The sequence below is a fragment of the Cryptomeria japonica genome, chromosome 4, assembly GCF_030272615.1.
Source record: "Cryptomeria japonica chromosome 4, Sugi_1.0, whole genome shotgun sequence".
Lineage (NCBI taxonomy): Eukaryota > Viridiplantae > Streptophyta > Pinopsida > Cupressales > Cupressaceae > Cryptomeria > Cryptomeria japonica.
Genome location: NC_081408.1, coordinates 498,142,464 through 498,286,642, shown reverse-complemented (window position 1 = coordinate 498,286,642; position 144,179 = coordinate 498,142,464).

Genomic DNA, 144,179 nt, shown 5'->3' with positions numbered 1-144,179 from the left:
AGATAAAGCAGCAGACAAGTTTCCTATTACAGATGGTGAGAGAAGAAAGATGATCAAAATTGACAACTCCTACCACTCCCCAAAGAGAATTTGCAAGCCATGGAGGTTTGTCTTATTTGCTTCTATTGAATATATTACCTTAGATGGTAGGTTTACCAGGGCATATGGGCATCACTTCATCCTTCTTAACCATTTCCATCATGGAGAAAGGGTTAGCCTTCCCTATTACCTTGCCTGTTCAATGGATCATACTATAAAGGAGATCTAGAAGGACCCTAAAGGTGATCATGCCCTCCACCAGGGGCTTATGGTCCTGGTTTATAAAATGCTAAAGGGGAAGTGCATTGAAAAGCCTATTAAAGGCAAAAATGCTAGAGATGAGACTACGAAAAGTAAGGATAGTGGTTTCAACTTTGATTTAGAGACTGAGGGAGAGTCGAAAGAAACTAGCAAAAAAGGGAGGATTAGGGCTAAGAAGAGGAGGATTATTGTGGAATCTGAAATGTCAGATTTTGAAACTGAATCCCTTGAGGAAAAACCTGTTAAAAAGAGGAAAGGGAAAGCCTCTAGAAAGAAGGCTCAGAAAAAGAACACTAAAAAGGGTAGCAATTCTGTCTCAAATATGTTCTGGTTGAATCTGAGGAGGATGATGATAATAAGAGGATCGATAGTCAGGACAAAGAAGGGGAGGGTAACCCGGTTAAGGATAATTTGGAGACCGTGGACACCATGAATACAACTAGTCTGCATAACGAGGAAAAAGGGAGTCAAAGTGATAGTGGTGACAAAGATACTATTAAGGCTTTTTGTGAGACCATTGCTACTATGGTGAAGGATATTAATAGTTTGAAAACTGATACACAGGCCATGGCAAGAATTACAGTTGGTGACAAGCCCTTGGTGGAGCATGTTAAAGAGTTAGTGGTCATTCTACATTATGCACAAGCTATTGAATGTATGGTTGGAAAAATCTTAGCAATGAAAAAAAATGTCAATGAGATGGGAGATAGAAAGGAAATGGAAAACAAACTGAAAGATTTTGCCAGCAGAATTGACAAGCTAGAGCACAATGTCAAGCAACTTGCTGATCAAAATTTCCAAATCCTCAAATCTTTGGTGGACAACATGAACATCTTTATCATCAGGTTTGAGAATAATGCAGAGAAGGATGGTGATAAAGAGTAGGTGAACAAGAAGGGTCATGAAAGGAGGACCAGAGCCAACACAAAGAATAAGGTCAACATCGATGGTCATGAGCTGGAGGATATGAAGACCTCAGCGAACAACATGAAACAAATGGTTGTTCATGCTGGGGAGATTTTGAATAGTATTTAGTTCCAGTTGTTGTCCTTGGTTTTGTCTCTTTTCTATCATTTTCTTTCCTTTTGTTGTTTGTTTTGAGTTTTTAATGTAATGATGTATTAATTTGTGCCCTTTCGGTGGGTTCATTTTGACTTTTTGAAGTGATCAGGCACTTTTTTTAGCATTTTTGTTTTCTTGGCTTATAAAAGGTTCAAGTACCTTTCAAATACCTACTTTTACTTAATCAAAATAATACATATGAACCATTACACCGTAAACCAAAAGATGAACTCCATTGTATTCCTATGTCTAGTGTATAACCATGGATACACTACATGATACTAATACATAACCCATATGATTCTAAGATTTCTCAACCTTCAAATGATTCCTACACTATTACACAACGAATACATCTCATATGACATGAAGTTTTAGTACATAAATCTACTCCATAGAATCCATAGCCATCATGAAGAAACATCCAAGTCCACACACAAGAAGCACAACAACAATAAGGGAGAAAAACCCCAATGACAAAAATATCCAACCACATGACAAATGTGGAACCTACAAGGAACCACCCCGCTATTGGAATCCAAGAATACTGAGAGAGAGGGGGGGGGGTGAGGGGTGAAATAGTGTTCTACTGGTATAATTAATTTTAACCTTATTAAACCATGCATACACCAACCGGTATACCGGTACACATAAAATTGAAAGAAGTAAAGCAACCAATAAGCCAATCACATAAATGAATACCATAACACATAGAATTATACGTGGAAAACCTCAAAGAGGAAAAACCACGGTGGGATTTGTGACCCACAATATCAATCCACTAGCCATATAAGAGATTTTACAAAATATAGGGGCCTGCACTCGCAGGAAGGCTTACAGCTTAGAGCACATTGCTCAATCACAAAAGGAGCCTCATAGACTATACATAAATCTAGACTACAATCCAGAGAAATGAATCAATTGCTAAGATAGCATCTTCTATGCTTGAATACAGTTTCGAATATAAGCTTTGTTTGTTCTAGTCTGAAACCCTAAAACCTTTACCTAAATAACCCTTCATAAATATCCTCACATACATAATCTCTCTGATATATTTTGCATATTCTATCCATCCATATTCACATTCATATCATCATCCACGTATATAAAAATGATCTAATCTAACTGACCTGTATACCCTATACAATTTATCATACCTTATGTCAGCTTACAAAGATAATTACAATGTGAATATACATGTCGGCTAGATAACATAAATACATGAATGTCAAAAATAATTGCCGATGCCAGATCTAAAATATGTCAACCTCCAATACCAATAACCTTATTCTAAACCATGTCTGGCTACATTGCCGATAACCAAAGAAATCCTTCCATCCTATTGGTGCCAATGAAGTGTCTGTGAAGTGTCTGTCAGTACACAACTGAACCAAAACATGAAGCCTAAATAAGATACCATATTGCCATCAATGACAACATAGTGAAACCAACCAATTGAGTGTCAATTTCAAACAACCTCCCCCTTTGGCATTGATGGCAACACTCATGTGAAAAATGATCATGGTTGCATCCTGAACCTGCTCCCCTTGAACTGAATATCCAAAATACTTCATACTTCCATATCTCCATATCTCCCCCTAATGTATACAACTCCCTTTTTCTTTTTCACATCCATATCACTCCCCCTTTGACATTAATTCCATCGAAAATTCTAAAAAGAATACAAAAAATCCAAAACCGGTATGAAGAATGAAAATACTATAAAATGAATATCCCCAAAATACCTTATCAGAGCTTAATATATTTGAAAATATCTTGATATGCCTTCTCCAATAGCTCAAGATAAGTGTCCCAAACAAATTTGAAAGTGCTGAAGATAGATACAAGTCCATTTAACATATGAGCAAATGACTCTTTCTCATTTAACTTAGTCGGTGTGGGCTTACCAACCATATCTATACACTCCTTCTTATGTACACTGAGTGAATCCAACTGGGGACTCACCAAACCTCTAAGACTTCTATCTCTTCTTATGATTTTGTCTTTTTATTTCTCAAGAACATAAATTTGGGCTTGCAAAACCAAAATCTGACCATCAATGGATGTAGTCAATGAAGTCAATCCATCAAAAGAATTGGCTAAACTTGCATTTTTCTCCCGAGATTCCTTAATCTTCTTATCCAAATTAAATGTAATAACATATGTGTTACAACATACTGTAAATATTTGTACACCGCTTTAAAGAGTTGTCTATCAATCTCAACTTTTCATTAATCTTCTTCCTCTTAGACTCAATCACTTGATCAAATGTAGCTCTTTTTACATATGTGAACCTCTCCAGTGCTTGTTGGTTTGATATCTGCTGCAAGGATTGAAAATCCTTTGAAATGTGCTATGTAATTGTCTTAAGTTTGTCAGATGGCCTTGCTTCTCTGTTAAACTTGCACCCTGGGACTAGTCTATGCAAAACAATGATAGACTGATCAATAATCCCTTTATCCATAGATCCCTCCTTTTCATCATTTTTTGTGCAGCCATCATCATGAGTTCAGTAGAGCTCATCTCAATTAAGCTTTTGTTTTCAACCTACGAGGTGTCAATTGACAACAATGCTGGACTCACTACCGGTACTCTGTTGGATTCCCCTTTCTTCTCCTTTAATGTTTTGACCTGTATAGCTTCCTCACTTGCACTGGTGGCTTCACCACTTGGTGTAGTCTCAGAAACTATCAGTTCCTCCCTAGGAACTGTAACCTCAACTTGTACATCTATATATGGAGGATTGTTGTCCTCAACATTAGTATCCTATACATTATCAACCTTTTCACGCTTTGTATTTTCCGGTATCTCAACATTTGTCTATACATCTGTATCTACCGGGGGCTTAATTTCTACTATCTTAATGTTTTTTCAAAATTGAGGGTGAAGTACCCATAATACCCTTTCCTTTTCCTTCAACCGGGATGTCAATAGTATGTGTTTTTTATTCTGGTGAAGTATAAAAACCACAGTTCTCTTCAAAGAACTTAACCCATGCCTTGTGGGTCTCCTTGATTATCTCATTTACCCTTCCTAACATAAGACTAATTATTCTATGCTTGCTATTAAATATTTTCCTGTCTACAACCTCAAGTGCCCTATCCATCTCCTCTGGAGTAATAGAAAAACAAATAGATAATAACTCTTGTATCTTTATATGCTTGTCCTCTTGCATTGTTGATAGTCTTCTAGCATCTAACATATCATATAATTCTACCAGTATTTGGTTTTCAATTTCTATCAAGGCTTTCTTATAAATATCCAAATATAACAACATTGCTACCTCTCTTTGTTCATCATCCTCTAAATGTTCATAATAAAACTGTACATTCTTTAACATACCATCCTTAGTAATCTCATTAACTAACTCTGCACAAGTAATTGGTGGAATGATAGTTACATTACTAGATTCAATTGCCAGGTCAAAGTCATCCTTCTTCTTCCTCCTTCCAGTACCGGATGGGGTTGAAGGTGTTACTTTTGGCGCTTTCTTATGTGTCGGTAACTTGAATGTAACTTTCCTAAATGGTTGCTTCTTCGCCTCTACCTTGGTTTCTTCTATTTCTTCCTTATAACCCTTTTGAAAGCCAAGGGTGTGTCATCCTTAGATGTAGACTCTACTACAATAGGCTCAATGAATACTTCTGGTTCTTTTCTCTTCCTGCCTTTCTCTGAGTACAACATCAATCAATGCTTTGATGTCCTATGAAAATGTTTCAACAAATTTACTTGCCTTTCCTTCTCACTTCTCTCTCTTCTTCTGGTTGAACTCAGTTTCAACCTCTTGTGTCGTCTGCTTAGTAGTACCACATGGTTTCTTAGCTTCATCAATAGGTGCATCAATCAACATCTTTTCATAAGCATCTAAAATCTGTGTATCAACTTCACAGCCCATCTCCTCAATCTAGATCTTCTGGGGTTTGACCACTTCTGTGAGTGTTTCATCTTTCTTCACCATGAAGCATATGTCATTTAAGTATTTCTCAACAATGTGCTTAGGAATCCTTTCTCTAGATTTCATAGCCTTTTGGAATGCCTTAAAATAACCCCATACTTTGTCATCTCTTTAACTACCTAATGTAGCGATTGATTTTTTCAGTTGCCTCCCTACTGAGATCCCTTGTCTCTTCCCAAAATTGGGAGTCTCATTCATGAAAAATAGCATTAAACAAACAATTAGGTTACCATATCGGAAAGTCCCTTTCTTTTCTCCTTTAACCTTTCCTAGGTTTATCAACAGTTCATCCAACATCCAACCACATAGATCCAATTTCTCATTTTCTCTCATCATTTTGTAAGATACGAAAATGTAGGAGCTAGAAACATAATTCTATTGGTTTGATTGTGTTACCTTATACTCGATAATCATGCTTCCAATTCTGATGTATGTGTTGGTGATAGTACTGATTCTCATAGATCTCCTATCCGAAGTTGCGTCTATAATCTTGTTGACATGATCATTAGAAACCTCTTATCTAGACACTGCCCAACCTGAGGTAAACCGATGATTGCCCTGATGGCCTCCTTTGTAATCTTATATGGTCTATATAACCAGATAAATTCTCCATTCACTCTGCTCAAAATATACCTAACGATTTCATCTTTGAATTCTAGAATGTCCAAAATGTCGGTAAACCCTAAATCCTCAATATGCTTGTATTCAGGTTTAACCTTTCCAGAATCTCCCATTAGCTCATTCATGTGCATGCTCTTGATATCAATTGTTCCCAAATCCTCAATGTGACAGTGGATGTAGGCTCTTACATCTTCAACATATATGACTCTTTCTGGGACACGGGAAAAGCGCCAACTGAATCATCCAGGGTAGCCACATGCGGATATTGCTTGAAAGTCGGCCTAAGATGGTCCTTGACCTCAACAATAGTTATATTTGCAACAAAGATAGGTACAGATGATGATTTCACTTCCATGATTAAAGAAAAATACCTATGAGTTACTTTTGGTGAAAAACCCTTAAGACCTCTTCCAATAGTCAGTGAAATCACTCAAGAAGATATCTGATCGCACCGAATCACCCTTAATTGCTCTGAATCACTCTGAATGCAAGGTGATACAAAAATGAAGTAGATTCAACCTTTTATCCTCCAAGAAAAACCCTAATCTTTCATTGACATCAATGACTTTCGATGAAAGATACTAGATATCGATAAAACATCTCCATGCCGGATAAGCATCTCCAATGTCTAGAACATCTTCCAGAACCTCTTCCTGAGGAATATGTAACATCTTCATGAATTTTGCCTACCCCTAAGGCATCTGCCTTAGTTACCGGATGAGCTTCTTGCCAGTGCAAGAGCAACCTCTTCTACCGGATAAGTAACTGATGTATTCCCATCTGCAGATTGTTCTTCAGTCTTCCTGACCCATCTCTGGGTATGATCTTTTCGGATTTCATTAACCTTTTCTTTCCCTTTCTCATTTGATGATCCATTACCAACCGGTGGATTGCTACTTCTACAGAATTTAGCAATACATCTAACCTCATTACATGCATAGCATGTAACATTGTTCTTTTGAATTGCTTTGCTAAAACCAGTATAATTGCTTGACCTGCACTGATTAGCCATATGTCCAAATTTTCCACATGCATAACATTTTACATTCTATCTGAAATATTTTGTCTTATGACCATACTTATTGCATTTAGAACATTGACTGGGAGCAGAATCAGGGTTCTGATTTGCTCTATTTTTATATTGCCTAGACATGTGACCAAATTTATTGCAAACAAAGCATCTACCATTAAATTTATAAGCATTGAACTATCTTACCAGTGCCTTATGGTTTTGATCTTCATTAGCAATTTCGGAACTCTGTCCTTGTTCAAATCGAAGTCCACTGGAATCTCCATTCTTCCTTTGTCTCTTCAATAATGTATCTAGTTGTGTTGAACTAATCTTGAATTTTTCTTTATACTCACTTGCAACAATTAGATCGTCTCTTAGAATTGTCATTTGTCTCTCAAGCTCTTATTCATTACTCTAGGATTGTACTAAATTAGTTCTCAACATATCATTCTCATGAACCAACCTACCACATTCATCAAATTTGTTCCTCTAAGATACAACAAGATTTTCTTCCTTTTTCTTCCAGTCCTCAGTCTCTTTAGACATTCTCATGGTTATAGCTTGCATTTCATTTCTCATAAACATGTTCTCCTGACTCAGCTTCTGACACTATTCCTTAAGTGCATCTTTCTCTTCATCATCCTAATTTTGCAAAAGCTCCTTCCTCCTAGCTTGAATAGATGACAACCTCTCCTGTAGGACAAGAATGAATTCCTGAGCAGAATTCAGTTTATTTTGTAACTTCAAGTTCTTTATCCTTTCAGAATCATAATCTTCAAGTGCCATCTCAAGTTGCTTTTCCAAACCCATATCCATGGATTCTGGATTCTGGATCTTCCTCAAGCTGTTAAACTTCCTCTGAGGCACAAGACTCTGATACCAATTGTTGGAATCCAAGAACACTAAGAGGGGGGGGGGGGGGGGCGAATCAATGTTCTATCGGTATAATTAATTTAACTTTATTAAAGAATGCATACACCAACTGGTATACCGATACATATAGAATTGAAAGAAGTAAAGCATCCAATAAGCCAATCACATAAATGAATACCATAACACATAATTATACATGGAAAACCTCAAAGAGGAAAAACCACAGTGGCATTTGTGACCCACAATATCAATCCACTAGCCATATGAAGAGATATTACAAAATATAGGGGCCTGCACTTGTAGGAAGGCTTACAGCCTACAGCACACTTCTCAATCACAAAAGGAGCCTCACTAACTACATATAAATCTAGACTACATTCCAGAGAAATGAATGAACTACTAAGATAGCATCTTCTATGCTTGAATATAGTTTTGGTTAAGCTTTGTTTGTTCTGGTCTAAAACCCTAAACCCTTTACCGGAATAACCCATACATAAATATCCTCACATACATAATCTCTTTGATATATTTCGCATCTTCTATCTATCCATATTCGCATTCATATCATCATCCACATATATCAAAATGATCTAATCTAACTGACCTATATACCCTATACAATTTATCATGCCTTATGTCGGCTTACAAAGATAATTAAAATGTTAATATACATGTCATTTTACAAAGATAATTACAATGTCAATATATATGTTGGCTATATAATATAAATACATGAATGTCAAAAATAATTTTTGATGTCGGATCCAAAAGATGTCTACCTCCAATACTGATAACCTTATTCTAAACCATGTTGGCCTGCATTGCCGATAACCAAAAAAATCCTTCCATCCTGCTGGTGTCAGTGTCGGTACCAGTGAAGTGTTTATGAAGTTCCTATTAGTACACAAATGAACCAAAACATGAAGCTAAAACAAGATACCATGTTGCCATAAATGACAACATAGTGAAACCAACCAATTGAGTGTCAATTGCCAACACCCCTGAGCTAGGAGATGTCACTAGGTCCCAACACACACACTACACCTAGGTTGATGCTTAAGACCAAAGGGACTAACACCAAGAAATACTTCCATACACATGTACCAAACACCAATGTAATCAACAACCAAGGTAACTCCTAGAGGCTGACTAAACATCAAAACATAAATGTGAATGTACAACATAAGGGAATCACATGTACAAGGGAGTGTCATCACATGCCATAATAAACACCAAGTTCTCTCCTAAGGAACGTGGATCCATCACAACCTTTGAGAGACCAAGGGAGATTCACTTACCATCTCCATAGTCTTCTCATGCTCAGCCTAAAACATCCTCCCTAGGACTGAGTCAAGAGGCACTATCATTTATTATATTTTTAATTATCTATCCATTCTCATTCATTAATTAATTATCACTTAATTAGAGCAAGGTAAACTCCCTTATGCCAAGGGGTCTGGACTTCATGCATCCTTACAAGGAACCTCATGATAGTCCATCTCTTGTGACCTCGGGTGTCGCAAAGGAGCCTACTCCCTTACATGGACCCACAACTACATTACAAGAGGCTCTAATTCAATTAAGAAAATATGAAGTAAGACATCATAGAGTACTCAAACCATGCATAAACACATGCTCAAGAAGATTAAACATCAACATGTAAGAATGGACGAGCCTCTTGACTAAAAGAGTACAAAGACCAAATTAATACACTGTTGCAACCAAATTAAAAACAATCTAGGAATGTCTTCACACTTGCTTTCATAAAATCAGCAGCACAAACAAATCATCTTCTCAAGCCAAAACATCATGAGACAATTCAAAATAACAATATAATTTCACATTCAGACAATTGCATCAAACTAAACAGAAATCAATTTGCAATACAACATATGCAAGGTGGCTTTTGGTACCAAATTATAGCATAACACATAGAGTAGAAATAACGTTCACAAATGAAGACAAAAGAATAAGATAGGGGAAACATTTATTTTACGCTTGCCCCGCACTATAACTCGCGGGTTGCACCCCAATTCACAGCAAAATAAATATTCCAAACCTTAAATTTGTATACAAACATTACATGGACACATACACTCAGCAATAAAATGGTCAAATAAACATCATATTATAGCATTCTAATTATTGGTATACATATATATACATAAAACATCCCAACACACTAATTTTGACTGATGAGTATATTGAACCCATCAAACGGGGTGTTTAACCCCATTAAATATGACAATTTTTGAACAACAACAATACTAGATAACTCCCAAAACCAAAATTATGGTGGTGCTTCTATTTTATGCACCCACCATATTATTGTCAGTGCTGCTGCACCCACCATGTCATGGGTGGTGCTAGGCACCATCACATCATGGTGTGTTGTTGCACCCCAAGCTATGCATGGTGCTACACACCACCACAACGTTGGTGGTGTAGAGCACCCGTTATGTCGTGGGTGGTGCTAGCACCAACATGACATGGGTGTTGTTGTTGCACCCCTATGCCATGGGGAGGGTGCTATGCACCACCATGACATGGGTGGTGCAACAACATCCACCATGTTGTGGGTGGTGCTGGCACCAAACCCACGATATGGGTTATTTAAACAGCAACAAAAATAAATGAATAAGGGGGCGACAAGGAAACCATGGGGCAGCAACCCCAATTTAGAATATGGATAATGTAAAATACATTAAATCTCCCAGAATAACAGAGGTTTTACAAATACAATAACACGGGATCTAAAATAATAAAAAATCATTAGAATTGTTGAATACAAGCAATATAAATAAACCCCAAACCATATAATTATTTTGATTCCAATCATGAATAGAGAAAATGTAATGAAATGCAAATTTCATACACATAATTCTATCTAAATATCATTAAAATAACAATGCCCCTAATTAATTTCAGTTTACATTACAAAACATATACCCTATAGTCACAAAGAAAACACACACAAGGGTTCCAAAACTAAAGAAAGAGACATGAAAGAAGAATGAATAACAGAAAGCAACCTCTTCCCTAAGTGATGGAAGGAAAATCTCTGATGGAGAGCTTGCTCACTCCTTCTAGCAGCAGCTTCAACCAATTCCAAAACCATGCTTGCAGACAAAACCCCTAAATAGCCAAAGTGGCAGCCAGACCAAAAATGAGTACCGAAGAAAAATTTGCAGAAGAAGGAGCCAAAAATATTTTTCATGACGAGATTTAAAACCAAAAGGAAATTACATTGAAACCCTAGCCATCCAAACAACCAATGAAAATATTTCATTTTAAAATATTTCCCTTCCAACTATGGGGATAAAATAAACTTATTTTTCCCATTTATTTTATTGGATTTCAAAAAATCAACTTGAAATGAAAATCACAACTATATTAAAACATTAAAATATAATAGATAGGGTAATTATTTATTATTTACCATTATCATCATTATTATTTCTGATTACTCAAAATATCGCTATTGATAAAAATCATTTAAATAATCAAACCCATGATAATTAAATAAAGAATAAATTTCAACATTAGATGAATGAAATAATTAAAATAAACAAATAAATAATTAAAAAAAGGTAAAATCACCGATAACTAAATAAAATCAATAAGGTGAAATAATTAGATAATTCAATAAATCAAATCACTAAGGACACTAATTATTAAATAAAATCTCAATTAAATGTTAATTTAAATTCAATCGCCAAAATAATTAAATAAACAAAATCGTTAAATTGTAATAAATTAAAATAACACTACCACTAGAAAAAAAATCATAAATTATTATCAAATAATCGAAATAAATAATTTATCGTCAATTATTAAGTAAAATAAATTCATCACTAAATAAATAAATAGTGAATAAATAGATTAAAATAATTAATCTATTACTATAGTCAATAAATCACAATTGAAATAAATTAAATAATCAACTCACCATGCTACATACTCACAAATCACAACGACCGACTCGACATGACAAAATTTGCCAAGACTAATAATGAGTACTCAACAACAACCTAGACCTAGAGTGTGGGTAGGGAACTAGTGACACCTCCGAACCACATATTTGCCATAGGGAAGATACACACTCGCACCTGTAAAGCCAGGGGAGCTTGCACCCGGTTGCTTAGGAGGAATGAATGTCTTAGTACCTGCAATGCTGCAACCACAATGAATATACATGTGCATATACATATATATATACATACTAGACATGTAGGTGGAGGGATATCGCAATGACACATCCTGCTCACAATGAGTGATGTGACATTGATCCCCCCACGAAGACAGTCAAACTGTATCCATACAATGAACATATAACTCGTGAAACATAACATCATAGATGAATCAAACTAGGGTTAGTATGCCCATTCCAAATGAAGCATGATCCATAAAATTTATCAAAGCACATGATAACCAAAATGCCATTACTAGTCATCTAGGAATCATAACTAGTCATGAGAAAAGCCAATAACATCAATAGTATAAGGTCATGCAATGCCTATAATCAATATCATCAACTGGGAATGTAAATAGTCATAATCAATATCCATGCATCACATAAATCAAATCATATCCATCATACAAAATAAAGGTCCGATCAAGTAAATCCAAAATGAAACAAGAGTCTAATCAAGAGTGGGCTCTACATCCTCCCCCCCTTGCCTAGGCTTACTCCTGGAAGCCTGTGAACAAGTAGGGGTACAACTATCTCATCCACACTGCATCCTCCTAGGTAGCTGATGTGATTATTTGGGTCCCACTGGACCCTTACCCACTATATTCTTCAGCCTTTGAGGGACATCTCTTTGCGTTGAAGAATGTGGATGGGCTCCAAAGAAAGCTGTATGTCCTCGACCTGTAAGGAATTCCAATCGAGAACATGTGATATGTCAAGATGGTATAGTCTCAAAATAGATACATGAAATACATCATGGATGCGGGACAATCTAGGATGCGGGATAATCTAGGAAGCAATACAAGGTGATAAGCTACAGGATCAATCCTCTCCAAGATCTCAAATGGTCCTACAAACTGAGGTGCCAACTTAGAGCCTTTTCCATAATGGATCAGACTCTTTCATGGGTGAACTCGTAAGAATAACCTATCACCAACTGAAAACTATCTATCTATCCTATGAGGATCTGCATATTTCTTATGTCTGTCTTGTGCAGTTATCAAATGCTCTTTAATATGGGTAGCCTGCTCTTGCATATCCTGTAGCATCTTTGAAAACCAATATGTACCCTATTCTCTAACCTATCCCAACTCAAAGGAGTACGGCATGGTCTCCCATATAAAGCATGGTAGGGAGACATACCAATGGAGCTATGGTATCCATTATTATAAGCAAACTCCACTAAGTATAGGTAATCCTCCCATCTGGACTATTGATCCATAACATACATCCTCAACATATCCTCCAAAACTTGATTCACTTGCTCTGTCTGACCATCTATCTCTAGGTGATATGTTGTACTATAGTTCACCTGGCTCCCTAAATCATGCTGAAGTGCTATCCAAAATGCAGAAGTGAACACATGATCTCTATTTGATATGATCTTATGTGGAATACCATGCAACCTAACGATGTCTCTGACAAAGATTTGTGCCACTATGACTGCCGTATATGAGGATCTAACTGGTGAAAAGTATGCAACCTTGGTCAATCGATCAACAATGACCATAATGGCATCATGTTGACGAGAAGATATAAGAAAACCAACTACAAAATCCATAGAAATGATGTCTCATTTCCACTCCAGGATTGCATGTGATTGCAAAAATCCTATCCGATGTCAGTGCTCTACCTTAACCCATTAACACTCAAGACAACATGACACAAAATCTGCTATGTATCTCCTCATTCCTTCCCAAAAGTAAAGATTTCTCAAATCTACATGCATCTTCTTGACACCAGGATATGCTGAGTAAGGTGCATGATGGGTCTCTATCATGATCAATTTCTGAAGTCCATCAGATGGTGGAACATAAATGCATTCCATATTCCTAAGAATGCCATCTATGTCCACTGAATAACCTATATATTTTCTCTCCAAGGCTCTACCTGATGCTATCTCTAAGCTAACCTCCTGGTACCATGTATTTGCTGGTAGTGCACTAAGAATGCGACTCCTCAAATCCACCTCCAAAGTCACTGTTGATATCTCATGTCTCCTACGGCTCAGTGCATCTGCTACCACATTTTCCTTACCCTAGATGAACTTCACCTCAAAGCTATACTCACACAAGAACTCCATCCAATGCCTCTGCCTAGCATTTAGACTCGGCTGTGTAAATATATATTATAAGTTGTGGTGATCTGTGTGCATCTTGAACCGATGCCCTAAGAGAAAATGCCTCCAATGAACCAATGCATGTACTACTGTCACTAACTCAAGATCATGAGTCAGGTAGTTCAACTCATGATCCTTGAGTTTCTGTGACTCATAGGCTATCACCCTATAATTGTGCATCAATACAACTACTAGACCCTCCAATGAAGCATCAGTACACATCACAATCACGTAATGGATCTAGAACTACAAGAATCGGTGCATCGGTCAACTTCTCCTTAAGTGTCCTGAAGGTTGCTTCACATCTCTCTAACCAAATAAATTTCTTCCCTTTCTTCTAAAGAGAAGTAATGGAGTGAGAAATCCGAGAGAAATCTTGCACATATTTGTGGTAATAACTAGCTAAACCCATGAAACTGTGCACCTCACCCACATTAGTGGGTGTCGGCCAATCCACTATTGCCTGATTAATCTTTGAGGGATCAACTGCGATACCCTCTCCAGAAATAATATGGCCCAAGTATCTGACCTCTGACTAGAAAAACTCACACTTTGCCAGATTGGTGTATAACTGATTCTCCCCAAGACACTGCAAGAACTGTCTAACATGATCCTCATGCTCCTCCATTAACCTAGAATAAATCAACATATCATTCAAGAAAACTAGCATAAATCTGTCCAAGTATGTCCTAAACACACCATTCATCAGGCTCATGAAGACAGATGGTGCATTCGTAAGACCAAATAAAACAACTGTAAACTCATAATGCCCGCACCTAGTGTGAAAAGATGTATGGTGTATATGTGCCTCATGGATCCTCAATTGATGATATCTGGACTTAAAGTCAATTTTAGAAAAGACCTTTGCATCCTTAATCTGGTCAAATAAGTTATCTATCCAAGGCAAGGGATACCTGTTCTTCACCGTCACCTTATTTAGTTGTCTATAATCAATGCACAATTGGAGAGAACCATCCTTCTTCTTCACAAATAACACCAATGCACCCCATGGGGATACACTAGGATGGATGAATCCCCTCTCTAACAAATCCTCAAGTTGTACTCTCAACTCCTGAGTGGTCATCCTATACGGAGCCCTAGAGATAGGCTCAGCTCCTGGCACAAGATCAATCCTGAAATCTATATCTTGCTGTGGGGGCATACCTAGAACCTCACTGGGTAACACATCTGCAAAATCTTGAAGGATAGGATGCTACTGCAATAACTCCTCTATACTAATCTCCTCATCCACATCTCTCAACCTGACTACAAAAAGCTGACAACCCTTACAAGCACATCTCTTCATCTTCATGGGGGAAATCATGCGAAGAGAGATAGGCCTTTGAATGCCTACAATCTCCACACTCTTCCTGCTTTCATGTACACACTGCACCCTCTTGCCCCTACAATCTATCTATGGTTGGTGTAACCCAAGCCAATCCATGCCAAGAACCACATCATAGGAACCCAAGGGCATAATACATAGATCCACTGAGGTATGAAAATATCCCAATACTAGAGGACACCTAAGCACAAGGGAATCCACTATGGCTCTACCTCCCGTGGCTAGCTCTACTTGCCACCTATCATCCTGCTTTACCATAGAAACCCCACATCTCTACTAAATAAAAAGAAATAAATGAATCTAATGCTCCTAAATCAAATAACATAGAACAAAGGGTACCACCTATCACACATGATGTCTCCACAATTGTGGCTTGGTGCTTGGCCTAATGGTTATCTACCACCACAAATACTCGGTGAGACCTGCCTAAATCTCCAATAGTGGACTCTGCTAGTGTTTCCCTATGTTGTCCTGATGTATATGATATACACTGAGGACAATGAACTACTATGTGTCCCTGTTTTCCACATGTGAAACATCCTCTCCTATCATGTACCCTATTACTAGATGTAGAACTCGGCTGCTGAACACTACCTCTACTAGAGGCTCACTGTGAACTCTGAGTTGGGTGAGAAGGAGCGGGTCTTCTATTACGTTGTTGATGACTATGACTCCTATCAATCAGAAATCTAGCACCTCTCACAAAATTCTGACCTTGTGATTGTCTCCTCTTAAACCATTGGCTATTGTAGAAAGAGTTAGGATGGCTCCTAGCCACACCTACAGACTACTGCTGAGAACCTCTAATAGTTGTACTTGTAACTAGATCACTAGCTACCTATCCTCCTATAGCACCTCTTGTACTCGAAGAGTGATTCTCCTCAACAATCCTCATCTTCTCTATGACAACCTCTAAAGTCTTAGTTCATGCATGCGAACCTCTTTGCCAATGTAATCTCTAAGTCCTTGCACAAAGTGTTGAATAAGCATCACCTCATCCTCTACTATCCCTTCATATTGTCTGAGCTCAAAGAGCCTCTGCTCATACTCATCTATTGACATCGTGTTCTGCCTAAGGGTATGGAACTCATCAATCTTACGCTGCCTCTAGTGCTCTGAAAGGAATCTAGCTTGGAATCTCTCTAAGAACAACTCCCATGTTACTATAGTAATCTCCAACTATAGCTTCCTCTCCTCTATACACCACCATGTGGAAGCAAAGTCACGTAGGTGCATAATGGCACACCTAGCCTTGGTGTTACTGCTATACGAGTGCATAGAAAAATATCGACTCAAGTCTAGTAACCAAGTCTTTGCCTCCATACCGGTACCTGGACCATCAAAGATGGGGGGATGATCTCTCGATAAGTTCATCATATGGCTAGCTCCCAGCTCCTCCTGATCATCAACAACTCTCCTCCTAGGATAACGTGAGCGCTCTCTCCCCTAATGCTCAGACTGGTGTATCTCCTCTTGTCTATCCTCACCCCATCTATCCTCATCATGTCTATCCTCCTCCTTCCTTGGCCCTTAATGGCCAAGAAGCTCCTCTAACACTTCCAATAACTATGGTATCGCCTCACCACCAGGCTACTCTTGGTGTGGCTCACTATGATGTGACTCCTCTAAAACTTCGAGGCAAGGATTCCTACAAGTCCCCATGTGACCGCCAAGACCAGGTCCACATCTCGGTCCACATCCTTTGGGCCTAGCAGGCATCCTAATTGGACAAGATACAAGGGAACACTATAAGCCACTAAACTAGGAAACTGCAACAAATAAATAGCAGGGATAAGGCCACTGGGCTATCCCATGCTAAACATCTAACTAGCATAATGGGCTCACACATAACCAGAGTACCTAGTGTAGAACCCATAAATCATGAGTTATGCTCTGGTAACAAACTATGTAGTGCCCACCAACAAACCCACGAGAACTTACACTAACAACCTAGAAATGGAGTAACTTTTTTTTGTTTTGTTTACTAATTAAGTTTCCATTTAACATTATCTAGGCAACGTGATTACTAATTAATACACTTAATTCATCTTACTGTTGAATCTTAGACATTAGTTGTCTAATTATGTTCTTGACATAAGCGGAAACATGATTACATAGTATCATATAGCTCCTTAGGGCATATTGGCGTTACTACTTAAATTACCTACTAACTTTATGATTCTTAATCCATGCATTAAATTTACAAATTACATGACAAGGCACGTATGCACTTAATGATCTAGCTATACTAATTTCTCCACACAAGGGTACACTATCTAGGCTTCCCTCTAATCTCTAATGCATTCTACTGTCCATAATGCTTAGCAACTACACATCTACATGTAAGATAAACCTCTCTATACACTAGCTCCTCCTAGGAGCCCAAACCATTCAATCCTAGAAAGTTACATGCCTTATCCTAAGTAATGCCTTGGCACCTCATACTCTTTCTAGTGCATGACATTAAATGAAAATATATTATCATATGCACCTTACTTATGATTACACATCCTATGCCTACATGATTATAATGCATCCATTGGATGATCTATCACACCATGTAATGCATAGTTCACTAACTCACATCCTACTACATGTATGATACTAAATGTTTATGTCTTAACATTCTATGAAGGGACTCTTAATACCATTATCTTAATGTCCTTATTGCTGCCCACAAGTGACATGCTACACTCAAATGATTTACAACCTAGTAATATCATAATGTCAATTGAACTATTTCTGCCCACATGCATAATGCATTGCTTATTAACCTTTCTATCTAGAGCTGTCATAAAATGCATGCATACTAGCTTATCTATACATCATTATGAACATTGGAATTGTCTACATATTGATTATTTTACTAGCTGCTATCATACTCACGAGTTTCTAATCATTTATATTCCTTAATGTAATTAATCTTCTAAGTCTTGCTATAGTTTCCAGCCACTTGGCTAATTTAGTTTCTAGAATGCTTAACTAATGTCTTTATGGTGTATGCCATATTCTCTACCTCTATCAATAATGGTTTAACAAGGTCTTGTTTAATAGTCATTACACAAGTTTTAGAGTCTCATAAAAATGATCTAAAATCTAACTATTTTGCTTCCACATATACATGAAAATACATAATTCCCACAAAAAGGTTCCTTTCATAGTTTTGAGTATAACAAGATTAAAGTAAACATATACATCTTTTCTCCATTACAACATGAATCTAACTACATGTATACATCCATTACATGCCATGATAGTGCCACATAAATGTTTAACTTTCTGCCCAAGGCTATTTTCATTATAGACACATAAGATATAACTTGCTAAGTACATTACATCATAAGCATGGCAATTATAGCACAAGTGTTTAAGTATTTACACAAGTTTATAATGTTATCCTAAAGTTGAAACAACTAAGAGTCTATACTCTTTTCACATGATAAAAATATTGTCCAAAAAGATGCATAACCATTCCTAAATCAATAATACATATGAACCATTACATCACAAACCAAAATATGAACTCCAATGTATGCCTAAGTCTAGTGTATAACCATGAATACATTACGTGCTACTAATACATAACCCAAATGATTCTAAGATTGCTCAACCTTCAAATGATTCCTACACTATTACACAAGGAATATATCTCATATGACGTGAAGTTTTAGTACATAAATCTACTACATAGAATCCATAGCCATCACAAAGAAAGATCCAAGTAAATGCACAAGAAGCACAACAACAAGAAGGAAAACAAGCCCCAATGGCAAAAAGGTCCAACCTCCTGACCAATGTGGAACCTACAAGGAACCACCCCTCGAGCTAGGAGATGTCACTAGTCCCCAACACACACACACTACACCTAGGTTGATGCTTAATACTAAAGGGACTAACACCAAGAAAGAATTCCATGCACATGGACCAAACACTAAAATAATCAACAATCAAGGTAACTCCTAGAGGCTGACTAAACATGAAAACATAAATGGGAATGTACAACATAGGAGAATCACATGTACAAGGGAGTGCCATCGCATACCATAAAAAACACAAGGATCTCACCTAAGGCATGCAGAGCTATCTAAACCTTTGGGAGACCAAGGGAGATTGACTTGCAATCTCCATGGTCTTCTGATGCTCAGCCTAAAACATCCTCCCTAGGACTGAGTCAAGAGGCAATATCATTTATTATATTTTTAATTAACTATCTACCCATTCCCATTCATTAATTAATTATCACTTGATTAGAGAAAGGTAAAATCTCTTACGCCCAAGAGGTCTGGACTTCATGCATCCTTACAAGGAACCTCATGATAGTCCATCTCTCGTGACCTCGGGTGTCACAAAGGAGCCCACTCCCTTACATGGACCCACAACTACATTACAAGAGGCTCTAAGTCAATTACTAAAATATGAAGTAAGACGTCATTCAAAACTCAAACCATGCATAAACACATGCTCAAGAAGATTAATCATCAACATGCAAGAATGGAGGAGCCTCTTGACCAAAAGAGTACATAAACCAAATTAATACACTGCTGCAACCAAATTAAAAACAATCCAGTAATGTCTTCACACTTTCTATCATAAAATCAGCAGCACGAACAAATCGTCTTCTCAAGGAAAAACATCACAAGACAATTCAAAATAATAATATAATCTCACATTCAGACAATGGAATCAAACTAATAAGAAATAAATCTGCAATACAACATATGTAAGGTGGCCTCTGGTACCAAATTACAACATAACACATAGCATAGAAATAACATTCACAAATGAAGATGGGATAATAAATGGGGGCAACATTTACTTTATGCTTGGCCTGCACTATAACTCGCGAGCTGCACCCCAATTCACAACGAAACATATATTCCAAACTCTAAATTTATAAACAACCATTACATGGACTCATATGCTTAGCAATAAAATGTTCAAATAAATATCATATTACAACATTTGAATTATTGAGTATACATATATATACACAAAACTGCCCAACACACTAATTATAATTGACGAGTATATCAAACCCATCGAAAGGGGTGTATATGGCAATTCATGAACAACAACAATACTAGATAACTCCCAACACTAAAATTGTGGTGTGGCTGCTATGTTATGCACCCACCATATTATTGGTGGTGCTACTACATCCACCATGTCATGGGTGGTGCTAGGAACCACCATATCATGGTGTGTTGTTTCACCCCAAGTCATGCATGGTGTTACACACCACCATGATGTTGGTGGTGTAGAGTACCCACCATGTCGTGGGTTTGCTTAGCACCACCACAACATTGGTGGTGTTGTGCACCAGCCATGTCGTGGGTGGTGCTAGAACCACCACGACATGGGTGGTGTTGTTGCACCCCCAATGCTATGGGGAGGGTGCTATGCAACAACATCCACCATGTTGTGGGTGGTGTTGGCACCAAATCCACGATATGGGTTATTCAAACAACAAAAATAAATAAACAAATAAGGGGGCTATAGGGAAACATGGGGCAACAACCCCAATCCAAAATATGGATAATGTAAAATACATTAAATCTCCCAAAATAACAGAGGTTTTACAAATACAATAACAGGGGATCTAAAATAACAAAAAAATATTAGAATTGTTGAATACAAGCAATAGAAAGAAATTCCAAACCATATAATTCTTTTCATTCCAATCATGAACAAAGAAAATATAACAAAATGCAGATTTCATACACAAAATTCTTTCTAAATACCATTAAAATAACAACACCCCCAATTAATTTCAGTTTACATTACAAAACACATACCCTACAGTCATAAAGAATACACACACAGGGGTTCCAAAACTGAAGAAAGAGACATGAAAGAAGAATGAATAACAGAAAGTAACCTCTTCCCTGAGTGATGGAAGAGAAATCTCTAATGGAGAGCTTGCTCACTCCTTCCAACAACAGCTTCAACCAATTCCGAAACTACGCTTGCAGACAAACCCCCAAATAGCCAAAGTGCCAACCAGACCAAAAATGAGTGCCGGAGAAAAATTTGCAGAAAAAGGAGCAAAAAATACTTTTCATGACAAGATTTAAAACCAAAAGGAAAATACATTGAAACCCTAGCCATCCAAACAACCAATGAAAATATTTCATTTTAAAATATTTCCCTTCCAACTATGGGGATAAAATAAACTTATTTTTCCCATTTATTTTATGGGATTTCAAAAAATCAACTTGAAATAAAAATCACAACATTATTAAAACCTTAAAATATAATAGATAGGGTAATTATTTATTATTTACCATTATCGTCATTATTAGTTTTAATTACTCAAAATATCGCTATTGATAAAAATCATTTAAATTATCAAACCCATGATAATTAAATAAAGAATAAATTTCAACATTAGATGAATAAAATAATTAAAATAAACAAATAAATAATTAAATAAAGGTTAAAATCGCCAATAACTAAATTAAATCAATAAGGCAAAATAATTAGATAATTCAATAAATCAAATCACCGAGGATGCTAATTATTAAATAAAATCTCAATTAAATGTTAATTTAAATTCAATCGCGAAAATAATTAAATAAACAAAAATCATTAAATCGTAATAAATTAAAATAACCCTACCACTAGAAAAAAAATTCATAAATTATTATCAAATAATTACTCAATCGAAATAAATCATTTATCGCCAATTATTAAGTAAAATCAATCCATCACTCAATCAATAAATCATGAATAAATAGATTAAAATAATTAATCTACTACCATAGTCAATAAATCACAATTTAAATAAACTAAATAATCAACTCACCATGCCACATACTCACAAATTATGACGATCAACTCGACATGGCAAAATTCGCCAAGACTGACGATGAGTAGTCAACGACAACCTAGACCTAGAGTGTGGGTAGGGAACCGATGACAACTCTGAACCACATATTTGCCATCGGGAAGAGACACACTCACACCTATAAAGCCAAGGGAGCTTGCACCTAGTTGCCTGGGAGGAATGAATGTCTTAGTACCTGCAACCCTGCAACCTCAACGAAGATACATGTGCATACACACACACACATATATACATACAAGACATCCAGGTGGAGGGATATTGCAATGGCACATCCCGCTCGCAATGAATGATGTGGCATTGATCCCCCATGAAGACAATCAAATAGTATCCATATAGTGAACATATAACTGATGAAACATCATATCATAGATGAATCAAATATGTCGATTCCAAATGAAGCATGATCCATAAAATCTATCAAAGTACATGATAACCAAAATGCCATTACTAATCATCTAGGAATCATAACTAGTCATGAGCACAGGAAATAACATCAATAGTATAAGGTCATGTAATGTCTATCATTAAAATCATCAACTAAGAATGTAAATAGTCATAATCAATATCCATGCATCACATAAATCAAATCATATCCATTGCACAAAATAAAGGTCTGATCAAGTCAATCCAAAATGAAACAAGAGTCTTCTCAAGAGTGGGCACTACATCATAATTATGCTATTATCATTTTCATCAACACATCAGTATTTTATAACATCTTCCTCAACAAACCAAGACAACACAATAACATCAATGACCAACAATGACTACCCATCATCAAGGATGACATATATTATCAAACATCAACTTGACATCAATGATGACACATATTTCCAAGAATGAACATATTGTATTATTTCTGTAATAAGATTAGCATAGATTTTTCTTATTTTCCTTGCATTTGGTTTTATATTATAGTATTGGCTGAAAGAAGATAACACTTTTTTGTGTCAAGAACTTTAATGGTTAAAATTTTGTCGTGGAAGATCAAAATGGATGATTTACTTGTAGATTATGATTAGAGGATTCTTTTGGCTAGTTAAAGACCTACTATAATGAATAATTAATATATATGGATAAATTGTTGGCATTATGTGAACCAATATGAGGACATAATGACATTGTATGTTGTCATTGATGTCAATATGTTGAAGAGGTGAGAACCGACATATGAGAGAACCAGTATAACACTATGAATTGGCATTTGTGCCAAAGTGAAGTGGTGTGCTTGTTCAAGGTGAACCAACATATGGTTATGGGAACCGGCACATGGAAGCATTGTATGACTACTAGTTGTTAGTCTCAACTTTAGGGTTTCCGATTGAAGTGCTTCAAGCCTGTGTGGCTCAGCCAGTGACTTTGTGTGATGAGTTAGCATGATAACAAAGAATAGATCATGTTGCCATGTAAGCCTTGTGTGCGTGAAGGATCTTGCATGAAGAAGATTGTTCCTATCTACCTCGAGAATGTGTGAAGTTTGTAAACAGTGATAACATGTGATGGGCTATCAGCCGCCATGAAATCGATGGAAAACGAACGATGGAGATTAATGCAATGTGCTGAACGGTCAGGATTGAATCGTTTGAATTCCTTAACCTAATAGGTTTAGGGTTTAGGGTTTATGCTACTGACCTAACTGTTTTCCTATAAGGTCGATGTTGTGACTCTTTCTAGGGTTGTTGGCAAAAGTTGTGTGTGAGTATCCAAGAGAAGGGATATGTGATTCTTGCCAGAACAAAAGGAGAGAAGTGATACCTGCAGAGTGTAAGTGCAGAAGGTGAAGAGGAGCTTAAGTGGATCTACATTGGCATTGAGTGTTGTTACTAGATCATTGTAATACCTGTTGATCTCTAACCACCTCAACAGTTGGAAAATCCTTAACAAGGTAGCCTTAACCGGCTTGCTGTAAATCCTTTAACAGGGTAATTCAAAGCTATTGAGTTCAAAATCCTTTAACTATTGAGTTCTTGAAATCCTCTAACAAGGTAACCTTTAACAGGGTTTAACCCTTAACTGGGTGATCTCTAACAGGATCGGTTCTTAGTAGAACCTATTGTAATGTCTCTAACCGGACAAGGCTCCTAACAGAGTGAACTTCTAAAAGAGTTCAAAAATACCTTGTGGGTATTCATCCCCACCGTGGTTTTTCCCAGTTGGGTTTCCACGTGAAAAATATGTGTGTCATGCGTGATGCTTTTATCTTGTGATGCTTTTCTATTGTTTGTCAAGCATATGATGGTTCTGTGTTTTAAGCCTGTCAATAAAACATGTTGAACTAGCTGTTATTATGATTTGATGATAGATTACCTATTTATGCATAAGGGAGAAATGGTAGGGTAGTCTTGAGTTGAGTGAAAAGCTAAGTGAGTAACCAGTTAATGCTTGTCTCAGTTAGTCTTAGCTTTACCAGTTGCACTCTGTTTCAAACCGGTGTCACTATTTGCCAGTTAGTTGAAGTGTCTACTATTAGACCGGTTTAGGACTGTATTTTTGTCTGTACTGATTCACCCCCCCCTCTTAGTACCAGGTTAGTATTATCAATTCATCATTGAGTTATCATAAACTTTATCAAAACTTGAGTTACATCATCCTCTTATGCATTTCATGTTATAATTATTATGTATGTGTCCTAAATGGGTTTAATGTTGCCATGACCCAATTAAAAATAATTCATATGAAAATGATGAGGAGGACCAATGTTTACCTTTTTATACCCATTATAAAATGAATGGAGCAACCTTGTGATGTCATGTAATAGGATATTCTATAAGATGAAGCTTGAGTATATGGTTATAGATTTGTTGATAGAAATAAGGTGATTTTTTTTTTTCTAATAAGAATTCTATCATTTTCAAAGGACATTTTAAGGAAAAGGATCACAAAAATAAGAAATTAAGACATAAATCCTTTAGAAAATATAACGTGAAGTGTTTAAAATATAGGGAGACTAGTCACATTAGAAAATATTTTAAGAATAAGAAGGTTAAGAAAGAAAAATAAAGAGAATCCTTCAACATAATCAAATTCTTATTGTGAAGAAGGTAAAAAGTTATCCTTGAAATGATCATGTACATATCTATGCATTTTATTGGTCCAAATCTACCCAATAAAAATATTTACGAGTTGCATTTATGTCAACCATGTATTACAATTGTGTGACTAGAAACATGGATTGATCACTCTTGATCATGTTGAAAAATATAATGGAGTAGTGGAGCATATAAAGGACAATCATCTTCATGACAAAGGAGAATACTATGAATGTCAATGACATTAATTTGTAGAGTGGGTGTGCACTGAATTTATCACTCACTTTATGAGGAATGAGTACTTGAAGGTAGATAATTATGCTAGTTTGGAGTTGGCAATGGGATATGTGGATGTTGGCCAGTGAACCTCTAAAGAGTTGTATTCATGATAATTATTATATGACTACATGTGTTATTGTCTTGGATCATGTTTAGACCCTATTAATTAAAAGCACAAAAAATATTGAGATAATGTTCCTATAACTCAGTAAGTTCTTGTAGGAAAGACAATTCTCTTGCATGTATCTTATTTCTTTCCTCTTGGATTTTTTGCAATATAGAAACTTTCTCATTTGCTTATTTTACATTTAATTCTTCTTAGTTTGTTTGAGTATTTTTTAACTCATTTATGATAGACTTTACCAAATCCTCTCTAATCACAAGATACATGATTTTGGCAATGGGAGAGAAAGGGATATATTTATGTCATGTTTGTGGTGTTTGGGTGCTTGTTGCAGGTTTAAACTATTTAACTTATTCAATTTTGTTGACTATCTTGTGATGTGAAGACATTTAGATCTTGATGTCTTTCAAAGTGAATATAATTTAAATGCAATAAAATGAATAATTATCATATCTTTTTGTATTTTTAAAATTGAAGTGTTGTCTTATTTTGTGATCAATAGCCATCATTCTTGTTTCCTTGTGTTGATATCGAGGAACCTTAAACTTATCTCCTCCTATTGTTATTAATGACACTTCAAGATTATTATTGAGTTAAATCTAAATCTAATCTAATTTAACCTATCTAATTATAATAGAAAATGAATTCTAGATATTCTAATCTATAATATGGCAATTTCATCTCACCAACTTGAGTAAGATTGAATCTAATTAATATATCTCAAGTCTATTCTAACAATTTTCAAAATAAAACTAATATGTGAATTGAAATAGTAAACAAATTGGTACCCCACACCTAAAATCATAGGAGATAGATGCTTTACAAATTTTTGGCATACTTGTCCTTAAGGGCTTAGATTTAATGCTCTCCTCTTATCTCAAACATAGGGTACTTTGATTTATAGAAGAAGGGTAAATAATAGGGAAATAAGATTAAGGAATAAGTGGAAAATTATTGTGACAAAATAATCTTTCAATATTAATGAAGAAAGATCCATTGTGACTTGTTGGGAGCATGGATGATCTATGAAAAGGGAGATTGTCTTGGGTGCCTAAGAATGGAATCAATATCCTACTCAATTACTCAAAGAAAAAAGGGAAACAAAATCAAACTCACATAAAAGGCTTACAAAGATAATATATCAAAACAAATAGAATGGAAAGATCAATTAAAAATGTGGTTGCCAAAGGGAACTAGAAATAAAAAAATATGATTTTGGGAGAACTCAAGAGAAAGAGTTGGTAGTAGAATCAAGACTTGACTAGACTCTCAATTAGAAGCAAATTTGGTGGAATGAAAAATTGAGAGTTCTCACATGCTAATATGAAATGCTATGGTTGGTCAATTTACTAAAGAGGTTGCCCATTTTTATAGGTTGGGTCATTTGTACTATCAAGAAAAGTTACCCAAGTGAAACCTATGATTCTTGGGAAACCATAAGAAATCACAGGTAGTTGAAATCATTAATCAAAGAGTCAAAATATAAATTTTGGCTATCTCAAAGAAAAATATTGCAAAGGTCAAGAAAAACATAGGAATAGATCCTAAGATCTTAGTAGATACTTCTGTCATAGTGAAAATATCTAATAGATTTTGTTATTCATGCCACATGGATAATGAAATAATAATATTGGGATGTACAAATAAATATTTGGTTGATTATAGAATATCTTTTAAAATTAATCCTCTCAAGTAGTAATTCTATAAGTATGATGGTTTTGTTAGAGGTTGTATCTTCTTAAGGGATAACTCTTTCCATAAGATCATGGGTCAAGGTAAGATCAAGATGATGTCTAAATATGGAATAGTGAAGCCAACCTCTAGAGTCTTGCATGTTCTAAGAATAAAAAGAAATATAATTTGAGATTTAATATTTCTTAGATGAGTCACAAAGTATGTACCATAAAAAAGAGCTTTCATTGTACATAGAGCTGAGAATACCTATCCTTCTTCATTGATTTCAAAATTTATTTCTCAACATTTATTTATAAATTAAATGCGATAATAAATTTTTAAAATAAATTAACTTAGATGTCTCATAAAAATGATTTGTTCTCTTCTTCACTCTCATTGTAGTACCCCTCCCTTGATCAAACTTTTTTGATACTCATTTTGACTATGGTTGACTTTTTAGTGGTTTTGTGGATACACTATGTGGTGATGTTTTTATTTAGATATTATGCTATGATGGACTATGCTTTGATGTGTGATTTAGTGAATTTTGACTGTGCATTAGTTCCTTATGGATGATTAGATGTTAACTTTATTTATGTGTTATTGACCATGGACTAACACATTTACCTTATGTATGAGTTGCATTAGGTATCCATCTTCATGTATGTCTGGAGTCTGTATGGGGTGCGAGGAGATGATTTTCCATCACTCACTTTGGTGAGACATGGAACGCCATGATTCTCCTTCACCGATGTGTCTACCATGTTTGAATATACATATATATGTGTGTCAACTTGAATTTCATCCTCAGAATGCTACCTCCAACAAGTTAGTTTCACAAAATACCAATGGAAATGCTATAGGAAATCCAAACTCAACCAATGAAACTACATGAAATACATATGAATAAAAATACTAATATTACCTTCATGGTTTATGTCTCATTGTGTCCTAACTCCATTGTTCCTAGTTGCAGATGGTGTGCTCTCGGACAATGCACTGATAGCTTCCTAGATGGCATATGAAGAATGGACTGATAACTGGTAGTTAACTGATACTATGATATGCAATACTACATGATTATGCTAAAATGATTATTACTATTTGCTTCAAGATTAAAACTCATGGATACAAATGATTATCTTGCAAATTCACTTGAAAGCTAACTTGAAGATTCTTGAAGATTAAATCTCTCTCAATTGAAGCTCTTGATTTTATAGACTTTGAGAGGATGAGATGATGTGGCTTAGATCAACGGTCATGATCAGATCTGTAGATTTGGATGGCTATGAGAAAAGGTGAAGGTTGAGAGAAAGGGGGAAGGAGAAGACAAGTGTCAATCATCTCACCTTGACTAGGTTGCTGACTGAGGGAATCTAGGGATGGTTGGAGAAGATTTAGGCATGATAGGACAAGTGGACTCAAGTCCTTCCTAAGATGTAGGGGGTGTTGGAGAGAATATAGGAGATGGTTATGAAATGTGTGTTTGTACACAACATTCATTAAGTTTGGAGGTTGAAGATAAATGGTGAATTAATATTTAAGAAATATTAATTTCCTTAGCCACATGTTGGATGAGTTGGCAAAGGGAAGATGAAGTGGAGATGGAGGGTGAGTTGGAAAATAGATTAAATAATTTAAGAAATCATTTAATATCTAAGACTATAGGATAGGAGAATAACTATTAAATATTAGATATTTAATTAATTAGAAGAATATGATAGATGAACTAATTAATAAAAAGACACGAAAAATGAATTAAATAAATTAATCTTTTCAAATTAACTATTTAATAGAAGAATAATTATTAAATAAATATAAAATATTTATTTAATCACTCATAGCCATTTTTATGTGTATACATTTTGCCCCTCTTTGAAATGATGTCAAGACAACATTGTTTCAAATATTAAATCAAGTCTCGATAGTGTGCCTGGCGAAGATTAAAAAAATCCCGATTGTGTGCCCCCTCAGGAGATTGATTGTGAAATTGTTGAAAACTTTGGTTTGAATGATTGATCTCATGATAATTGATAAAAAATATGTAATTAAATTAATTTGTAAAAAAAACAAATTGAATTGCCCCATTGAGTAGCATTAATTGCTCTTCAAATAGTAAATATAAAATTAACCAAGGCTAACTTCATTGTTATCCTTGTCAGCTTTGTGAAGAAAATATTCTTGGTGAGGTGGCGAAATGGTGATTCTTGTGGAGAACCATCATTTTGAGCCTGTTCGACGATATCAGTGACCTCCCAAGTATGGGTATCCAATGTGTATCTTATCCCAAGCTTTGTTTTCAATTTGTCGTGCAACTTTTCATGTTTTAGGCACGTTTTTGTGAATTTTGAATATTTTTGCGATTTTCGACATTTAGTTAGCGCATTTGCATTTTTATTTAGCGCATATGCAATTTGGGTTAGCGCATATGCATAGATTAGCGGTTATGCTCTTTTTGATAGCACATATGCCAAGGATGTTAGCACATATGAATAAATTAGCGCTTCTGCATGTTTTGCGCATTCGTGTGTAGGGTTAGCACGTTTGTTGAAAAAGTTAGTGCATATGCTTGGTTTTAGCACTTTTGCTCAATAGGATAGTGCATATGCTTTAGTTTAGTGCTTTTTCTCAATAGGATAGCGCATATGCTCAAAATTTGATGTTTTTGATAAATGCAAAAGCTAAAATCACTTTGATGATTAGATTTAATGTTTTTTAATGCGCTTGTATGATTAATAAGGACTTGATTGATTGATTGATGTTGTTGGATAGATTGATTTGATTTGTTTTGATAGATTTCTTGATTGATTGATTTGATTGATTGCTTGATTGATTGATTTGATTGACTTGATTAGCTCTAAGAAACTGATTTAGTTTCTGATGCAAGAGCTTAGCATAGTTTTGATTGAACTCAGTGATTGATACAAAACCATGATTGATAGGTTTTAAAAATGATTTGATAGCTTACGTTGTTTCGATTTGATTTGATAGATAGATAGTGTAGGTTGCTTCAATTTGATTTGATAGATAGATAGTTGATGATTGCTTCAGTTTGATTTGATAGATAGATAGTTGATGATTGCTTCAGTTTGATTTGATAGATTGATAGCGTAAGTTGGTTTGAGTTTGATTTGATAGATAGATAGTTGATGTAGTTGATGATTGATTGAATTCTCTTGATAAATAGGAGAAACTTGATGTTCTCCAGTGTCGAGAGAAATTACTGGCAGTACGTCATTTAGTGCCAGAGTTGACATAGGATGAGATTAGACATATAGATGCCTATGGTTTATGCTATTTGTTGTATATGCCTGAGATTACGTATAATAGAGGATTGTTGATGGTATTAGCCGAGAGATGGCATAGTGAGCATAACACTTTCCACTTGCCCACTGGTGAGATTAGTGTGACGCTCGAGGATGTGTATAGGATTCTGCACATCCTAGTGACTGGCGAGTTAGTGTAGTATGATTTTTAGGATCATGTTGGGACAGAGGCTTGCAGAGTCGTGTTTGCTGATGATAGCATCGCTAGAGGAGAGATCCGATGGGAGGATATGGTGATGTATTACGAGACTCTCCCTGTGATTCTTGTTGGTTTGATTGGAGGATTTATTTGTCCTAATAGGTGATCATGAGGTTTTGTTGTTGGATGGGGTGAGATTCTGCTAAGTATGATGCAACATTGTACTCAATATGCTTGGAGTGTTTGTATGTTGGCACATTTATATCATGATCTTCATTAGGTGGTGTACGATGAGAGTGCTAATTTGTCTATAGGATGTACTTTATTGCAGATCTGGTGCTGGGAGCACATTTCTATTACTCGGCCTATCCATCACAGAGTTCATGGAGAAAGGCAACCATATGTGTATTTTTATGCAGGTATCCTTACTTAGCATAAGTTGGGTAAGATGGAGTATTGGTGTTGGGTGCTTGATTCATTGGATAGCATTACTTGGAGACCATATGTTGATTGTGAGCCATGGATGGATGATGCATGAACATTACCATTTATTATGCAGAGTAGATATCTCATTGGTCAGACTCCTTACATTGTTGAGCAATATTTGATTAGTCACATTCTTAGATAGTTTGGTATCATCCAGCCTATGCCTACTGGTGTGACAATATATGCTCAGTGGTATAGAGATAGACGAGATTGGGGACCTTCCTTGTCATTTGAGATTTCTCTCATAGAGTTTTTTGCTACTCTGAGAGTGGCTTATGATATGAGATTACACATTCTTGATCCTGGGGTTACTGCAGATTATGCTCAGTATATACTAGCTCAACCATTTCCTCGTATTATTGATCTAGCAAATCTTTCTCCTAGCTCAGGAGATGAGGATGATGATTTAGATGATCCAAGTGTTAGGAGACGTAGAAGGAGATGAGAGCTTAGAGCTACTCAAGAGGCTGGGGGAGGTGGAGATGAGGGTGGGGATGGAGGTGGTGGTGGTAGAAGACCTGGATGGAGGGGAGGTCGATTGAGAGTCTGTGGAGGACCATTTGGACCAGTTGGTAGGATTGGGAGACCACGTCCTATGGGTGGGAGGGATGTTGGATGGATTGGGAGGGAGCATGGCAGGGCAGGTATGAGATCCCCGAGAGGGTTTCCATTGACAAGAGGAGGCAGGGTGACTGGAATGGATGGGGTTGTGGGAGAGGCATTGATTTTGGCCAGATTTAGCCAGATCCTAGGGTTATTGCAACTCATGGTGGAGATGATGAGGATCCAGAGGATCATGTTCCCCTTATTAGATGATGGATTGTGATAGATACTCAAACGTTGATTCCAGTGGTTAGACAAAGTGGTGGTGAGGAGGGGATTGGGGTTCATGCACCACAATAGGATGTACCAGTGCATGATATGCTAGAGAAGGATGCACCAGAGCATGATATGCCAGAGCAAGAGACCATTGATATTCTTAGAGCACAGATTGATCATCTTTGAGCATAGGTGTAGACTCTTATTGCTGAGAGGGATAGAGCTGTTAGGAGACAACAGGATACTTAGGGCCTTCTTGATCATATTCAGTAGGCTGGATTAGGTACTCTCTCAGCTGACACTGTTAGAGAATTAGTTCGGGTTGGGAAAGAGACTTTCCACTGGCAATGATGATATGAGGGAGTTGTAGAGAGCCAAAGAGAAGGTAGTTATCATACCACCGTGTTGATGGATACTAGCAGTGGTGGGGTCATGAGACCTCCTCAGAGGAGTGGTGATCATGGGAGATAGATATCTGGAGGATCTTCTCACCCACAGCCATAGAGACGAATAGAGTCAGGTGGTAGTGGTACAAGATAGCCATGACTTGATTTGGAGGCACTTGTATTGTTTATTTGATATCATTGTATACTTGGACTTTTTATTGTTTTATGATGATCTATATGATGATGATCTATTATTATGCATGTTACTCTATTTGATGATGATGCTTTATATGATGATTATATGGATGCATGATTAGATGGATGATGATATTTATGCATGTTACTCTTTTTGATGATGATGATGCTTTATATGATGATGCAATGATAAATGCTTTTGTTGATTTTTGATTTTGATGATCTTGGATGCAAATGAAAATGATCACTAACTTAAATGATATGTAAATGATACAAATGAATGATTGCTTTAATGCTTATGATGATGTAAATGCAAATGATTTATATGAGATATTTTTGATTTTATATGAAATGTTTATGAATCTAAGTGCAAAGATGCAACTAAATGATCGTTAATGGAATGATAATGCAAATAATAATAATGAATGCACCTACAATGATTAAATGCAAATTATTTTTGTTTATCCAAGTATACTCAATCTTTATTTATGACCGTTGATCTGTTAATGAAATGATATGCTTATAATGTAACTTACAGTGAATTCTTATAATGTAGATGAGTAATGAGCTAATCTAAAATTTTCTAACTAAAAATGATACTGCCATTCTTCATATGTTATCTTGTAACAGTGCTTGATTTCATCATTGAGCTTTTAAAATGTTGTAAGAAAATACAAGCAACTTGACATAATGATTCAAGATGACCTGAGTATTCCTTACATGGATTTTGATATAGCAAGTTAATACAAGCAACTTGATATAATGGATCAAGTTGACCTGAGTATTGCTTGTAGAACAAATAAGGATTGTCTCCTTTCATGCATGACTTGGAACGTCCTCCTTGATCTTTTGCCGATCATATCCTGAGACAAGTACATACCATAGTAAGAGATAAACCACATACAACAATCAAAGAAAAATAATCATGCCCCATCATAGCTTCTCTAGTCATGGACATCCTTGATTCGCATAGAGTACATGATTAGCAATAAAATCAAGATATAAACAATGAATCCTGCATGTCATTCACATATTCTTATGGTCATTAACTGATATAATCATCTTGATAAATGATCTTTAATAATCCCGTATTACTTGCTGGTTGATTCTTCATTTTATGAGTTTCATGATTAATGCCTTGATTCTCATTGCTTTGTTGCTCGTTATCTATTTCAAAATCCTAGGTGTTTTTGGTTTTTCTAAGTTTTTCAAATGTTTTGGATTTTTCAAAGATTTCGAAAGATCACCTTAGCAAAAGGAATTATAATTTTGCCCCCAGCGGAAACAAAAATTTATTATGGATGTATGAATTGATCAAGATCCAAACCATGGAGGGATACAAATGCAGATATGACTGATTCTGATAAAATCCAAGACAGTGACTATGACAAGTATGCCAAAGATTGATAACTATTGGTAACTTGCATATTTCTTGCTAAATTGTTTAGAGCAAATGGATGCAAAAGATGGAATGGATAAGGTAAGATAGATAGAAGCGATAGATGCGATAGGATGGAGTAGATAGGTGCACAAAGTGATCTTATAGATCAAGGAACTTACTTCTTAGATAGCGCATGTTTACCAAGTTTTCACTATCTAAATTTATTGCATTTTTTTCCATATTTTGATTTTTTTTAAAGACTTCATATGCTTTTTGTTGATTTTTCAGGACTTTATATGCTTTTTGTTGATTTTTTCAGGACTTTATATCTCAAGCATAGAATTTATTGAGATGGATAGAATTCATAGGTTCATCAAACCATTCACCTTCAGAGGTAGATAACTTGTATGCTCCTGATCCATATGTTGCTACTATGACAAAAGGTCCTAGCCAATTTCGTTCAAATTTTCCCTTCTTTTCTCAATCTTACTGATTTTTTGGATTCTCCCTTAGAACTATATCTCCAATCTAAAAAATACATGGCTTGACTCTATGGCTATAGCTTCTTGCCATTCTTTGTTGATATACTTTCAAATGATCTGTTACATTTTGGCAATGTTCCTGAATCAGTTCTAGTTCCTGGAGTCAAGAGACTCATTGTTCTTCGTCTACTATAAAACCTTGCAAGGATACTCGTAGAGAAGGTATCTCTACTTATATATTTAATATAGCTTCTCATCCATAGACCAAACAATATGGAGTTGCCCCTGTTGGAGTGCGGATGCTAGTTCGGTATTCCCAAAGAGCAAGATTTAGTTGAATGTGCCAGTCTTTTCCAGCTTCATTGACTATTTTCTTCAAGATTTTCAAGATAGTTTTGTTTGATGCCTCAGCTTGACCATTTCCCTGTGGATAATATGGAGTAGAAAATCTATGTTGGATATGAAATTGTTCACATAGCTCCTTCACATCTTGATTTTTGAATGGTCTTCCATTATTAGTGATAATGGTCATAGGAACTCCATAGCGACAAATTATATAATTCAAATTAAATGATGATATTTGTTTTCTTATCACTATTGTTAAAGGCACTTCTTCAATCCATTTTGTAAAATATTCAGTAGCAATAAAAATAAACATATGTCCATTAGAAGATGAGGGATTTATCTTTCCTACAAAATCAAGGCCCCATTGTGAAAATGGCCATGATCTTGTCATAGGATATAACTCTTGTGCTGGCACATGAATGAGATTCCCATGGATCTAACATTGTTTGTATTTTCTAGAAGATGTGAATGAATCTCTCTCCATAGTAGGCCAAAAGTAACCCATACAAAGAAGTTTCTTAGCCAATGTTAAACCACTTGAGTGTGTGCCACAAATACCTACATGAACTTCATCAAGAACTTTTTCAAATTCTTATTGTCCAAGACATCTTAACAAAGTACCATCTAGACCACGCCTATATAGGATATTAGAAATTATAGTATAGCGAGAGGATTGGCGGATAAAATTCCTTCTTTGATTACGAGATGAGTCAAGAGGAAGGATATGTTCTTTTAAATACTGATAAGTTTGATCGTATGAGGATTGATTGGTTCTTGATATATGGAAAATTCGGTAGGTATGCTGGGATTGAATGGTAGGGGTTAAGATATCTTCCACGAAAAATTTGTAATGTTGTTGATTCTCCTTATTTTGCAAGAGAGATTCTATTTTAGCCATTGCATCTGCTGCTTTATTATCATTTCTTGGAATCTGGGTGAATGATATTTCTTTAAAGTGTTCTTTAAACTCCTCCACCAGTTGTTTGTATGGCATAAGCTTATCATCCTTTGTTTGATATTCATCATTTACTTGGTTGATGATAAGTTGTGAATCACCATAGACATGCAGTTCTTTGGCATTCCATTCAATAGCCATTTTAAGCCCAATAGCCAATGCTTCATACTCTGCAGTATTATTAGTGCATGGAAACTGTAGTCTATATGATTTGAGAATTGTGTGTCCTTGAGGTGTGATAAAAAAGATGCCTGGGCCTGATCCATATTGTGTATAAGAACCATCAAAGTACAATTCCCAAAAGTTGGTACTTATTGTCAAGATATCTGCATCAGGAAATTCGATGTGCAAAGGCATGTTATTTTGTAAAGGTGCATCAGCCAATTGATTAGCAATAACTTGTCCCTTGATAGCTTTCTGATCAACATACTCTATATCAAATTCACTCAGTATCATAACCCATTTGGCTAGTCTCCCTATCAATGTTGACTTGCTCAACAAATATTTGAGAGGATCTATCTTTGCTATTAGTTTTATAGAATGAATCAACATATAATTTCATGGCTTCTGAGTTGCAAATATAACTGCTAGACATGTCTTTTCTATTGAGGAATAATTTAATTCATAGCTAACAAGCATTCTATAGATATAATAAACTGCTCTTTCTTTTCCTTAATCATCATGTTGGGCTAGGATAATGATACATTTATTGCTGAGATATAGAGCAACAATGGTTTCCCTTTGATTGGTGATATTAGTATGGAGGACTCATAAGATATTCTTTTATTTGCAAAAAAGCTTCTTCACATTTTGGATCCCATTTGAATGGAACATTTTTATGTAGAAGATGGGTAAATGGAAGACACCTATCTACTAACTAGGAAACAAATCTCCTGATTGATTACAATCTTCCTTGTAAAGATCGCAGTTGACTTATGTTTGTGGGTGACCCCATCTCCATGATAGCTTTGACTTTTTCAGGATATACTTCAATTCCATGAGTTGATATAATGTAGCCAAGGAGTTTTCTAGAGGTTACCCCAAATGCACATTTCTTTGGATTTAATCTCAATTGATATCTTTCCAACCTGTCAACAATCTTGCTTAAAATGTTCAAATGTTCTTGTCTTGTATGAGATTTTACAAGTATGTCATCGACATAATCTTCCATAAATGTATGCATCATATCATGGAAAACTATTGTCATAGCCCTTTGATAAGTCGCTCTTGCATTCTTAAGCCCAAATGGCATAACATTCCAGCAATATGATCCCCATGCACAGGTGAAAGTTGTCTTTTCTTTATCTTTAGGTGAAATTCTTATTTGATTATATCCTGAGAAGCTATCCATTAATGAAAACATCTCATGCCCTACTGATAAGTCCACTATGATATCAATGTTTGGTAGTGGGAAATCATCTTTTGGACATGCTTTATTCATATCTCTGAAATCTGTACAGACCCTTATGCTTTTATCTGGTTTTGATACTGGTACAATGCTTGAAACCCACTCTAGATAAGCAACATGTCTTATAAAACCTACTTCTAATAGTTTCTTCAGCTCAGTTTTTACAAGAAGAGCAATGTGTGGATGCATTTTTCTGAGCTTTTGCTTAACTGGTTTTGCTTTTAAATCTACATTAAGATGATGCATGATAAGATTTGGATTAAGTCCTGGCATATCTGCATAGGACCAAGAAAAATTTATTTGTCTTTGCTGAAAGAATTCCTGTATTCATTCCTCTTTGTTTTTGATAATGAGGCAGCATAATTAAGTATTTTAGGATCCTTTGATGTACCAATGTTTACTGGTTCTGTTGGTTCTATCAGGATAGTAGATCTCTCTGAAAAATATGCAGGAAGAATGTCAAACTTTCCATCTTCTGGCACCTCAAAGAGGTTTTCACCATTAGATACGTCCTTTGTTTTCTCTTTTGATTGATTTAGTGTTGTCATGAAATGATTTTCAACAATAGGTCTTTTTCCTTGCTTTATTTCACTTTTACAACTGGAAAGTTTGGCATTCTCCTAACTACGAGAAACATTACTTGATTCTGCAATGGAATATATCTTAGGTGGGATGGGTTCAACAACATTAAGGTACATGACTAAGTCATGATCATTGGAAAAGACATTCAGTTCGAGGTTGTCTAAATTATCCCAATCAATTAGTTCAGGATGAAGAAGGGGTAAATCATAACCATTGTCTTCATTAGGTGTTTCAACGTTCATGACATAATGATCATAACTTGGCATAGAATAGGTACTATCATAGATTAAATGTTTTTGAGAATTGTCTTTCTCAAGCATCTCCAAATTAGTTCTAACAAATTCAATATTAGCATTTTGTAGTTCACACTCAAGTGGTTCTTTAACTGACATTTGTCCCTTAAATGAATGGATTATATCAACACACACATCTTTAATACTGCAAATTCCTTCTTGATTGACCTCATTTGCATTTTGGAGTTGGCATACTTGTGTACATGATAAAGAGGATTCTTTTGCTAGATTTTGTCTTCTTTCAAACTCAACTTCTTCTGGACTAATAGTCAATCCAACTTGACTATCTCTTAATTCTTCTATGGTTCTGCCATATCTGGATATGTCTTGTTCCTCTTTTGATGAAACTCTTGTATTTTCATATTCTTGATTTGTACTTGTTTGTACTTCTTGTGTCATTACTTCTTTGTCTTTGCCATTCCCTTTCTTTTTTGCATATGCCTCTTTTCTTTGAATTCTGAGTTTTTCTTGTCTTGTTTCTAACTCCATCTTTTGTTTTGCAATAGACAAGTCTTCTTTTGTGATAGCTTCTTAGTCTTCATTCTGTTCTTTACTTGATGTAGTAGATAAGACATCTGGACCCCATTCATACTCATTTGAATCTGTCTCTGAATCATGATCTAGGACTACTCCACTATACCATACAGGAATGTTGTATGGCACAAAAAGTTCTATGATTTCTACCATCTCTACTTTTGTTGCTTCTGGAATATCTTGTTTAGATTTTGCATTTTTTGTATTTCCAGAACTTGCTGACAAGATTTTTCTTTACCCTTGATGGTAATCTCCTTGTCTTTCTTTTCATGTTCTTCTTGCTCCTTTTGTTTATTTGTTACTATTTCTACTGCTTGATGTAGCTTTTCTTGCCAATTTTCTTCTTTAGAAACTGATTTCTTTTTTCACTTTTGTTGTGGATGATTATGTTGCTTTTGATTAGATTTTAGTTATCTAAGCCTGGATTTATCTTCTTTGAAGGCGAGTGTGGATAAATAGGTTTTGAAATACCTTGATGTCGCTTACCAATTGGTCCTTTTCCTTCTTATCCCATTTTTTGCATGATTTCATAACCTTTGCCATATTGTTTTATGGGAATATTGACTTTTGTTGCTATTGCTATAGTTTTATCTTCATCCTTGTACAACCAACCAAGAATGTCTTTGTCTTCATTTTCCTCTTCAAGAGTTCCAACACTAACAAATGTCCCTTTAAACATATGTTTTGATTTTTCTGATGTCTTTGATTGAATATCTGTAGGCTTTCCATATGACCTGGGGGAAAGTGGAAAATTATGCAAAGAATATTTTCCCATTCCTTCATCATTTAATTTGAGCTTTTCCTCAAAAGTTTCCCATAACTTTGCTTGAATTTCTTTGGTAGGATATATTGATTCTCTGTTATGTGGAACTCTTGTATCTTGTGTTGGCTTCAAATTATTGCAATATTGACTAGAATCTACAATTATAGTGATCTCTTGTCCTTCATGAGGAAATTTCACACATTGATGATATGTAGAAGGAACTACTTGCATCTTGTGAATCCATGGTCATCCTAGAAGAATGTTGTAAGAGAGGTTCAAATCTAAAACCTGACACAATGTATCCCTTTCCACAGGTCCTATTTTTATTGGTAGCATAACAGTTCCTTTAGAAGAACGTTCTACTTCATCATAAGCCTTGATAGTTATTTTCTTTTTTGGGTCCACTGCATTTTTTGAATATCCCAAAGCTTTTATCAAACTTAATGCACAAATGTTTAAGCCAACTCCTCCATCTATGAGTACACGTTTGACACAAGTTTTATTAATGGAGACTTCAACATGTAAGGGAGCATTGTGAGGATGTTGTAAGGATGCATCATCATTTTCAGAAAATGATAAGCAATGAGGAGCTATAAGGTGTCCTACCATGTTTTGGAAATGATCTATATCCAAATCTTTTGAAACTATTGTTTCCACTAAAGCTTTCTCCAAAATTTCCTTATGCATAGGTGAAACCTTGAGAAGTTCCAAAATTGATATTTGAGCAGGTATTCTTTGTAATTGCTCTACTAAATTGTATTGTTGTGAAGTGGATGCTAAATCTTCTGCTATACCTGGAAAGGTAACCTTTGCTTTTCTTCTAGTAATAACATTGATTGGCTCTGAAGATGGATTATCTTTAACAATGATCACATTTACCACATCATCATATGTATAAGTGTAATTCACTTTGGCTTTCCCCTTGTCATCTTTTAATTGTGATGGTTCACCTTTGTCATAATTTGGAAGTGGAGTTTTGAAAGCTAGGTGTGAGTCATTTGTCTTATGGCTATCCATTGTGATGGTTCCATTATCGATTAGATCTTGGATAAGGTGTTTCAATATTTGACAATCATTTGTTAGGTGTCCTTTATTCCAATTGTAATTGCAAAAATGATTGTCATTCCACCAATTTGGCTTGACTGGTGGTTCATAACTTCTTGCTTCTGGTAAAACAATCAATCTATTGGCAAGCAGAGTTTTTAGAGCTGATTCCAAAGGTTCTCCAATGTTTATAAATTTCCTCCGAGGATTGGAGAAAAAGGACTTGGCTTTATTGTTTTCTGGATTATTATTGCTTGGGATTTGACTTGATAGATTAAAAATTAGTTGTTGTTGTTTTGTAGTACTATTATCATCATTTCCTTCATTGCTGACATTCCTATTCTTTGACCAGAACTTGGGTTTGTCATTGTTGTTGTTGTTGTTGTATGAATTATTATAAAGTTTTATCTCTCCTTTCTTTACCATTGCGTTCTCTATTTTCAGACCATTCTCAATCATTTTGGCAAAAGAGGGAGGACATTGCATTCTTATTCGATAACTCATTTCACTGATTAGATTATCAATGAATATGTCCATTTTTTCTTGATCAGGTACATCTCGGGGATACCTATTAAACATGCATTTCCATTGTTTTAAGAAGATCATAAAATATTCACCATTCTTTTATTTAACATTACGGAGATCCATCATCGTTATCTCATTCCTTATATTGTAGGAGTATTGTGAAATAAATCTATTCACAAGTTCTTCAATAGATTTGATTCTGGATGGTAATCTTGAAAACCACTCCATTGATTGTCCATTTAAACTTCTAGGAAAAAGACACATAAGGTAAGTTTCATCATGAGAAAATTCCATGCTCATAGTAAAAAACTCCCTAATGTGATCTCGAGGATCGGATTTTCCATCGTATTTGTCATATTTAGGAATCTCACAATGTTGCAAAAATGGTATCATATTCAAATTCTTGTTGAAAGGATATGGGCATATATCTTCTAATGAATACTTCTTGGAGCTTGTTCCATTTTGCATGTCTTGTATCTGTTGTTGTAAAGTTTGCATTTGTTGAGTAAGGTTTGATAATGGATTATCCACATAGTTTCTTCTTGTTTCTTCATGAGTTCTTTTATCACTACGTTCTGTTCTTGTGTCATCGCTTTCTTTCCTTGTTTCTTCATGACTTTCTTTGTTCATATCTTCATTATTTGGATCATCTGTGTTTTGGGTATTACTTGCCTCTACATCTTGTTTCAAGATTTCTTTGTTAAAGTCTTGTGGTAGTTTAGTTCCAAATTTTGCCAACATCAAGAGATATTTCTCTTTTTGTTTTGCCAACAATTTTTCCATTAGCCTATCAAATTTGAAATCTTTCTCGAGGTCTCTAATGGTGCTATTGACTACTTCTTCGTCAATAGTGGTAAACCCAAAAGTTTGGAATACAGGATTATCTTCTACCTCCATTTGTTGTTGTTTTTTAAGTTGTTCATATTGGGCTCTAGTCCAAACTGGCATGTGATTATTTCAAAGTTGTTGAAATTTCCAATGGACAAAGTCAATAGGTGATTATTGGTTTAGGAAGATATGCTTTGTTGATTTTACCGCTATTGTTTGTTCGTTGTGATAAAGAGTCTCTTTGTTGAAAAGAACGTCTTTACAAAATTTCATCGTCCAACTCTGTACTGCAGCCACATAAGTAGTGACGAAAATGGTGTAGGAATGTCCTATGTTTTAATAAGATCTTGTGATCGATATACAAGAATCTTATTCTTTTCTGAGTAGCTTTATAACTAGGTTTTCTTTTCTTAAGGTGATACTTAAAAGTCATATAAGCATTTGACAATTTACAAGTTTGTTTGATTCCAATGTTGGTGCAATTCTGATTTTGATATAACCAAGGTTCAAAATAGGAAAGATATATCCAAGATTATGAACCTAGTATGGATTGATCAAGATTCGTGATGGAGGATTTGATTATCCTAATGAGAGACTTGACAATGATGTTGATTTTTTTGCACTTAAGATGTTTGAATCAATAGTTTGTTGAATGTTGATGTTTATAGAACTTCTTGGGAATAACCTGTGGGATTAGTGACCTAGTTGTTGAGCTAGTTTGAAAATACATGATGGTTTAGAGGCAAACCTACTTCAAGAATTATTTTGATATTGACATTTTGACACTCTGGTTTTGATTTGGTGTTTCAAGTGTTGGAAAGCTTTTGTATTACCCTTTTGATCAAACTTTTTCAACAATTTGTTGTATTTTTTCTCACGCATAGATGATAATTTTCTTCAATTTTTTTTTTTGACCATTTGGAACATGTAACAAACATAGAAGACACAATGTCTAATAAACAAAATGCACAAGCAAGTACAAATCTTATGGCAGGCTGAGACAATAGTTGTTGAATCGCACATGGGGTTTCCCCTGAGGCTACGCTATTCAAAGTGGATATTTAGATGCTTGACCCCAATAGATCCACCCTTGGCACTCACTTCTTCAGGACAACCAAGCACCAGCTTCCATGAAAACTCCCCATGGCAAACTTTATATCTCTACTAGGAACCGTATGTGTGTGAGCCGCTTCAGAGGTCTGACCTCCTGCACCAACAACTAGAAGGATTTGGCAACTAGTACAAGTGGTTTTTAGTAAAGGCTTCCGGTCATGTGGCCATACATGCGGCACTTTCAGCTCTCTAAATATAGAAGGTTTCCAACCTATAGAGGTTACGCTCCATAGGGTTTATGGGGAAACATAGTGTCGGTATGAACTTATTAGCACATGTTGTTTGGGACTTTCATCACAAACATGATTTATTTATAGTGGATTGGAAGGACTCGGTATTAGCTCATTTCCACTTTAGGTCATTCCCCTCTCACTGGCCCCCTCAAGGCAACTTAGGAAGGCGGGCCCTCTAAAGGATTTAATTGCTTGAAAGTAAAGAAAGCATAAAAGAGTGGGTTTGACTTTTTGGTCACCCAATTAAGGGGAGAGCATATACCTACCACTTTTAAGACACAGAATATAAGTTTGTTTTTTTAACCTTTTCAAAGCAATTTTTGGCTAATTCCTATTTGGAGATGTTTCTCCAACAAGCATGGTGTTTATTTTAGCCTTTTTAGAAGTCTATGCGCAACTATTTTAGAGAAGTTACTAAAAATGCTAGTTGCATGTTGTTAATTTATCCTCTTAGTTAGACTAAATGAACAAGACATGATATATTACTTCCCAAAATAAGGCCTTTAATTAACTAGATGAAGAAATACATAAAATTTTCCTTAAACACCATCCTACACATGCATGTTAGTAGTTTGAAAAATCTAAGTTCTTGGACATTCGGGCCTGCAAGAAAATTTTGTTAGTTGGAAACAAAAGTGTTATTCTAACACATGCGCTATCTTTCTCCTCAAAAGCGCTAACCTAGACTACAAAAGCTTGATTTCTTTAATAAATGCATTAATCTAGAGGACAAAAGCGCTAACCTAGAAGACAAAAGCGCTAACTGATGATGCTAATGCACAGATTTTTAGACAAAAGCGCTAACTTTCATGGCATATGCGCTAACCTGTGATGCAAATGTGCTAACCTATGAGCAAAAGCACTGACAGAATTCACATATGCATGAATTTGCATTACAAATGCGTTAATTTTACTTTTTGCAATATTTTTAAAGGTATATGCAAGGTCCATGAGCCCCACGGTGGGTGCCAGAATGTGTCAACTTGAATTTCATCTTCAGAATGCTACCTGCAACAAGTTAGTTTCACAAAATACCAATGGAAATGCTACAGGAAATCCAAACTCAACCAATGAAACTACATGAAATACATATGAATAAAATACTAATATTACCTTCATGGTTTATGTCTCATTGTGTCCTAACTCCACTATTCTTGGTTGCAGATGGTGTGCTCTCAGACAATGCACTGATAGCTTCCAAGATGACATATGAAGAATGGACTAATAACTAGTAGTTAACTGATACTATGATATGCAAGACTACATAATTATGCTAAAATGATTATGCTAAATGATTATTGCTATTTGCTTCAAGATTAAAACTCACGGATACAAATGATTAGCTTGCAAATTCACTTGAAAGCTAACTTGAAGATTGTTGAAGATTAAATCTCTCTCAACTGAAGCTCTTGATTTTATAGACTTTGAGAGGATGAGATGATGTGGCTTAGATCAACGATCATGATCAGATCTGCAGATTTGGATGGCTGTGAGCAAAGGTGAAGGTTGAGAGAAAGGGGGAAGGAGAAGACAAGTGTCACTCATCTCACCTTAACTGGGTTGCTAATTGAGGGAATCTAGGGATGGTTGGAGAAGATTTAGGCATGATAGGACAAGTGGACTCAAGTCCTTCCTAAGATGTAGGGGGGTGTTGGAGAGAATATAGGAGATGGTTATGAAATATGTGTACATACACAATATTCATTAAATTTGGAGGTTGAAGATAAATGATGAATTAATATTTAAGAAATATTAATTTCCTTAGCCGCATGTTGGATGAGTTGGCAAAGAGAAGATGAAGTGGAGATGGAGGGTGAGTTGGAAAATAGATTAAATAATTTAAGAAATCATTTAATATTTAAGACTATAGGATAGGAGAATAACCATTAAATATTAAATATTTAATTGTTTGAAGGAGATAACTAAATATTAGATATTTAATTAGCTTGGTTAGAGGAACAATTAAATATTAGATATTTAATTAATTAGAAGAATAGGATAGATGAAATAATTAATAAAAGATTAATAAATAGAAAGACACGAAAATGAATTAAATAAATTAATCTTTTCAAATTAACTATTTAATAGAAGAATAATTATTAAATAAATATAAAATATTTATTTAATCGCTCATAGCCAAATTTATGTGTATACAATATGTATGTGTGTGTGTGTGTGGTTCGGTGATGCAGGTACAAGGTACTGACTCCACCTGGCTCCACAGGTCTGAGTGCACCTAACTAACTCGATGGAAGTAAAGGAGATAGTCTTAAGGCCCTAAATATCATCCCTAGCCTTGCTCGATAGTGAGCATTATTAGTCTTCTGTCAATCTTTCCTATGTTTGTATGCGGTTCAAGTCTTTATTTTGTTTAGATGAGTTTGTGTTATGCATTTTGTGACCTTATTAAATCCTTCTAGTGTTATTTTATGTGAATTTAATTATTAATACCTTAGGGTAATTAATAATTAATGTGTATTGTCATGCATAAATTAAATTAGGGATAAATTAATATGGGAACCTTTTATGTTAAAAAAAATAAATCAATCATACTAGGTTGATTAATTAAATTAATTGTTTAATATATATCATCTAGTGGATTTAATATTGTGTCATGTGTTTTTGTAAAAAAATTATTTTAACTTTTAAAAATTAAATATCTAGATGGCTTGTTTGTGTGTGAGGAAATATAATTTTAAATTAAAAATATAAGCGTTATTAAATTGGAGGAAAGAAATTCAAATTTTAATTGTAGGAAAAGTGGTATTTTCATAAGGACAAGATTTTTGCCCTAAAAGATATTTTAGGTAAAAAAATTCTTTATATTGGGGGATTTTTCTAGAATATGGAGTTCTTACATTTTGGGAAAATTTCCTCTACTGTTGAATGGTGGTTTTGCCTGGAGGTGTTGATGAAATTTTGAAGGAGTTTATTTTGGTGGAAAGATTTGGAAGGATTGATGTGGTTTTCTATCTATGTATCCATTGGATTCATCTTCAATTTTTCTTCCAGAAAAGCATATAAGGTTGAATTTTAAAACTCTTGTTTTGTTCATTTTTTATCTTCTGAGAATGTGTGACTGTGAAAACATCTCTTATTGATTTCTTCTTTCACTTTCCTTATCTGATTGAAAGAAATGGTTGTTTTGAGAAATTCTTTTTGTTAGCTGGGTATTCAAGGATATCAAGTTAATTTAATGAACATATGATCAATTCATTCTTTTGCTATTTGTGGGATTGGGATAGAGGTTTCCAGATTTTCCAGTTTTGAGACCAAAGAAATTGTTTGTTTTGTTGTTTATATATAGCCATGTTTTGTTCAATTCTATTTGATTTTCTATTTAAAAAAAATGCACAAGAGGGAATTATATTTTGTTATCTATTAAATTAAAGGGAGGTGTTTTTTTTTTTTGTATGTTTCTTTATTTTTTTGGGCATTTTTATTTGTCTGTGGGAACCCACGGCTATGGGCTTTCCCACAACTTGGGTACCCATGGTTGTGAGGGTAGAAAACCATAGTCACAAATCTCCACAAACCCACGCCTTCATACCCCCTCTTGCGGGCCCAACATTATATATGTATATTTGTATATTTATATGTTTGGTATATGAATATTGTATTTTTCAAGTTGTGAAATTATCAGATTTAAATATATGTGTGATTTATTTATATATTATTTTTTTTAGAATTTTTAAATTGATATTATTAAATATGGATTGGAGGATATTATTGCTTTTGGGAAATTATTGTAAGAAATTGATTTAAATTGAAATTTATAACTATAGTAAAACTTGGTCAATATGAACTAGATAGAAAAACTAAATCTATATTCAAATGTAAATAATGGTTTTGTTTCTTATATGTTTGGCTTTACACGTTATTGATTAATTAGAAATTATATTGCAAATGAAACTTGTTTTTAGTCTTTTGGTTCGGGAACTTAATGGCTTAATTTTATTTAAAGGGGAAATTTTCATGTGTGTGTGGGTATTTTTTCAGTTGTGTTTGAACTCCCTGTGTATGGTTGGCTTTTATGTTTTTGCCTTGGAGTACTTTGGGGATTGTGTAGTGTCATAAGGAAGAGTGGCTTCCGAGTGGGGGCTGGGGCCAAAGTGGCTACTAGGATAATCCCCTGGGAAGCTGGATAATTAAGTAATGACCTAATAATATATTAGAGGGTTTGGGTAGCTTAAATACTAATTAAGATTAATTGTACCCCGCTCATGGTTGAGTGCTCGTACAGACTCTAGATGTAGTAAGAAGGCCTGGAATGGCAAAACCAACCACCTTGTCCTCACGAAAGGTTTGTTGGGTCTGCATGAGACTTGGATGGGGCCGCGGGTTCGAGAGAGGCTACTAGGATAACCCAGGATGGGGGTCGGGGCCTATGGAGGCCTGTCAGGATAACCATTCCAAGCTATGTGATGACACTCTTCCCTTATGTTCACTGATGTGTAGTCTTGTTGATGCCACCTAGAGTATTATTGTGAAGTCATATTTGTGTGTGTATGTTTTATGTTTAGACCATGTGATCATTCTTTGTGGTTTGCTAGAGGGTGTTATTACTATCTCCTAGCATGGTGGGGCAGTTCCTTTATGGGCCACATGGTTGGGTGGTAGTGCCACTTTTCATTGGGTGTTTGTTTCTTTCTTGCGAGGGTTGGCTTCGCATGTGTTCCAGTTGTTCTCGTGGATTTGATCATCTCATGTACCAGTTGTATCCTCTTTGTTCTTCTTGGAGCTTTTTTGTATTTCTTGGACCTTTTGTGGTCGGATGTATCATTTGTTTATGTATGCCTTCATGGCAAGATGTAATTTTGATGTAATCATTATGTACTCTTGTGAGACTTGGTGTTATAAATGCAATGTAATTATGATGTAACCTAGGTGATAGATCATTTATTTGTGTGAATGGAATTATGGATTAAATGCAATGTAATGAACTTTGATGAATGTAGCTTTTGAAATGTAATGTAAATAAATACAGTTGTATGTATTCAACCATGCTTATTGTAATCTTCTAATGAAATTTTATTGCTATGTTCTTGTTGTAACCATTCTACCTTGAGTTAGATCAATCAACCTTTTTCTTAATTAGTTTCATTAAGTAATCTTCATTGGAAATCCTTTAGGAGTTTAAGTTAAGTCTTCCGCTAGTGCAAATTAAATGCGATGTTTATCTTAATGCATCTTTTAGTTTAGTATTATTATAAAATAAAAGTTTTGCAGTCTTTTCGAGTGTTTTTAGTTTAATCCTTTAGGGTTTCTTGGTAGGGTATTACACTCATACTTGATTTAAAGGGTAAGTAAACCATAAAAGATATATGTCACGCATGTTTAAATATGGGAAAGTGAAGTCAAACTATAGGAGTCTTTCATATTCTTAAGATAACTAGAAACATAATTAGAGTCTTGCACATTTTTAGGAAAACAAGCAATATAATTTGAGAAAAGATTTCTTAGACAAGTCACAAATTATATATTGTTGGCAATTAACACTCATCCGGTTTATTTGTGTCGTCATTGATGGCAACACACACCATTTTGGGTTGGTCACTTAACTGGTACTCATCGGTATTCATTGTTTGGCAATCGACATTCAAGTCATCCGACACACAAGGAACTGGCACCGATAGACAAATGAAACCGGCAAACTAGGAATTGGTATATGAGGCTGACATGGGAGATTGATCCGACAGGTCTACACGAAAATGATCAAAGGCATCGATCTTCAAGATTAATGAATATTTTTGCTTAGGCTGATATGTAAATAAATTGTAATATCATTGTAAGCCGACATAAGGCATTTATGTTTGTATTTGGGAAGGGTATTTAAGTCAGTCTAGTTGGGTTATTTTGGTAATGAAAAAGAAAGGAATAGAATATAGTGATGTGATGTTGTGTGAGCGATCTTGATCGATAGAATGTGAATGTAATATTTTGTAGCCAGTCTTAGTTATTGGTTTAGAGGTTTGGGAAGTGAAGCAAGATACCGGTAAGGAAGGACATAGTGTAAATTGGTACAGACTGTGCTTTAATAGGAACTCATCTAGAATAGAAAATGCAATCTCAGAGCTCAAAATTTTGTTTGTAACTCCATATGTGGTGTTTGTAGTCAGTGGGGCTCCTTTTGTGATGAGAAGTGTGCTCTAGGTTGTTGGCCTTCCTGCATGTGCAGACCCTTATGTAATATTTATTCATTTCTCCAGTGGATAGATATTGTGGGTCACCAATCCCACCGTGGTTTTTCCTCTTTGAGGTTTTCCACGTATAAATCTCTGTGTTATGGTGTATGCTCTTGTAGTTGCTTCATTTCTATTTTCTGTTGTATTCTTTTATGGTTATCGGTTGCTTAATTGCATTGTTAATAAGGTTAAAATTGAAGATACTGGTAGAACACTGATTTAGCCCCCCTCCCCCCTCTCAGTGTTCTTGGATTCCAACATATATCATAGTAAAATAGTCCTTATTGTAAATAGAGCTAAGAATGTATTTCTTCCTCCATTTATTTCAACATTTATTTCTTCACTCTATATATAGATTACTTGTGACCTTAATTCTTCTAATTAAATCATTAAGTTAAATATTTCATAAAAAGGATTTATTCTCTTCTTCACTCTCATACCAACTTAATGGGTAAGTGAACCATAAAAAATAAATACCACATAGGTTTACAATACTTTTTTGTTTTTATGTTTCCACTCCAGTTTAAAATCATTTTCTTCAATGATGAAATAATTAATAGAAATTTTTTACCTCATCCCTATTGAAAAGTGGTAAAGAAATGTTCTATTTTTATTAGCTAAAATTGATATTTAGCCAATAAATTAAATATTATTTTGAAATAGTGTGATGGTTATATTATGGTATTGTGATTCTTGCCACCAAGATTCAAACTCCTATTGGAATTTTATTGCTAAGTATTCATGTTGGAGATGAGGTCCCTTGTACATGGCCTCACCAATTCATAGATAAAAAAATAAATAAAAAATTGGAAAAGTGTCACCATTTAAATAGTTGAAAAAATTTATGGGCCATGAAAAGTTGAATAAAATATCCCCATAAGATCATGGGCTAAGGTAATATTAAGATGATGTTTAAAGATAAGAAGGTGAAGTCAATCTCTAGAGTCTTGCATGCTCTGAGGATAACTAGAAATATAATTAGAGTCCTACATATTTTGAGAAAAATAAGCAATATAATTTGAGAAAAGATTTCTTAGATGAGCCACAATGTATATACCACAACAAAAGAGCCCTTTTGCACATAGAGATAATAGTGCCTTTCCTTCTTCATTTATTTCAACATTTATTTCTTGGCTCTTTATTTAAATTAGTTGTGATATCATTTTGTCTAATTAAATCATTAACTTTAAAGATATTTCGTAAAAATCACCTATCCTCTTCTTCACTCTCATACCATTTCAATTCTTAAAGTGAACAATCAAAGGTATATGATACATAGGCGTACACCAATTTTGTTGTTGTTAAGTTTTCACTTTAATTAAACATCACATTCTTTAATGATGAAACAATCAATATCAAATTTTCATCTAATTTCTATTGAAAAGTTGTGAATAATTATTCTATGTTTATTAGCTAAAATTTATATTTAACCATCAAATGAGACATTCTCTTAAAATAATGTGAGGGTTAAATCATAGTATTGTGATTATTCGTGTTGGGATGAGTTCCCCATATATGACCTAACTGATTTATAACTCTGGACAAAAGAGTTTATCAGGGTCAAAATTAGCCAAAGTCAAAATTGTTTGTCAAGATTGGACCTTGCAAAATGGTCCATAAATTTGGCCAAAATGCTTATGAGATAGAGTTTCCCCCCGGGGTGGCCATCTCACCTATATTTAATGTAGCTGACCTCTATCCTTTTAAAAGATCGGTGGTTACAGGAGAAGAAGAAGGTACAATAGGGATTGAAGATGAAGAATGGATCAAAGATCTACCACCAAGTCAACCCATGAAACTTGAAGGCATATTGGACACAAGGGAGACCAAGAGGACAAGTCATAAAGTCTACAATGAATACTTGGTTAAATGAAATGGTCTAGAAAATGAATATGATGCATGGATGTCAGAGGATGACATGTAGTAGCATGGTACCTTAGTCCAAGAGTTGATCTCAGTAGGGGCATGGCATCTTTTCCTCTTCGCGTGAACAGTGCAGGAGCACCAAGGTCAAAATTGGCCAAAGTATGCATATAGAGGTCTAGAGTCATGTTTAGTGTTCATTTGATGTAATAAGGTCTTATTGAGACCATTTTTCCATGTATTAGTTCTTGTAGGGTTATTTAGTGAAAATTTGTGAAAAAATGTTAGAATGTTGAAAAAGTTGCTTAGCAACTTTTCAATTTTGGAAGTTGAAGGGTCACTTTGTTTGTAAATCAATTATGATCATTGGAATTTAGGCCAAACATGTTTAAATAGACTTAAATTGGTCAAGGAATTTTTGTTGATGATGATTTGATACATTTTGAAGGACAAAACAATAAAATACTATTTTTTCAATAATTTTCCTTGTTTTGCTGCACTTTCTGATGTTGTACGGGTCTGTACAGGTGTTATAAGCTTGTGAAACCAAGAATATGTGAAAGGCCTCCAAGGATACTTTGATTTTACACCAATTTTGTTTGATTTCATCAAGGGAGAAGAAAGAAATCCTTGTTTCCTTGAAGACCGCCTGAAAAACCCTAGCAAACAAGGGTTTGTGTACAAAAATTGTAAATAAATGTCCATTCCATTGTACAAATTGACTAAACCCAATGGAATGGAAGATTTTGATGTTTTTTTAATATTTTTTTTAGAGATTGTAGTAGAGGATGGAGTTGGAGAGGATTTTGTTCAAACCGTAGTCTAACATCCCTATGTGTTAGACTAGATAAGTAGGTGTGTAGTGTTAACAACAAAGAAAAGGAAAGAACCAAGTCAAGATATGGTGTAATATGAACCTATAGGATGTGTCAAGACCCTGCAAATTGATAAGAAAAAATTTGGAACCCAATTTGTTGGTATTTTTTTATTACAAAAAAATAGGTTTTGAAGGGACCCAAAACCCTTTACATCAAGATTACATAAGATAGATCATTTAAAGCCCATATAGAACAAAACCAATAGACAATACCCCACAGGGCTGAGAAACAACAGATATAAACAAAAAATCACACCCATCTTATGAAGACAACAAAAAGTCAACAAACTGCCAACACCAACATAACAACAGAAACAAAAAATCAACCCAAATTTTTAAGTTTCTCAGCAACATCAGCACTCAGTTGATGCATCTTCTTGGCAGAATTCCTCAATTCTGAAATGTCCTGGGGCACTTCAGTGACTCTCTTCTTCAGGCTAGCCCAAGTATGCTTACTTGGAGGACCCAATTCTTCCGCACCAGCAACCATATCCTTGTCCACATCCACCATAGTCCTTTCCATATGAGATTTCTCTAACTTGCTAATCATGGTAGACATAGTTTCAGCAGAAACCTTAACAATGTTCTGACTGCTCTCCATTATGCCCAAGAGGGTAGACTTGCATTTGGAAATTCTAGCCTCCATATCCATAATTTTTTATCAGAAATCTTCTTCACTTTCTAGGTGGCTTCCATTTTTTTAGCCATACAATCTGTGATGACTTGCTTTTCACTTTCTATCCATAGAGCACCCATCGAAGCCCCCTCAACCACCTCTTTATCAGTACTAATAGGATGATCACTAAAAGAAACATGTGACATATCTCTAGCACTCACATTAGCCTACTTAACTTCCATCTTGGAAGATAAGGACCGTTGCTTGAGATTAATGATCTTAATCTCATAAAACACCCACCTAAAAAGACAGAAAACCTCCAGAGAGATGTTCTTGGCAATGCTAAGCACATCAAATGGGATCTCCTATTCGGGATGAAAATCTTGTGAAGTAAAATCCATCAATTTCTGGGAATTATGTTAAGAGCCATGGGAGGAAGAGGATGCCTCAACATTATGAGTGTGGTCTAGGGAGTCCTGATCATCAAAGTTGTCTGAAACCTTCAAAGTGGCCTTTCAAGCTTTACCCTTAGGTTTTTTGCTCGAACCCTCTGCACCAAAATCAGAGGACCCCTTACTGACACCCAAAGCAACCACCTTACACCCAATTTTAGCCTTTTTTTTTGTGCAAGGCAGGAAATCTCTATCATTGATGTCAGTCTCCCAACCCTCCGATTCTGAGTCCTCATTATCATCAATCTCTTCTGCAATAAAGGGAGAGGGCTTGCTAGGGTTTTTCAGAAGCCCTAGCCTTCAAATGCTCATAGATAAGAAAGATTAAACCTTGGTGCAAAACCAGATTAACATGGGGATTCTCCTTAAAATCAATGATAATAGCACTCAACGAAGAGAACAGATAAAATGGAAAATACATTTTCTCATTGTGATGAAAATTATTAAGGAACACAAAATGATACCCGTAGATTCTGGTGAACCTGTCATCCAAAGTAAAAAACTCCATAATTGCCTTCAGGAGCCCCCTCCAAATGGCCTTAATCTGATGTGTCTCAAAGTGGGCCTTGTTTTCTTTCACCAGGTGCTCATGCTCCTTCTCTTTCTTGGGGAATCTCTTGACAACAGCATCAAAGATTTTTCTCTCTGTAAAATTTAATCCCTTCCATAGACATACCCGTCACTTCAGCTATGAGTTCTTTATTAATCTTTGTCACCCTACCAAATAGATTCACCTTACGATCCTTCCACCCCTTCACAAATTTCTTGGTAACACTCTGACTGTGCCCATGTAGTTTCTCCAGGAATGGTGTCACTCCCCCCTTTTGCAATCTGTGCCAAATGGTAGGGTTCTTCTTCTAGTTAGCACAATTAGCTGGCTCCACCTTATGTCTCTTACCCCCCATAGTCTCAAAACTTGACATTGAAACAACACTCTTCAGTAAAAAATAGTCAGCTACAAAACAACCAACACCAACTTCCAAAACAAGTAATACCCTAAAATCGTGCGAGGTCTAGCGGTCATAATTATAGGTGAAGGTATCCAAACCAAACACAAGCCAAAAAATGATGACAAAATTAATAACTTTCATCATCAAAATTAGTAGGGATCTCCTCATATATGCCATGTGTTTGATCATGCATGAGAAAGGACTGAACTTCAATCTCCAGGGTGTCTTCCTTAAACCAAGTCTTCCTTGTGTTAAGCCTAACCCCCATGTTAGCAAAATAGTCCACTGCAACATTAACCTCTCTATAGTTATGAGAAATGTAGGACTCTTCAAAGGTCTTAATTATATTCATAGAGGCTTTAATAATATTCTCAATAGTACATGAAGGAATACTTTTCTCCCTTAGGCATTGAATAATATTATTCGAATCACCCTCAATCCACACCTTTCTACATTGCAATTGTTTAGCAATTTACAAAGCTTGGAAGGTTCCCATGGCTTTAGCAAGGTGGTTGGTCTGGGTACCCATGGGGAGTGCCACCGCTGAAATAAACCTACCATGCTCATCCCTTACCACTCCCCCACACCTAGCCGGCCCAAGATTGCCCTTAGCCACCCCATCCAATTTGTTGGTAGTTACTTTGTAAAAGAGCGCTAATTGACCCCTAGTGCAGCAATAAAACCCCATTTTTGGCTGACATATCTCAAAAAACCATATAGCCATTTCAAGATATTATTAGGACTTCCAAAAGGGTATATGAATCTAGTTTTAATTTGTGAAGAAAGTGGTTTAGTAAAGAGAACTTTTCACTAGTCCTAAAAAGGAGGGCTAGTAGAAACTAGGAACAAGACAGGGTGTAGATGGTAGGTGTCTCCAAACTTCTTGTGTGACTAAATCATGTTGAAAACTCCATGAACACATGGTAGAATAATTTTACAAGATTTTAGACTAGTTGGGGGTCCTTGTTAGCATATGGTAACTTTGGAAGGACCATTTGAGTACCCAATTGTGCATGCACTATTGTGCAAAGAGTAGATCCTATGCATGGTTGGGATATTTTGATCTTTTGAAGGGTGAGAGAAGACTAAAACATTGATTTAACATCCTTGTATAACCTTATTCCAAGGTTGAATAAGTGAGTTGGGAGAAAGATCTCCCTTAACAACAAGGAGGTGACACTACAAGCATTGATTGTGATTGGCACTCCACCTTTGCTACATCAAAGTGATATCAGAGCAACATGTTTTGATAGGAAAAAGTAAGTTTGGTTGAAGAATAAGTTGATTTTTGAGTTGAGTTGGAACAAGATGCCTCCAAAGAGTGCTATTGCAAGAGAGGCTAGTGAATTGAAGTCAAAGCATGCAAGGGATATGAGAGAGTTGGAAGAAAGGATGGCTGCAAGAATTGAATCCTTAGAATCCAACCAGAGAAGGGATGAGGTCATGAGAGATATGAGTGACCAAGGGGAAGATGAAGAACCCCAAGGAGGGCCGAACGAGAAAATGGACCTTGAAGAAGAGAGGATGGCTAGGCTTTTGAAAGTGGTCAGGAGTGATGGTCATAAGACCAAGGCAGATTTACCCATGTATGGAGGTAAGTTAGATGGAGAAGAGCTCCTAGATTTCATAGGGGCCATGGACAACCACTTTGAATGTGAGGATGTACAAGAAGATCAAAAGGTGAAGATACAAAAATCAAGATTTAAAGGACATGCCTTTCTTTGGTGGGATTTTTTACAAGTTGAGAGGAGAAAGAAAGGGAAGCCTAAGATAACTTCTTGGGACAAAATCGAAGAAAAGTTGAAAGGGAAGTTCCTCCCCAATGATTACAACATTCACTTGTTCAAGAAGTTGCAAAACCTAAAGTAAAAAGAGTTGGATGTGCAAACCTACATGGAGGAGTTCTATACGCTGAGTATAAGGACATGGCATGAATAGGATGAAGAGGAAATGGTGGCAAGATATCTCAATGGCCTTATGTATAACATCCAAGGTGAACTAAGCCTTACTACACCAAGGATGGTGGAGGAGTTATTCAAGCTAGAAATAAAGGATGGAGACAAGTTGAGAAGAAAGAAAGACAAGAAAAATAGAGGTAAAAGACAAAACTTCAGAGGTAGAGGCTCTTTTGGGTGAATAGGATAGTCCTCCAAGTCACAAGATGAATCAAGCAGACAACAAGAAAAAAAGGTGAATCAAGTGGAAAAGGAAAATTTAGAGGAAGGAGGCCTAATGGTAGAGGAAGGTTTAGAGGTCAAGGGAGAGGTTCAAACACCTTATTAAGCATATGCTTCAATTGGAATCAATTTGGACACCCTACATGGAAGTGCCCAAAAAAACAAGGGTCAAGTTCCCAAGGTGGTGAAAGAAGAACTCAAATTGTACAAGAAGAAGATAATGAAACTTTTAATTCACCTTCTCAGCATGCTTCCCTTGAGGTAGGTGAGTCTTTGATGTTAATAAGAACATTGATCATAGTGCCAACAACCCAAGAGCCTCCACAAAGAAAATAATTGTTTAGGACTACTTGCAAATCACTTGGGAAGGTATGTAAAGTAGTTATTGATTCAGGTTCCACTAATAATTTAGTGCTTTTAGAAATGGTAGAGAAATTAAATTTGAAAAGGATTCCTCAACCCACTCCCTACAAGGTGTCATGGTTGAATAAAGGACAACAAGTTTTGGTGAATGAACAAGCATGGGTGGAGTTCAACATAGATGGGTACAAAGAAAAAATATTATGTGACACCATCCCTATGGATGTATTCCACCTACTCCTATGTAGACCTTGGCAATATGGAAAGAAAGACAAGCATGATGGGCACAAGAACACCTATGTGATAGAGAAAGGTGGAACTTTATTCACATTGAATCCACTCCAAGAAGAAAGCATGGACAAATATATTGGGTCTAGTGTCATGGTGGTTGAAGAGAAGGGGTTCTTGAAGACAATGAAGGAAGAAGGAGGACAAGGATATGCTATCCTAATTAGACCAAAGTTAATCCTAACATTAGCATATATTGATGATTTGCCTAAGGAAGTGCAAGTTTTTTTGGATAAGTATCAAGACATAGTGGTTGATGAGCTCCCCAATGCTCTACCACCTATAAGGAGTGTGAGCCACCACATAGATCTTATACTCAGTGTAACTTTTCCCAATAAGGCTGCATACAAGATGACACCTAAACAAAATGAAGAGATAAGTAAGCAAATCCAAGAATTGTTGGACAAGGGCCTCATAAGGGAAATTTTGAGTCTATGTGTTGTCCCTTCTATCTTAGGACCTAAAAAGGATGGAGGATGGAGAATTTAAACTAATTCAAGGACAATCAACAAAATCATAATAAGGTACCAGTTTCCTATGCCTATAATTTAAGACTTGATGGATTGTCTTCGAGGGGCATGTTATTTTTCAAAGATAGACCTCAAAAGTGGATACCATCAGATTAGGATCAGAGAGGGAGATGAATGGAAAACAACTTTTAAAACCAATCTGGGCTTATATGAATGGAAAGTGATGCCTTTTGTGTTATCAAATGCTCCAAGTACATTCATGAGGCTTATGAATGAAGTGTTGAAGCCTTTCATAGGCAAATTTGTAGTGGTGTACCTAGATGATATCCTTGTGTTTAGCAAAACAAAGGAGGAGCACTTGTAGCACCTTGATATGGTCTTGATGAGGTTGCATGAGGAGAAGTTGTTGATAAATCTTAAGAGTGAGTTCATGAAAGAGGAGCTGGTCTAACTTGGTATTGTGGTCTCAAAGGGAAATTTGAATATGGATCCCACAAAGGTAGAAGTCATACTCAGTTGTCCAACTCCTAAATCAGTAGGAGAGGTAAGAAGCTTCCATGGTTTAGCTAGTTTTTATAGGAAGTTCATAAACAATTTCAGTTATATTTGTGCTCCTATTGTTGATACTATAAAAGTGGACAAAAGGAATAATTTTCAATGGACTAATGAGGCAGAGACAAACTTTGAAATCTTGAAGATGAAAGTAGCCCAACAACCCATTCTTACCTTGCCTGATTTCAATAAGATGTTCACCATTGAATGTGATGCAAGTGGGTTTTCTAGAGTTGTAGTTTTGAGACAAGAGGGGAGGCCAGTAAAAATCTTCAATGAGAAGCTTAATGTAATGCCTGCCAAAATACCCTAGAGAAATACACCTAAACTATCTACAATGGAGACAATTTTTATCTTAAAATGCACATCTTTTAAACAACATATGCAACTATAGCATCCATCTAATGCATATCAAATACAACATATAATAAATGCATCAATTATAATCACATTATAATCTTAATTACTACATTGCATAACACATCTTGGCACAATTTACGCAAGTGGAATAACATACATATCATCTTTTCCATAGAGTATCTCAACGTCACTACTTAAGAATAACATCCTATAGACTAGATTCATTTTAAGCACCAATACAAAATGTTCCTAATTCCATATAATACATCCATTATAACATCATAAAGATAACACATATCCTTCCTAACATTATGATACTAATCTCATAACCAGTCCATTACTTCCATTAAGACTAACTTAGATCTAGGAATCTATGCGTAACATTAGGATTACTTTCATATGAAATTACATTAACATACATCCATGATATCTAATCAAGGTAAATATTTCCATCTAAGAATCATACATTAATTTTTTTAAACATACAATAGGACAACTCATGCGATATTCCAAGAATACCATTTTATTACATACAATTCCTAGTCTTACAATGTCACATTACATAGATTTACTTTTACAAGGTACATGATCCTTTCCTTAATGCAATACTATTGTGAATAAATGAGTAATAAAATACATAGAATTAGCTGCAAGTCTTCTCACATAAAGGAGAACAATAGAATCCACATCCATGTATGCAACTCCAATGAAGAATATCCCAATGGGAGAATGCATCAAACCACCCGACCATGTGGAACCAAATAGGAACCACCCCTCGTTCTAGGAGATGACATGGGGTTCCAACACTCACTCAAGACCTAGGTTGACACCTAAAAATCATGGTACTCAACATAGCACATAATGAACTCAACATAACAATAACCACATAACATCACAAGGCTGAAATCAACAATAAACTCTTCTAGAGGCATACAATAATTTATGGCATATGGACATGGTCACATGTAGGAATGGAGTGTCATCACATGTTGTCCCCATATAGAATGGAATATGGCCATCCTTACTAGTCACGCTCCTATGTGCTAGCCTCACAAAGAAGGTAAATATGCACCCATAGTAGACGTATTATATCCTTACAAAGAAGAGCAATCGATACTCCTAATAGACATACAAGCTACCCTCACAAAAGAAGGATGAAAACAATCCCTTAATAGACATGTGGAGCCATTTCAACCTATGTGAGTACACGGGATATTAGCTTGCCATCTCATATGGCCTCAACCAAATAGAATTATCTTATTAGGTGAAACCCAAGCCCAATCAATTATTAAATGTTCACTGAATTACAAAAAGGAAAACTCTTAATGTGCCCTAGCAGTCTAAGTGTCAAACAACCTAACTCACGTGACCCTGATCATCATAAGGAAGCCCACTCCCCTAATCATATGCCAAGACATAGGGTAATACATAAAATGACATCACAACACATAAAGAATTTTCACAAAGACTTCCAAGTACACATAACTTCACTGAGAACATACTACACATAAAGCATACATATGAACCATTACAAGCATAACGCCTTCACCAATGCCTCATAGGCATCATACCAATGCAAGAACATGAAATATATGTTGGAATCCAAGAACACTAAGAGGGGGGAGTGAATCAGTGTTCTACCAGAATGATCAATTTTAACCTTATTAAAACATGCATTGACCAACCGGTATACCGGTACATATAAGATTGAAAGAAGTAAAGCAACCAATAAGCCAATCACACAAATGAATACCATAACATAGATAGTTATATGTGGAAAACCTCAAAGAGGAAAAACCACAGTGGGATTTGTGACCCACAATATCAATCCACTGGCCATATGAAGAGATATTACAAAATATAGGGGCCTTTACTTGTAGGAAGGTTTACAACCTAGAGCACACTGCTCAATCACAAAAGGAGCCTCACTGACTACATACAAAACCAGACTACAATCCAGAGAAATGATTGAACTACAAAGATAGCATCTTTTATGCCTGAACACAATTCTGTTTAAGTTGTGTCTGTTCTGGTTTGAAACCCTAAGCCCTTACTGGAATAACCCCTTACATAAATGTCCTCACATACATGATCTCTCTCATATATTTTGCATATCCTTCATTATTTCTTTACACACACACACTTTTTAAAATGATCTAATCAACTGACCTATATACCCTTTACAAACTATCATGCCTTATGTTGGCTTACAAAGATAATTACAATATGGATATACATGTCGGCTCAATATCATAAATACATGAATATCAAAAACAATTGTCGATGCCAGATCTCCCAAATGATGTTGGCCTCAAATACCAATAACCTGAATAAAAACCATGTCGGCCTGCAATGTCGGTAACCAAAGAATTCCTTCTAACTTGTCGGTGCTGGTGCCGGTGCCGGTGAAGTGTATGTGAAGTGTCTTCCAGTATACTACTAAACCAAAAGATGAAGTCGGAACACGTTGCTATACTCCCATGTTGCCATCAATGACAAAATAATGAAACCAATCAATTGAGTTTCAATTTCCAACAATCTCCCCCTTTGGCATTGATGACAACACTCAATAAAAAATGATAATGGTTTCCATCTGCCAGTTTCATCCTGAGCCTGCTCCCCCTAAGTTGAATATCCATCTAAACAAAATACTCCATACCTCCATATCTCCTGAATATTTTTCACCTATACCTCCCCCTTTGATTTCAATGCCAACCAAAAAATACCAAAAATAAAAAACCAGGATGAAAACTGAAAGACTGTACAAAGAATGTCCCTAAAATACCTTATCGGAGCTCAATACACTTGAAAATTTCTGGATAGGCCTTCTCCAAAAGCTCTAGATAAGTATCCCAACCTGATTTGAAACTGTCAAAAATAAATACAAGTGCATTTAACATATGGGCATATGACTCTTTCTCATTAAGCTTTGCCGGTGTGGGCTTACCAACCATATCTATACACTCCTTCTTATGTACACTTAGTGAATCCAATTGGGGACTCACCAAACCTCTAAGACCTCTGGATCTCCTTATGATTTTATCTTTTTCCCTCTCAAGAGCTAAAACTTGGGCTTCCAAAACCAAAATCTGACCATCTATAGATGTAGTTATAGAATGTGAACCATCAAAAGAATTGACTAGACCTACAATCTCCTCATGAATATCCTTAATCCTTTTATCTATCTCTGTAGTAAGTAAACCTGTGTTACAACATATTCTATAAATATTAGTACATTGCCTTAATGTATTATCAATCAAATTCAAATTATCATTAATCTCCTTCCTCTCAGACTCAATCATCTGATCAAATGTTTCTCTCTTTTCCTATGTAAACCTCTCCAATGCCTGTTAGTTTGATATCTGCTGTAAAGATTGAAATTCCTTTGAAATGTGCTCTGTGATTATTTTAAGCTTGTCGGATGGGCTCACTTCTTTGTCAAATTTGCACTTCGGGACAAGTCTATGCAAAATAGGAATAGACTGGTCAATCCATAGATCCTTCCTGCATCATTTTTTTATGCAACCATCATCATGAGTTCAGTAGAACTCATCTCCATTATTCTTTTCTTTTCAGCCTGTGAGGTGTCAATTGACAACAATGATAGGCTCACTACCAGTTCCCTGTCGGATTCCCCTTTCTTCTCCTCTGATGGTTTATTAACTTTTATAGCTTCCTCACTTGCACTAGTGGCTTTGCCACTTGGTGCAGTCTTAGTTACTGTCGGTTCCTCCTTAGGAACTATGTCCTCATCCTATACATTCTGATCTGGAGGACTATTGTCCTCAACATTAGTAACCTATATACTTGCAACCTTTACACTCTCTGATTATGTTGGTATCTCAACATTTTCCTGTACATTAGTTTCTACCAAGGGCTTTATATCCAATATCTTAATATTTTTCAAAATCAAGGGTGAAGTACCCATAATACCTTTACCCTTCCCTTTAATTGAGATGTCTGTAGTATCTATCTTATGTTCCAATGAGGTATAAAAACCATGGTTTATTGCAAAGAATTGAACCCATGCCTTGTGGGTCTCCTTGACTATCTCATTGACCCTACCTAACATAAGACTGATTATTATGTGCTTGCTATGAAAGATTTTCCTATCTGCAACCTCAAGTGTCTTGTCCATCTCCTCTGGAGTAATAGAAACACAAATAGATAACAACTCCTGAATCTTTATATGCATGTCCTCTTCCATTGCTGATAATCTTATAGCATCTAAAATGTCATATAACTGTGTCGGTATTTGGTTTTCAATTTCTAACAAGGCTTTCTTATAATTATCCAAATACAGTAAAACTGCTTCCTCAACTTCTCTCTGTTCATCATCATCCAAATGCTCATAATAAAATTGTACATTATTCAACATACCATCTTTAGTTATTTCATCAACCAATTATGCACAAGTCTTGGGTGGAATAGTAGTTACATTACTAGATACAAGTGCAAGATCGGTGTCATCCTTCTTCTTTCTTCTTCCAGAACTGGATGGGGCTGAAGGTATTTCCTTTGGATCTCATTTCTGTGTCGGTACCCTGATAGAAATTTTCCTAACCGGTTGCTTCTTTGCTTCCACCTTAGTCTCTTTAGTTTTCTTCCTTAATACCCTCTTGAATGCCAAGGGTGTGTCATCATTAGATCCAGATTCTGATGGAATAGACTCAATAAAAATTTATGTTTCTTTCCCCTTCCTTCCTTTTTCTGAAACAACATCAATTAATGCTTTGATGTCCTGTGAAACCTGTACCACAAAATTACTTGCCTTTCCCTGCTGGTTCTCCCTTTTCTTCCAGTTAAACTCAATTTCAACCTATTGCTTCTTCTTCTTAGTAGTACCAAAGGTTTTTACAGTTTCATCAATAGATGCATCAATTAGCAACTTTGCATAAGCATCTAGAATCTGTGCATCAACTTCATAACCCATTTCCTCAATCCAAATCTTCCTAGGCCTGACTGCCTCCATCAAAGTTTTATCTTTCTTAACCATGAAGCATATCTCGATTGAGTACTTCTCACCAATGTGCTTTGAAACTCTCTCCCTAGAATTCATAGCATTCTAAAATGCTTTAAATTAACCCCAAACTTTGTCATCTCGTTGACTACCCAATGTAGCAATGAATTGTTTTAGTTGTCTCCCTAATGGGATATCAAATTCCCATTGTCTCTTCCCAAAACAGGGAGTTTCATTGATGAAAAAAAACATTAAACAGACAATAAGATTTCCATATCAGAATGTTCCTTTCTTCTCTCCTTTGATCTTCCCTAAGTTAATTAACAATTCATCCAACATCCAACCACAAAGATCTAGCCTCTCATTTTCTCTCATCATCTTATGTGTTGCATAAATGCAGGAGCTAGAAATAGAATTTAGATGGTTTGATTGAGTTACCTTGTAACTGATGACCATGCTTCCAAATCTGATATCTTTGTCAGTGATAGTACTAACCCTCATTGATCTCTTGTCTGATGTTGCATCGGTGATCTTGTTGACCTAATCATTAGAAACCTTCTTTTTCGGATGTTGTCCAACCTGCGGCAAACCGGTGATTGTCTTGATGGCTTCCTTAGAGATCTTATATGGTTTGTCCAACCAGATAAATTCTCCATGCACTCTACTTAAAACATATCTAACAATCTCATCTTCAAATTTTAAAATATCTAGAATCTCGGTAAACCCTAGATCCTCAATATGCTGATACTTGGGCTTAATCTTTCCAGAATCTCCCATTAACTCATTCATGTACATGCTCTTAATATCACTCATTCCCAAATCCTCAATATGATAGTGAATGTAAGCTCTGACATCTTCAACATATACAACTCCTTCCGGGATACGAGAAAAACCACCAACCGAATCATCCAAAGTAGCAATATGTGGATATTGCTTAAAAATCAGCCTAGAACGATCCTTGAACTCAACAATAGTAGTATTTGCAATAAAAGTAGGTACTGATGATGATCCCACTTCCATGATGAAAGATAAATACCTGAAAGATAGTTGTCGGTGAAAACCCTAAAGAACTCTTCCGATCGCTAGTGAAATCATTCAAGAAGATATTGATTGCATTGAATTGCCTTAGACTTCCTTTGAATCACTTTGAATCACTCTGAATGCAAAGTGATTAGAAATGAAGTGAATTTAACCTTTTAACCTCCAAGAAACCCTAATCCGTCATTCATATGAATGACTTTTGGTGAAAGATATTGGATCTCGATCAAACATCTCCATGTCGGATAAGCATCACCAATATCTAGAACATCTTCCAGAACCTCTTCCTGGGGCATATACACTATCTTCATAAATTCTTCCTACCCCTAAGGCAACAACCTCACTTACCAGATGAGATCCCTTCCAGTGCAAGAGCAACCTCCACTGTCAGTTGAGTAACCTTTGCATTCCCATCTGCTAATTGTTCTTTTGACTTCCTGACCCATCTCTTCATATGATCTTTCCTGATTTCATTTACCTTCTCTTTTCCTTTAATATTTGATCCATCATTACCAACTGGTGGATTTCTACTTCTATAGAACTTAGCAATATGTCCAACCTCATTGCATGCATAGCATGTAACATTGTTCTTTTGAATTTCTTTGCTAAAACTAGTGTAATTGCTTGACCTGCACTGATTAGCCATATGACCAAATTTTCCACATGCATAAAATTTAACATTCATTCTGCAATCTTTTATCTTATGACCATACTTATTGCATTTAGAACATTGATTGAGAGCAGAATCAGGGTTCTGATTTACCCTATTTCTACATTTCCTATCCTTGTGACCAAATTTATTACAAACAAAGAATCTACCTTTAAATTTAAAAGCAGAAAGTTGCCTTACTGGTGCCTTATGGTTTTGATCTTCATTTACAGTACCAGAACTCTATCCTTGTTCAAATCTAAGTCCACTGGAATCTCCATTCTATCTTTGTCTCTTCAATAACTCATCAAGTTGTGCTGAACTAAGCTTGAATTTTTCTTTATACTCACTTGAAATAGCCAGATAATCTCTCAGAATTATCATTTTTCTCTCAAATTCTTGTTCATTACTCTAGGATTGTACTAAATCAGTTCTCAACATGTCATTTTTTATGAACCAACCTACCACATTCTTCAAATTTTTTTTTTAGAGATACAACAATATTTTCTTCCTTTTTATTTCAGTCTTCAATCTCCTTAGACATCCTCATAGTTAAAGCTTGCATTTCATTCCTCATGACCATATTCTCCTAACTCAACTTTTGACATCTCTCATTAAGTGCATCTTTCTCTTCATTATCCTTATTTTGCAAAAGTTCCTTCCTCCTAGCTTGAACAAATGAAAGCCTCTCCTATAGGACAAGAATGAATTCATGAGAAGAATTCAATTCATCTTGTAACTCCAAGTTATTCATCCTTTCAACATCATAATCTTCAAGTGTCACCTCAAGTTGCTTCTCCAAACTCATATCCATGGATTCTAAATTTAGGATCTTCCTCAAGATGTTAAACTTCCTCCGAGGCACAAGGATCTGATACCAATTGTTGGAATCCAAGAACACTGAGAGGGGGGTGAATTGGTGTTCTACTGGAATGATCAATTTTAACCTTATTAAAATATGCATTCACCAACTGGTATACTGGTACATATAAGATTGAAAGAAGTAAAGCAGCCAATAAGTCAATCACACAAATGAATACCATAACATAGAGAATTATATGTGGAAAACCTCAAAGAGGAAAAACCATGGTGGGATTTGTGACCCACAATATCAATCCACTGGCCATATGAAGAGATATTACAAAATATAGGGGCCTTCACTTTCAGGAAGGCTTACAGTCTAGAGCACACTGTCCAATTACAAAAGGAGCCTCACTGACTACATACAAATCCAGACTACAATCTAGAGAAATGATTGAACTGCAAAGATAACATCTTCTATGCCTAAATACAATTCCAGTTAAGCTTTGTTTGTTCCAGTCTAAAACCCTAAACCCTTACCGGAATAACCCCTTACATAAATGTCCTCACATACATGATCTCCCTCATATATTTTGCATATCCTTCATTATTTCCTTACACACACACTTTTTTAAAATGATCTAATCAATTGACCTATATACCCTTTACAAACTATCATGCCTTATGTCAGCTTACAAAGATAATCAAAATATGAATATACATGTCAGCTCAATAACATAAATACATGAATATAAAAAATAAATGTCGATTTCAGATCTCCCAAATGATGTCAGCCTCCAATACCAATAACTTGAATATAAACCATGTCAACCTGCAATACCAGTAACCAAATAATTCCTTCTAACTTGTTGGTGCTGGTGAAGTGTCTGTGAAGCGTCTGTCGGTATACTACTAAACCAAAATATGAAGCCAAAACATGTTGCTATGTTGCCATGTTGTCATCAATGACAACATATTGAAACCAATCAATTGAGTGTCAATTGCCAACAACATAAGCACATCATAAACTACTGCAAATTCTCAATAGTGAGCTACAAAACATCTCGTTGGAGTCATAGAAACAATCCTCAAACAACAAGGCAACAACCTCTTGTTGGAGTAACTTTTGCATAAGGAAACTCCTCAATGGTAGGGCATGAACCCACTTACTGGAGCACAAAATACATCATGAGACATAATAGAACATCATGAACCAGTTAAAATTACTCAACACAAACTTCACATGCCTCTGGGAATTCACACAATCCAAACTAGAACTTTACAACGCTAAAATTGACCTTTCTGGGTCTCCTGGACTAGTTCAGCTCTCTTGGTATGTAGGTTAGTGCCCCTGGTATGTAGGGTAGGATTTTGGGAACATAGAATAGTGTTCTGGGATGATTGCACAACATTTTGGGTTCACTGGTTAGCATTTTGGGCTTCTAGGTCAGCTTTATCAGTTTGTAGGTTAGCTCTCTTAGTCCATTTGCAAACACTCTAGGTCCAAACTATGGAATTATTGGTATGCATAGTGGTGTTTTTGGTTTATAGGGTGGCATTATTGGTTGATATGGTGGCATTTTCTAGTAGTTTTAATGGCGTTTTGGGTTAGGATTAAAAAATCATAAGTTTAAGAGATCTTGATGATGAAGTGGCTACCCAAATCAACTAAGGAGACAAAAAAATCTTCAAGGACATGATCAAAAGGTTGGATAAGAATAAAAAAGGGTGTATGCATGGTTTACACATCAAATGCAACTCACAATAATGCATTTTCAACTTAGTGGATAAGCAATTTGGCTAAAACTGCATTTTAAGATTAAAGAGCAACGGAGAGAAACCTATCTCTACATAGGCCAAAAGAACTAAACCAAAACAATAGAAAACACATAGATATTCTAACAACAAGACTAAAAATGTTTGAAACATGACATGGACACTCACTGTGAGCTTCATGAGCTCTTACAATGCTACCGACACACTCAAACCAAGGAAAATAGCTCCTATCACAACAAGGAGTTCTCAAGAGGAGCAATACTCAAACAAATATCCAATGCCACCAAGAACACACTTAAAACATACAAAAAAACATCAAATACATATGCATGGGATCCATTATCCATTACATGGATCAACAAACCAGAAATTCCCACAACAAGGAATTCAAAATTGCATTCTTTTCCTAGAATCATTCAGTTATCTCGCACAATACATTTTAACAACAATACAGGAATAAAACATTTCTGGAAACACATTCAAAGAGAAATTCACAGAGAAAATCCACAATGACAATTCACTGAAGAGGATTTCATCAATATTTCCCTACAAAGCTAGCCATCCTCAAATCTAAACCAAAATAGACTAATCTGTTAAATTCTGTGAGAAGCAAGAATTGAGCCAGGATCTGATGTCGGTCATAGATCACATGCAACTCCAAGCAACGGATGATCGAAGATCAAAATAGCTGAATGAAGATAAATCTGATATGAGAGAAAAATAGAGATAAAGAAGAGAATTTAGAGAAGACTCTCATCGAGCTATCACTTAACTAGTGAAGGTGAGAGTATATTGCTTATTATATAGAAAAATAATAGCATATACAACCAAGAGGTGCATTAACTCCCACCTCCATAAAAAGTGGGAGGTTTTACCTACTACCCCATAAAAGGTGGGAGGTTTTTACCTACTTGGTAAATGCCAAAACATGTGGCATAACCTCCTTACATGAAAACAAAAAAGGAGTTATAAGAGGTGGCACATAAGGCCAAAAGAGGGTGAGAAACCCAACTACCCCATAACCCACTTAGGAAATGACAAAATAGTGGTTATGAGAGGTGGCACAACAAGCCAAAAGAGGGTGTGTAACTCAAATACCCATGTGAGGTGGAGAGTTACACATGTAGCTAATGTATTCCGCCACGTGTCCTCATATTAACCACACCTAATAACCTAAGCAAGCTTAATAATATATGTGTAGGAAAAATAAATACCCCCTAACATAAGGAAAATAAAAAAACCTACACTAACACCCCCCCTTAAGCGTAGCTTAGGTGGGTGAAAAGATGGGTCCCGACAAATGAGGCCATGTTAGGTACCCATGTACATAAATATCCCCCCAAAAGAAGAAGCCCCCCATAAGAGGAATAGACCCCCCCTAAATAGAGAGAGAAAGAATGAAGGACTAAGAAGCCCCTCTTGAAGTAGACACCTTTTGCATCCGAAACAAAGATCGCAAATGAAGGAACTTGCTTTCGGTGAAAGGTTTGGTGAAGATGTCCGCAGTTTGCTCCAATGTAGAACAATACTTAAGATTAATGATGCCTTCCTGAATGAGCTCCCGAATATAGTGCATATGTATCTCAATGTGTTTCGTCCTCTGATGATGAACTGGATTTCTTGAGATCTGTATAGCACTTTGATTATCACAAAAGATGATGGTAGGCTTTCTGACTGGAATACCAAACTCAGTAAGAATATTTTGAAGTCAAATAGCCTCAGTGGTGGCATTGACTGCCCCTCAATACTCGGCCTCTATCGATGAAAGAGCAATTGCAGACTGCTTCTTGCTCGACCAACAAACTGGACCAGAACCAAGTGAGAAGCAATACCCAGAAGTAGACTTGTGATCCTGAGAATCACCTGCCCAATCTGAATCCATATATCCTACCAAGTCAATATCCACACCTGCTACTTACTGAATTCCATAGTTGTGAGTACCCTGAATGTAGTGGAGGATTCGCTTAGCTGCTTTCCAATGCAACTCATGTGGCTCCTGCATGAATCTAGAGACCATGCCCACAACATAAGAAATGTCGGGTCTCGTATGAGTCAAATAAATGAGGCTTCCAACAAGCTGTCGATATAAAGTGCCATCAACCAAGGGTGAAGAGCACTTAGCCTCAAGTTTGACCCCTGACAAAAATGGAGTAGGTGCAGGCTTACAATCAGCCATGTGAAATCTGGAGAGCATATCAAGTGCATACTTGGGTTGTCCAAGGAAGATTCCTGAAGATGATTGAGTGATCTCAATTCCCAAGAAGTAATGCAGAAGACCCAAGTCTGACATCAAAAATCTATCATGTAGAGCAATTTTCACTGCTTTGATGGTGGATGAGTGACTCCCTGTGAGTAACAAGTCATCAACATAGAGAACTAGAAATGTGAGAGTTTCATCCTGTTGCAGAATGTATACGTTCGGATCAGAATGGCACCGAGTGAAACCAACTGTCAGAAGAAATGAGTCCATCTTGGCATACCAAGCTCGAGGAGCCTGTTTGAGGCCATAGAGAGACTTTCGAAGTCGACACACAAGTGAAGGATCCTGAACAAACCCCTGTGGTTGCTCCATGTAGATTTCCTCCTGAAGGTCACCATGAAGAAATGCACTCTTCACATCCATCTGATGAATGATGACTATGAGAGGAATGTGAATCCTCATCATCACTGTCACCATCTGAAGTAGAGGAAGAAGACTCCTCATCAAGATTAGGAGGATTAAGATCCTCTGAAGAACTATCATCATAATGCAGTTTCTCCAATGTGATAGTGGATGGAGAAGTGGTATGAGAAGAACTAGAAGAACTCTCCTCAAAACGAACACTCCTCTCAATGAACAACTCATGAGTAGTGGGATGGAGAAGCCTATACCCTTTGACATCATCTAGATATCCAACAAATATGCAAGGCTTACTCTGCGGATCCATAGCCTTGCATTTTTCAGCTGGAATGTGGGCCCATGCAAGAGAACCAAACACTCTAAAGTGTTTAACTGTGGGTTTTCGACCAGTCCAAGCTTGAAAGGGAGTTACCCCCTTCACAACTTTATGAGGAACTCGATTCTGGATTTAACACGCACAGTTGATGGCCTCTGCCCAATACTGAGGTGCCAAAGACTTGGAGTGAATCATACAATTAGCCATCTCCTTCAAGGACCTATTCTTTCGTTCTGCTACACCATTTTGTTGAGGACTGTATGGAACTGTGTGTTGCATGTTGATACCTTCTGAAGCACAAAACTGTTCAAACTGATTATTAACATATTCACCCCCATTATCTGTACGCAGAATCTTGATGAACTTCCCAGATTGTTTCTCTGCAAAAGCTTTGAAATCTAGAAAATTTTCAAAGACTTCAAACTTTTGTTTGAGAAAGTAAACCCATGTATATCTGGAAAAGTCGTCAATAAATGTCAAGACATATCTAGCCTTGCTGAAAGATGGTTGTGGAAATGGTCCTGCCAAGTCACTATGTACCAACTCCAATAGTTGTGTAGCTCTCCAAGCTTTACCTTTATCATACTTCTCCTCTGGATGCTTACCAAGAATGCACCCCTGGCAAACTCCATCAGAAAATCTAATAGAAGGCAACCCTGAAACCATTTCTTGTTGACTGAGTTGTTGCAAGTAACGGTAGTTCAAGTGGCCAAACCATTGATGCCACAAACAACTCACCTCATCTGCATGAGTGAGTAAAAATGTCGAAGGAGAGTCAGGAACAAAGTGAGAAAACTGATATAATCTAGAATGATGATCTGCTTTTCCCACAGCAACAGTAGACCCATTATGCATTTCGCTGATTACCACTGCATCTAATGTGAACTCAACTCGCTTGCCAGAACCAATGTGAGTGATCTGATAAATAGATAGGAGATTAGTTGATAAAGATGGAACACAAAGGACATCTTGAAATGTTCCTTCACCCACATCAACAGACCCTCTCCCATGCACTTCAACGGGAGTGTCATCACCCATTAGGATGGAAGGCATAGAACATGGCTCTAAAGATGTGAAATCATCTTCTGAAGAAGCCATGTGGTGTGAAGCACCTGAGTCAATTATCCAAGAATTTGGTTGTGAAGCAATAGCAACTAGGGCCTTACCCTTTCCTTTCCCCTTACTCTTATCTATGTCCTTAGAAGATCCTTCTGATGAACTCTGTTTGACTGAATCAGGAACCTTGATATTATTCTTTTCAAGAAGATTTGAAAGGTGATCAATTTGTTTCTTTAAACACTTATGTTCATCATGACCAGGCCTCTTACAATAAGAACACTTGACCTTCTCCTTCTTAGGTTGTTCACCTTTTGATAAAGAGGTCTCATTGTCTTCTTTTGAAGTAGCAGATTTCTGATCTTTCTTCTTCTCTCCTTGGTTCTTTTGTTTCTTATCTTGCTTACTAGACCCTTTATGTTCTTTTGTGCCTTGATTTACAACTAAGGCATGTGACTTAGAGGGCTTTATTGTACCCATTTGAACCAATTTGTCCTGTTCCCTAGTGAGTTCTGCAACAAAATCATCTAAAGAAGGCATTTTGAATGTGGTACCTAGGGCACATTTGGTAGCATAGAATGTAGAAACAAACACTGAATAATTAGGACCAAGCTTAGAAAGAATACTCAAGATCAGTTGCTTATCATCTTTCTTAGTTCCACACTGTTCCAACTGCAATCTTATAGACTTAAGTTTAGTGAAGAAGTCTTGTATAGTATCAAAGTTGGTTGGATTCAACCCTATGAGTTCATTCTCCAATTGATGACCTCTTAGTTCATCCTGCTTACCAAAGAGGTTTCCCAAAGTAGTCCATACTGCATTTGGTGTAGTAGCAGATTCAATGTGAAAAAGAAGGTCAGGAGAGACTGACATGCACAATGTACCAAAAGCTTCATCACATTTATTAAACCATTTAATCTTTTCTGCAGCATCTTGAGGTTCAGTTTCAAGTCCCATAGTAACACGATGATATCCATGTCTTTTCAGATATATTATCATCTTAGATTTCTATTCAAAGTAATTATATGGTGTTAAAAGTGGAACTGTAGATGCATCCATGATAGCAGAAAAGAAGATTGCAAAGAGTCAAGAAGAGTGCAAGAAAGAAGACACAAGAGACACCCCCCCTTTTCACTAGTCTTTGAAATCACCCCCCCCAAATATTACAAGGTTGGCACTTTATAATTAGTGCATTTACAAGGCTTTTATCAGATTACAATGTTTTCTAAGGCTTTAATGGCCAAAATAGAAAGTTTTAAATACATATAAATTTAACACAAAATCTAAAAAAATTAGCCTTATTGCTACTCAATGTATCTTAATACCTTTCCAACAACTATTCGTTTTTATAAAATAGAGTTGTGAGAAGAAAGATATGATCTATAGAAGGGAAAAAAACATGCAGCTGATTCAACCTACAATATATAACAAAGAAGGGTAGAATATTTCAATAAGACCTACAATTATGAAGAGTGCTCATTTCCAGCTTTCCGTCAAGTACTTATTTGCAAAAAACTGACACCCGAGGCAAAAGTTATACAACTTTTAAGAAAGGTTGCTGAATTTCCCTGATAGAAAAATGACTTAAGCCTTGTTGAAACTTGATTTCTGCAAAAATTATTAATTTTCTAGAAAAACCCTCCAAAACCCAAAAGTTTTTTGATGCTGGGAACAAAACCCAGAAATCTTTTTTTCTTAAAATGAACAGAGGTTAGAAAACTAGGGCCGAAATGAAAACAGCTCTAGTAAAATATTTCACTCTGATTTTTTTTACTGTGTTCTCCAAACTCTGAATTTGGTGAAATAAAAGTCACTTATGATTTTCACAAGCCTTCTGGACACTCTGAAAATGCTAAAGAAGCCTCCAATATTACCAAAAATGTTGCAATCACCCAGATCTCAAAGAACACATATATAAAACCAGATTTAACTAGAAGCTTATTTTCCTTTAAACTGTTCTGATTCTCCAGATCACACGAAAATGCAGGAGAAGAGCATACTTGGTTTTTAAGAAAAATATTAGCTATCTAACAATCTCAAATCTCTCAAATAAATCATAAAATCAATGAGCTATACCAGACAACATGGCTCTGATACCATGTTAAATTCTGTGAGAAGCAAGAATTGAGCCAGGATCTGATGTCGGTCATAGATCACATGCAACTCCAAGCAACGGATGATCGAAGATCAAAATAGCTGAATGAAGATAAATCTGATATGAGAGAGAAATAGAGATAAAGAAGAGAATTTAGAGAAGACTCTCATCGAGCTATCACTTAACTAGTGAAGGTGAGAGTATATTGCTTATTATATAGAAAAATAATAGCATATACAACCAAGAGGTGCATTAACTCCCACCTCCATAAAAAGTGGGAGGTTTTACCTACTACCCCATAAAAGGTGGGAGGTTTTTACCTACTTGGTAAATGCCAAAACATGTGGCATAACCTCCTTACATGAAAACAAAAAAGGAGTTATAAGAGGTGGCACATAAGGCCAAAAGAGGGTGAGAAACCCAACTACCCCATAACCCACTTAGGAAATGACAAAATAGTAGTTATGAGAGGTGGCACAACAAGCCAAAAGAGGGTGTGTAACTCAACTACCCATGTGAGGTGGAGAGTTACACATGTAGCTAATGTATTCTGCCATGTGTCCTCATATTAACCACACCTAATAACCTAAGCAAGCTTAATAATATGGGTAGGAAAAATAAATACCCCCTAACATAAGGAAAATAAAAAAACCTACACTAACATAATCCCCACACAATCTTTAAGTTGTAGACACGACAATAGATTCTCTCATGGAGAAAACATTCTATGAGACATAATGTGTAATTTTTAAATACACCGACCTTCAAATCGCAATCCAAAAGAGTCGAATCGAAGAGGAAGAAATGTTGAATCCAAAGCCACTCCAAAATCTTCAATCCAAAATAGAAACACAAATCCAAAATCCAAAATGGTGTTGGCTAGTAACTCGCAAACAGCTATAGGAAGCCAAATAAAAAAATATTTCCCAAGCCAAAACTCTTGACCAATCAAAATAATCTATAAAATAATATTTCTTACCTATCGTGTATAGTTCCAAGGTAGGAATATTTTAATATATTTTCTACCAACAAATTTAAATTCACCCAATCACCAAATAGGGCAGGTAGAATATATTATATTTTATTTTACCCCACCCCATGCATAATAAAAAGAAAAATAGTAATATTGTATTACTTTTAGGGGTGTAGAAATATAAATATGCTTTACATCTTTTATATTAATAATAAGAAAATCAACTTTACAACTATATCTAAAATAAATTAAATAAATCAATTAACAATAAAATCAAAGGATAAAATTAATAAAATAAAACAATAGTCAATAAATCAATTAAATAAATAACAATCAATTAAATCCAAAATAAAACCAATTAATTAATAAATCAAACATTAATAAATTCAATAATAATAAATCAAATATCCATTAATTAATTGATTAATTATAAATTTAATAACTATTACAAAACATTAATTAATTTAATTAAATAAACATTATCCAACCGTAGGATAACTAATCCAATCAATGATAAATCATACACACACATAACCAACCACACATAGATAGAATGAGATACTGACTCAAGACTAGACAACACTTACACTCAACAAAACTAACAAGGTAAGCATACTAGACCATGAGTGGGTGAGGGAAAACCAAGTCATTTCCAACAATTTCCATTGGGATTAGGACATGCTTAGACCTGTGAGACCAGGTGGAGTCGATGTCCAGTAGTTGTAATCCTGCATCCACTGATAAACACAAAATAACATATATACAATATCATAGTAACAAGCAAGTGAAAGAGAATCACAACACCTTATCATGCTCACGATGAGCGATAAGGCATCGTCCCTTTCACGAAGATAGTCACCCAATACAAACATGTCTTATAAAATCATCATCATGAAGTAGGGTTAGTATCATCATCATATATCATGAAATCATATAAAACATATAAGAATCTGAATCTCGAATACATACAAGTCCATCAAGAAATACCATCCATCGAATAATCATAACATATAATCCATCACATAGATCATAAAAAGTCATTAATATAGCACATGTCCATATAGCATCCTAAATGTCCACTGCATAGGAATAAAGCCATAATCACCATCAAAATATCATCATAAGTCAAGATAAGTCTATCAAAACATTAATCAAAATATGAGTCTAGGAGGGACACTACACTTAATGTTGCTAAAAGAAGGTATTCCTCATATGATTTAGAGCTCTATGCAAAGGTGCAAGCCCCCAAGAAATGGAGACATTATCTCCTTCCCAAAAAGTTTTTTGTCTTCACTGATAGTCATGCATTGATTTTCTTGAACAGTCAAGAAAATGTGAACCATAGACACATGAAATGGGTGGAATATTTGTAGGCATATACCTTCACCATCAAGCATAAGAAAGGTCAAGCAAACAAGGTTATTGATGCTCTGAATAGGAGAACCATGTTAGTAAAAGAGATAAAACTCCAAAGTGTAGGGGTGGATGCATTAAAAGACATGTATTAAGATGAAGATGAAATCATATAAAACATATAAGAATCTTGAATACATACAAGTCCATCAAGAAATACCATCCATCGAATAATCATAACATATAATCCATGACATAGATCATCAAAAGTCATTAATATAGCACATGTTTATTATTTCCTTACACAGACACACTTTTTAAAATGATCTAATGAATTGACCTATATACCCTTTACAAACTATCATGCCTTATGTCAGCTTACAAAGATAATTACAATATGAATATACATGTCGGCTCAATAACATAAATACATGAATATCAAAAATAATTGTCGATGCCGGATCTCCCAAATGATGTCAGCCTCCAATACCAATAACCTGAATATAAACCATGTCAACCTGTAATGCCAGTAACCAAATAATTCCTTCTAACTTGCCAGTGCCGATGTCGGTGCCGATGAAGTGTTTGTGAAGTGTCTGTCGGTATACTACTAAACCAAAATATGAAGCCAGAACATGTTGCTATGTTGCCATGTTGTCATCAATGACAACATATTGAAACCAATCAATTGAGTGTCAATTGCCAACAACATAAGCACATCATAAACTACAACAAATTCGAAATAGTGAGGTACAAAACATCTTGTTGGAGTCATAGAAACAATCCTCAAACAACAAGGCAACAACCTCTTGTTGGAGTAACTTTTGCATAAGGAAACTCCTCAATGGTAGGGAATGAACCCACTTACTAGAGCATAAAATACATCATGAGACATAATAGAACATCATGAACTAGTTAAAATTACTCAACACAAACTTCACATGCCTCTGGGAATTCACACAATCCAAACTAGAACTTTACAGCACTAAAATTGACCTTTCTGGGTCTCCCGGACTAGTTCAGCTCTCTTGGTATGTAGGTTAGTGCCCCTGGTATGTAGGGTAGCATTCTGGGAACATAGAATAGTGTTTTGCAATGATTGTACAACATTTTGGGTTCACTAGTCAGCGTTTTGGGCTTCTAGGTCAGCTTTCTCAGTTTGTAGGTTAGATCTCTTAGTCCGTTTGCCAACACTCTAGGTCCGAACTATGGAATTCTCGGTATGCATAGTGGTGTTTTTGGTTTATAGGGTGGCATTCTTGGTTGATATGGTGGAATTTTCTTGTAGTTTTAATGGCATTTTGGGTTAGGATTGCAAAATCATAAGTTTAAGAGATCTTGATGATGAAGTGGCTACCCAAATCAATTAAGGAGACAAAAAAATATTCAAGGACATGATCAAAAGGTTGGATAAGCATCAAAAAGGCTGCATACATGGTTTACGCATCAAATGCAACTCACAGGAATGCATTTTCAACTCAGTGGATACACAATTTGGCTAAAACTACATTTTAAGATTAAAGAGCAAAGGAGAGAAACCTATCTCTACATAGGCCAAAAGAACTAAACCAAAACAATAGAAAACACATAGATATTCTAACAAAAAGACTACAAATGTTTGAAAGATGACATGGACACTCACTGTGAGCTTCATGAGCTCTTACAATGCTACCGACACACTCAAACCAAGGAAAATAGCTCCTATCACAACAAGGAGTTCTCAAGAGGAGCAATACTCAAACAAATATCCAATGGCACCAATAACACACTTAAAACATACAAAAAAAAATCAAATACATATGCATGGGATACATTATCCATTACATGGATCAACAACCATAAATTCCCGCAACAAGGAATTCAAAATTGCATTCTTTTCCCAGAATCATTCAGCTATCTCACACAATACATTTTAACAACAATACAGGAATAAAACATTTCTCAAAACACACTCAAAGAGAAATTCGCAGAGAAAATCCACAATGACAATTCACTGAAGAGGATTTCATCAATATTTCCCTACAAAGCTAGCCATCTTCAAATCTAAAGCAAAATAGACTAATCCCCACACAATCTTTAAGTTGTAGACACAACAATAGATTCTCTCATGGAGAAAACATTCTCTGAAACATAATGTGTAATTTTTAAATACACCGACCTTCAAATCGCAATCCAAAAGAGTTGAATCGAAGAGGAAGAAATGTTGAATCCAAAGCCACTCCAAAATCTTCAATCCAAACTAGAAACACAAATCCAAAATCCAAAATGGTGTTGGCTAGTAAACTGCAAACAACTACAGGAAGCCAAATAAAAAAATATTTCCCAAGCCAAAACTCTTGACCAATCAAAATAATCTATAAAATAATATTTCTTACCTATTGTGTATAGTTCCAAGGTAGGAATATTTTAATATATTTTCTACCAATAAATTTAAATTCACCCAATTACCAAATAGGGTAGGTAGAATATATTATATTTTATTTTACCCCACCCGATGCATAATAAAAAGAAAAATAGTAATATTGTATTACTTTTAGGGGTGTAGAAATATAAATATGTTTTACATCTTTTATATTAATAATAATAAAATCAACTTTACAACTATATGTAAAATAAATTAAATAAATCAATTAACAATAAAATCAAAGGATAAAATTAATTAAATAAAATAATAGTCGATAAATCAATTAAATAAATAACAATCAATTAAATCCAAAATAAAACCAATTAATTAATAAATCAAACATTAATAAATTCAATAATAATAAATCAAATATCCATTAATTAATTGATTAATTATAAATTTAATAACTATTACTCAACATTAATTAATTTAATTAAATAAACATTATCCAACCATGGGATAATTAATCCAATCAATGATAAATCATACACACACATAACCAACCACACATAGATAGAACGAGATACTGACTCAAGACTAGACAACACTTACACTCGACAAAACTGACAAGGTGAGCATACTAGACCATGAGTGGGTGAAGGAAAACCAAGTCATCTCCAACAATTTCCATTGGGATTAGGACACGCTTAGACCTGTGAGACCAGGTGGAGTCGATGTCCAGTACCTGTAATCTTGCATCCACTGATAAACACAAAATAACATATATACAATATCATAGTAACAGGCAAGTGAAAGAGAATCACAACAACTTATCATGCTCATGATGAGCGATAAGGCATCATCCCTTTCATGAAGACAGTCACCCAATATAAACATGTCTTATAAAATCATCATCATGAAGTAGGGTTTGTATCATCATCATATATCATGAAATCACATAAAACATATAAGAATCTCGAATACATACAAGTCCATCAAGAAATACCATCCATCGAATAATCATAACATATAATCCATCACATACATCATCAAAAGTCATCAATATAGCACATGTCCATATAGCATCCTAAATGTCCACTACATAGGAATAAAGCCATAATCACCATCAAAATATCATCATAAGTCAAGATAAGTCTATCAAAGCATTAATCAAAATATGAGTCTAGGAGGGACACTACACTTAATGATGCTAAAAGAAGGTATTCCTCATATGATTTAGAGCTCTATGCAATGGTGCAAGTGCCGAAGAAATGGAGACATTATCTCCTGCCCAAAGAGTTTTTTATCTTCACTGATAATCATGCATTGAGTTTCTTGAACAGTCAAGAAAATGTGAACCATAGACACATGAAATGGGTGGAATATTTGCAGGCATATACCTTCACCATCAAGCATAAGAAAGGTCAAGCAAACAAGGTTATTGATGCTCTGAATAGGAGAACCATGTTAGTAAAAGAGATAAAACTCCAAAGTGTAGGGGTGGATGCATTGAAAGATATGTATTAAGATGATGATGACTTCAAAGATGCTTTTTCTATTTGCAATCAGTCACAAGGTGCTTTTCACAGTGAGTATTCTGATTTTGTGTTGTGCAAAGTGGAAAATTTGGGGGCTTGGCCAACTCTCCACTTGGGATTGGGGAATTTGCTATGCTAAATTTTTACTTGGGGAATACTTTATATTAAAAAGAGGGGTAGAATCTATTAGATCCAATCCCAAAGGATGCAAGGATTGAATACTGTAGTGTCATAAAATTGTGACCCTAGCAATTTTAACCACATTTGAAGTCCTCACCTTGGTGACAACATCTTCCTTCCCAACCAGGACTTCTCTCTGTATTTCCACCTTGAACCTCTCCTTGTTAAAGCCCTGAGATGACCTTAGGACTCTGTCTGGACCCCAAGATACAGCATGACAAGGGTGTGGGCCCCTATCCCCCCCTCTTAGGGTTGTCCCAAGATAGGTCCGCCAGGCCGTATCTACATTTCGGGATTCCAAACTTCTCCAATGTAAGCCTTTGGTTAATTGATACTCTAAGGCATGTATAAAAGGGAGTTGGTCCTCTCATTTTCATAGACATGAATGGGTGATACAAGAGAGACAAAGGAGGAAATATACACAAGAGGTGAAGTTTAAGTATTCAAGTCTTCAAGCATCCATCAAGTCTTCTTCTTCATGTGTCTTCTTCATCCATTGGAGCAACATTTACAACATTCATTTGCAAGCATATGTGTGTGTTAGGGTTTTGTCATGTTACATGCCATTGCATACAACATTTGTGATTACATTAAAGAAGCAAAGCAACCATTATCAACAAATTGTAGATCTACAAGGTATACATTTCCATTATTTACATTCAAGCATTTGAAATTACTTTCTTTCAAGGTTGATTCCTCAACTAGGGTTTGACTGAGGCAAACCCCCATCCACAACCCTTCTTCCCCTCTTTTCTATGTGTAGGTTTTAGGTGCGCAGGTATAATTGTAGGTTTGGACTTCATTTGTAGAGATAGAGAAACCCTTTTCGTTTCATGGATTTTTTGGAGGACCATGGACACTTTCAACATGGTCCTGATAACTTTTCCTCAAATTCATAGGGCAAATCCATAATAGTCTAGATATCTCAGATCCGAAGTTATAGTGCGATCCCGAACCGGTAGCCCCTCATTTCACTCATTTTATTTCTCTTTTCTACATAGTCAACAAGTCAACTTTCTCATTTACAAAAGAGGGTAAAGCACACTTCAACCCTTACAATCCACTTAGAATTCACATCCTTGCTTCCCTTGGATTTGGATCTGGTGGATTCAAGCCTCTTTTGAATGTAAAGTCCTTCCAAGTGAAAATCATCCTAGTGGCTTCCTTTCTCTCTCCTAGGTGGGGAGTCACTAGGATCCAATTTTCCACTTTACAAGTACGAAGTAGATTGGTTGTGATTGGAATGCAATTGACCCTCTTTTGTAAGTTGATTAATTGAATTAAGGCAAAGTGCTGAAAATGAAGACAAAGTATGAGAAAACAGTGAGCTACATGTTCGAGATTCAGTCGTGCACTTGGATCTTAGAAGTTTGAGATGATTCAGAGCTGCTCTGTGAAATCGAGCAAAAGTTGTAGGGATTGTGTGTTCAGATAGGGGCACCCTCCACTTGGTCCTCTGAACTTTACACATGTCGAAAAGGGTTTTTCTATCTCTGCGAATAAAGATTAATTCCAGAAATATAGCTACGTACCTATTTCCTGCACACAGAAAGAAAGGGAAATGTGTGGGGAATAGGGGTTTGCCTTCAGGTCAAACCCCGATTTTGGAATTAACCAAGTGGTTGAAATAATATAAATGAAATGACTGAAAGTAGAATCCTCCTCTTTGAGAGGATGTTGAATTTCTTGAAAATGAAATTCCTATACCTCCTTGTGAAGTTTTTCTTGCCTCCACATGGAATTATGATCTCATGAAGTAGAATGATGATCTCCTCTTCAATGCTTCAAATTGTGACTCTATTGTTGCTCCAAAGCTTGAAGGAAAACTGAAAATGCTCAATTTCTCTTGAATGCTTGACTGCTTGATTTAATGGATTAATCTTGTGTTATGTCAAATGAGAGGGGTAATCCCTCTTGTATACTTGCCAATAGGTGTAATTGACTGATTTTTTGACTTGAGCTGACATAGGCGGGATTTTCCCGCTTCATTTTGAGATAGGCTAGAGAGAGGGACCCCAAGATAGGTCCTCTTTAGGGGATCCCAGGGCATCACACCCTGGTCCTAGTGGATCTTAGGGCACCATGCCCTGGTCGTGTCCTATTTTGGGGCAGGATCAAGGTGGATTTTTAGTGCACAACTGAGAAAAATGTAGGTTTTGACTTGAATGAGAATATTCAGGTCTCCAATTAGGCCAAGGGACGCAAACACTAAGGTGAAGACCCAAATGCAATCAAAAATTGGAAGGGATGCAATTTTAGGATGTTAAATTTATCCCCCACTTTAGCGGGATTATGAGCTTATGCAAATACTACTGATAAAGTACAAGGAATTCAGATTGAAAGACTTTCACCACATCAAGGAGGCAAGATTCACCAAGCCCCTAGTGGACTTTAGGATCTTACAACTTCAATGATAAGGTAAAAGGGAAGATCATGAAAGAGAAAGAACCATTACTACAACTAGTAGGGTTCTCTTACTATGAGTCATGAAAAGAATACCAAAAATTACAAAGCAAAGACAAAGTTCACTAAGTAACTTAAAGTGTCAAAAGAGAGAATCATGAGCAGAGTGTATGCCCCCATGTTAAAGCGATTGTGTATGGCTTTATGGGAGCAATTTATTTAAGGTAGGATACACCCAAATAAGACAAGCATGTTATCACAATAATTTATCCGTAAAGAGAGGATAAATCAAAGGATAATGAACACAAAACACACAACACGAGGTAGTTTCACATAACTTTGGATTCAGTATGCTTTTTATGATAACTCATGTATATTATGTATATGAACATGCATAGAATTGTCCTCATCCCTGAAAGAGAGGAAACCACCATGGAAGAAGAGAACACATGTGTCTTTTGAGTCAACATGGGAGAAACCAAAAGAGATCTCAATGCTTTGCATCTTCCTCAAGTAGACAGCACTAGGGACAATAAATAGAAGAATAAGGAGAACAAATAGAAGAATGACACACATAAGAAAGAGAAGAGAGAGGGAGAGAGTCTATGATGCTAATGAAGCTAATCAAGCATGTCATCCTCCCCCTGATCTTTCTGATCATTATTTTAGGAAGGTGGACAACACGCAAGAGGAGCCACATTGAGCAGATAAGATGGAGGTATCACAAGTTCCAAAAAAGGACCATGCTCTAATGTTGAGTCACTTTGTTCATTACTAGGAGCTAGGATTAATGATTTTGAAAATTTTGTAGATAATTCATTGTCAACATCAGCATATTCATATTCATCGTCAGAAATATCAAGATCAACATTTTCATCATTAAGAATATTCTCACCTATTTGTTCATCAAGATTAATAAGAATAGGAGCTCTAATAGGAATAGAACTTGAACCATCATTTGTCTGAAGCATTTTGCGTCTTGGAGAATTAGGATGAACATCTTGTTTAGGAGAAAATGGAATAATGTCAACTATTGGTTTTTTAGGAGAAGAAATGGTTTGGGAAGAAACTTCACGAGCTCTAGCATGACGTCTTAGTCGAAATTCTCTCGCACAATGGTTTCATCTAGTTTTGGTTGAAGGTTGAAGAGTTAGGATCATTAGGTATAGGTTTTGTCTCTTCTTTTAGGGAAGGATGAATGGGTTGAGGTATTTTAGGTTGGACAATAGGAGAGGCTGGCCGCTTCTCTCTATAAGATGAAGGAGGAGGAACCACACCATATAAAGGAGGAATGGGAGGTGTAGGAAGAAGATTGGGTCCATCATGAGGAGGAGGGATAGGTCTAACCTTAGGAGGAATAGTTTGTTGTTTGGGAGGAAGAGTTTTTCTACCTTTGGGAGGACGAGTGGAATCATCCATAGGAGAAGGAATAGATTCTTCTTTAGGAAGAATAATATCTATTTTATTAGGATAAAGGGTACTCTTCTCTTAAGAAGAAGGAATAGGTGCTTCTTTAGGAAGAAGATTATTTCTTTCCTTAGGAGGAAGAATAATCTTATCTTCAAGAAGGGGTATATAATCATCAAGAGGAATACTAGTGTTGGATTTCTAGGTTTACTCAATGATAAAATCGTTTAATTTTTTAAGTTTTTATATGATATAAAGAGAGCATCACTTCTAGGTTGAAGAGGCTTGAATTGTTTTGACCAAAAGTAATCAAGACAAACATCTCCTTGCCTTAGTGTAGGTTGAAATATGCTATGATTATCAGTTATGATTTCACCATTATGATAAAATTTCAAACACTTATGAACAGTAGAAGCCATCACTTTCATGGAAGAGAGCTAAGGATGTCCCAACTTCACATGAAAATGTTCGGATGTAGGAATGATAGAAAATTGAACATCTAAGCATTTAGTGCCAGCATCAATAGGAAGTGTTATAGAACCAATAGGAGGACAAGAGAAGCCATCAAAAACTTTAAATATCACATCGATATCATCATATATCTCTTGATGCAATTGTATAGTATAAATAAATTCTCCAGTTATCACATTAACCATGCAAGTAGGATCAATAAGTACTCCTCTAGTGGGTATACCTTTGACTTTCACACTTATGTATAATGGGCCATTGGGTGCCTTAATGGTCGCGCTAGGATCAAATGGTATGCACAAATCCTTAGGAGGTTCTTGTTGATATAAAAGGTTCATCATATTATTAGTTTCAAGGCCAACATCATTGGGAGAGAAAGTCAGATGATTAGTCTCAATCACATTAGTGGAATGGTATGGTAAAGGATTGGTGAAAATTTGAAGGTTATGATTAGGAGCTACGGATTTGTTTCCTTTATCATTCACACCTACCACAAATATAGTATTGTTATCAATCAATTCTTGAATCCTACTTCTCAATGAAAAATACTTGTATCATGACCAAGATGATGATGGTATTGACAAAAAGATTTAGCATCAAATTAAGGTGAAGTTGTCTTAGATGGATCAATTGGGTTGATTTGGGGAATTTTTAACACATTCCTTTGTATTAACTAAGACATAATTCTATGCAAAGATTCATGCAAATGAGTAAATTCTTTTTCTCTTTTAAAGAATTTAGACAAAGGAGGCACACCTGTAGCACCTACTAATTGACTATTGTTGTTGTCATTGAATTTGATGAATCCTTTGTTTGGTTTTAACTTCGCAAACAGTTGTTGAGCATTGTCACCCTTATCACTCGAAGCCATGGAAGGAGATGATTATTCCAATTGACTCACAATCAGTTGATAATTGTGAAGCACTATGCACAATTGTGGAAAGGAAGTAAACTTAGTTAAGAGAAGTTTATCCCTAATATCTTTTTGTAAATTAGCAATGAAAATCTTTTGAATGTCTTAATCAGGCATAGGAAAAGAAATATGAGAATACAAATGCTTATATCTACTAATAAAATCAGTCACTTTTTCTTTAACTCCTTGTTTACAATGCATCAAATTAGTCAAAGTAACTTTAGGACCAATATTATTTTGAAATTGTTGAATAAAAGAATTAGCTAGTTGTTGAAAAGAAGTAATAGAATAAGGAGGCAAAGGAAAATACGATTGAAAAGCTCTATCCCTTAATGTTCTAGTAAAAAAATTTGTTAAGAATTTTTGATCATGAGCAAAGTCACTACACAAAGTTTGGAATGTTTTAACATGAGTTAATGGATCACCTTTTCCATTATAAAGTTCCAATTGAGGGACTTCTACATGTTTAGGATGGACGACTGTAACAATGCCATTGGATAATGGGCTCGCTACATCAAATATGGGCACATTATATTTGGATTGATTCATAGAAGCTATTTGTTGTTGTAAAGAAGACATTGTTTTGGCTATACTATTGATTGTAGCTTTGGTAGAAGGATTGCAATTAGACATGTTGGATTGAGAAGGTGGAGTGATATTGTTGAATGAAGGAAGAGATTGAGAATAAGGAGGTGGGACACTATGATAAGTAGGTAATGGAGAAGATTGGGTAACACATGGAAGACTCTTAGGAGGAATGAAGGAATATTGATTGAAGGAGTTACTCCCTTGACTAACATTTATAGGTGGTGAATGTAATTGGGTAACAAGGGGAACACTCATTGTAGGAGGAATGAAAGAAGAGGTATTTCTCCCATGACTAACACTTGTAGGTATAACATTTTGTGTAGAGGTAGCCATGATGTTTGATGTGAAGGTAGGAACACTAGTCATAGGAGTTGTCAAAGGAATGGAAGGATTAACTTGACTAGGAGGTTGTGTATAACCTAGGTTTTCGACACAACTCTTCATAGGAATGATATTAGAATCTACAATATGAGAAATACCATGCAAGATATCAACACCATGTTTATTATTTTGAATCATTCTTTTTAATCCTTCAATCAATGGGAGAGCTTCACTTTTCGGGTATTCTTGACTCGTCCATTGTTGAAGATTGTCAAATTGATTGTCCATCTTTGCCAATTGGTCAACGGATACCCTAGTTGGTGATTCCTCCTCATTATGAGAATTATCAAGAGGATAAACGGGAATATCCGTAGGATTAGAAAAACCACCAATATCCTCATTGAAAAATCTAGCCAAATTAGGCTCCATTTCCTCAGTAATTAAACCTTAGGCAACCTTAATTCTACAACTTCTTCTAATGGGATACTATAGGTAGGACTAATAGTAGTAAAACTCATGCACTAGGGAAAAAGAAATTGAAAGAATGATGCAATCTCCTACAAATTCAAATTTTAAAATTAGGGCTTTGTTAAAATAACCTCTTAAATTAAATTTGAAATTATCCCCTAGAAGATAGAAATTTGAATTTAAAATTAGGGTTGACAATGACCTCTTAATTTTAAAAGTTTGAAAGAAGGGAAAATCAAAACTAAAATTAGGGTTGTCCAAATCTAACCTCTTAATTAAAATGTTGAAAGTTTGAAATGTTGGAATATTGAGGAAATAAATTTAATTTTAAAAACTAGCGTATATGTAATTAACCACTTAATTTTAAAATTTAAATTGAAAATGGAAATGTTGAAATTCAAAATTGTTTTCGATCTTAGGGTGACCTAAAATCAATAAAATTTCACAAATCTCTAGAATTGTCCAATAAAATACAGTCAAAATAGGCTCCCAAAATTTCAGCAAAAAAAGTTGGGACCAGGGTGGTAGTAGCACGGTCCAAACACATGGTCCGACCAACTTTTTACCAAATTTTTGGGGAAGAAATATATTGTGATTTTAATGTGAATTCCAGAAGGATATGGGAATTAGAGATGTCTAGATGTGCAAAAATAAGCCTTGAAGGTCAAAATAAGACACACTTAAGATGAATGATAAAATGATAAATTGAAAGAAGAACAAAAAGGGCACACTTAAGGGCTGACTTTTTTGATGTTTAGAGGGACAACAAGAGACTTTAGATTTAATTAAATCAATTAAATGCTTAAAGGAAAATTTAAATTTGCACTAGATTAATTTAATTTTCAAAATTAGGGTTTGTTGCATAAACCGCTTAATTTTAAAAATTTAAATTTGAAAATTTGAATGTTGCAAGGAGGGAAAATGAATTTTGAAATTGAAGCAAAGACCCAAATATGAAAATTAATTCAAGATCTACACAATCCACAAGGTCAATTTTAAAATAAAAACTAGGGTTTTGTGATTTAGCCACTTAATTTTAAATTTTTTTGAAAATTGAAAGTGTAAATGAATACTTGAATTGCAAAATTGAAAAGTTCTCATAACTGAAACAATCAATCCAATTTAGACAAAAGACAAGCTCAATTTTGAATCTAAAAATTAGGGTTTTTGTGAATTCAACCTCTAAATTTTAAAAAATTGCAAGGAAATTAAACTTGTAAATGAAAATTTGAATTTTAAATTGTATACACTGGGATCTGAAAACAAAAATCAGAATTAAGGGTGTAAGGAGTTGGTTTCACCAAAATGTAAAGTGAAAAATTTGGGGGCTTGGCCAACTCTCCACTTGGGAGTGGGGAATTCGCTAAGCTCAATTTTCACTTGGGGAAAACTTTACATTCAAAAGAGGGGTTGAATCTACTAGATCCAATCCCAAAGGATGTAAGGATTGAATACTAAGTAGATTGGTTGTGATTGGAAAATTTACCCTCTTTTGTAAGTTGATTAATTAAATTAAGGCAAAGTGCTGAAAACGAAGACAAAGTATGCGAAAACAGTGAGCTATAGGTTTGAGATTCAGTCATGCACCTGGATCTAAGAAGTTTGAGATGATTTAGAGTTGCTCTGGGAAATTGGGCAAAAGTTGCAGGGACCATGTGTCTAGATAGGGGCACCCTCCACAAAAAGGGTTTTTCTGTCTCTGTGAATAAAGCTTAATTTCAGAAATATAGTTGCCCACCTGTTTCCTACACACTAAAAGAAAGGGAAATGTGTTGGGAATAGGAGTTTGCCTTCATGTCAAACCTCAATTTTGGAATTGACCAAGTGGTTGAAATAATATAAATGAAATGACTGAAAGTAGAAATCCTCCTCTTTGAGGGGATGTTGAATTGCTTGAAAATGAAATGCTTATACCTCCTTGTGAAGTTTTGCTTGCCTCCACATGGAATTATGATCTCATGAAGTAGAATGATGATCTCCTCTTCAATGCTTGGAATATTGACTCTATTGTTGCTCCAAAGCTTGAAGGAAGATTGAAAATGTTCAATTGCTCTTGAATGCTTGGTGTAATGAATTGATTTTGTCTTATGTCAAATGAGAGGGGAAATCCCTCTTATATACTTGCCAGTAGGTTTAATTGACTGATTTTCCAACTTGAGATGACATATGGGGGATTTTCCTACTCCATTTTGAGATAGGCCAGAGGGAGGGACCCCAAGATAGGTCCCCTTTAGGGGATCCCAAGGCACCATGTCCTAGTCCCAATGGATCCTAGGGTGCCATGCCCTAGTCCTACCCTATTTTGGGGTAGAATCAAGGTGGCTTTTGAGTGCACAACTGAGAAAAATGCAAGTTTTGACTTGTATGAGCATATTCAGGTCTCCAATCAGGCTATGGGGCGCAATCACTAAGGCAAAGACACAAATGCAGTCAAAAATCATAGGGGGTGCAATTTTAGGACATTATATGATGCAAGATGGTTTTTTATTCAAGGGTGCTCAGTTGTGTGTGCCAAAATGCTCTATGAGAGAAACTCTAATAAGAGAGAAGCATTATGAGAGTCTAGGTGGATATTTTGGATATGATAAGACCTTGGAGCAGGTCAAGAGATTCTATCATTGGTTGAGGATGAATGTTGATGTCAAGAATTTTGTGGAGAGTTGTGGAGTGTGTTAAAGAGCCAAAGGATCAATTTTTAATGCAGGTTTTTATCAACATTTGTCAGTGCCTAACCACCCATGGGAGTCAATCAAAATGAATTTTGTTTTGGGTCTACCCAAGACAAAAAGAGGGTATGATAGTGTGTATGTTGTTGTTAATAGATTTAGCAAGATGGCACATTTCATTTCTTGTAGGACTACAAATAATGCATCTCACGTAGCTGGTTTGTATTTCAAAGAGATTGTAAGGATTCATCGACTTCATTTGACTATTGTGTCTGATAGAGATTCCAAATTCACAGGTCATTTTTGGAGGACCTTATAGAAGAAGTTGGGAACCAATTTGACATTTAGTTCTTCCATCATCCAAAAATGAATGGGAAAACTGAGGTTGTCAATAGGTCATTGGAAAACTTGTTGAGGTGTCTTACCAAGGAACATGGTCAGTCATGGGATCTCATACTTCCTCAATAATAATATGCTTATAATGATTCTATTAACCAGATCATAGGAAGGAGTCCTTTTGAAGTTGTGTATGGGATGAGTCCAAGAGGTGTATATGAGTTGAGAAATGTGAAAGGGATGGAAAGAAGGAGTGCATAAGTAGCATATTTTGCCATAGCAATGCATGACATACATCAGCAAGTGAAGGAAACTCTTCAAAAGAGTGTGGAAAGGTACAAGGATAGGGCAGATTTGAGAAAGAGGGATGTTCAGTTCAAGGTTGGAGACATATCTCAGAAAAGAGAGGTTGTCTCAAGGAAAATACACCAAATTGATGATGAAGAAAATTGGACCTTGCAAAGTGGTCCATAAATTTGGCCAAAATGCTTATGAGATAGAGTTGCCCCCCGAGGTAGCCATCTCACCTATATTTAATGTAGCTGACCTCTATCCTTTTAAAGGATCTATGGATGCAGGAGAAGAAATAGGTACAACAAGGATTGAAGATGAAGAACGGATCAAAGATCTACCACTAAGTCAGCCCATGAAACATGAAGGCATATTGGACATAAGGGAGACCAAGAGGACAAGACTTAAAGTCTACAATGAATACTTGGTCAAATGGCATGGTCTACCAAATTAAGATGCTACATGGATGTCAGAGGATGACATAAAGCAACATGGTACCTCAGTCCAAGAGTTGATCTCAACAGGGGCATGAAATCTTTTCGTCTTTGGGTGAATGGTGCAGGAGCACCAAGGTCAAAATTGGCCAAAGTATGCATATAGGGGTATAGAGTCATGTTTAGTGTTCATTTGTTGTAATTTTTACAAGGTGTGCGCCCTTGGTCTGTGTTGTGCACCGCAATGCTCAAGTTTGTGATATGGCTTAACCGCCTCATGTGGATTCTATAACTCTAGTGGTGGTATCAGGCATTAATAGGTTGATCTTTTGGTGCAACGACAACCACACTTGTAACAAGTGGTATCAGAGTTTGGTCATAGGTTCAAAACCCTAGCTTTCATTGAGGGGGGGTTGTTGCAAGGTGTGCGTCCTTGGTTTCCTTGTGTTGTGCAGTGTGGCGCTCAGGTTTGTGGCATGGCTTAACCGCCTCCTGTGGATTCTATAAGTCTAGTGGTTGTATCAGGCATTAATAGGTCGATCTTTAGGTGCAACAAAAACCACACTTGTAATAGTAATAAGGTCTTATTGAGACCATTTTTGCATGTATTAGTTCTTGTAGGGTCATTTAGTGAAAATTTGCAAAAAAATGTTGGAATGTTGAAAAAGTTGCTTAGCAACTTTTCAATTTTGGAAGTTGAACGGTCACTTTGTTTGTAAGTCAGTTATGGTCATTGGAATTTAGGATAAACATGTTTAAATAGCCTCAAATTGGTCGAGGCATGGTTGTTGATGGTGATTTGAGACACTTTGAAGGACAAAACAATACAATACTCTGTTTTTCCTATAATTTTCACCGTTTTGTTGCACTTTCTGATGTTGTACGGGTCCATACAGGTATTATAAGCTCATGAAACCAAGTGTATGTGAAAGGTCTCTAAGTCTACTTTGATTTGTCACCAATTTGGTTTGACTTCATTAAGGGAGAAGCAAGAAATCCTTGTTTCCTTCAAGACCACCGAAAAACCCTAGCAAACAAGGGTTCGTGTACAAAACATGTAAATAGATCTCCATTTCACTGTACAATTTGACAAAACCTGGTGGAATGGAAGACTTTTATGTTGTTTTTATGTTTTTTTCAGATATTGTAGCAGAGGATGGAGTTGGAGAGGGTTTTGTTCAAACCCTAGTCTAACATCCCTATGTGTTAAACTAGATAAGTAGGTGTGTAGCATGAACAACAAAGGAAAGGAAAGAACCAAGTCAAGAGATGGTGGAATATGAACCTATAGGATGTGCCAAGACCTTGCAAATTGATGAGAAAAAATTGGAACCCAATTTGTTGGTAGTTACTTTGTAAAAGAGGGCTAATTGACCCCTAGTGCAATGAGAAAACCCCATTTTGGGTTGACATATCTCAAAAGACCATATGGCCATTTCAAGGTATTATTTAGGACTTCCAAAAGGGTATCTAAATCTAGTTTCGGTTTGTGAAGAAAGTGGCTGAGTAAAGAGAACTTTTCACTAGTCCTAAAAAGGAGGGCTAGTAGAAACTAGGAGCAAGATAGGGTATAGATGGTAGAAGGTGTCTCCAAACTTCTTGTGTGACTAAATCAGGTTGAACACTCTATGAACACATAGTAGAAGCCTTTGACATGATTGTAGACCAGTTGAGAGTCCTTGTTAGCATATGGTGACTTTGGAAGGACCATTTGAGTACTCACCGTCGCTACACTATTGTACAAAGAGCAGACCCTAAGCATGGTTGGGATATTTTGATCTTTTGAGGGGTGAGAGAAGACTGAAACATTGAATTCTCATCCTTGTCTAACCTTGTGCCAAGGTTGAATAGGTGAATTGGGAGAAAGATCCCCCTTAACAACAAAGAGGTGACACTACAAGTGTTGATTGTGATTGGTAATCCACCTTTGCTGCATCAATGACCTAACCGATTCATAACTCCGGACAAAAGAGTTTATCATATTAACCAAAATTTATATTTGATCAGTAAACTAATTGTTATATTAAAATAGTGTGATGATTAAATTATCATATTATGATTCTTACCACCAAGATTCAAACTCCTACTGAAATGTTATTACTAATTATTCATGTTGAAGATGAGGTTCCCATATATGACCTCGTCGATCCATAACTCGTACCAAAATGCTTATCCTTTTAACTTTTCTTTTATTTTTATTTTTAGTAAAATGGAATTGAATTGTTTCCTAGGGCATGAAAAGTGGAATAAAGATGAAATGCCTCGTAGAAGCATCTGCACTCGTGAGAAGAAGAAATGAAAAGAGGTGGCGTTGAAAGGCATTGAAGGGTGAGTACAAACCATCCACGAGGCTGCCATACGAAATCACATGCCCACTTCATTCATTCTGTGATCTTTTAACGGGAAAAACAACACAACAGCATGCCTAAATTCCTCGTTACCTTGTGAAGGGAATCCTGTCTATTCTGCCATTCACGTGGAAACACATGCACGCTGAGAAAAAAGCTTTTTTAAAACATTCAATCACTTCATGCCTTGTGCTTTTTTTTTAAAGTGGGTCATATTATTTTCTGGATATTTTCTTCAAGACTTCTGTTTCTCTGGTTAATATTCACGGTTTTATATACAGGATTCTTGCGTCTGCAACATGTGAGTATATCCATAAACGTGCATATATCCTTTAAGTTGTTATATATACATAAATATGGGTTGCATATCTGAAACAAAAGTAACGTACACGCATGCTGTCTCTCTTCTAGATAAAAGGTCGTGGTGTTTCTATTGAAATCTTTGATCCAGTTGGAAAGAAATTCTACAAAGAAATATGAACATGAATAAATGGCTAAGCTCTCGAAGTCGAAAAAAACAACATTTAAAAAAAAAAAAATTATATTAGTGGGGTTTTATGGATCAAATGAATTGTGTCAAAATTAATTTGGAAAAGCCAAATTCAAGGGTGGTGCCAAGCGTAAGAATGAACTATCATAAATTGGAAAGAAGGTCGAACATAAATCTAGGGAAGGATGTTGGGAAACAAAGAGAAATAAAAGACAAGATAATGTCTAAGATCATTTACTAAAAGAAAGTTTGAAACCAAATATTTGTACTTCTATTTAAGCATCCTTGGCAAAATTATGAGATACTTCAATTACAACAACATATCTAGTAACTCTTGGACACTTGAATTCAATTCATTGGGACTATTACACCATTTATTGTCTACAATACCACTTGTTGAAGAGCTACTTCATCACCACCATCGTTCAATTAGCACATAACTTAAAATTTGACAATGTGGATGCTTTTAGACCTTTTCACAATCCTTTTCAACATGCCTGAATTCAAAGATGGCAATGTAGGCACTAGTCAACTCTAAAGGTTCTTGATTATTGTAATTGAAGCTCAAGCCATTTCCTAACCTCCATACATTGAATTGTCATTTCAAATTTGGAAAAAGAATACTCCACTACTAATGTCCTTGATCTCATGGACCTAATAACTTTAGAACCGTAGTTCTCTAGGATACTCTTAAACCAAATATAGAAAAACAAAATCCTTACACCGAAAACTCATATGGAGCTAATGGTATGAAACCCTACCACCGGGTAACAAATCTTTATAAGTAACCATCAAGGACTTAAAAGTCATAACACTAAAGAGAACTAGGCAACATAAGAAATGATTGCTATGGTCATTAGGAACCACACAAGAAGTATATGAAAATTGTCACATTAAAAGCCATATCCTATGTATCACCATCCCCCTCATCAAAATTTGAATGACATCTTTGATACTTTGAATAACTAAGGAACATCATTGTAGACACATTCAATACTTTGAGCATTAGATGAAAAACACTTAGATACTACCAAGATCTCCATGTGTTATAGTTATTTTTCATTCAATAAAAGCAGTTTCAAACCCACCCAATAATTCACCTGAGATATAATCAAAGTTAAAAAGGATATTTGGTATATCCCAACAATAGCTAAAAAATTGCAACTCCATGACCTTCATGAAAATAGTGAACAAAAGACTATATTCTCAAAGTCCTTGTAATAAGACTACATTCTCAAAGACTATATTCACCAAAAAAAGATCTTAGCTTATGATATAGAAAAAAAAAAATTAATCCAACTTCATTTACCACTAGTTGAAACCCTTTTAACAACCATTTTTTAGCAACTCATGTTATATAGCCAATAACAAAATAGAAACCATATCCACCTAGTTGTCTCATTATTAGTCCTAGTTCCTAGAAAAATACAATCACCGTTATCAAATTGTCCACTATCATTTTAGTTTAAATTGCTACTCGAGGGTTTGTCAAAATTTAATATAGAAACCCTCAAGGGGTTTCCAACAAGTTTTATCTATATCAATTGTATTTACTATTAACCCATAAAAATAAACAACTAGGCTAAGCAATAAGCTTTAATTCAATCAATATATATGCTTGATAATTATTATGCTAGCAACAAGTTTCAATATGAATATTACAAAGCAATATTGTTAATAGGCATCCATCCAACTTTATCATATCTCAACCATTTTTCTAAGAAACATAGTTATAAATTATAATATTAAAAAAAATAAGATGACAATATAATGAAAACTGACCTAGCTACTCATTAACAATCATAAATGAAACTACAAGGAATTAGAAAGAACAAAAATCTTCAAATAACACTATAAGATGATCTAGTATGTGTCAAGAAAAAATATTAAACTACTATTATAGCTCACCTTGTTAATTTACAAAATAAATAGTAGAACCTCTTATCTTTGAAATTGACTCAAGGTCCAACTACTCAAGTGATCTCTTTATATTATATTATGAAAATTCAAAATCTAGTTGGAATTGTCTTATATTGATGCAAATGAACAACTAAGAACCCTAATAGGTGTCAATCATTGCAACAATGTGACAATTTCCAGCCAACAAAACAACATTTGCATCAATTTTTAAAACATAAACTAATTTTTTTTATAAAAAATCTACAATATTCTTGCAACATCGTTGTTTATATATATTCAAATGCAACATTTTTTTACAATTTATTCAATTTGTAATAGTCTACAATCAACTAAACTTCAAAATAGCCTCCTCAAATTCAAAGTTCAACTACAAAAGATTCAAGCTTCAAGACAATAATTAAAAATTGGTAGCTTAACCTCCCAAATCAGCTCCTTATATCCATTATATATATGTACCTTTTTCCTCTATTGTTCTTCAATTTGGCATTAAAAAAAGTTTCTCTTCATCCTTTCTTGTGCAACCTTCCTTGTCCCTAACTTCCTTGTTCCTCCTCAAATCTCTCTGTCAATTTTTTCTCCTCTAAGCATTAAATCTCCCTTTTTCATTTTCTAATTTTACTAATTTATCCTCCTCAACCTGAGTATTGGAAACTCCCTAGCAAATCTCTTCCTCAAATTTTTCCTTTATGGGGCATTCACTCCTCCTTCCACTATTCCACTTCCTACAACTTCAAGTTCGAGGGATAGAGTCACTTCCCAAAATTGGGCATTGGAAATTCATATATGATCAAGTTGTAGCTCAATAAATTCCCACTCACAAGCCTAGAAGTTAAGATTTTCTCTCTTCCACAAATTTGAATTGGCTTTCAAACTGAGAATTTTAAACACATGACAATTAAAATAGAGGTATCATCTTTCCAACATATTTAATAAATGATTTTTTTGATGAATTGGATATTTGTTGAGAGTGTCTCGAAATCATTCCTACAAGAAGAAAGTGACTCCACAACAAAATTAAATCAAATAAGCAATCAACACTTTTTGGTTGTGTGGAATTGCTTGTGCACCTAGATGCTCCTACATAAAACACCTCGAGTAAAAAGAAATATTTCATGACTCATAAATTTTTGAAGATCTTGTGCTTGTTCCTCATTCACCATTCCTCCTTATCTACTTGAATTTCCTTCTTCTTTACCTTGCTCTAAAACTTCATGTCTCTTCTCTCCATCCTTTCGCTCTTTCTTCCTCTTATGAAATTCAATCTAACTTCCACCAATATTCTTCTTCACACTCCATCTCTTCATCTTAAACAACTTTCTGCTACAAATTAAATTGTAACCTCTTATTGCTACATCTTTTTAATTATTTTTCCATTTCACTCAAACAAAATTAATCTTCAACATCAATATGAACAAAATTTGAGAAATTAACAATTATGTCTAAAATATTTTCTTTCTCCACAATCGCAACATCCTCTTTAGTCTTTGCATACTCCTTCATGTTATCATGTCATATTCAAGTGAATCAATTTCATATTTATCAAAGAAGCTTGAAAATTTAAATTTTACCTCATTATTTTTCATGGCAACTTCTACTCCAACTCCTTTTAAATTCTAGCCACACCACAACTACTACAATTTGAAGTGATATAACGTATCTCTCATTCCTTGGTTCCTCTTTTCTCTTTTTTTCATGAATCATATTATCCATGTACTCTTTTTCACATAGTTGTCTTAAAATTTTCACTATTTCAATGTACTTTAAATAGGACCATACTTTGTCACAACTTCACTATTTTTTTACCTCTACAAATTCACTATTACTCACTAAAAATAATAGTATCATCCGCATTCATTTTATCATATACAAATTTATATATCTCTTTGGTAACAAGTTCCTTTTCACAAATATTAGTAAAATGACCCTTTACCTATGTGTTTTCTTGCTTCTCTACTACTGCCCCACTTTTTTTTTCATAATTGTCTTAAAATTTTCACTATTTTAATGTACTTTAAATAGGAGCATACTCTATCACAACTTCACTATATTTTTACCTCTACAAATTCACTATTACTCACTAAAATAATAGTATCATCTGCATTCATTTTCTCATACAAATTTTTTTATATCTCTTTGGTAAGAAGTTCCTTTTCACAAATATTAGTAAAATGAGCCTTTACCTATGTGTTTTCTTGCTTCTCTACTACTGCCCCACTTTTTTTTTCATAATTGTCTTAAAATTTTCACTATTTTAATGTACTTTAAATAGGAGCATACTCTATCACAACTTCACTATATTTTTACCTCTACAAATTCACTATTACTCACTAAAATAATAGTATCATCTGCATTCATTTTCTCATACAAAATTTTTTATATCTCTTTGGTAACAAGTTCCTTTTCACAAATGTTAGTAAAATGACCCTTTACCTATGTGTTTTCTTGCTTCTCTACTACTGCCCCACTTTTTTTTTCTTGAAATTTTTCTCTTACATCCTTTACCTTCATTTTCTTCCCTTGTTTCTATTGCAACCTCAATTTTTACCTTCTTTATGTCCTCAAGATGACATGGTATAGTTGCATATACTACCATCATTTATCCTCTTTCATGAGGATCTATTATTCAATGCCATATGTATAAAAATCTACTCCATCCTCTCTTCTACTTGTAATCAAAGTAATGTTAGCACATAAACAATGGACTCATATTTTCCCATTTTCATTTCCTTTGTCACATCTCATTCAAGTAAATTTTTTATATTCTTTGTCTCCTCTTTCTTTCTCCATTAATTCTTTATGCTTCTCTTATTTTCTTGCTTTCCTTCAACTTTAATTGTCTAATATTCTTCCATATGTTCTTTATTCCATCACTTTCCCCTCATAGGATTGTAGTAATATATATTCCCATCTTTCTTCTTGTTGCCCTCTTTAATTCATCTCTATGTTTCATGAGAGATATCTATCTCTCTCCTTCTTCTAGATAGCATCCCACCCTCTCATAATTCCTTTCAATTTTATATCTTTCATTAGTAACCATACCCTCTTCACATAATCTTTGTTCACACTTTATTGTAGCTTCTTTAATTTATTTTTTCTCCTCCATCTATATTGTATCCAATCTAACCACTATCATTATTAATTCTTCAATAAGAAACTTTTTAAACCTCTTGTCTTACCATTCTTCCAAGACTAAAATCCTCACGAGTCTTCTAATGGCCCACCTTGTCCTTAAGACAACTTATTTATAATCCTATAATCTTAAAATCATAATTAACTTATCTCCACAATTATGAAACATGGAACCATAAAGCACGATACATGTAAGAACACTATATTTACATGGAAAACCCAAGAAGGAAAAAACCATGGATAGAATCACACTCACAATATGAATAATTGATTACAATATTCTAGGCTCAAGTCCAAGGTAGCATGATGCACTTTATTGGACTTGTAGGACTTAGGTGCATAAACTTAGGGAAAGATACAAGGGCATTGCATTACTAAGACACACAATCTTAGCACAAGATACAAAGATTGCACAGGGTGCCAAAAAAACTCACTATCTTCTAGTAGGTATAGAGAAATGATGAATCAAAATAAACAAGATCTCCCAATCATAAAACTATCCTTGAACCATTGTGTTAGGCTAATAATATCATGGAAAATATATCTCACTTCAACCATTGTCTCAAAACATTGTTGCACTAAAGATATGATCATCAAAGCTTATCACAAATTGAAATTCTCCCTTCTATTTCTTCACATATGTTTTCATATCATTCAAATCCAATTCACAAAAATCCACACACACGAATACACACATCCACACTTCCATTTATACTAGGTTATTCACCGAAACCATCAACTAGGTCAGTCAAAGATAGAATATACATGAATTACATAAAGTCAACCACCACAAGAAACTATACACAATGCGGTTCACTCTAAGAGATAAAGGGTACCCAACTAAATCACAACAAGTCTTACAAAGTCAATTACCATGAACCACACACACTAACACATCCTCCAAAGTTGGCATCAAATGTAATGTGTAGAAAATCAATAAATCTTGTTAAATAGTCAACCCAAAAACAATCTTTCAAAGAAAATTACTCAATATGGATCCATGCATGCTACAATAAAACTCATATCAACCTTCTAACTCAACCTCCAATGCATATATGGACCAAAATAGTATTATCCAAAGAATTGAGTCGACCAGAGACCAACACTACTGAACATGTTGAACGATATACCAAAATAACTTCACATCTTGATCAAACCAACACCTTGATATTTGAACTGGATCACTGCACGAACCATATGAACATTTCCTCTAAGATATAATACATCAAACAACATAGTAGAGCAATGGAGGACATTCCTTGGACTAGTCCTGACAGACAACCTCACTGTTGACAAACCGCCACAACCAACTCTATCATTTGAGCAATTGAGGACCTAAAAACAAGATAGCATAACATACACAAAACATAGACATTATGTCTATAACCATAGGCCATAATCTTCAAAAATTTAAGGAATTCCTAGATTTATTCCATAAGGACTTTAAATACTCTTTCCTGCATATTGCTACTTCCACTAATGTTACCTTTTGGAAACACCTCATACTTACTCAACATTAGCACTAGACAACATAAAAACATCTAAACACTCATTTTTGGACCATATACTACATCCAAACAATTGAATAAATTCAACTTCCTCTTCACTTATTCTTCATTAACACACACTTTGGCATTAATGACAACACTAGACAAGTTTTGACATCAATGACAACACAAGACAAGTTTGACATTAATGACAACACAACTCAAGTTTCTAATAATCTCCCCCTTTGTCATTGATGAGAACACTTGTACCACCAATCAACAATAAACTTTCTACTAAACTCTCTCCCCCTTTGACATCAAGGACAAAGGGAACAACATTACAAACAATAATTTTCTATACTGAGCTCTTTAACTCTCTCTCCAATGGTAAATATCTCTCCCCTTATAGGTTTAACTTTGATAACTTTAATAATCCCTCTAACAAGGATATCTTTCTTCTGTAACCATTTTTATATAACCAGGAAACCACAACCCTCACCAATTTCCCTAAGAATAGCCACCATATTAATCCAGGAGACAAAAGATAAATTTTGAATCTCGCCCTAGAAAGATACACCACTTATATGCATATAGTTTGAAGGAGGGGCAATAACCCCTAATTATGTCAGAGATACTCAAAAGTATCTTTTAATAGTGCCTTAGTAAAAATATATGCAGTCTGATCATGTGTAGGCAAATATTCCAATTTGACTTCCTTATTTACAACCTTCTCTCTTAAGAAATAAGACCAGATGGCAATGTGTTTAGTCATTAATGCATTACCATATTTTTTGAAATGTTAACTGCACTTGTATTATCACACATAATAGGGATTTCCTCATCATACATCACCTTGATATCTCTAAGAGTTTTCTTCATCCACATGACTTGAGTGCAACAAGATGCTGCTATAATATATTCTACTTCTGTGCTAGATAATGTCATTGAATCCTACTATTTGCTCAACTAAGAGATCAATTTGTCTCCCAAAAAAATGCACCACCACTTATACTTATTTTTTCATTAGCACATCTGGTCCAATCAACATTTGTGTAGTCTCTCAAAGATAAATCATCATTCTTCTTATGTCATAAAATAAAATTTGGAGTCACTTTCAAATATCCAAATATCCTTTTCATTGCTTGATCATTAGATTGCTTTGGATTAGCTTGATATCTGGCAACCAAACCAACAACGTCTATAATATCTAGTCTTGAAGTAGTCAAATACAACAATCCTACAATCATAGACCTATATTATTTGTGATCAACTTTTGTAGATCCATCATCTTTACTTAACTTGGAACTAGTAGCCATAGGAGTTCCAACTAGTTTACAATTCTTCATACGAAACTTCTTCAACATCTCCTTATACCTAGTCTAATAAATAAAAATAACATCTTCTAACTATGTCACTTGAAGACCAAGGAAAAATAATAAATTACCAATCATTGAGATCTCAAATTCTTTCTATATTTCTTCTACAAATCTCTTACAAACACCATCTCCTCCAAAAATGATATCATCAACATACACAACAACTATTAAAAATTTATCACCTTCAACATTGACATAAGATTACTATTTGTTGTATCTTTCTTGAGATTTTATTGCAACAAATACTTATCCAACATTTCATACTAGGCTCTAGAAGCTTGCACGAGTCCATAAAGTGCCTTCTTGAGTCTGCAAACCATATCTAGATCTTTTTATAGCTGAAACCCATTTGGTTTTTAATATACACCTCTTCTTCAAGTTCCCCATTCAAGAATGTTGACTTGGAATCCATCGGATATGCCTTAAATTTCTTGTAAGTAGAAAATGCAATAAACATCCTTATAGTTTCCATCCTAGCCACTAGAGAAAAAGTCTCCTCAAAGTCTATACCTTAAACTTGTGAATAACCTTTACAAACCAGTCTTACCTTGTTCTTTGTGACTTCTCCATCTTTGTTAAACTTATTCAGAAACACCCACTTTGTTCCTATCACATTCTTGTCCAAAGTCTGGGTACCAATTCCCATGTTTTATTCATTTGTATCTAATTTGGCTCCTCTTCTATTACTTTAATCCAACCTTCATCATTGCTATCTTCTACAAAATTCTTTAGCTCCACCTGAGATAGAAAATAATATTTTTCTTATTCACTAGTATTAACAAGTCTTCTTCTTATCTAAACTCCTTTTTCTTTGTCTCCAATGATCTAATCTTCAGAATGTTTCCTTCGTACATACTTCACATGAGTCTTAGGTTCTTGTCTAGGTTCCTTCTCTTATGCATTTGTCTCTTCTTCTTTTTTGAAGCATCCTTCTCTTTCACATCAATAGGGGCGTCCTTTATCTCCACCTCAAGTTTAGGTGCAACATGATTCCATTTTTCACTCACTTTGACATTCATACTTTCCACAATCTACTTCATCCTCTTGTTATAAAATTGATATGCTTTTCTCTTTGGAGAGCATCCAAATAATATTCCCTCATCTACTCTTGCATCAAACTTTTCCTAGTCTTCATCATCTCAACTTATCTAGCACTTTATTTCAAATATCCTAAAATATTTGACACCAGATGATCTTCCATACCACAGCTCATAAGGTTTCTTTGTGTAATTCACTCATACATGTACCTTATTGAGAATATATACAATAGTACACACAACTTCTTTCCAATACACATTAGGCAACTTAGAATCTTTCAACATAGTTTTAGACATCTCAACAACAGTCCTATTCTTTTTTTCAACCACTCCATTCTGTTGAGGAGTCCTAGCTGTAGATAATTGCCTTCTAATACCACATTCTTCACAAAATATATCAAACTCAGTTGATGTAAACTCTCCTCGTCTATCAGACTTCAAACACTTGATTTTAGCATCTATTTGATTCTCAACCATAGATTTGGATATCTTAAAAATATAATGCTTCAAAGTTTTTCTTTAATAAAGTAACCCATGTCATTCTAGAATAATCATCAATGAGAAACATAAAATACCTTTAACCATTTAGTCCTTTTATCCTTGTAGGTCCACATAGATCTATATGAATCAACTCCAAAGGTCTTGTGGTAGAATATTCCTTGTTCTTCAATTTTTTGCTTGTTTTCTTTACCATTTGACATTCCTTGCACATCGTATTAGCAGGTTTGATAATCTTTGGAAAATATTTCATAGCATGAGTAGAACTAATCTTCACCATGTTGTCAAAGATAATATGTCCCATTCTTTGTGATACAACCAACATTCACTACTTTGTGCCAATAGAAAACTACTTTCATTATTTTCTTTTACATAATAGACATTGCCATTTGTTCTTATGTCTTTTGCAACTTATCTATTGAAACCTCCTTTTTAGACCTATGAAATACAATATTTTAGCCTTTATTACACATATAACTCACACTCAAAAGATTGTCTCAAACCTTTAACATAATAAAAATCAAATGTCTTATATTTACCATCAATAGATATGATTCTTTTACCACAAATAGGTGTAGCCTCCTCACCGAAAAACTTCTTTTTGTCATCTATCATATGATTTGAGCATCCAAAATCAATTATCCAAGCATTGGGTTCCACTTTTGCATGCAATGCAGTCTTCACAAGCATTGATTTTTTACTTTTATTCTTATCATGTGGAGTACTAGACCTTTCACTGTATTTTTCTTCTATTGCCAACAAATATGATTCATCATTTGAGTCATCACAATCTTCTTCTTTAGAGGTATAGGTCTCCATTGAACAAAAAATCTTACTAGGATTGTCTCTATCATCTATTATTTTGTTCCTATAATCTCTCCTATAATTATCCTTTCTCTTGTTATCATTATCTGATTTCTTATAGTTATCTTCCCTAAAAGTACATCTAGCATCATAACGATCAATTCTTTCATAGTTAAAATATTGGATGGGAAACTTACCTTTGTATTTTCTAGATCATTTCTTTAGACTCCTTATAAAATTAGCTTCAATGTCATTTGAATCATTACTTGTTTCAAGTATATCTTCAATCTTCTTGGTCGCTTTAAATGCAACTTCCTTCTTGCCTTTGTGTAGCTACTCAAAGTTTGAAATCTCAAAATTAGAGAGAAAACCATAAAGCTAATCCAAGGTATATGTATCCATGTTATTGATTTCTTCAATAACATACAACTTAGGTATGTACAATCTAGGCAGTGTCCTCATTAATTTTTTCACAGATTCATTTTCCTTTGTTGAACAATCTAGAATACTGAGAGGGGGGGAGGGGGAAAATTAGTATTCCCTTTTACAAAAACTAAGCTTCTAAAACTTATTTTATTCTCATTTAATCTTAGCACAAAAGTAATGCATGCAACATAATTGAAATGCAAGAGATACACAACCATAAGAGAGACAAAATATTTTTGTTTGTGGAAAAATCAAATGGGAAAAACCACGAAGAGGGTTAACTCTAAAGATAATATAACTAGTTATATGATATTACAAGGATTATTGTCAGAGAGCTCACTGCTTGGAAGGCTCGTTGTCCTGATTATAATGGTTTACTATTGGAAGGCTCACTAACAAGAGATAGAAAGTAATATGAATTGAGAAAATTGCATCTACATATGCATAGGTTTAGTTCTTGATAAGCTTAAAGATCTAAACAACTTCTTGCTACACCATTTTTACCTTTCTTCTAGACACACATTTACACACACGATGCACAACACTTTGACTCTTCTTTTTAAACTCACACCATACCGAACAAACCATAACATATATATACAGATACGTATATACACCAAGTCTACTTCAAGAACACTTTCCCAAGAAGACTTATCCATTGGTCTTCTACATTGATTTCTTTCATGAATCTTCCAATGGTCATATCACATGTTATAATCACTAGAGAAAAACAAAAAAATAAAAACATTCAAGGTCAGCTAGACCCAGAATGATCATATCCTCACACCTTGACAAGCACATTTCTAAAGCAGAAAAATATGATCCAATTTGACACAAAGAAGTTAAGGTCATGAACAATATATTACCAAAGGATCATCATCAGAAAAAAAAATGTGGAGGAATGTGGAGCACTACAAACAATGTTGAACATCATCATCGCTGAATACACTTCCGAAGAACAACTTTCGAAGCACGAAAATCAATTTCTACAACTGAGTCCAAGACTTGGTCAATATGAAAACATATCCACATACTGTCAACATACATTTTTAGAGGAAAATCCTTTCAGAAAACACATATGCAACAACTATAACACATCTACAACAACTATCTCTACAACACTAGCTTCCTGACATAACAACAAGGTTCTTGATGTAGGAGCATTCCCGGTTCTTGGCAATCTTGCATCAACCAAAAATAGTTCCTTTTTGTTTTTCTTTTTGTTTTGCAGTTTCAGCATTTTCTGGCATTGTCTCACCGGATCTTGAGGAGTTGGATTTTTCTTGAGGACTTGATCATCTTCCTTATTCCTAAACTGCGGAGAATTTGGATCATTTTCCAACAAGTTATCGATTCTGGTTTCCGAGACACTTTTCTAGTACTGATTGCCTAGACCTATTTGCATTAGTAATCTATCAGATTCCTTCCACAGCTTACAGATCCCTGAGCATTGATTCTGATGTTCCTTGGTGTTTGGTCGACCTTTCCTTTGATCTACACTTCATCCTTTGGATTTTCTGGAGGAATTTCTTTGGCGGAGGCCGACCTTGTTGTTTTTACACGTTAGGTCTTGTTCTTCGGCATTTTATCCATTTTTGAGCCGACCGGGTCCCCTTGGATCATATAAATCATTGTAATTGTGCATTAGAATGTATATTAGAGAAAATATAGAGCATAGAAGCTAGATCAAGAGTTTTGAGGTCCCGGTCGTGACCTGTTATGTAATTGAGCATGTTTGTAGCAGGCTAGTGAGCCTAATCTTGTATCCAGGATGTTACCGATTGCTTGTAATCAATTTCCATGATTTAATTCTTTCAGTTTTGCATTTCCTCCATCATATCTATGTGTTTCTATTGTGTTTACTCTTGTTGACCAGCCCAGATTGGTCTCTTTGAGGTCCCTCCTAACCGATGACTACACCAGTTCTTCATCTTCATACATACATACTTGTCTTCCACTATTTTGCATCACTTTAACTTTGTACACTATCTTACTATATCTAGACCTATCCAGATCACTAGGTTTGACATCAATGACAACCAAACATATATTTATAACATCCTCTAATTCTCTACTAATACCTCCAATTGCATTTACTATATTATTCACTTAGTAAATGTAACCTTTATTTCCTCATCTTTAGACATCCTTAGTGTCTCAAATCTATACTTTAGATTCTACACCTTGACTTGCTTGGTCTTATCATCTCCTTCATAAATTTTGCTCAACTTATCCAAAATTTTCTTTGCATTTTTGCATCCATTGATCTTCATAAACTCTAAGTCACTCGAGCTACTGGCAAGTATATTGCTTGCCTTCGCATTATTTTCATGATCCTTGATCCCATCTGAAGTAGTAGGACCACCATTCAAAGCTATTGAATATCTAGGCAATTGAGAGGGGGGGGAATCAATTGACAATTAAAATCTTCCTGAAAAATTTATTCATAGATCTAAAACAACTAGTAGAATTAATCAAGACAAATAAAACATGAAATCATAGATCAGACACAAAGAATACCAGAATTTATGTACAAAACCCAATGAAGGAAAAACCATGAAGAATGATAATTCTTAATATAAAAACACTAGTTAAGGTGATTTTTACAAAGGATGGCTCACTACCAAGAAAGGCCTCACTGCCAAGAAAGGCTCACTGTTGGAGGACTCACTACCCAGAAAGGCTCACTGTCAAAGAAAGAAAGAAAGAAAAGTAAATCCACCACTAAAACACAGTCTGCATTACCTGAATAGCTTCTGATAACTATCCACAACACACTTCACACTGACAATTGGATTCTTTCAATCTCTCATATCTTCAACACAATTAGCCATTTACAAAAATGCCACACTAACTCATACAGATCATACACATACATATATTATCTTTGGAAAAACATAATCTTCCAAGTCGACCAAGACAAAGATCTAAAATACATCAATGCTAAACATTCTTGTGGTGGGAAGAAATGAGAAGTAGACCACATCACAATGTTCCTCATCAAACATATCAACATGTTACATATATTACCAATACCAGACCCAAAACAAAAAATCATTACACATCCTCGACTTCTAAATCAACACCTCGACTTTCGGATCAAGCCAGTCCCAAAGGTAGCACTAACTACCATCATCAACACATCTTCCAATAAGCCAAATCTTATAGGAAATCACCAAACAACCATCAACATCATATGCATACCAATCTTCCACTGCTGCTCAAAATAGGACATTTGGACCTAACCAGACCACAATATTTGACATCAATGATAATATAATGCTAACAATCTCCCCCTTTTTCATTGATGAAAAAATCCATCAAGGTGATAAGCATATCAACACACATCATACTCTCCCCCCCCTTTGATAACAATAACAAAGGCAAGAAAAAATCCCCCTAGAAAATTCACTCCTACTCCCCCTAAGAGGAACTAGTCAAGCATCAGTCCAGAAAAGAATATACAAGCTGCTCACTGGACCAATGCACATCCAAATGAACATTAGTTCAAATTGGAAAGGGGTAATACCCGTAACTTCTATCAGAGATACTCAAAAGTATCTTTATGCAATGCCTTAGTGAATATATTTGCAATATGTTCTTGTGTAGGTACGTATTCAAGTCTTACTTCATTATCCAACACTTTTTCCCACAAGAAGTGGTACCGAATAGATATGTGCTTTGTTCTATAATTTTGTACCAGATTATTTGAGATATTTATTTCATTGGCATTTTCACACATAATTGAGATGGGGTCATCAAACTTTATACCAATGTCTTTTAGAGTTTTCTTCATCCATAAAATCTATGTGCAACATGACAATGCTGCAATGTATTCTACTTCAGTTGTAGATAGAGATGCAGAGTCTTTCTTCTTACTTGACCAAGTTGTTGATTATTCAGGAAACTAAGAGGGGGGCTGAATTAGTTGACAATAAAATTTTCTTTTAACATTAATACATAGATCTAGAGTAATTAACAAAATTATCAAAAAGTGAAAACCTATGCAAGAAACATATTAGACACAAGAAACACCATAATTTATGTGGAAAACCCAAAAAGGGAAAAACCACAAAGAATGATAACTCTCAATATATAAACATCAGTTAAGGTAATTTTACAAAGGGTGGCTCACTGCCAAGGTGCTCATTGCAAGTGGGCTCACTACCCTGAAAGTCTCACTACCGAGGTGCTCACTATTGGTGGGCTCACTTCCTTGAAAGGCTCACTGTCAATGAAGAAAGAAAGATAAAGAGAATCCACCACAAAACCATGGTTCTCACTCTCATAACTACTTCTAATAATAATATGCAATACTATACTCACACAACAACTGTATTCTTTCAATATCACATGTCTTCAACACAAAAATCCATATCTCAACTCATCAAATTATATTCCTATAAATACTCTTTGAAAACCATAATTCTCAATGTCAGCCGAGACAAAGATCTTAAATAGGTCTCCACTAAATATTCTGGTGGTGGGAAGGAATGAGAAGTGGACCATATCACACCATTCCACATCAAACATATTAGTACACTACATACATTAGCAAAGTCGGACCCAAAATACATCCGCATGTTATACAACCTCAATATCCCATCTATGTCCTCTAGCTCTGAACCAATATGGACCCAAAGATAATACCGAGAAACATCTTCCGAGATACCAAACTCATCTGGTGAAACCAGGAAATCTCCAAGCAAACAACAAACCTTAATCAAACACTTTTTCTCATCATACCACATCCAGACCTAATCCGGACTAAAGGATTTGACATCAATGACAACACATAGTATAATGCTAACAATCTCCCCCTTTGTCATCGATGACAACAACAACATGAAAAATGAAAGATCATCATTATGCACAATCATCTCTGTCTCTCCCCCTTTAACATCAATGACAAAGGTGGACAAAAATCCCCTTGAGAAACTCATTCTTGCTCCCCCTGAGAGGAACCACACCAACATCGGTCCAGAAAGTAATATGCAAGTTTCTCACTAGACCAATGGGCATCTGAAATGCGTTAGTTCAAGCTAGTAAGGGGTAATACCCCTTAAGTTTTCTAGAGATATTCAATAGTATCTTTTCACAATGTCTTAGTGAATATGTTTGCAATCTTCTCTTTTGTAGGTACATACTCAAGTATGACCTTATTATCTAGAACATTTTCCCACAAAAAGTGATACCTGATAGATATATGATTTGTTCTAGAATGTTGTACCAAATTATTTGAAATATTTATTGCACTAGTATTATCACACATGATTGGAATGGGATCATCAAACTTTACACCAATGTCCTTCAAGGTTTGCTTCATCCATAAAATGAGAGTACAATAAGAAGATGTTGCAATGTACTCTGCTTCTGTTGTAGATAAATACACAAAATATTTCCTCTTACTTGACCAAGAAACTAATCAGGAGCCAAGAAAGAATGCTCGTCCACTTGTACTTTTTTTGTCCTCAACACTTCCAAACCAATCTGTATTTGTGTAAGTTGTGAGGGTAAAACTTGAGCTCTTGGGATACCACAAACCAAATTATTTTGTTCCTTTAAGATATCTAAAATTCCTTTTTACTGCCATAACATGTGATTCTTTTGGTTCTTACTGAAACCTTGCTTCCAAACATGCTGCATGTAAGATATCTAGTCTGGTAGCAGTCAGATATAACAATCTTCCAATAATTGATATGTATCGACTTGCATCTACCTTAGGGAATTTTTCATCTTTAGTTAACTTAAATTTAGTAGTCATAGGTGTACATACTGGTTTGGAATTCTCCAACCCAAACTTCTTCAATGGTTCTTTGAAATACTTAGACTGAGAAGGAAAATTCCTTTATTATTCTGATTAACTTGCAATCCAAGGAAGAAGTTTAACTCACCAATCATAAAAAATTTCAAATCCTTTCTGCATCTCAATAGAAAATATTCTACACATGTCTTTATTTCATCCAAACATTATATCATCAACATATACTACCACAGTTAGAGTTCAACTTGAATCTGTCTTGAAGTACAAGTCGTTGTCTGCTGAACCCTTTCAAAATCCTTGATCAGTTAGATGTTTATCTAATCTCCCATACCAAGCTCTAGGAGCTTGTTTCGGTCCATACAAAGCCTTTTTCAATCTACAAACAATGTTTGGATCATCTTGCAACTTGAATCCTTTCAGTTGTTCAATGTAAACCTCTTCTTTAAATTCTCCATTAAGAAATGTTGATTTCACATCCATTTGAAAAAATTTATAATCCTTGAATGCTGCAAATGCCAAGAACATCCAGATTGCCTCAATTCTTGCAACTGGGGCATAAGTTTCATCAAAGTCAATTCCTTCAATCTGAGTGTATCCTTTGCAAACCAGCCTTGCCTTATTCCTTACAACTTTTACATCTTCATCTAGATTGTTCCAATCACATTTTTGTCTTCAGTGCTGCTGACTAATTCCCATGTCTAGATTTTCTCAATATGATCTAGTTCCTCTTTCATTTCCTTTATCCAATCCTAATCATTAAATGCCTCTTCAACTGTCTTTGGTTCAGTTTCAAATAGCAAACACAACAAGGCTTGTTCTAGTGCTTCTTTGCTTCTTGTGATAAAACCTTTGCTCTTATCTCTGATGATCTGTTCTTCTGAGTGATTATTTTTGACATACCTTGTAGTCTTGTATGTAGATGCTGAAGTATCTTGATCATTATTTTCTTCACTCCTACTTTCTTCTTTCTTTTCCTTTTCTCTAGACTCATTTGATTCATATCCTACTGATATCTCTTAATCCTTCGAAGTGTTCTCATCAACTTTTACACTTGCACTTTCAACAATCTTATTTAATCTTTTGTTGAAATAATGATATGCTTTGCTCTTGGCTGAATAGCCCAAGAATATGCCTTCATCTTCACTTCTATCAAAATTTCCAAGATTATCCTCATCTCTCCGGATATAGCACTTTCTTCCAAAAACTTTAAAATATTTCACTATCAATGTTCTTCCATACCAAAGTTCATAAGATGTCTTACCAAACTTCCTCCAATACATAATTCTATTAAGTGTTTATGTTGTTATATGAATTTCTTCTTTCCAATAAACTTCTGGTAACTCTGCTCCTTTTATCATGGTTCTAGCCACTTCTTGTATGGTTTGATTCATTCTTTCAACTACACTGCTCTACTGAGGTGTCCAAGGAGCAGATAACTATCTTTTGATTCCATTCTTTTCACATAAGTCATTGAACTTATCTGAGATGAATTCCCCTCCTTTATCAGACCTTAAACACTTGATTTTCCTGTCAACTTCATTTTCAACTTTTTCTTGGAATATCTTGAACCTTTCTAGTGCTTCAGATTTCTCTCTTCGAAATGCAGCCCAAGTCATTCTAGAATAATCATCAATTAGTAACAAGAAATACCTATCACCTTGTAATCTCCTTGTTCAGGTCGAACCACAAAGATTTGTGTGAACCAGATCTAGTAATCCAATGGATGAGTACCCCTATCCTCTGAATGTCCTTCTAGTCTTCTTTCCTATTTGATATTCCTTGCAGATGTTGTTCTCTAGTTTAGTCAATCTGGGCAAGTCTCTTACTGCACTCCTTGAACTAATATGTACCAAGTTATCAAAATTGATATGACACATCTTCTGGTGCCATAGCCAACTATCGTCAAGTGATATCAAGCAATGTTTTGTATCTCCTTCTAACTGGTACACATTTCCATTTGTCCTTCTTCTAGCTGCAATGACCGTTTTAGACTCCTTTTGGATCTCACATCCATTGTACTAAAAAAAACATTGTATCCATTTTCAACATATGCACAATGCTTAAGAGATTATGATGCAAACCTTTCACATTGTAAACATTGCCAGTGTTATGTTTTCCATCAAAAGTAAATGAACCAATACCAACAATTTGCGTTGTCTGATCATCTCCAAACCTAACTGAAACTCCATCATATTTTCAAGTTTTATAAATTTACTTTTATCACTAGTCATATGATTTGAACATCCAATGTCAATCAACCATTCATTCTTATCTCTTCTAGCATGAAATGCATTAGCAGCATTCTTAGAGATATCAAACTTAAGAACATCCTTTTCTACCAAAAACAAGAAATCACCATCCTCATAGTTTGATTCATCATCTGAGATATCAGCATTATCCTTAACATAAAATGCCTTTTTATTGAATTTTCCCTTGTTTTCCTTAATTTTTTGTCTATTTCCCTTTTTCAGACATCTAGTTGTAATATGACCAATCTTACCACATCTGAAACATTTAAAGGGTAACATACCTTTGTATTTGCTAGTGCCTTTCTTCAACTTTCTCACAAATTTTGCTTCTATCTTGTCTGATTTCTCTTCATCATCTAGACTACCTTCAGATGCCTTGAATATGGTTTTTGACTTGTCTTTATCCTTTCCAAATTTTATTACTTTGAATGCAGTCATCATGCGAAACAACTGCTCTCTGGTGAATTTATTTGGATCATAAGTTTCTTCAATCACTAAGATCTTGTCATTGTAGCTTATCGGTAATGTCATCAGGATTTTTTCAATCACATATTCATCATTCAAGGTGCCTCTGAGTTCTCTAATCTCATTCACTGCGGTATCAACCTTGTCATAATAGCTCACAATATCTTCTCCTTCTTCCATCCTTAGGTTTGCGTATCTTCTCTTAGTTGTTAACCTATTTGTTAGCTTGACTCTCTCATTCCCTTCATAGATGTCTTTCAACTTCTGCCAAACCTCAAGTTGTATTCAAAGAGATAACCTTAGTTAATTCATTTTTTGATAATGTATTGAAGATAACATACCTCACCTTTTCATTTTCTTCATAAGCTTGAATTTCATCCAGAGTGTTAGACCATTAGCCGATAGAACATACTTAGTCTCCATAGCCTTCTAAGTATTGTCTCCCAGAGAAACCAAATAACCTCTCATCTTCACTTTCTAGAAGCTATAATTAGAACCTTCAAAGATAGGAATGGATAACTTGCGTACCATTGGATCAAGATCTACCTCGGTTAGATATTTGATCAGTCCCAAAGACACTGAGAAGGGGGGGGGGGGCTAAATCAGTGTCTAACCAATAGATGAAAGATTTTAACTTGTTTGCAACTTTATAACCCAAATTAATATACCACTAAACAAATAATAATGCAATAAAGAGAAACAAAAGTATAAGCATCAATGCACACCTTAACACCTATATTTTTGTCAAGGAAACCCAGTAGGGGAAAAACCTTGGTGGGATTTGTGACCCACAATATTTACTCACTGGCTAATATGAATAAATATTACTTGTACATTAGGGGCCTTCACATGCAGGAAGGCCAACAACCTAGAGATCACTGCTCAACACAAAATGGAGTTACATTGAATACAATTGGATGGTTAAATCCAATAACAATGTACTGCTCAAAATAGCATCTGCAATGTTGGATTCAGTACCAGTTTAAGCTCTGTCAGATACCTCTGCCATAAATCTTGCTCTTATTCACTCATAGGATAATTACATCAAAATGCATATACAATTCATTTGCTATCATAACCTATCAAATCTCATATATCGCTTCCTTAAATTACCTAATTATAATTCAAAATGACCTACATGATCTCATACATATATGAGTCTTTACAATACATCATGTCGTCTATACAAATATAATTACAATAAAAAACAATATTATTTCAAGTTGGCTTAGAGTGCTGGTATAATCTGTTGTCGGTGTAGACTAGATGCCGGTGTGAATAAACTTGTAGTGTCTACCAGTGCCGATAGATGATGTTTGTTGCTAGTGTAACCTGTGAACCATGTTACCAGTTGGTTGCCATTAATTACAACATCAACTATTCTCATCTAAGTGTATAATGCCAACAACCTCAAGAAGTCAAGCTCTATGTTAAGGAACCACAACTCTGATACCAATTTTTGATTATCCATGCATCTGAGAGGGGGGGTGTGAATCATATAACAATAAAATATTCTTTTAACCTTAATACATAGATCTAGAGTAATTAAAAAAATTATCAAAAAGTGAAAACGTATGCAAGAAACAGATCAAACACAAGAAACACCAAAATTTATGTGGAAAACCCCAAAAGGGAAAACCCACGGAGAATGCTAATTCTCAATATATAAAAACCGGTTAAGGTTATTTTTATAAAGGGTGGATCACTACAAAGGTGCTCACTTCCTTGGCACTCACTGCTGGTGGGATCACTACCCTGAAAGGCTCATTGCCGATAAAGAAAGAAAGATAAAGAGAATCCACCAAAAAGCCATAGTCTGCACTGTCGTAATTGCTTCCTGTAACAATCCACAACACTATACTCACACAACAACTATATTATTTCAATCTTGCATGTATTCAACATAAAACCATATCTCAACTCATCAAATCATATTCATATAAATACTATCTCCAAAAATCATAATTCTCAATGTCGGTTGAGATAGAGATCTAAAATAGGTCTCCACTAAACATTCTGGTGGTGGGAAGAAATGAGAAGTGGACCATATCACAACATTCCACATCAAAGATATCAATACACTACATACATTACTAAATTCAAACCCAAAATACATTTGCACATTATACAACCTCAATATCTGGTCCAAGTCTTCAAGCTCCGAACCAATCTGGACCTAAAGATAATACTGAGAAACATCTTCTGAGATACCAAACTCATCAGGTGAAACCGAGAAACCTCCAAGTGCACAAAAATCCTTAATCAAACACTTTTTCTCATCATACCACATCTAGACCTAATTTGGACCAAAGGATTTGATATCAATGACAACACATAGTGTAATTCTAACACAAGCAACCAACCGGTACCCAAGAAAGAATGCTCCTCCACTTGTACTTTTCCTATCATCAACACTTCTAACCCAAACTACATCTATATAAGTTGTTAGGATAAAATATAATTTCTTGGGATACCACTAACCAAACTCTTTTGTGCCTTTCAGATATCCAAAGATCCTTTTTACTACCACAACATGTGATTCTTTTGGTTCTTGCTGAAATTTGGCTACCAAGCAAACTGCATACATGATATCTGGTCTGGTGGGGGTTAGATATAACACTCTTCCAATCATTGATCTGTACTAACTTACATCTACCTTAGGATATTTATCATCTTTGGTTAACTTGCCTTTAGTGGTCATACATGTACACACTAGTTTGTATTTCTCCAACCCAAACTTTGCTAACAATTGTTTGATGTACTTATACTGAGAAATGGAAATTCCTTTATCATTATGATTAACTTGCAAACCGAGGAAGAAATTTAACTCACCAATCATGGACATCTCAAACTCCTTCGGCATCTCATTAGCAAATATATTGCACATATCTTCATTTCCTCCAAAGAATATATCATCAACATACACTACAACAATTAGGATTTTACTTGAATCATTATTGAAATATAATTTTTTCTTAGTGGAACCTTTCTAAAATCCTTGATCAATCAAGACTTGTCTAGCCTTCCATACCAAGCTCTAGGGGCTTGTTTCAGTCCATACAGGGCCTTCTTCAATCTAAAAACAATGTTTGGATCATCTTTCAACCTGAAAATTTCTGGTTGTTCAATGTAGACTTCTTCTTTCGATTCTCCATTCAATAATGTTGATTTCACATCCATCTAATAAACCTTGAAATCCTTAAATGTTGCAAATGCCAAGAACATATTGATTGTCTCCATCCAATAAAATAGGGGCATAAGTTTCATCAAAATCAATGCCTTCAATTTGAGTATAACCTTTGCAAACCGTAAAGGGGAAAATTTTGATTTGGCGATTTGCAACATAAAACAAGAAATCACCAAATCAATTTTCACTTTTTGGGAGGAATTCCTTTACATTCAAAAGAGGGGAGGAATCCACTAGATTCAATCACAAATCATATAAGGACTGAATACTAAGTGAATTGATTGATTATGATGTGTTTTTCCCTCTTTTGTAAGTTGAAATGTTGATTTAGGGTAAAGTGTTGAAATTGGAGACGCAACTGAGAAAATTAATGAGCTACAGGTTTAAGATTTTTCATGCACCTAGATTTGAGTAATATAAGTTGATTTGGCTTTGCCCTATGAAAATGCCTCAAAAAAGAAGGAACTGTGATGCGGAAACACGGTCCTCCAAATTTTATGCACACCAAAAAGGGTTGTTTTGTCTCTGTGTCTGAAGCTTATTATGAGAAGTACAACTATGCATCTATTTCCTACACATAGAAAGAAAGGGAAATAGGTTGGGAATAGGGGCTTGCCTTAGGTCAAACCCTGGTTTTGGAATTAACCATGAAATTGAGATAAATGTAATTGAAATGGCTGAAAGGAAAAGTTCTCCTTTTGAGGGAGATGTTGAATTATGATTGAAAATCGAATGATTATACCTCCTTGTGAAGTTTTGCTTGCCTCCACACAAAATTAGGGTTTCATGAAATAGGATGTAGATCTCCACTTCAATGCTTGAATCTTGACTTTATTGCTACTCCAAGGCTTGAAGGAAGATTGAAAAATCTCAATTTCTCTTGATTGCTTGAATTCTTGATCTCATGTGTGTTTGTCGGATGCTTGATAGATATGTTAGATGTTTAAATGAGAGGGAAAATCATCTTTATATACTTTCCTATTGAGAAAACTGATTAATTTTTTGACATGGGCCGACACGGAGAGGGAAATTTTGCTCAAATTTGAAATGTTGAAATGGGTTTAAAGAGGGCCCAATTTAGGGAGGACCATGGTGCACACCCTATTCCTCCACTCCTTGGTCCTACCCTATTTTGGGTCAGGATCAAGGTGTCCAAGGGGGTGCCAATCAAGTTTTTTGATGTTTGTGATGTGCATGAGCATAATCAAGTCTTCAATCAGGCCAAGGGACACAAAAATTAAGGCAAAGACCTAAAAGGGGTTGAAACTACAAGGGGTATAATTTTAGGACACTACATTTAGCCCCCACTTTAGCGAGAGTATGAGCTCAATCATATTCTTGGTAAAGTACAAAGGGTTCACATTGAAAGACTTTCACCAAGTCGTCGAGGAAAAATACACCAAGCTCCCAGTGGACTTTAGGATCTCACACTTCAATGACAAGGTGAAAGGGAAGATCGCGAGAGAGAGAAAGAGAGAACCGTGACTACAACTTGTAAGTTTCTCTTACTATGAGTCATGAAAAGAAAAATACCAAAAATACCAAAATCAAAATCTAAGTTTTCTTTAAGTATCAAGGTATGCAAGAGAGAAAATCATTGAGTAGAGTGTATGCCCCCACGTTAAAGTGATTGTGTAGGCCTTGTCAGGAGCAATTTCTTTAAGGTAGGATACACCCCAAAAAGACAAGCACATTATCACAATAATAAGCCTCCAAGAGAGGACAAATCAAAGGATAATGAACACAAAACATGAAGCACAGGGTGGTTTCGCTTAACTTTGGGGTTAGTATGCTTCTTATGATAACTCATGTATATCATTTATATATATGTATTATGCATATAATTGTCATCATCCCCCAAAGATAGGAAACCACCATGGAAGAAGGGAACATATGTTTCTTTTGAGTCAACATGGAAGAGACCAAAAGAGATCTCAATTAGACAACACTAGGGACAACAAAAAGAAGAATAGAGAGAGAAATAGAAGAAGGATCACAAATAAGCAAGAGAGAGATAGAGAGAATATACAATTGTTAGGAACCGAAAGGCAACTGAGAGGGGGGGTGAATCAGTTGTCTATGAATTTCAACCCAATTATAACTTAATTAAACTTGATACTTAATACCAGTAAACCAAACTTAATGTTGGTTAACAGATTAACAGTTAATGTCAATATCAGTGAAACTTAATGCATGAAACAGAAGGAGAAACAACATCCACAACACATAACAAGGAGATTTTAACGTGGAAACCCTGTAAGGGGAAAAACCATGGTGGGAAACCTTACCCAAAATCAGATGATACTACTATAGATAGTATGTCTATACAAATGGGGTCTTCACATGTAAAAAGGCCAACCACCTAGAGCACACTGATCAAATGGGAGTCACAATGACTATAGTAGGATGGTTAAACCCTAGAATAATGTACTGCTCAAAATAGCATCTCCAATGCTGGATTCAGTACCAGTTAAGCTCTGATAATCACCTTCAAACCTTCCTTGAACCTTCTCTATGGTCTACTCATATGATCTTCAATATTCACACATACCATGTTACAATACCATACCATATCCCATCTCTCATCTCACAAATGAGATCTTACGTATATACAAAACCTAAGACCAAATGTGTAGGTCGGCTCACTAAGAATATTACAATAAAATCAATTACAACTAAGTCTTGATGCGATGCATCATGTCGACTCAATACATTTACAATAATATCCAATCAATAAATCATCTCCATAATGTGTTGTGCTGATCTGGAATAGATAACGCATACCGGTCCATAACCTAGACCAATATGTTGATAACAACAAATATGTCAACCCGATTAGACCAATAACCAAAACAACAAAACAAATATCCAAACCATATCTTTGACATAATCAAGTGATCTCCAGATGATAACAAGTCATCATTAGTGCTAGTGAACCATATAACCTGTCGGTGAACAATATACTGGTAACTGTGCATAAGTCACTAAACTTGCCCATGGATACAATGTGTCGGTTCAACAATAAACCAATATAGCCATAGTGCCAAATCAATAATGTAGATCTCTAGAAGGATAAGTGTTGACATAAATGACAAAAATAATGCAACATATCCATAATACCAACAATCTCCCCCTTTGTCATTGATGGCAACACTAGATGGAAAAACATCTAAGTGCCAAAACAGAATGCCAAAAACCAAAAACCAACAATCTCCAGAAGAGATCAATACCAGAAATCAAAACCAAAATACAAATAGTAGATAAATTTCCCCCAATGAATAACGTCTCCCAAATATAAAGTTTTTCCATAGATATCTCTCCCCCTTTGACATCAAATGCCAAAGCAATTAAAAATATCGGAACACACAACCAACTACTCCCCCTGAGAAGTAGCTCTCCTCCATCAAAGCTGGAAAAAATATTTCTTTGTTAGTTTCTGTCGGTTTGATGCCAATCTTCAACTGTCTAAGTCTCTACATGTGAGGGTATTACCCCAAGCTTCTCTCTGAGATATTCAAAAGTTTCCTTAGGAAAAGGCTAAGTAAAGATATTTGCAATCTACTCTTTAGTATTCACATAAACCAATCTTACTTCTTTTGCTTCAACATTCTCTTTCAGGTAGTTATATTTGATAGAAACATGCTTAGTCTTAGAGTGAAATACCAGATTCTTTCATATATCAATTGCTACTAAATTATCATAATAAATGATTATAGGTTCTTTTCATTTTACCTTTATGTCCTTCAACATTTGCTTAATCCATAATACCTGAGTACAATCAGTTATTGCTGCAACATATTATGATTTTGTTGTTGATAATGATGTACAACTCTGCTTCTTGCTTATCCATGAAATCAATATGCTACCAAGAAAGAATGCACCGCCAGTGGTACTCTTTCTGTCATCTACATCTCCTGCCCAATTTGCATCGGTGTATGCACATAAATCAAAATTTTCATCTTTAGGATACCATAAACCAAGATTTGTTGTGCCTTGTAAATACCAGAAAAACCTTATTACTGCTGATTCATGATTTTCTTTAGGATTACTCTGAAATCTTGAAACAATACATACTACATTCATTATATCAGGTCTTGTTTGTGTTAAATACAATATACCTCCAATCATAGATTTGTATCTTGTCGGATTAACATGAGCTGAATCATCCTTCAATGTCAATTTATTAGTTGTAGTCCTAGGAGTACTTACCGGTTTAGAGTTTTCCATACCAAATTTCTTCAATAGTTCCTTCAAGTATTTTCTTTGACATATGAATATACCTTTATCAGTTTGTGAAATCTGCAATCCTAAAAAGAATTTTATCTCCCCAATCATAGACATTTCAAATTCTTCTTGCATCTTGTTAGCAAAGTCTTTACACAATCCATCTTCTCCTCCAAAAATGATATCATCAACAAAAACTTCAATAACCAAGATGTCATCATTAGTCACTTTATAATATAAGTTGTTGTCAGCATTACCTTTAGTGTAACCAAGCTTCAAAAGATATTTGTCCAATCTAGCATACCAAGCTCTATGAGCTTGCTTCAATCCATACAAAGCTTTCCTTAATCTACAAACCATATCCTTAACATTTGTCAATGAAACTCCATCAGGTTGTTCAATGTAAAATTCCTCTTCAAGATCACCATTTAGAAATGCACATTTTACATCCATCTGATATACTTTATAGTTCTTGTGAACTCCAAATGGAAGAAATAATATGACTGCCTCAATTCTAGCTACCAGTGCAAAGGTTTCATTATAATCAATTCCCTCTTTCTATGAATATCCTTTACACACTAATCTTGCTTTGTTCCTGATTACCTTACCATCTTCATTAAGTTTATTTTTTGAATACACATTTAGTTCCAATTACATTTTTTTCTTTAGGTCAGGGAACTAATGTCCATGTATTGTTCTTTTCAATTTGTTCTAGTTCATCTTCCATTTCTTTAATCCAATGTTCATCTTGACAAGCTTCAATAACAGATGCCGGTTCAATTTGAGAAATTAAGTATACCTCTTCATTTTCTAGTCTTCCTCTTGTCATAACACCTTGATACTTATTCCCAATTATCTAATTTTCTGAGTGATTCAGTCTTACATACCTGGGTTTATTCACATGTTGTTGTTCTTCAGTTAGTGTGGAATTCTCTGATGATGCCAGTGTGATTGGATCCATATTCTGTACCAGTGCACTCTGTATAGGTTCATTTATGGTCATCTCAACTGTCAGTTTAGAATCTACAGACCTTGAATTTCCTCTAAAGTGTTCATCTATCTTCACATTAGCACTCTCAATGATTTTTTGCAATCTTTTATTAAAACATCTATATGCCTTGCTCTTAGATGAATAACCAAGAAATATACCTTCATCACTTCTAGGATCAAATTTACCAATATATTCATCTCTCCTAATATAGAATTTGCTTCCAAATATTCTGAAGTATTTAAGAGTAGGAGTATTACCAAACCATAGTTCATAAGGGGTCTTACCGGTTTCACCTTTTATGTGAACTCTGTTGAAAGTGTAAACCGTTGTATTCACTGCTTCTCTCCAATACACATGAGGTAGATTTGCTTCCAATATCATGCTTCTAGTTTCTTCCATAATAGTTTTGTTCTTCCTTTCCACAATTCCATTTTGCCGAGGTGTCCGGGGTGCTGATAGTTGTCTTCTGATTCCATTTACTTCACATAATTTATTAAATTCCTTAGATGTAAATTCACCTCCTTGATCAGATCTTAAACATTTGATTTTCTTATCGGTTTCATTCTCTACCATTGCCTTGAATAGTTTTAATTTTCCAAAAGCTTCTGATTTCTCCCTGAGAAAAGTAACCCAACACATTCTAGAATAATCATCAATAATTAACATAAAGTATCTATCTCCCTGTAGACTTCTTGTTCTTGTTGGACCACAGAAGTCAATACGAATTAAATCAAGAACATTATTGGATTTCTCATAAATACTCTTAAAAGTTGTTCTAACTTTCTTTCCCATTTAAAATTCCTTACATACCAGATTATGAGGTTTCACAATCTTAGGTAAATCCCTTATTGCCTTAGTTTAACTGATCTTTACAATGCAATCAAAATTCACATGACAAAGTCTCTTATGCCATAACCAGCTTTCATCAATATGTGCAATCAAGCATGTCTTATCACTATTGTTAAAATGAAAGATATTACCTTTAGTCTGATTACTGGTTGCAATATCTAATCTAGTTATGTTCATGATTTTGTATTTACCATTTTTGAATTGTAACTGAAATCCCTTATCAACTAATTGACCAACACTCAAAAGATTATGCTTCAAACCTTCAACATAATAAACATTGTTAGTATTGTGCTTACCATCCAAAGATATAGTGCCTTTTCCTTTGATCAAACAAGCTTTATCATCACCAAATCTTACTAGACCTCGACTATATTCTTGAAAAGATAAGAATTTACTTTTATCACCAGTCATATGATGTGAACATCCAGAATCTATGATCCATTCATCCTTTTCTTCAATTTTAGCTGCCAGGGCCTGCTCTACCAATGGAACAGTAGGTGTCGGTTGATCTTCTTTTATTGCAACAAAAGCCCATCCATTGTCCATTGGTTCTTCATTAGAATCATTAGTAACTCCTTCATCATCATAGTAACAAGATTTATCTTTGTTCTTCTTAAATATGTATCTCTGATATTCAGGATTAGGCTTATATGTTCTTTTAGCTTCCTCTCTCAATTTTGCAGTTCTGCCAGGCCATCTAGATGCTATATGACCAACTTTATTGCAATTAAAACATTTAAACAATGCTTTACCTTCATACTTACTTCCAACAGGACCTTTAGGCATCTTCCTTGCAAATAGTGCTTCAAGCTCTTCCAGTTCTTCATTTTCCCTTCTGATATCTTCAATTTCTCTTACATACAGTGCTTTCCAATCAGATTTGTCAGATGATGATGATGATGATGATGCAGAGATGATGCTCTAAAGGCTAAATTTGTTTTAATTGTAGCAACAAGACCAAATTCCTCAAGCTCAAATGCTGAAAGTTTTCCAACCATGGTATCTCTAGATACTGATGTATTAGACATTGTTCTCAACTCATTAATAGAAGTTACTTTCATTTTGTATGCCGGTGGCAATGCTCTTAATACTTTAGAAACAATTTCATCTTCACTTAAGGATCCTCCACAACATTGTATTCCTAAAACTATTTCATTAACTCTTTCCATAAAAGCAGAAATTATTTCATCTTCTTCCATTTTCAAATTTTCATACCTGACTCGATAACATTCCAATTTTACAATTTTGATAGTGGTATCTCCTTCATTCAATGTCTCCAATTTATCCGAAATAGCTTTAGTAGTCGGTCTGATAATCCCATGATTTGTTGATCTGATAATGCGCTCAAAAGTGCTTCTCTTGCTTTGCAATCATTTTCTTGATCTTTACCCAATGTTGGTGGGTTAGGTTGATTTGGTGTAGGACCAACATAGCCATTCTTTATAACTTCCCATATGTCTCTTCCAATGCAATTCAGATGTGTCTCCATTCTGATCTTCCATATACCATAGTTAGTTCCATCAAGTTTAGGATTGTCCTTCCTAAAAATGTTTGTTGCCATAGGATCTCCTCAAGTTGTTAGGCTTCTGCAAAAAGAGGACTTAGCTTTGATACCAATTGTTAGGAACTGGAAGGCAACTAAGAGGGGGAGGGGGGGGGGGGTGAATCAATTGTCTATGAATTTCAACCCAATTATAACTTAATCAAACTTGATACTTAATACTGGTAAACCAAACTTAATGTTGGTTAACAGATTAACAATTAATATCAATACCAGTGAAACAACATCCACAAAACATAACATAGAGATTTTAATGTGGAAGCACTATAAGGGGAAAAACCACATTGGGAAACCTTACCCACAATCAGATGATACTACTGTAGATAGTATGTGTATACAAATGGGGTCTGCACATGTAGAAAGGCCAACTAGCTAGAGAACACTGCTCAAATGGGAGTTGCAATGACTACAGTAGGATGGTTAAATCCTAGAATAATATACTGCTCAAAATAGCATCTCCAATGCTGGATTTGGTACTGATTAAGCTCTGATAATCACCTTCAAACCTTCCTTGAACCTTCTCTACGGTCTACTCATATGATCTTCAATATTCACACATACCATGTTACAATACCATACCATAACCTTACATACCATATCCTATCTCTCATCTCACAAATGAGATCTTACATATATACAAAACTTAAGACCAAATGTGTAGGTCGTCTCACTAAGAATATTATAATAAAATCAATTACAAATAAGTCTTGATGTGATGCATCATGTCGGCTCAATACATTTACAACAATATCCAATCAATAAATCATCTCTATAACATGTCATGCTGATCTGGAATAGATAACACATACTGGTCCATAACCTAGACCAATCTACCGGTAACAGCAAATATGTCAGCCCGATTAGACCAATAACCAAAACACCAAAACAAATATCCAAACCATGTCTTTGACATAATCAAGTGATCTCTAGATGATAACAAGTCATCATCAGTGTCGGTGAACCATATAACCTGTCGATGAACAATATACCAGTGACTGTGCATAAGTCACTAAACTTGCTGGTGGACACAATGTGCCAGTTCAACAATAAACCAATATAGCCATAGTGCCAAATCAACAATGTAGATCTCCAGAAGGTTTAGTGTTGACATCAATGACAAAACTAATGCAACATATCCATAATACCAACAACAATGCTAATGTGAAGCAATCATCGGTTAGGAAGGACCTCAAAGAGATCAATCCAGACTAGTTAGCAAGAGTAAACACAATGAAAACACAAATATATGATGGAGGAAATGTAGAACAGACTGTATTATAACATGAAAATTGATTACAACCAAATGGTAACAACCGGGTTACAACATAACCGGCTCACATGCCTGGTAGAACATACAAAATAGGTCACAACCGAGACCTTGAATCTTAAGATCTATCTTCTATGCTTAGTCTAGCTACTTGATTCTTCCATTGATTACATTCTAAATCTCATTTACAATTATATACATGATCCAAAGGATCCGGTCAGCCCAAAAAGGGATCAAAACCCGAAGAACAAGACCTAACATGTAAAATCAACAAGGTCAGCCTCCACCAAGAGATTCCTCCGTAAAATCCAAAGGATGAAGTGTAGATCACAGGAAAAGGTCGGCCACATGCCAAGAAAAATTGGAATCAATGCCCAAGTTTCCGCAAGCTTCAGAAGGGGTTGTGATAGATCACCAAAATAGGTCCAGGCAACCGGTAACAAGAAACTATCAACCGGTAACAGGAAACTGTCAAGGAAACCAATAGCGATATCTTGCCAAAAAATGATCCAAATGTGATGCAGTCTAGAAATAAGAAAGATGATAAAGTCTTCAAGTAGAGTCCAACTCCATAGGATCCAGTGAGCCAAAACCAGGACACGTAGAAAGAAAAGCTGAAACTGTACACAGAAAGCAAAACAAAAAGAAAATGTTTTTGGTTGATGTAAGATTGCTATGAACCGAGGATGCTCATGCATCAGAATGAAGCTAATAAAGTACATCATCCACCCCCTGATCTTGCTCATCATTATTTTGGGAAGGTGGACAACATGCAAGAGGAGAGACATTGAGCATGGTAGATGGAGCTATCACAAGTTCCAAACAAGGACCATTCTCTAATGATGGATCACTTTGTTTGTTACTAGCAGCTAGGATTAATGCTTTTGAAATTTTTGTTGATAAATTATTGTCAAGATCAACATATTCATATTCATCATCAGAAATATTAGGATCAAAAATTTTATCATTAGCAACATTGTCACCTATTCCTTCATCAAGATTAACAAAAGTAGGAGCTCTAATAGGAATAGAACTTGAACCATCATTTGTCTCAAGCATTTTGCATCTTGGAGAATTAGGTTGTGTAATGCTCGCCAAATTATATATCAACTAATGCAACACATAACATCATCTATAATTACATCCATTAACATTAATCATTATGAACATGAATTATAAACACATTAACTAATTATGCAAGAGGAATAACATTACAATCATTACTACTATCTCCCTAGGGTACCTTAATGTCATTACCTATTACAAATATCATAAGAAATAAAAATCTACTCATTTGATTACCATACTTATTAATGTTTACCCTTAATCTTAAATGAATGCAACTTATATAATTTCTTTCATTATGATATGCAATCTATTTGATTGTTTATCCATTATGAGATGAACTCTACTCCATCATCTAACTAACATGATATGCTTATTCCTTCAATGCAAGACTAATCCCTTCTCTTTAATTCATTTTTATAGCCAAATCCAAATTTTCTTAAACCCTTAGCCATATCCTATCTACATGATCTTCAACCCTTCATAATGATAATACAACATAGTCATTTTATCCATGCCTCTCATGCATATAAATTTCTAACATGATCTTTTCCTTAAGATGAATTCCAAATGCATAATGCAAGATTCCTAATTTTTCTCTTAGGTAGGTGCCATGCATAATCTTCTATCTTACCAATGCAATCACATAAATGACATCATTACCTAACATTGCATTAATTAACAATCTCAATTCCTACATTTAAACATTTCATTCTCTTAAGGTTCTTTCACATATTAATCCACATCCTAGATGAGAATCATGAAATCTAAAACTAGTACAAATAATAACATAAATGAATTTTATGAAACCATTTACTTTCATTATACAAGATCATCACCATACATCTAATAGTCTCATTATTACAAATCATGTCATAATCCTAAGATACCACTTACATTACAATTACAATCATATGAATAATACATCATGAGTATGGCTCTTCCTAATACATCTACATCTTTACATGATATTACATTACATGAATCCAAGATATCCAATAAATAAATCTGCTACAAGAAACATCCATAAGCTAATACAAGAGAAGAATCCACATCCACGCATGAAGAATACGAGAGAACATCCCAATGGTTGAAAATAACCAAGCACCCAACCATGTGGAACCAAAGGAACCATCCCCCATGCTAGGAGATGACACAAGGTCCCAACACACACTCTAGACCTAAGCTGGAACCTAACAACCAAGGAGACTAAATAATACAAGGACTCTCAAGCAAGAACCAACCACAAGAAATCACAATAAGAAACTCCTAGAGGCATAAAAATCAATAAGGTATAAATGCAATCCAACAAGGGGGACACATGTAGGAGTGGAGTGTCTAAAATACAGAACTGGAAAACCTCAACAGACTTCCAAACATGCCTCTGGTACGAAATCCAATCAGAAAATGACATCACAAATTGAACAACTTGACAAAATACACAATAACACAGATTAATGAATTTGAATAACAGACTGGCACATATGACAATTCTTGTGGTGCGTTTGATTAATTCTGAGGCACATTTAACACATTCTAAAGCACCTATATTTATTATTTTAGTGCATACACCTAATAGATTAGCACATACAAACAATTAAGTAGCACATTTAATAAAATCATTAACGCATATGAAATAGAACATAAAATTGGCAGAAAACAACTAAGTTACGAATCCAAATTAAAAATCAAGGTAAAATGGTTAAGTCCCGAAACCAAGTTGATAAATGATGCCCAGTCAAGACAAAACAAGAGCAACAATCGAATTGAAAATCCATAAATACATGAAGGATAAATTGAAAATTCAAAACATAAGAGTTTTGACTCAAATATCATAGAATACACTTCACAACAAGCTCATTCCAATCTATAACACATTTTCTATTCAACATAGCACTCAAGGAAGAATAGGAACTAAATATAATCAGCTATAACAATGCCCATCTAGGAAAACTTAAATGGACAACCAAACTCACAAATAAGCCTAAAAAATATTGAACACAACAAGGCTCTCCAATAATCTACTAATCCAATAATAATACGAAGCCAAATACAGGGATTTCACAAACAAGGAATTGCACAATGTCGTGCATTCACGACAATACTCCCAGCTAATAAAAATAAAGTATTTTTGCCCTTTCCTAAAGTTTAACTTTATAAAAAAATCTATGCTAGGAAATATTTTCCCCAAAACTATAGTCTAATTATAGGGAGTATAATTTTCTGAAATACACACATACAACCATATTTATGTAGACACGAAGAATACATAGGGAACGAAAAATTAAACTACAAAAGAAGGAATTCCACCGACCTGCAAATAGAAGTAATGGAAATGAAAATATGGTGAAGTGCCCACAAGAAATCCAACAAACTCCAAGCCAAAATCCAAGCTCCCAAAGTCCAAGTTGTAGAAACTTTTCAAGAACAGTAACCCGACAACAAGCTCAAGTTACCAAAACAATCTCCTCAACTACCTTTCCAGAGTCAACTTCTATCATAGGAATATTTTGTTCAGCTTCACTAGAGACTCCAACATTCTGACCATCAACATAATCTGCAACTGCATTTACATTGGTTTGCTATGCCATAATGGATTTCTCAATTGGCTATTCTTTCTATACATCAGGAACCTCTGTATGAAAAGATTCCCCCTAAGGTCAAATACCTTAGTTACCAGATGGGGTTCCAATATCGAAATCAGGTGTGGAACCATTCTAAACATTTGAATCTTCCTTCTTAACCCACATCTTCTTATGCTGCTCTCTGACTTCTTCATCATTTGTTTTTCCCTTTTCATCTTATCCGTTCTTGTCTATCAGAGCATTTTTTCTCACATTCTTTCTTCTGCAATATTTTGCAATGTGACCAGATTTGTTCCCTGCATAACAAACAACATTTCCTTGCATAGGCCTGATGTTCATCTGATTTGGTCTCATCCTACATTGGTTAGAAATATGTCCAAACATTCCACAAGCATATCATCTCTTATTTTTGAAATTAATCATCACTTCTCTACACATGTTTGACTTATGACCAAAGTTGTTGCATTTGAAATATTGACCGATAAAGGTAGGACCATTATTCATCATCCTATTTCTGCATTGACTTTCCATATCACCAAATTTATTGCAAACAAAATATTTATCATTGAATTTATACGCATTAGGTTGTCTTACCAGAGGTCTCTTGTTCTTCTAATGATTGCTTTATCCAGAACCGGAGGATTCTCCTTTCTCATATCCAAGTCCTCACATGTCTTTTCCACTTCTCTGACTTTCTAGCATCTCATCTAGTTTGGCTAAGCTAGCTTTGAATTTTTCTTTGTACTTGATGCAGACAAGGTAGCGAGATCCAATGAAGGATAGCCCCGCCTTGCAGCCTATAACACAATCAGCATGAAAGATACCGGTAACCAGTTCATACAACACAAGATATAACTGAGAAAACAAAAAAGAGAAATCCTTATAATAGTTAATGAGTTACATATGCCCTCGGGTGTTACACATGCTGGACCACAACCCAGGATTATAAAATAATTCTTACAACTCAAATCTATGATCCACAGATCATCTGCTCAACAATTCAGCCTTCGGTAACAATCTGCACTATTTTGCACTCATCCGGACCTCAATCCCTCTAGACTTTAGTCCCCCTTAACCAGAATCGCTCCAGAAACTACATTTTCTTTGGATCTCTTCTTCTTCAGACCTCTGTCCTACAAAATGAATATCCAAACTTCCTCTTTATACCATCTGCAAGAAACATCAACTCGAGAAAGTCGGCCAAAGATCAATCGGTTCATGATGAAACGTGCAAACAATAATATGTTGGTGCAAATCACCAAGAATACCTCCAATAATGCTTAGAACTTCACAATAACATCAGTCAGGTCCAAAACACCATATCCTAATGATCCACAAGTTATGGAAACCATCTGCAACCCAATTCAGCTTCGCTTTACTCACTGCAAGACCAACTAGTAAGAACACACCAATACCGGAATCGATATCTCACTGGAATCAAATCCAAATGCCATGAATCTTGAATATGTTTAAGACAATTATATCAAGGTGATAAATTCAAATCCACAACTCAAAATCCAAAAACATGAAGAAATGCAACGATCTCCATGCAAGTCCACTGTTAACTGCTCCAACCTGATGAACTACTCTGATGCTCTTGCATCAACCGAATGAACTACTTTGGTGCTCCTGCATCAGTACTCATTAGCTATGGAAAGTTCATCTCTCATAATTATGATATGCTTTTCAAGTTCTTTCCCATCATTCTTGGATTACACCAATTCAAGTCTCAACTGATCATTCTCATAGTTCAACCTAAAACATTCTTCAAATCTATCCTTCAATGACTGAGTCATATTTTCCTCATTATTCTTCTTGTCTTCAATTTCCTTTATCATCTTCATCACAATGGATTGCATTTCATTATTTAAGAGTACATTATCTCTAGCAAGCTTCTCACATTCATCTATCTTGTCTTGTAGGGCTTGATCATCAAAACTTTTTTCTTCTTTCTCCTTGAGTTTATCCATCAGTTCCTTTCTCTTTTCTCTTGATATTTTCACTCATTCTTTCAAATATTGAATAAAATTTTTAGTTGCTTCCAGACTTCTCCTCAGGATACTTTTTTCTTTCATCACTGCATCAAGATCTTCAAGTACCATAGTAAGTTGCTTCTGCAAATCGGAGTCCATTGATTTAATTTTTTGGATCTTCCTCAAGCTATTAGGATTTTTTCAAGGAACTAAGATTTGATACCAATTATTGGAATTAATGAACATTAAGAGGGGGAGAGTGAATCAGTGTTCTACAATTCACAAATTTATTAAACCAATTCTTAAACCACCAGATGCATAAGAATGAAAGTAAACTGTGGAAACATAAACCAATCAACCACAAAACCATAACACCAAGATTTTTAAGTGGAAACCCAGAAAGGGAAAAACCATGGTGGTATTTGAACCCACAATATTATTATACTTATATTATTAGGAGTATGATAATATTACAAAAGGATGAGTGTACTTGTATTCAGTCTCAATAACTAGAGCTCATTGCTCAAATACAAAAGAGGGCTCCAACCCGGAGCACTAGCTATCCTACAAATTATTACAAATGATTAAAAAAGTGTCTGAATTGAAGAATGGCATCTACTAATGCCAAATAGTAGTTCTAATTAAACATAATTTGACTTCTGCAACTATTTTGTCTCTCTACTATGTTCTAGTGCTTTGTCATATATCAGAGCACTAAAACCTTCAATTACATTCACCAAACTTTTCACATTCGCTCATACAGTCTTCTCACACTCATAATATCTCACAAAATGATCAAATGAATCATTCTTATATATCTACATCAATAAAACAAATCAATTCCAATGTTGGCTTCCAAAAACCGCATAACACGCAACATGAAATGTGTAACCAACAAGTTGGCTCAATCCATCCACAAATCCATATGCAGACTTGAACAAGATGATAACAAGATTCACATATGTCGACCCAATCTCCTTGAACTCAAAACCAATCACCAAAATCATCCCAAGGATTTTGGATCACACGTTACATCAAAATAGCTTTGTTCTTCCTAAATTACCGGGTACCAGATGGTCTTCAATCTTGTTCATGAATCAACACCGGATATCAATATTATGGAATAAGATACCTCAAACCTTGAATCATCTACCTTTATTACCACAACTAAAGTTATAGAACCAAAATCAAGATCTACACATTATACTCATACTATGTCAGTTGTTGTATTCCACATTCCAGACTTATGCCAAATGATAATACAAATTTTGGTAAATCAAATCTAGACATATCAGATATGATTTCTAAACTAAGTTTCCATCAATGACAACTCCTAAGCATCTCTCATGCATCAATCTTCACCAAAACAGTCTCTTGCCAACACCAATCCATATATGAACCAAAATAGTATGATCCAAACAAGATAAACTAACTAAGTTAGTCAAAGACCAACATAGCGAAACATGCCAAACCGCAGACCAACATAAATTCACTTTCCAATCAAACCAGCACTTGGTATTTGAAATGGAACATTGCATAAACCATATGAACATGTCCTCTAAGCTACAACACATCAAACAACATAGAAGAGAAATGCATAGCATTACCAATACCAATCCTTATAGACAACCACACTATTAGAAAACCACCATAACCAACTTCATCATTTGAGAATATGAGGGCCTAAAAACATACAAAAAACGTAGACATTATGTCTAGAACTGCAAGCTATAATCTTAAAAAACTAGAGGAATACAAAACATTCTTCCATTAGGACTTTAAATACTCTTTCTTGCATATTGCAACTTCCACTATCGTTACCTTCTGGAAACACCTCATACTTACTCAACATCACCACCAAACAACATAACAACATATGAAAACTCATTTCTAGACCATATAATACATCCACACAAATGAATTAATCCAACTTCCTCTTCACTTTTTCAATAACACACACTATAACATTAAAGACAACACCAGACACATTTGACATTAATGACAATGCAAGACAAGTTTAGCATCAATAATAACACAACTCAAGTTTCTAACATGTGCACCTCTGAAAACTCCCTATACCCACTATCTCCTAGTGGATGGAGTTGTACATCTTCTATCCAAATTTATCTATATTGGGGATAGTAATTACAAACCCTCTCTCATTCCTACAACAATAAACTCTCTCTTATTCCTTTGATAAAAAAAACTCTCCCACAACTCTCTCATACCTCAATCTTCAACATTCATCTCACCTTGCTAACAATATTCTCACTCTAATATCATTTTATGCAAATCAACAACTGAGAACAATCAATGGGTGTTAATTGTTGCAAAAATGTGATAATTTTCAGCCAACAAAATAAACCTTTACCATCAATTTTTAACACTAAATTAAAAAATAAAATCGATAACATTCATGTAAGAAACATTGCTTCTTTATAATCAAATGCAAAAAAATTCACAATTTATTCAACTTGCAATAGTTTATAGGGAATTAAACTTCAAACTAGCCTTCTCAAATTCAAATTTAAGCTATAAAATGTTTAATCATTAAGAAAACAATGAAAAATCTATAGCAACACCTCCCAAATCAGCTCCTCATGCCCATTCATAGACAATTTGTTTCTCTAGATTTCTTCAATCTGGCAACATTAAATTCTTCTCTTCATCCTTGCTTGTACAATGTTCCTCATTCCTCCTCAAATCCCTCTGGCATTTTTTCTCCTCTTAAGAATTAAAAGTCCCTTTTAAATTTTTTATTTTCCCACTTTATGTAGTGCCCCTCCCTGATTCATCTTGTCTTTCTATACTTCAAAGGATTATATTGATCTATCTTAGTCTACTTTATGTTGATTTGTTGGTATCATGCTATATACTAACCCTATTTCATGATTGAATTGTATATTAAGATGGATATATATTTGATGATTTATATGTGTTCATTATTCGTGATGGCTCATATTGCTTACGCGATTTTGATGAAATTGTGATTACGCTAACCCTACTCTATGATTGATGTTTAAATTGATGCTACGATGTTTGTGATTGTCTTCTACTATCTTTGTGATTAGAGATGATGACATACCACTCATTACGAGCACGATATGATGTTGTGATTCTCTATCACTTTCCTGGTCATTTATGATGTATATGTGTTGTATATATGTTGCGTTGTGTGTAGTGGTGGATGCAAGATTGCAGGTACTAGACATCGACTCCACCTGGTCTCATAGGTCTCAGCGTGTCTTATCCCAATGGAAAGTTGTTGGAGATGGCATGTTTTTACCTCGCACACTCTAAGGCTTAAGTTGTTCACCTTGTCATTTGTGTCGTGGCACAAGTTGGTGGTTAGAGTCTCATGTCAATTTTGACCCTTTCCTAAATTGCCTGAGGTGTTGTGAGATTCATATGTAAATTGATATTTGATTAGTATAATATTAATATTATAGTTGATTTATTTGATGGTTTGATTATTTGATTATTATTTGGATGGTTATTTAACATTTATTTCTATTGGCTTGGTTAATGATTAATTGAGCTTGCTTTATTTAATTAATTATATATTGGCTATTTATTTATTTGGTTTATTTAGTGTTTAATTGATTATTCGATATTTAATTTAGGATTTTATAATTATTTAATTGAGATTAATTTATTGATTTATTTGATTTATTTCTCAATCGATTATTTTATTATTCATTTATTGTTTAATGATTATTTATTTATTATTTAATTGATTTATTACTTATTGTTTATACTTTATTGTTGATTTGATTTTATATTTAATTATGAGTTTCTATTTATTAAGCTTTTATATATTTTATTATTATTGGGATTTGATTTGTTATTATCGCACTTATGTTTATACTACTAGCTTATTATTATTATTTGCATAATTGGTTATATTATAAAGTTTACCTAGCCCTTAGTTCTATTGGTTGATTTTGAGAGGGGGTAAGTAAATAATATTGTTAAATAATACTTACCTCGTTTTCATGCATGATAGGTATAATATATAGTTTATTGGAATTTTTTGATTGGCCTAGGGATTTCTATATTTTGGAGTTTGATTTTTATTCATTGGATTTTGTTGTGAGTGGTCAAGGGTTGGCTTCTCTGCAATTTTGAATTAGAGATTTTGGATTTCAACTTAACTTGGTTTTTGGATTGTTGGGAGATCTTATTGAAGATTTGGATTTTGGAGTTGCTGGATTTGATTATGCTTCATTAGTTGTTCTCACCTTGGGTTGTGATTTCCAGGTTGGAGCTTTAAACTCCATTTTCTGTATTTTCTTTCTAGAAAAGATTGTTTGCAATGTGATTTTTGGGAAATAGATTATGGAAAAGAATTTGATGATTAAATGATTTCAATCTGATTTTGGAGGGAATTTATTAGTATTTAAATATGTTTGATGGAATTTGTGGAAATCTAGAATGGTGTTTGTTGGGAATGTCTTATCTATATTTTCCTTTTTAAATTTCAATACCATCCTTCATATGATCTTGTCTGAGATTTATGAGAACTTGGATTGTTGTCTATTTTTCTCTTATGAGTTTTCTGCTTTCCCCCAAGATATTGTGTTCATTTGTAAGTTGGGAGTGATTGTGACTTTGTTGGGAGTTGTTGGTTGAGTTTTGGGAGTTGAATTTATTTTTGTTGCCTATTCTGTAGATGGTTGATTATTGTATTAGCATTATAATGCCTCTTGAAATGTTGTTTTGTTCCTCTTTTGGCTTAATTGCATCTCCTTGAGTTTTGTGTAAGTTCTGGTGAAGTCTTGTGCACATTTGAGTGCGATTGTGGTTGGAGATTGATGTAAATCTCTCTTTTTATGATCATAATGTCTTGTTAATGAGTTTTATTAATGTTATTTCAACCTCCCACACCTTCTAGAAATGTCCTTTGATCAATTTGGGAGTCCTTTGGCAAACTAGGCGGTATTGTTACTTATTTTGCTTGTTTTCACTTATTTTTGCATACAAAACCCAAAATGCTATTTTTAAGACTTAGAATGCTAAACTTCAGCCCCAGAATGCTAAAAGATGCACTAGGAATGCTAATATATCTCCTAGATGCACTAATATAGATTCTGGGAGCGTTGAACTGCTTTCAAGATGCCATATTTGATAGTTTTGATCATTGTAGTTGGTTTTCCTGATTTTGTGCATTTTCTAGAGGCATTTTGTGATTGCATTGAGTTTCTCTGAGTTGCCTATGATGTTATCTTTACTCTTGTATGATGATCTTGTACTCTGGTAAGAGGTTTTGTGCCTTATCATTGAGGTTATTTCTCTTATGTTGTTATGCTCCAGTGAGCGGAAGAATGCCTTGTTGTTGAGGAATGAATGTGAAAGCTCCAGTGGCATGATATTTCCTCACTATTGAGGTTTGGAATTTATTTTTAGTTAATCTTTGGTTTCATGTCTATGCTTTGGTTCTTTATTGCATTGTTTTGGTGGAGGCTCTTACTTGGTCTGTGAGCTTATGTATCATTTTATGTTTCACATTGTATCAGTGATGTTGTGACTGTGTAAATATAATTTGTGAACCTTCATGATGTTATTGTAATGTTATTTGATGTATGTTTTACCCTAATGTTATGGTCCATGGTTGGGAGAGTAGGCTCTTGCATGTGCAGGACCGAGGTCATGAGAAATAGGATTCTAAGAGGTTCCTAGAGAGGATGCTTAGGGTCTAGACCTGTCATGGGACCACATGAAGAGTTTATGTTTAATTGCAAGCGATAACCATAATAAAATGATTAGTGGGTTGGGTAATTAGGATTCACATAATCAAGATAATGAATTTGATTTGTATGCCCCAATGGTGGGTTCCAAGGAGGTGGTTTTGGGACCTATGGTTGGGAAGACCGTTGGAGTGGTAAACCGACCTCCCTTGTTTGGCTCCAAGGTTGAGGCAGATTCCACATGAGGCTAACTTGTGATGACACTATTCCCTACATGTGTCCATTATCCTTATGCCTTCGTTGTTGATTATGCCAATGGGAGTTTATTGATTTATGATTAGCCTTGTGATGTGATGTGATTAATTCTTATGGTTGCTATCCTTGTGGATGTCATGTTAAGTCCCTTATTTGTTGGGTTTCAACCTAGGTCTTGAGTGTGAGTTGGAACCTCATGTCATCTCCTAGTACAAGGGGGTGGTTCCTATTTGGTTCAATATGGTCAGGTGGTTTGATGCCTTCTTCCATTAGGATGTTCTATATTGGATGCTTGTATGCATGGATATGGATTTATATTATCTCATAGTGCGAATGAATCTTGAAGCATATTCTATGTAATAGGAATTGATATCATGTGTTTCATATCTTGAGAAAGATGTAATAGTAAAGAAGACTATGTAATTAGTATCTTGTGAACATATGTATTAAGACTTGTAGTAGGTTGGTTTTAGAATGAGATGTATTGGATGAGATTGTTGTAAATGGATATTCAATGTGTATATAATTCTAGATTAGAAGGAAATTAAAATATTGAGTGATAAAAATGGAAATATCTTGTGTATATCTTGTGGATGGTAGTGGTTATGTTAATGATCATGTATACCTTGATTCGAAACATATTAATCCTTAATGTTAGTTATCCTTGGAATATGGAAAAGAATTAGTAGTTGTATATTTGTATGGACTCTATGATTCTTCCTTATATAGAGCTAATTTCTATATATTGAGATTGTATATTGAATCATGACGATATTGAAAATGTAAAAGAGATTATGTACTTGTGCCCCATATTCTTATGTAATAGGAAATGATGATGAGGTAGTCGAGGTTATGATCCTATAATGGAGAAGTATTTTTATATTCATTATATGATATATGTTGTAAGCTTTTGTTCATGTTGATTCCCCACATTGCACACGATGGGGTTTTGCACTGCTGCAGGGGCAGGAAGCAAGTCGAGCCCTCGAATCTTGCATGGAGAGGCTAGCTCTAGAATATTTTTGGGATACTCAGGGACTTGGACCAATATATGAAAAGGAATATGCTAACCCTTCTTTACTTCAGGCTCTGCAAAACCTGAGAGTGTGATCCCTTAATGCTCCTGCAATATTTGCACCACACTTTCAGACGACGTTAAAATAAAGCAGAAGGTCCCACTCCTAAAAGGGGCTCAATAAAGAGGGAGAATGCTACAGAGTGGCTAGCTCTTAGTGATCCTTGACCAACTTCAGATTATGAGACAACTTTTGACAAGCAGTGACATATACAGAAACAAAAAGATATTCTGATATTATCGATTTATAGCAAGCTATCGATGAAATATGAGTAAAGAACTGTAACTGGAAATGACTAAATCCATGACCAATGTCTTATCCATTTGGAAACTGAAATTGTAAGAGATAAGATGAAATATAACAGAACTGAACATTAATCTAATAGCTGGAGATCTTAAGATAACACTACCTTACAATGCATCTTATATATCTATCCCAACCTAGAATACATATTAGAATCCATGTACAAGCCCCATCAATCTGCGGATCTTATCCTAGAAATTTAACCAACCCCTTAGATCAAATATTAAGATAGAAAACAAATACATCACAACAATGCAATGAACAAGAAAAACCCTTGATCTTACTCATTCAAAACATAATAGAGTTACACACTGGAGAAAATGAATTTGAACTATGCTTGTATTCATTTAATAAGCTATCTTCTCTTACAAATTATCTTACATATAACTCCTTCAAGAACCTGAAACAAAACAAGACACAAGATCCATTTCATTTGCTCTATAAATTCCTATTACAGCCTACTCATTTCACCTAGACTCACTATATATGACCAAGGGTTTGGATCCAAAACTTGTAACCCAAATTTCTCGACCTTTGTCTCATGGCCCTAAATTTCCTTTTATAGAAATAAGGGAGAAAACAAGATTCAGGCCAGAGGAGACACCTATCACAAGCTCATAAGACCGCTTGTAACTTTGTTACATAAATATTTCTCTCAATCTCCCAAAAGACTATCCATGCTGGCGTTCATGATGAAGTAGAACCAAAATTCCTAACTGCATTTTAGTAGAAATAAAACCTTTTGAGTTGTTTCATTATCATAGCAGATGCTTCCAAATGGACCGTGAGATGCATCATATTTATTCTGCAGAGTATTCTCCTTCGGGAAGGGAAATTATATCTTGACAAGAAGTAAAGTCACCTCTAAACTAGAGGAGGAGCTTCAACTTTCATACCTAGGATCAGAGAAAATGGAAAGAGGAGCTTATAGAGGAACATAAAGTGAAGGGAAGGTGTTGCAGCTTCCATGCCCATGCTGAGATGATCGTCTTCCGCTCCAATCCCAACCTTGTTCTGCTTGTTTTCCTCTGTAAAGCTCCTTCTTTAACCCTCTACCAATGAGTGATAGAGGAGAGATGGAGGATGAGTCTTGTAGGGCTTGTTCTGATAAGAAACTTATTTCAAGCCTCCATCGACTATCCTCCCCATTTTCAAGACTCCATTGACTATAAGCATACTCACTCCCAAAGGAATTCCATTCGGTATCATAGAGCTCAGTGTAACTTCTAGCATGATACTACTGAAAAATCATCACCATTTCAAAATCTTCAGAGAAGATAATGAATTTTATTATTCTTTATACCAATTGAAGACACCACCCAGCTGTATTTATAATGAAAATACCTTTCTTGGCGGTGTTCATGCATGGGAAAAATCAGCTAAAAAATCATTTTCACCATTTCAAAATCTTCTGAGAAGATAATGAATTTTCTTGTTCTTTGTACCAATTGAAGACACCACCCAGCTGTATTTATAATGAAAATACCTTTCTTGGTGGTTTTCATGCATGAGAAAATCATCATTCCAATCCTTTTCTACTCATCCTGCCAGCAATTGGATTCAAAAAACCATATCCATCGAATCAAAATATCATCAGACTTAGTGCCGATTCACTGCCCTTCTAACCAAGTTCACCTTACATTAACAATTTTGTTCTTGATTTTTTTATTTCTTGACTACAGAATTTATGCCTCAGAATCTCCCTTTTTTGGATATTGAGTCCTTATCTTTTGAAAGTTTATCATCAACAATTTTCTTGATTTTCTACCTTACTGTGAGAATCTCTGATAGTATGCATCCTATGATTTTATTGACAGGTCCATGATCACTTCATTTCCAGCTCATAAGTTATCCTTATCCCCTTGATCCTTTTGAAGATCTCAATTTCTTTATGTGGTGGAAATAAAAACTTGCTTATATTTCCACCTCTATTATTTCCATCTTCGTCCACTAAAACAACACAACCCAACAAAATACCTCCTAAATAGACCTTTCGAGAATCAGTCGGCATCCATGTGCCTCGACACATCTCTGTTTATTCCATGTCAACAAGCTTAGCTACTGGCACATTGGAATAATTGTTGATGATATTGATGAACCAATACAAGTATTGTTGGTGATGATATAGTTGAGATGTTGTTTGATGACTTGATGATCAGTTTGTGATGATATAGCTTAGCTCTTAGTTTTTTGAATGGACAGGAGAAACTCAATCATAGACATATGAAATGGGTTGAAAGTCTTCAAGCATACACCTTCATCATCAAGCACAAGAAAGGGGTAGACAATAAGGTTGCAAATGCTCTAAGTAGGAGGGTGTTGACAGTGTAAGAAGTGCAGTTGCAGAGTATGGGTGTTGAAGCACTCAAAGGATTATATGAAGAGGACCAAGATTTCAAGGAAACATATAAGGTATGTTGTGAGTTTGCAAATGCTTTTCATGGAGAGTTTTCTTACTACACCTTGCAGGATGGTCTTTTGTTCAAAGGGTGCCACTTATGTGTCCCTAGATGTTCAATGAGGGATAATGTAGTAAAGGAGAAAAATAGTGGTGGTTTAGGAGGTCACTTTGGGCTAAATAAGAATTTGGACCTAGTTAGGAGATTTTATTTCTGGCCAAAAATGTAGACTGATATCAGAAAGTTTGTGGAGAGTTGTACTGTGTGTTAGAGAGCAAAGGGGATCTCAACCAATGCATGATTATACCAACCTTTTCCTATACCGAGTAGACCATGGGAAAGTTTGAGCATGGACTTTGTGATGGGATTACCCAAGACAAAGATAGGTCATGATAGTGTGTTTGTTTTGGTAGACAGGTTTAGTAAGATGGCTCACTTTATTCCTTGTAAAACTACAAATGATGCTAGCTATATTGCAGGATTGTTTTTGAGAGAAATTGTTAGAATCCATGGGTTGCCTTTGAGTATTGTATCTGACCGGGACACCAAGTTTGTAGGGAATTTTTGGAGAACCTTGTGGAGAAGGTTGGGTACAAATTTATCTTTTAGCACAACCTATCACCCTCAGACTGATGGTCGGATTGAAGTTGTGAGTAGGTCATTGGGAAATCTTCTTAGATATTTGACAAATGATCATGGAAGTAGTTGGGATGTGGTGATACCTTAGGTAGAGTATGCCTATAATGATTCAATAAACATGAGTACAGGTTTGAGTCCTTTTGATATTGTCTTTGGTAGTCATCCAAGAGGAGTTTTTGAATTGAGAAATGTCCAGGGGTTGGACAAGAGGAGTGGACATGTTGATGAATTTGTAGAGGCTATTAAAAGAGGTGCATCAACAAGTCAGAGATACCCTACAATAGAACAATCAAAAGGTTAAAGAAAGAGTCGATTAGAGAAGGAGATATGTGTAGTATCAAGTGGGTGACATGGTAATGGTTCATCTTAGCAAGGACAGGTTGCCCAAGGGAAGCCATAGCACGTTGATGATGAGAAGAATTGGACCTTGTAAAATTTTGGCTAAATATGGTCCTAATGCTTACAAAATTGAACTCCCTAATGATATTACTATTTCACCTAAATTTAATGTTTCTTATCTAACATTGTATAGGAGTCCTACTGGAGGTGAATGTGCAAGTGAATCTATTCAGGAAAGTGAAGAATGGATAAAACACTTACCATCTAAGGAGCAGCCTAAGATGGAGTGCATTTTAGATAGAAAGGAAGCCAAGAAAACAAGGCACAAGACCTATTTTGAACACTTAATTAAATGGTAGGGCCTTCCTAACTCAAAATCTACCTAGATGCTGGAGGAAGATATCAAAAAAGAAGGGTGGTGATTTGCAACAGTTAGTCTCTAAGAGGACTTGAGACAAATTCCACCCAGGGAACATGGTGCAAGAGAACCTACCTATGAAAGCATGAGCAAGGAACAAGATGATTTTCTATTAGTTAGAAGAAATGTAATAAGACCCTATGGGTCCTTTTTTGTCATTCAATGTCCTAGGAGTGTGACAAGTTTGTCCATGTTTGGATCAAATTATCATCTAGGGTTTGGCAGAGCAATTTGAGTTAATAAGGGTCACAATGGTCTAAATTGATGGGATCAAGTGAACAAAAGTCTATTTGAGTCATTTTTTGATGTTTCAAAATCAAATGTAATCTTTTTGGGGGACTATGACTGTCTAGAGTCTAAGTTGGTCGAATTATGAAAAAGTTGTCATATTGTCAATTTGTTGTCATGACAATTTTGCACTTATTGTAAATCAGGATTATCCAATGGTCAATTAGTTGGAAAAATAGTTGGAGGAGGTTGTGGTGATTTGGGAAACACCTTTAAAGGCCCTAAACACCAAAGAATGTGTGTTGGTTGTTTTGAAAAGGAAATTGAAGCATCAAGAACTGTTGGAGACTCGAAGAAACCATCTAATTTCTATTGATTTCATACTGAAGGTGGATTGGTAAGAATGCTCATGGCATAGATCCTGTAACTAGATTTTTTACCTTTTCTTTTATTTTAGTGTGAAGACTTGAAGTGATCACTGCCCCATTCCACAAGAAAATCTCTACTGGGTAGCCTAATCCCTTTAACCCCTAGGGTTTGACTATAATAATGGGTTTTAGCCTATCAATCCTTAACTAAACACTCTACCATTATAGGAGATGATAGGCTACTATGTCATATGTCAATACCAAAATCCATTAAGAGGATACAACAAGGTGAAGAGGATGGAGAACTAACCCTACTTCTGGCATCTCTATGTGACATACCAGTTTAATTTGTGCAGTGCGTGAGAACTGAGAGGTAGAGAACTGGGAAAGGGTTTGAATGTGGTATAAGAATACTTTAGAGGTTTACATGACATTTCATGGTCAGTGATGGCCACCCATTAGGAGGACCCATTCAATTTATGAAAGGTGTTCAGTCAAATAGGTCTGAAAGCCCTATTAGGTCTTTTAGTGCAGCACCGGTTGGAGTATCTACAAGTTGATTTGGTACCAAAAACTGAGATATTATTGAGAAATCCCAAAAGGGTATCCGAAAACATATTTTTTTTTGTCTAGAACCGCAGGGTGTCAAAATTTATCACCCAATTCCTTCAAAAGGAGGCCTAATAGCAACTGATTCAGGTTTGTGGGTGAATGAGTCAAGATTGATGTTTCAGTGGATCTAAACCATGAAATACTATTTCATTTGTGTTCACGTGTTGTGAGAACACCCCTCCAAGGATTTTTGTATTGAATTGGTCAAGTGGGCCATGCAAACCCTTAAGCCTAGTAGTAGCCCACTCATTGTATGCAAGGGTGTGTGTAGTCACACAAGAACTTGAGAAGTGCTAGTTGTTTGTAAGTGGACATAGTGGAGCCTTTGGGTCTTCCAAGGTGTAAATTGGTGTCACTGAACCATTTTTTCATTTGGTGTTGTGTAAAGACCTTTGAAACAGGGATTACCAGTTGAGTCTGTGAACCTTAGAGATTGGGTGGTTAAGGTTAACCTCTTTCCAGTCTGTTACCCTCATCATATTGGTATCAGAGAAGGATTTTGAAGATAACTTGGGTGGTGTGGTCTTGGTGTATGTCAGAGGAAGAGATTTAAATAGGGTTTGATAGAATGCCTCCTAAGAGTATGTCACAAGATGCGGTGAAGAAGTTGATTGAAGAGATGCTTGAGTCCAAGCTTGAAGAATTGAAAAAGACTAAGGATAAGGAAGATGGAAGTGACACTAATGAAGAAGGGGATAAAGAAGATAGGGAATCTTCTAAGTGGGTAGAGGAGATACCTACAGATCTGAGGGAATTTGTAGAAACCTTGAGGTCAGTCAATAGAGACACCATTGATGGGTTGCCTATATATAGTGGAAGTATAGAAGCAGAAGAGGTGATAGACTGGATTGAAGCATTGACCAGTCATTTTGAGTACAAACAAATCCCTGAAGATAAGAGTGTTAAGTTGGAAAAAGCAAGGTTGAAGGGGTTTTCTCTTACATGATGGAACTATGTACAAGGAGAGAGAGTTAAAGAGGGAAAAAGTATGATAACCTCATGGGAAAGGATGAAAGCTAAAGTCAAGGCACAATTCATGCCCATTGACTATGAAGTGTAGATGTATAGAAAATTGTTGAACCTCAGATAGAGAGACCTTGATGTGAATGCATATACAGAGGAGTTTCATAAACTTAGTCTCAGATAAAAGAGACAAAAAGAAGAGTCAGAGAAAGTGGTCAGGAACTTGAACGACCTAAGAGTGAACATCCAAGATGAGATTAGCATCTTGGCATCAGAGATAGTGAACAAGTGTTCTCAATTGGCCCTAAGAGAAGAAGAGAAACTAAAGAGAAGAAGTGAGAAGAGTAATAGAGGTAAAGGAGGTAGAAGTTTCAGAGGTAGAGGCATTTTTGGAGGAAGAAGTCCTAACCAAAGGTCTAGTGGTGAGTCTAGCCAAAGAGAGCAAGTTGGGGACTCAAGTAGTAGAGGAGGCTACTGTGGGAGAAGACCTAATGGAAGAGGTGGGACAAATGGATCAGGGGGAGGATCTAAGTTCTCCAATATGAGATGCTATAACTACAATAAAATGGGATACTCAGCCTACAAGTGTCTAGAGAAGGCCTCAACTTCTCATGGTTGCAAGAGGAGATTCACTTTGACTCAAGAAGATGAAAAGGGTGTGACATCTCCTGCAGTGAATTTGACATTAGATATGGGAGAGAACCTAATGATCAAGAGGATACTACTCAAGGAACCAATGAAGACTAAGCCACCCCAAAGGAAGGCTTTGTTTAGAGTCAATCGC